The sequence below is a fragment of the Dendrobates tinctorius genome, unplaced genomic scaffold (genome assembly GCF_039654945.1).
Source record: "Dendrobates tinctorius isolate UK_male_01 unplaced genomic scaffold, ASM3965494v1 ptg000203l, whole genome shotgun sequence".
Taxonomy (NCBI): domain Eukaryota; kingdom Metazoa; phylum Chordata; class Amphibia; order Anura; family Dendrobatidae; genus Dendrobates; species Dendrobates tinctorius.
This window is the reverse complement of record NW_027361870.1, coordinates 1,373,663-1,514,931: the sequence shown is the minus strand read 5'-3', so window position 1 is coordinate 1,514,931 and position 141,269 is coordinate 1,373,663. Positions and strand designations below refer to the sequence as shown.

General features: G+C 43.6%; 1 protein-coding gene and 1 long non-coding RNA gene across 2 annotated transcripts; both read right to left on the bottom strand.

Annotated features, from left to right (window-relative positions):
- Positions 1-32,763: 32,763 nt before the first annotated feature.
- On the bottom strand, positions 32,764-78,306 carry SLC1A4 (solute carrier family 1 member 4). The gene is made up of 8 exons (XM_073553774.1): positions 77,571-78,306; positions 55,746-55,788; positions 53,670-53,732; positions 46,505-46,671; positions 44,862-45,095; positions 42,118-42,312; positions 40,493-40,627; positions 32,764-39,130 (listed from the first exon to the last, which is right to left on the bottom strand). The coding sequence occupies exons 1-8, from the start codon at positions 78,095-78,097 to the stop codon at positions 38,896-38,898; spliced, it is 1,599 nt and encodes a 532-aa protein (XP_073409875.1). The 5' UTR covers positions 78,098-78,306; the 3' UTR covers positions 32,764-38,895.
- A 15,005-nt stretch (positions 78,307-93,311) lies between these two features.
- LOC141057242 (uncharacterized) lies at positions 93,312-131,055 on the bottom strand. The gene is made up of 2 exons (XR_012222014.1): positions 130,782-131,055; positions 93,312-93,608 (listed from the first exon to the last, which is right to left on the bottom strand). It is a non-coding gene; the product is annotated as an uncharacterized lncRNA (long non-coding RNA).
- Positions 131,056-141,269: the final 10,214 nt, after the last annotated feature.

Sequence of the window (141,269 nt, the reverse complement as noted above, 5' to 3'; positions counted from 1 at the left end):
TTTTACTATTGATAGAATGTTAAAAATAATTATAAAAATATGGCACCTCCTGGCAGCCCCCGATCTCCTCAGCGGCGCTGCCAGCAAGTTCCGTTCCCAGGCTTGCTTTGTGAGAATGATCTTTGTGACGTCGCATGACCACTTCATCATCAGAGGTCATTCTCGCAAAGCACGTCTGGGAACGGAACTTGCCGGCAGTGCGGCTGAGGACTCCGGGGGTCGACAGAGGGTAAGTATATCCCTATTTTTAATTTTAATTCTCTTTTTTACAGAGATATGGTACCCAGGGCATGGAGGACAGTCTCCTCACCTCCAGACCCAGGGTATCATTTCCACATGAAGCGCTCACTTTACACATGGTGGGCATAGCCATATACATAAAGTGAGCGTTTCAATGCAATCCAATGGCGGCGAAATCGCCACGAATCTGCAAAATTAATGGACATGCTGCGGATTTTACCGCTATGCGATTCCGCAGCAGAAAAATCTGCAGCATTGGCACAGCAACTGCGGAATCCCATAGGATTGCATGGGATGCGTTTTGTTAGCGTTTTTTAAGTGTTTCTGCAGTGGCAAAAACATGGCGGAAACGCTTAAAAACGCAACGTGGGCACACAGCCTTATACCTCTGATTACCACATAGGAATGGAAGATGGCGGATTGTGTGTCACTGAGGAGGTTGTCAGCTTCTAATATACAGTTTATAATGTAAAAACTGCGTTATATTACTGTATTGAATCAGTGTGAGTATTGTCATAGTATGGCTGGTTTCACATTTACGTTTTTTAGCGCAGCGCATCGTGCACGCGCCATGTCCCCCGTATGTTTAACATTGTGGGCGCATGTTCTAGCGCATGCACGCCTTTGTACGCGCTTTTGTGCTCGTGTTTTTTTGTCAGGTGCGCCCAGGCTCGCCACACGTAACCTGTTGCATTTTTGTGTGCGCCCAACTGCTGCAAAAAACCCCATGCGCACGCTAGCGCACAGAATGCGCCAAAAAAAACATTGCAGTCTTTGGGATCACAGGCGTGCGCTAGCCTGCGTTTAAAATCGCATTCGTTTTAAGAGTTAACATGGCTAGTAACTGGTTAAAACACATGCGCCTAAAAGAAGCAAAACACTTGGATTGCGCACGAGGCGCAGCAAAAAAAACGCTAGTGTGAAAGTAGCCTATGACGTTACTGCATGTGTTATAGTATGGCGTCACTGTGTTATAGCATGGCGTCACTGCGTGTGTTATAGTATGAGTCACTGCATGTGTTATAGCATGGCATCACTGTGTTATAGCATGACATCACTGCGTGTGTTATAGCATGGCATCACTGTGTTATAGCATGACGTCACTGTGTGTTATAGCATGACGTCAATGCGTTTGTTATAGCATGACGTCACTGCGTTTGTTATAGCATGACGTCACTGCGTGTGTTATAGCATGGCATCACTGCGTGTGTTATAGCATGGCATCACTGTGTTATAGCATGACGTCACTGCGTGTGTTATAGCATGACGTCACTGCGTGTGTTATAGCATGGTGTCACTGTGTTATAGCATGACGTCAATGCGTTTGTTATAGCATGACGTCACTGCGTGTGTTATAGCATGGCGTCACTGCGTGTTATAGTATGATGTCACCGGGTTTGTTATAGTATGAGGTCACGAGTGTGTTATAGTATGACGTCACCGAGTGTGTTATAGTATGGCGTCACTGCGTGTGTTATAGTATGGCGTCACTGCGTGTGTTATAGTATGGCGTCACTGCGTGTGTTATAGTATGGCTTCACTGCGTGTGTTATAGTATGGCTTCACTGCGTGTGTTATAGTATGGCGTCACCGTGTGTGTTATAGCATGATGTCACTGTGTGTGTTATAGTATGGCGTCACCGTGTGTGTTATAGCATGATGTCACTGTGTGTGTTATAGTATGATGTCATTGTGTCCGTTATGGTAAAAGGGCCAGTGCAAGCACCAGGCAAGTCCTATTTGCCTACTCTTGCCAGATTTCAACCTGTGGCAGAGGAGTTGTGTTATACAGACATCACCCAAGTATAACTACTGCGAACAGCACTGCCCCCGATAACAGTGCCACACTCTCTTAGATGCTGCTGACAATTGTGACAGCGCCATTAAAGATGTTGGAAATAATTGGGGAAGACGTCAATCTGCAAGATTATTGTGGGGTGCCGATGACGTTGCTGAGTCAGAAGGATAATTACTGAAGCCGGACCAGGATGGTAACATGGCAATACTGTGTAATTTCCCAGTAGTGTAGCAGGCAAATATATGTCCATGTGTATACATACTGTATGTAGGAAGGTAAGTATGTGAGGCATATCTAGAAATTGTAGTTTGGCTACATATGAACAAAATTATGTGACAAGGTCTGAAGAGGAGCATGTGTGAAAAAGAATGAATAAAAGCAAGGTAAATAAATAAAATGAAATAAAATGTTTGGTTTAAAGTGAACCTGTCATCAGTATATTGCTAAGTAAACTACACACAGTGTCAGGTCGGCGCCGTTATACTGACTAAAATGATACCTTGGTTGATGAAATCCGTCTTGTGGTTGTTGTTTAATCTTTGTTTGCAGTTTTCAGTGGCGGCTTGTGGGGGGGTGTCTTAATTTGGTCCAATGGCCTCATCTTAATCCTTGTGGGCTTAACTTTCAGGTCAGTGAGCTTTCAGTGACCTGCCTCCTATTTTAAATACTGCGCTTGTGCAGTTCATATTGTGGTCTTTTACAAAAAAATTAACGACACCAGTGGCAGCGCATGCACAGTAGCATCTATCGACAAGTGAAGTTCTCAGTCTGTGCAAACGCCGCTCACCAGTGGGCAGGACTTGTGCAAATTAAGAGCGTCGCTTGCAGATAGACGCTATTATGCATGCGCCGGCACCATTTTGTTGAAGCAAAAAAAAAAGTTGGATCCAGCAAAATGGTGCTGGCGTTGCATGCGCAGTAGTGTCTTTCGGCAAGCAATAGATGCTACTGCGCAGGCACCATTTTGCTGTAGTTAATTTATTTTTAAAGAACACAATATTAACTGCACCAGGTCAGTATTTAAAATAGGAGGCAGGTCACTGTCATTTAAGCCCACAAGTATGACAATAAGCCTAAGTACCACATAAAGACCCGGCCACAGGCCGCCATGAAGCACAAAAATCTAATTAACTGAAAACTGCAAACAAAGATTAAACAACCACAAGATGGATTTCTTCAACCAAGGTATCATTTTAATCAGTATAACAACGCCGACCTGACAATGTCTGTAGGTTCCATTACCTTTGTTGATGAGATCCGTCTTGTGGTTGTTTAATCTTTATTTTCAGTTTTGAGTTAGAGATTCTTGTGCTTCAGGGCGGCCTGTGGGTCTGTGTGCGTGACAGCGCGGCAAACACCGCTTCTTTTTTTACTTCAATAAATTTTTATTTCATATTTTCGAAAAAGAAAACACATACCGTATTTTTCGGACTATAAGACGCATCGGACTATAAGACGCACCCGAATTTTCAGTAGGAAAATAGGGAAAAAAAAATAATGTGTCAAATGGGGGTTCGTCTTACAGTCCGAATTCAGCTTACCTTGGAAGGGATCCGGCACAGGTGGAGAAGTAGTCACAGGGGTCTGTTATGAATGAGTCACCGTAGGAGGCAAAAACAGAAATGCTAGCTAAGTTCAGAAAACCAGAGAAGTTGCTGCTGTCTACAATCCGCCAAAAACCCTATCAAAACAAGAGCCAACAGACTGACAAGGAAAAAGGCCCTGAAGACGCTAGGCTTCAAAAAGACTATGTCAGTACTCACGTATTTTCTGAAGACAGAGCAAAAAGACACAAAGGAATTCAGCTCACCCCAGCAGGGAATGGCAGAATCCAGAAAAGCAAGGCAAAATAAAACCAAAACACAAATGCAAAAAGCAAGGCAGAAAACTTAGCTTTTGAGGAGCAGGAATCAGACTGGTCTCCTAGAATCCCTCAGAGAAATCACCAGCAAGGCAGAAGGGCGTCGGCTGCCTTATATCCAGTTAGCAATTCCCGTCACCCAGTCATCCTCTACCAGCTCAGGTGTTTGGTAATCAGCCTCACTACCTTCCTTCACCAGAAGAGGGAGTTCATCAGACCTCAATGGTGAAGGGGAAAATGAACACATAACAGTACCTCCCCCTTGAGGAGGGGTCACCGAACCCTCATCCACGCCACCAGGGCGATCAGGGTGAGCCCGATGAAAGGCACGCACCAATCTTTTGGCATGAATATCAGAGGCAGAGACCCAGGAATTATCCTCCTGACCATAACCCTTCCACTTAACCAAATACTGGAGTCTCCGTCTAGCCAGATGGGAATCCAGTATCTTCGCTACCTCATATTCCATGTTACCTTCAACCAATACAGGGTCCGGAGGTGCCACCCCAGGAACTACTGGTTCAACAAACCTCTTCAACAAGGACTTATGAAACACATTATGGATTTTAAATGTGACAGGAAGAGCCAACCGAAAAGAGACCGGATTAATGATCTCCAAAATCTTGTAAGGTCCAATAAATCTAGGCTTAAACTTAGGAGAAGCCACCTTCATAGCGATATTTTTTGATGATAACCAAACCATATCACCCACCTTAAACCGGGGACCAATGGTCCTATGTCGGTTGGAAAACCGCTGGGCCTTTTCCTGGGAGAGAGATAACTTATCCACCACTTGGTCCCAGATCTGGTGCATTCTCTCCACCACAGTGTCAACACCTGGGCAGGCAAAAGGCTCCCCCTGCCCTGAAGAAAATCGAGGATGAAACCCAAAGTTACAAAAAAAAGGTGACATCAAAGTGGCAGAACTAGCTCTATGATTTAAAGCAAATTCGGCCAAGGGCAAAAATGAAACCCAATCATCCTGATCAGCGGAAATAAAACATCTCAAATACGACTCCAAGGTCTGGTTTGTTCTCTCCGTCTGCCCATTGGTCTGAGGGTGAAACGCAGAGGAGAAGGACAACTGAATTCCCAGCTTGGAACAGAAAGTCCTCCAAAATCTAGACACAAACTGAACTCTGTCAGATACAATGTTCTCAGGAATCCCGTGCAAGCGAACCACCTGTTGCAAAAACAGGGGCACCAACTCAGAAGTAGATGGCAACTTAGGGAGTGGTACAAGATGAACCATCTTAGAGAACCTATCACAAATCACCCAAATAACAGTCATTCTCTGAGAGACAGGCATATCAGAGATGAAATCCATTGAAATATGGGTCCATGGCCTCCTGGGGACCGGCAAAGGCATCAACAACCCACTAGAGCGAGAACAAGGTTTAGACCGGGAGCAAGTCCCACAGGACTGCACAAAATTCCTGACATCACGAGACAAGGCGGGCCACCAAAAAGACTGACTCACCAGATCTCTAGTACCAAAAATACCTGGATGACCAGCCAATGCAGAGCATTGAACTTCAAGCATCACTCTCTTCTTCCACTGGTCAGGAACATACAACTTTCCACTGGGACAACGCTCAGGTTTGTCCTCCTGGAACTCTTCCAGAGCACATCTCAAATCGGGTGAGATGGCAGAAAGAACTACCCCTTCGCCTAAGATGGTAGCAGGCTTGGTCACCACAGGAGAATCAGCCAAGAAGCTCCTAGAAAGAGCATCAGCCTTGACATTCTTAGTGCCAGGAAGAAAAGAGACCACAAAATCAAAACGTGTAAAAAACAAGGCCCATCTAGCCTGTCTAGGGTTCAAGCGTTTGGCCGACTCCAGGTAAATCAAATTCTTGTGGTCAGTGAGGACCACGACTTGATGTTTAGCTCCCTCCAACCAATGTCTCCACTCCTCAAATGCCCATTTCATGGCTAACAGTTCCCGATTCCCCACATCATAGTTACGTTCAGATGGGGAGAACTTTCGGGAAAAGAAAGCACAGGGATTCATTTTAGATGTTACAGGATCCTTTTGGGACAAAACAGCTCCTGCACCAATCTCAGAAGCGTCCACCTCTACCTGGAACGGGAGTGAGACATCAGGTTGCCGCAAAACCGGGGCAGAAGTGAATCTTCGCTTCAGCTCCTGAAAGGAAGAAACAGCCTCCGGAGACCAATTCAACACATCAGCACCCTTCTTAGTCAGATCAGTCAATGGCTTGGCAATACTAGAAAATTTTGCTATAAATTTCCGATAAAAATTAGCAAAACCCAAAAACTTCTGAAGGGCCTTCAAAGAAGTGGGCTGAACCCCATCATACATGGCCTGTACCTTGGCCGGGTCCATTTCAATAGTTGACGGAGACAAAATAAATCCCAAAAATGAAATCCTCTGTACCCCAAAAAGGCATTTCGATCCCTTGACATACAGGGAATTCTCCCTCAAGATCCGGAACACAGTCCGAACATGTTCCACATGAGAATCCCAATCCTTGGAGAAGATCAAAATATCATCCAGATAGATAATCAAAAATGTATCCACAAAGTCTCGGGAAATGTCGTTCATGAAGCACTGGAAGACAGAAGGGGCATTAGTGAGCCCAAAAGGCATCACCAGGTACTCAAAATGTCCCTCTGGAGTATTAAACGCCGTCTTCCATTCATCCCCATGCTTAATGCGGATAAGATTATACGCCCCCCTGAGGTCAAGCTTGGTAAACCAGCAAGCACCTTTAACTCTGGAGAATAGATCCGAAATCAGGGGTAACGGATACTGATATTTAATAGTAATTTTGTTGAGGGCACGATAATCAATACAAGGCCTTAATGAACCATCCTTTTTGGCCACGAAAAAAAAAACAGCACCTAATGGTGAAGTGGATGGTCTAATATGACCCTTCTCCAACGCCTCCTTAATATAGGATCACATAGCCTCGTGCTCGGGTACAGATAAATTGAAGAGCCAACCCTTGGGAAATTTACACCCCGGGCTCAGTTCAATTGCACAGTCATAACTCCTATGAGGAGGCAAAGACGCAGACTCATTCTCACTAAATACATCATAAAAGTCCGCCAAATAGTCAGGAACATCATGTGACTGAGGAGAGGTGGAAAAAACCGGAGCCTCACTAAGGGCACACCGACAACCCCAACTCACCACAGACACAGATTTCCAATCCAAAACTGGATTATGAATTTGCAACCAGGGAAACACCAGAACAATGGTATCATGCAAATTATGCAACACCAAAAATCTGCAATTTTCTTGATGGTCTGGGGCGACCCGCATTACCACCTGGTTCCAAAACTGAGGTTTATTTTTTGCCAAAGGAGTAGCATCAATCCCCCTCAAAGGGATAGGCATCCGCAGAGGTGTCATAGGAAATCCACAACGTTTAGCAAAATCCAAGTCCATTACGTTCAGGGCTGCTCCCGAATCCACAAAAGCCTTGGCGGAAAATGTGGACAGGGAGCAGATCAGAGAAATTGCCAGAAGAAACTTAGGTTGAACACCACCCACAGAAAACATGTGTACAAAACGTTTCTCTCGTTTAGGACAGACAGAAATAATATGCGAGGCATCTCCACAAAAAAAACACAGCTTATTACGCCTTCTGAACTCCTGACGTTGCTCCCTGGACAAAACTCTATCACATTGCATAGGTTCAGACACTTGTTCAACAGGTGGCAACACCTCTCGTGCAGTCCTGCGTTCACGTAAACGCCGATCAACCTGAATGGCTAATGACATAGAATCGTCAAGACCAGAGGGAACAGGAAATCCCACCATAGTATCTTTTATGGCTTCTGACAAACCCTTCCGAAAGAGAGCTGCCAAGGCATTATCATTCCAGGTAGTAAGGACCTCCCACTTTTGGAATTTTTGACAGTACAATTCTGCAGAATCTCGACCCTGGCTCAATGCCAACAGGGTCTTTTCAGCCTGATCAATAGCATTAGGTTCGTCATACAACAACCCCAAGGCTTGAAAAAATGCGTTCACTTTAGTCAGAATAGGATCATCTGGTTTCAAAGAAAACGCCCAATCCTGGGGATCGCCACACAGCAAAGAGATGACAATTTTAACCTGCTGCGCGAAGCTCCCTGACGAGTTAGGCTTCAAGGCAAAAAATAATTTACAATTATTTTTGAAATTCAAAAATTTAGACCGATCCCCAAAAAACACATCAGGAGTAGGGATCTTTGGTTCAGCAGCATGTGAATGAGCAAGGTAGGCGGAAATTCCCCGCACTTCCGCAGCGAGCTACTCCACATGATCAGACAATTGCTTTATCTCCATTGAGAGAGAAAAAATTCCCCCTACGGCCTCAGAGATATAGAGAAAAAAATATACACACTTTTTTTTTTTTTTTTTTTACAATTCTTTCCTGCTATTGAGTACCCTAGGATCTGCGGTATGGCTGGTGATTCTGTTATGAATGAGTCACCGTAGGAGGCAGAAACAGAAATGCTAGCTAAGTCCAGAAAACCAGAGAAGTTGGCAGCTATTGGATTGCAAACCCCTGAACCTATGAACACAACTAGCAGTAGCCGTGGGGGGTTCCTATGGTGCCCTAGACCCCTCGATCACAGCCGGAGAACTACATAGCCCAAAGACAGAAAGGGAAATCTAAACTGCCCCAGAGCAGACCCCAAAGCAATAGGCATCCCCCAACATATAATGACGGTGAAGCAAGAAGAAAAAACACTAACACAGATAGAAAGATAGACTGAGCAAATGATTGGGCCCAAGCTAACTAGATAGGACAGGATAGAAAAGCTGCTGTCTGCAATCCGCCAAAATCTCTATCAAAACAAGAGCCAACAGACTGACAGGGAAAAAGGCCCTGAAGACGCTAGGCTTCAAAAAGACTATGTCAGTACTCAGGTATTTTCTGAAGACAGAGCAAAAAGACACAAAGGAATTCAGCTCACCCCAGCAGGGAATGGCAGAATCCAGAAAAGCAAGGCAAAATAAAACCAAAACACAAATGCAAAAGGCAAGGCAGAAAACTTAGCTTTTGAGGAGCAGGAATCAGACTGGTCTCCTAGAATCCCTCAGAGAAATCACCAGCGAGGCAGAAGGGCGTCGGCTGCCTTACATCCAGTCAGCAATTCCCGTCACCCAGTCATCCTCTACCAGCTCAGGTGTTTGGTAATCAGTCTCACTACCTTCCTTCACCAGAGTTCATCAGACCTCAATGGTGAAGGGGAAAATGAACACATAACAGGGGTCATTCAGTAGTCCAGGCTTGTGCGGTGGCGGCTCTGTGCTAGGGCAGGTTGGTTGTGCTGGGGCAGCTGCGCTGGGGTAGGGGCAGCTGTGCTGGGGCAGCTGTGCTGGGGCAGCTGTTCTGGGGCAGGGGCTGCTGTGCTGGGGCAGGGGCAGCAGTGCTGGGGCAGGTTGGTTGTGCTGGGGCAGCAGTGCTGGGGCAGGGGCAGCAGTGCTGGGGCAGCTGGGCAGGGGCAGCTGTGCTGGGGCTGGGGCAGCTGTGCTGGGGCAGGGGCAGCTGTGCTGGGGCTGGGGCAGGTGGGCTCTGCGGTGGTGGCAGCGGGCAGCGCTCTGTGGTGCGGTGGTGGCAGCGAGCTGTGCTCCGGTGCAGGGGCGGAGGCTCCGCTGGCATTTCTTCGCAGCCCGGAGGCCCCCGCACTTCCCTTGCTAGCCGCCGCCATGTTGCGGTGGCCTCCAGGTGCATGGACGCCGGGAAGATGGCCGCCGGTCCGGGGACGGCGCATGCACAGCTTCAGATCTCGTCCCGAGATCGTCGAGTTGAATTTAGAATAAAATGACTCAATCTGAAGCCACTTATGTGTCTTATCCAATAACCACCAGTCTCTAATACCCGTTAATACCGCCGCTTTATGATAAGCATGTAAGCATCCCCCCAAATTCATAAGGATAATATAGTAACCTACCAACCACTCTTGGGTTTTTTATATGCCCAAATGAAGTGATTAGCTATTTTTTGAAGGGATTTAATTATCCTAAGAGGAATCTGGACGGATGCAATGAAAATAATATAAAACCTTGGGAAGTACCAACATCTTATAAATGTTAATCCTTGCTATCCATGACAGAGTAGCTGTACGTAATTCGTCCAGACTCCTCCTAGATTCTTGGGTCAATTTTGAGAAATTCCTTTCCACCAATTGTGTAGAATTAGTGAGGACTATGCCTAAATATGGGAGTTCATCACTCACCCACTTAGGCTACTTTCACACTAGCGTCGTGCGACATACGTCGCAATGCGTCGTTTTGGAGAAAAAACGCATCCTGCAAAGTTGCCTGCAGGATGCATTTTTTCTCCATAGACTTGAGTTAGCGACGCATTGCGACGTATGGGCACACGTCGCATCCGTCGTGCGACGGATGCGTCGTATTTTGGCGGCCGCAACGCACACAAAAACGTTACATGTAACTTTTTGTGCGTCGTGTCCGCCATTTTTGACCATGCATGCGCGGCTGAAACTCCGCCCCCTCCTCCCCGGACATTACAGTGGGGCAGCGGATGCGTTGAAAAACTGCATCTGCTGCCCACGTTGTGCACAACTCTCACAACGTGCGACGGTACGTCGCCCCGACGCAGGGCGACGGCCGTCACACGACGCTAGAGTGAAAGTAGCCTTAAAGGGATACTCCCCCTCCAAACATTCCTGAATTGTGGGTGGAACCAATACAGGAAAGACGAAAGACTTAGCAGCATTTAGTTTATAATATGAGACATTAGCAAACTCCTCCAAAGCAAGGATAATAGCACGGAAGGAGGACTCTACATTAGTACAAGAGATAATCACATCATCTGCATATAATCCAATTTTGTGAGACACCTGTCCAACTCTAATACCTGCTATATCCTGGGCACTCCTTATTTTTTCTGCCAAAGGTTGCATGCACAAGGCAAAAATAATAGGAGTCAATGGGCAGCCTTGGCGTGTACCATTCGATATACAAAACGACTCTGAAAGGAACCCTGATGATAAAACTTTGGCAGAGGGATTCGAGACATAGCACATATCGCCGAGTAAATGGGGCCCGTCAGACCAAATTTTCGTAGAACACTTTTGAGATGCCCCCAGTCAAACGCTTTTTCAGCATCTAGGGAAAGGAATGCACTGGGGACCCCACTCAATTCCGCTATCCGGATTAAATTTATCATCCTGCGTGTTCCGTCCTTCACTTCCCGACCTGCTACAAATCCTACTTGATTAGACGAAACCAAGGAGGGGATCACATGGTATAATCTAATTGCAAGCATTTTAGAAAAAATTTTAACATCGCAGTTTAAGAGTGCAATGGGCCTAAAATTACTGGGACATATTGGAGGTTTCCCCGGTTTAGGCAGAGTAGTAATAGTGGCCTCTAGATTTGTGACATACAGATTCTGAATTTTGCCATGAATTAAATATACAAAGGCAGTAGGGCGGTAGGGAGTCAAATATTGGCGATAGTATTCATTTGATAACCCATCTGGGCCAGGGGCTTTATGACATTTTGTAAGTTTGATGGTGTTCCGAATTTCCTCCTCTGTAAATGGAGCATTGAGTATGTTCAGTTGTTCCTGTGATATTTGGGGTAAGTTTATAGATTGTAGATATCTACCAATATTAGTTTGGGAGGGCTGCGGAGTGGTGGGATCAGTCACTAGATTATAGAGATGTTTATAGTAATTAGCAAAAACCTTTAGGGTATGTGCACACTTTGCGGTTTCTGCTGCGTTTCCGCAGCGTTTTTGGCTCTGCAGAAACGCAGCAGATTCTGCTGCGTTGTACAGTACCTTTATTTCCTATGGAAATAAAAAAAGCTGTGCACATGCTGCGTTTTTTTCCGCGCGGTTTTGCTGCGGTTTTCAAAACGCAGCATGTCAATTGTTTGGTGCAGAAACGCTGCAGTTTTACACCTCATCCATTATGAGGTGTAAAACCGCAGGGCAAAACTGCAGAAAAAACGCAGATAAACCGCAGATAAACTGCAGAAAAACCGCAGCACTTTGTCCTGCGGATTTCCTGCAGTTTTCTCTACAAAATCCGCAGAGACAAAAAACTATCCATTACTATTTCTAATGGATTTCTGATACATTTCCCTTGTGGATCTACCAAATGGTCAATTCTAGCTCATCCCTCACTTTTTTTTTTAACTCTACGGGCTAACAGCGCCCCAGCTCTATCTCCTGTTGCATAATAATTACTTTTAAATTTCTTAAGATTATATTCATATAGCGACAACAGGTTTTCTCGTAGTTTGAATCGGATATTATAGATTTCATTAGACAGAGCTGGTGTGATTGTTGTTTTATTTAAAGACTCTAACTGTTGAAGCCGGGATGCAATGTAGCCCTGCTGGATTTCCTTTTACGCTTCAGATAGGAAGCCTGTTGCAGAAAGATGCCTCTAATTACGGCTTTATGAGCCGACCACAAGGACTCGTCTGTGACTTCTCCATTGTCGTTCGACTGGAAGTAATGTTGTAGTTCAGTCTGGACTTTCTCTACCACCTTGTTTGTAACAATAAGGATGTATTTAACTGCCACCTAGCAGAAGGATTAGACTGATGACATAGAGTTAGTCTCAGGAATATCGGGGCGTGGTCTGACCACGTAATTAATCCAATATCCTCTGATCTGCATCTATTTAGAGTCATATTGTCAACCAAGAAATCATCTATTCTACTATATGTCCAGTGACGGGAGGCGTAGAATGTATAGTCACGCTCCGTAGCATGGGAATATCTCCAATAATCATGGAGACGATATTCCTTCACTACTACTTACAGGTCCCTCCTCTCTCTATCTATACGGGCATTGAAGTCTCCACATATACAGTTGTGGCCAAAAGTATTGACACCCCTGCAATTCTGTCAGATAATGCTCAGTTTCTTCCTGAAAATGATTGCAAACACAAATTCTTTGGTATTATTATCTTCATTTAATTTGTCTTAAATGAAAAAACACAAAAAGAATTGTCCTAAAGCCAAATTGGATATAATTCCACACCAAACATAAAAAAAGAGGGTGGACAAAAGTATTGGCACTGTTCGAAAAATCATGTGATGCTTCTCTAATTTGTGTAATTAACAGCACCTGTAACTTACCTGTGGCACCTAACAGGTGTTGGCAATAACTGAATTACACTTGCAGCCAGTTGACATGGATTAAAGTTGACTCAACCTCTGTCCTGTGTCCTTGTGTGTACCACATTGAGCATGAAGAAAAGAAAAGACCAAAGAACTGTCTGAGGACTTGATAAACCAAATTGTGAGGAAGCATGAGCAATCTCAAGGCTACAAGTCCATCTCCAAAGACCTGAATGTTCCTGTGTCTACCGTGTCATCAAGAAGTTTAAAGCCCATGGCACTGTGGCTAACCTCCCTAGATGTGGACAGAAAAGAAAAATTTGATAAGAGATTTCAACGCAAGATTGTGCGGATGTTGGATAAAGAACCTCGACTAACATCCAAACAAGTTCAAGCTGCCCTGCAGTCCGAGGGTAAAACAGTGTCAACCCCGTACTATCCGTCGGCGTCTGAATGAAAAGGGACTGTATGGTAGGAGACCCAGGAAGACCCCACTTCTTACCCCGAGACATAAAAAAGCCAGGCTGGAGTTTGCCAAAACTTGCCTGAAAAAGCCTAAAATGTTTTGGAAGAATGTTCTCTGGTCAGATGAGACAAAAGTAGAGCTTTTTGGGCAAAGGCATCAACATAGAGTTTACAGGAGAAGAAAAGAGGCATTCAAAGAAAAGAACACGGTCCCTACAGTCAAACATGGTGGAGGTTCCCTGATGTTTTGGGGTTGCTTTGCTGCCTCTGGCACTGGACTGCTTGACCGTGGGTATGGCATTATGAAGTCTGAAGACTACCAACAAATTTTGCAGCATAATGTAGGGCCCAGTGTGAGAAAGCTGCGTCTCCCTCAGAGGTCATGGGTCTTCCAGCAGGACAATGACCCAAAACACACTTCAAAAAAGCACTAGAAAATGGTTTGAGAGAAAGCACTGGAGACTTCTAAGGTGGCCAGCAATGAGTCCAGACCTGAATCCCATAGAACACCTGTGGAGAGATCTAAAAATGGCAGCTTGGAGAAGTCACCCTTCAAATATCAGGGACCTGGAGCCAAAGAAGAATGGTCTAAAATTCCAGCAGAGCATTGTAAGAAACTCATTGATGGTTACCGGAAGCGGTTGGTCGCAGTTATTTTGGCTAAAGGTTGTGCAATCAAGTATTAGGCTGAGTTCACACGTGGCGTTTTTTTCGCGTTTCCGCGGCGGTTTTAATCGCGCGATTTTGCCGCGAAAACGCGAAAAATAAGCATCCCATGCATTCCTATGGGATTCCGCAATGCTGTGCTAATGCGGTTTTTACCACGGCGGAATCGCTTCGCGGTAAAAACCGCAGCATGCTCATTAATTTGCGGAATCGCGGCGATCCCGCACCCATAGGAATGCATTGTTCCGCTTACTTTCCGCATGTGGCTGTGCACACCATGCGGAAAGTAAGCAGAACATTTGCGGATGGTACCCACGGTCCAGAGGAGAGGAGACTGTCCTCCGGGCTTTGGGTACCATATCCCTGTAAAAAATAGAATTTAAAAATAAAAAATATTGTTATTCTCACCCTCCGACGTCCCGCGCAGTCTTCCCGCCTCTCTCCACGCTCCCGTTCCCAGTAATCCTTTGCGAAAATGCCCGCGATGGCGTCCGTTCTCGCGGGATCGCGAAGTCTCGCGGTCATTCGCGCGACGTCATCGCGGGCATTTTCGCAAAGGATTACTGGGAACGGCTGCGCGGGACGTCGGAGGGTAAGAATAACAATATTTTTTTTTTTTTTTTTACATTCTATCTTTTACTATTGATGCCGCATAGGCGGCCTCAGTAGTAAAAAGTTGGTCACGCTTGTCAAACACTATGTATGACGAGTGTGACCAACCTGTCAATCAGTTCTCCAAGCGATGCTACAGATCGCTTGGAGAACGCTAGCATTTTGCAAGCTAATTACGCTTGCAAAACGCTAGTTTTTCCGCGGGAATTTAAAATGCGATTTTCCCGCGGACTGGAATTCCGGAATTCTCGCGGTAATTTCCGCGAGAGTTCCGGTACGTGTGCACTTAGGCTGAGGGTGCCAATACTTTTGTCTGGCCCATTTTTTGGAGTTTTGTGTGAAATGATCAATGTTTTGCTTTTTGCTTCATTCTCTTTTGTTGTTTTTTCATTCAAGACAAATTAAATGAAGATAATACCAAAGAATTTGTGTTTGCAATCATTTTCAGGAAGAAATTGAGTATTATCTGACAGAATTGCAGGGGTGTCAATACTTTTGGCCACAACTGTAATCTTTTTTCTTTAGCCAATTCAGTCATTTTCTGAAACACCTTGCGAGCAAATGTGCATTGGGCTTCATTCGGGGCATACACCACCACCAGCGTATGTAGTTCACCATTGAGGGAGCAGACTAGGATTAAAAATCTGCCCGTAGGATCTGCATACATCTCTATATTTCTAAATGCCACAGTGTTTTTAATCAATATGCAGACTCCTGCCTTTTTAGGCTGCTTTCACACATCCAGCTTTTTTAATCCGGCACGATGCGGCGAAAAGTGTGAAAACCGGATCCGGAATTGGATCCGGTTTTGGCACATAGAATTTAATGATCGCCGCATCGTGTCGGAAGGACATGCGGCGCCTCCGTTTTAAGCTGGAAACGGCAAACCTGCGCCGTCCGGCGTCAGAAAAAAGTTGCCTGCAATGTTTTTTTGCAGCGCCGGAACGGCTCTTTCTACAGCGCATGCGCGGACACTGTGAGGTTTAACCCACAAGTGCCCGGCGCGCGCGTATCTTTCTCGCTCCCCCCGCATACCGCCGCCTCTCTCGTCCCCGGTGTGGCTCCTTTAAATGCTTTCCAAGCCGGTGTCACCGCTGCAGGCCTGATCCGGCGGTCCGGCTTTCCACTGCACGCCGCCGGAACAAAACCACCGGATGTGTGAAAGCAGCCTTACTTGCATTATTAGGGAAAAACCTATGAGGAAACTGTGGATGGTGGAGTCTACTATTATCAGCTTCCAATATATGCGTTTCTTGCAAACATATGACGTCAGCACATGATTTTTAAACTTCCCTCCATAGCATGGAATGTTTCATAGGTGAATTGAGGCCTCGAACATTCAAGGACATAAACTGTATACTCATGTCTAAATAAACTTCCTATGGATGCAGCAGGCCCCAACACACCAAGCCCTTCCACTATAACAGCTAATTAGGTCCCCAGCATAAATATAAAACCATAATTTATATATCCTTATGAACTGAGCAGAGATGCAAGTGTCAATTATCACATTAGAATGCAAAATAGTCAAAAAAAAGAAGAGTCATAAAAAAGGAAAGAATAGAAAAAACAGCAGTACTCAAAACATAATCCAAACAACTGGATGCACAAAAAAAATGAACATCCTCAAGTACCATCCAAAGAATGCAGAAAAATGGCTGCAATGGGGTTGGTGAGCTCTTCTAACACTACAGAGATCCTCAGCAGAGTTGCCCACAGTCACAGGTTGCTAGGAACAGTGAGAATAGAATAAAAGTCCGAGCAATCTCCAGGCTTCCACCTTATATTTGAGACCATTCTGGATTTAACTTTTCCCCCCTAGGCGCTTGTCGCTGTGCAAAAGGAATATTCCAATCCTTAAGTCGGTCTTCAGCTTGTTTAGGGGTATGACAAGCAATTATTCTCCCCTCATGCATATTCAACAGTTTCATTGGGTTAAAACCCCATCTATATTTGGTGCCCACATCACGCAGAGCTTTACATACATGTGCGTATTCACGCCTCTTGGCCAGAGTCACTGCAGATAAGTTCGAGAAAACTTGTAGTGATTGCATCTCCTGGGGCAGAGTTGGATTTTTCCTCTTTCTTTGCATGAATACATCCTTGGTGGTAAAAAAAGTGTTTTCTTGCCAGCGTGTCTCTAGGCAGATCTTGATCCACGTGTTTTGGTTTGGGGGTTCTATGGATCCTATCAACCATTAAGTCTTTAATGGACATTTCAGGGAGAACAGCCTTTAAAAAGTTATGCAGCAAAGCAGGCAAATCCTTATCCAAGGCCTCCTCAGGTATCCCTTTCACCCGAATGTTATTCCTGCGCGATCTATCCTCCAAGTCGTATGTTTTATCGCTGACACGAGCCAATTCTTCCTTTAAGGCAGTGGTGGGGAACGTCCGGCCCGCGGGCCGTATATGGCCCGCCATATCATCTTGTGCGGCCCGCAGACGTTTTCCCCATTTTTTGGCCACGGGCCCTTTAAGAGGTGTGGCGGTATTGTGCTCAGCAGGGCCGTATACCCCCCATCATACTCACCTCCTCCAGCCGTGCCTGCGCTGCAGCTCCCATGGTCCTACTCTTCCTGTGTCAGCGCGCGGTCACGTGGTACTGCTCATTAAGATCATGAATATGGACACCACTCCACTCTCATAGGCGTGGCGCCCATATTAGTGACCCTAATGAGCGGTAACACGTGACCGCGCGCTCACACAAACAGGAAGAAGCAGCAGGGACCAAGCCACAGGTGAGCCAGGGGGAGAGAAAAAGAGTGGCGGGGGGAGAGAGAGCGGCGGGGGGGCAATGGGCACTTGGGGGGGGTAAAGAATGAGCGGAGCCTGCACTGGGGAGATGGGTGCACTGGGGAGATAGGTGCACTGGGGAGACGGGTGCACTGGGGAAATGGCTGCACTAAGGAGATGGCTGCACTGGGGAAATGGGTGCACTGAGGAGATGGCTGCACTGGGAAAACGGGTGCACTAGGGAGATGGCTGCGCTGAGGAGATGGGTGCACTAGGGAGATGGCTGCACTGCGGAAACGGGTGCACTGAGGAGATGGCTGCACTGGGGAAACGGGTGCACTAGGGAGATGGCTGCACTGGGGAAATGGGTGCACTGAGGAGATGGCTGCACTGGGGAAACGGGTGCACTAGGGAGATGGCTGCACTAGGGAGATGGCTGCACTGAGGAGATGGGTGCACTAGGGAGATGGCTGCACTGCGGAAACGGGTGCACTGAGGAGATGGCTGCACTGGGGAAACGGGTGCAGTGTGCAGGGTAATCACGGTACCTCAGGCCCGTTGCTCGGGCTTTCCTGAGCATGCTTGTGTGTCCTCCGAGTATTTTGGCATGCTCGGAGATTTAGTTTTCGTCACCTTAGCTGCATGATTTATGGCTGCTGGACAACCTGAATACATGTGAGGAATGCCTGTTTGTCAAGGAATCCTCACATGTATTCAGACTGTCCAGCAGCCACAAATCATGCAAATGCACCGACAAACTAAATCTCCGAGCACGCCAAAATACTCAGAGGACACCCGAGCAACGAGTATACTTGCTTATCATTATTAATAATTTTATGTGGCCCCCGAACGCTATTATAAAATTCCAAATGGCCCTCGGGAGAAAAAAGGTTCCCCACCCCTGCTTTAAGGCTTCATTTTCATCGACTAGTGCATTGAAAGAAGTGGCATATTCAGCCATTTTATTCTTTAAATGAGGTGCGCTCTCCCAGAGCTGAGATTTCTCCTTTCAGCTCTCTAAGCATATCATGCATGTCCTCTTTTAAAGAAGCCCTCAAAAAGGAAAGAAACTCTTGCATATAGCGAGCGGAGCAGAGTGTTGTTGATCAATCCCCTCTCTGCCTGCACCTCTCCCAGGGCCCCCAGAGGAGCATGGGTAGCCTGAAGGGGATGCAGGCATCATTTTACCTGTTGCTTTGGTGGACTTCCCCCTTGCAAAGAAGTAGAGTAATCTCGGCGGGGATCCCCTCTTCTGTGATCTGCCGCGTGTCATCATGTGCCTGGGTGTTTACAGTAGCTGCAGGCGAGTAGTTGGAGGAAGCTGGGTGCTGAGTTGAGCCGGGATGAGCTGCTAAAAGTCCTGGGCTGCAGGAGCTCTGTAACTATGCAGCTGCCACACTTGCTAGCAGGCCACGCCCCCCGCAAACACCGCTTCTGATCGGCGGTGAAATCATTCCCGCTGGCCAGAGAGCCACGGTTCCCACGCTGTCAAAAAACAGCGAGAGCTTTCAGCTGTGATCAGAGGTGTAAAGTTTGCCTACGGTCACTGGTGTCAGCTGATGGGACTATCAATCCCATCATCCGACACCTGCAGCCTCTGTTTACAGTGAGTCCAGGAGCAGCGGATGGTAGTATTCATCCGGCGTTGTAAATAAATATTTTTTTTTTAAAAAAGGCGTTGGTTTTCCTGTATGTTAGCTAACCAGCAAGGCAAAACTCACATCTGGGGCTGCAACCCTCAGCTGTCAGCTTCAGCAAGGCTGGTTATCAAGAATAGAGGTGTCCCCACGCTGTTTTTTAATTATTTAAATAAATTTAAAAAACGACATTGGGTCCCCCTCATTTTTGACAACCAGCCTTGTTAAAGCAGACCGCTGGGGCTGGTATTCTCAGGCTGGTAAGGGGCCATGGATATTGCCTCCCCCTCAGCCCAAAAATAGTAGCCTGCAGCTGCCCAGAAAATGCATATCTGCGGCACCAATTCTGGCGCTTTGCCCAGCTCTTCTCACTTGCCCTGTAGCGGTGGCAAGTGGGGTGATTGTTGGGGGGTTGATGTCACCTTTGTATTGTCAGGTGCCGCCCCAAGGTTAGTAATGGAGAGGCATCAATATGACACCCCCATTACTAACTCCAGAGTCACATTGTAAGAAAACACAGACACCCCAGAAAAAAGTCCTTTAATTCAAAGAATGACACAGACTCCTTTAATATTCTTAATTAAACCATACTTAGGACCTCGCCAAACTCCACCGAAGCCCTCGATCTCCCGCAATAAAACAACAATATACCATACAGTACCTGTCCGCCGTAATCCATGTCTGGGGGATAAACAGTTTTCAACCTGGACAATGCCAAGATCAACATCAACAGCATGTGAAAAATTGGTTTTATTTATTTTTTACGCTGTTCCTCGTGCGGTATAAGTGTTTAGACGACTTTATTCTTTGGGTTGATGCAATTACAGCGATTCCAGATTTATATCGGGTTTTTATATTTGGCTGCTGTCACACACTAAAAGACACTTTTTATTGCGAAAACTAGTTTTTGCATCACAGTATTTGGAGAGCTATAATTTTTCCATATTTCATCCACCAGAGCAATATGAGGTCTTGTTTTTTGTGGAACAAGCTGATGTTTTTATTGGTACCATTTTCAGACACATTTTTTTTTTTAATCACTTTCTATTCCGATTTTTGGGAGACGAAATGAACAAAAACCAGCAATTCAGGAATTGCTTTTTGTTTTTCACACCATTCTGCATGTGGTAAAATTGGTAAGGCAGCTTTATTCTTCGGGTCAGGACGAGTACAGCGATACCCAATTTATATATTTTTTTAATGTTTTGGCGCTTTTACACAATAAAAACAATTTTGTAGATAAGATAATTATTTTTGCATCACTTTATTCTGAGAGCTATAAATTTTATTTTTCTGCTGATGGAGCTGTATGGCAGCTTGGTTTTAGCAGGACAAGATTACATTTTCAGCGGTACCATTTTTATTTACATTCATCTTTTTGATCGCGTGTTACTGCACTTTTTGTTTGGCGGCATGATGATAAAGCATTGTTTGTTGCCTCATTTTTTATTTATTTTGTATGGTGTTCACTGAAGGGGTTAACTAGTGGGACAGTTTTATAGAGCGGGTCATTATGGGTGCAGCGTTACCAAATATGTGTACTTTTACTGTTTTTTTCATTTACATAAATGTATTTATATAAATATTTATATAAATGTTTTTTTCGTTCTTTATTTGGGGATTTTTTTTTTTTAAATATTTTTACATTTTTTAATCTTTTTTTTAACGTTTTTACTTTGTCCCAGGATGGGACATTACTGTACAATGACAGATCGCTGATCTGATACTCTGCAATGCTTCTGCACTGCAGAGCATCACATCAGCATCTGACAGGCAGGAAGGAGGTCCCAGGTCCTGCTTTCTGGAGGCACTACAAAGGCACTTTCTGTGAAGGACCCAACAGCCATCTTGCGGCCAGGTGTCTCCATGGAGAACTTCAGGACAACGCAATTGTATTGCATTATCCTGATGGAAGCACGCAGGGAGCCCATTCCCTGCGCGATGCTCCACTATGTCGCTATCACTACTGACAGCAGCATCAGAGGGGTTAAATGATCGTGATCAGTGCTAGCACCGATCGTGGGTGTTGCTTCAGGGTGTTTGCTCTCACACAGAGGCCCATATGAAGACCCCCCTCACAGGCCGCCCCAGAGCACGAGCATATCATTAACTCAAAACTGAAAATAAAGATTAAACAACAACCACAAGACGGATTTCATCAGGTATTATTGTAAGGCCGGGATCACACATGCAAGAAACTCGGACGAGTCTTGCATGTTAATACCCGGCACTGCCGCCGGCACTCGGGAGCGGAGTGTATGGCTGCATGTGTTTCTATGCAGCCGCACGCTCCAATCCAAGTGTTGGCAAGCAGTGCCGGGTATTAAGATGCGAGACACGTCTGAGTTTCTCGCATGTGTGATCCCGGCCTAATCAGTATAACGGTGCTGACCTGACAGTCTGCACGTCACAGTGCACAATCCTGCGGACAGGTTCACTTTAAAGAAACTGGAGTAACCTGTGAAGCAAAGTTTTTTTTTGATACTGGTTCGTCATCATTCCCCTGAAATTCTAGCGGCGCTTTCCAGTTGTGGCTTCTGGTGGATGTTAGTGTGGCAGTCGAGGCAAAAGCCAAGTTCTCCATCCAGGTGTTGCCCACCACTTTGATGAAGACGTCAGATCGGAACACGCAGCATTTTAAATAAAGACATGATAATTCTGCATTTTCGGGGATGGTACCTGCAGACCTTTTGAGTGCGCTCAAATTTAAGGTGATTTTTTTTAACCTCCCCCCCTTTTTATCAACACAGTGAAACCCCGTCGGGTCCAGCAGCGATGGGCCAGTAAGTCTGCAATTACTCACCAGTCCCAGACTTGGTGCCTGTCTCTGTTGCAATTCCCCTACGTGAGTGCACAACTGATTATTATATTTCTTATTTATGGTTTTACACTAGGGCGCACCCTACTCTTGATTTACAGCCTAAAATAAAGGCAACATTATTATAAAAAAAGTGAGACTTTTTTGTTCTGCTTTAGCACCAGTGGATTTCCATCGTGCAGAGAAATTAATTACATACGACTGGATTCCCTATAAGGGTATGTGCACACGTTGCGGATTCTGCTGCGTTGTACAGTACCTTTATTTCCTATGGAAATAAAAAAACGCAGTGCACATGCTGCGGATTTGCTGCGGGTTACAATCCGCAGCATGTCAATTCTTTGTGCGGATTTCGCTGCAGTTTCCTATCTTCACCATTGTGAGGTGAGAAACCGCAGGACTTTTGAACTGCGGATTTTACAAAATCCGCAGGGAGAAATCAGCAGCACCTAAAAACTACATGAGCACATAGCCTAAATGACAGCTGTGATGCCCAAAATGGGTCACACTGTGCTCTTTTAATCATAATTGTTCATCTATTTACATAGTATCAGTCTCTGCAGCAGTGCACCTACCTGGGCTTCACAGGTGCTATGGGGAGAACTAACACCTTTTCACAGAACTGCTGCAGTATCTGTTCCTAGTTGTATGTTACTGCCATCTAGTGGTGGAGGATGGTGACTTCTCCATGAGAATAATCAAAGATATCACACACTGCCTCTTCTATAATGGAAAGCGATACTATCCAGGGCTACGTTCACCAGAATGTTGGTTTGGGCTCTCTTCATTGCTACAGGCACCATAAGGATATATCACACGTTGCACTTTTGCCATGTTTTCCCCCTGGGTGTTTTTTATTTTTTTCAGAGAAAACACAGCATTTTACAGTACCAGCAAAGTGAATGAGCTTCCTGAAATCTCATGCACATGATGATTATTTTTTCATTGCACACTGAAGCAGTTTCATATCAGCAGTATGTCTGTGTTTTCAGCCTTTTTGCAGATTTTAAGCATGGCCAAGAACAGTTATTTGTGGCACCTGGCCCAATTATCTGACTGTTTTATTTGCAGTGTATAATGTCCAAGATGACTGCTCAGAAGACAGGGATGTTACCCTTAGTGCCATCAGTTAATAGATAAGCATCCATTAAATATGAGGGCAGGGTTGTAGAAAATGCTTGATTTGTACAGTACTCTGCTGTATCATATGGCTGAATGCTGTCTTATATTTGCTCTAATTTAAAGGAAACCCATAATGTCCCCAAATGCTATTTACCTGCAGATATGGGGTTAATCTGCAGGTTAATAGCAGTACAATGCTGTCCAGCCACCTCACTGAAAGTATGGCTACTGGAAGAAAATGAACTTTTCTTCTTTCGGGTGCCGCCGGCTTTCAGTCATAGAGGTGTGCACAGAGAGACTTCAGTTACTATACTGTGAGCGGTGGCTGTAAGTACTGCTCTGCAGCACATCTGTGAATAAAAGTGCCACCCCCATGACTGAAAGCCTCATTCACTAAAGTTAATAACATTTGAGGACAGGAGAGGTTCCCTTTAAAGTTAACTGTTCTTCAGATAAATTGCTTTTAAATTCAGTTTATGCCAGATTGAGGTTTTATGGATTTACTGTGTGTTTAATCTACTATCTTGGTATGCAGATTTATTTCACATAAAGTAAAGAGAAAGCCAGCTCACCTAGTACTTGAAGTCCAACTTGCACGGAACCAGGTGGATCCACACCAGATAATGTGCTCAAGGAAAAAAAATAAAAGGCTTGTTGTTCAAGCGTCTGGTAAAATAGTTCTTTCTTTATTTTAGGTCCATTTAAAACTTACAAAAATTAACATGGTTACATGACAGGGTGCATTTTTAGTATCTTAGTAAATTCTTTTGATTGTGTGGTCAAGCTGTGATAAAAAACGCAAGTGAGCTTTCAAAACGCGTATTGCTCTCCCGCCCTGTCTATGCAACCATGTTAATTTTTGTCAGTTTTAAATGGACCTAAAATAAAGAACTATTTTACCAGACGCTGGAACAACAAGCCTTTTTTTTTTTCCTTGAACAGATTTATTTCGCCCGAGAAGGTGATTGATCTAACTTACAGATGCTGCAGTGGTTGAAGGATGTAGCTTTATTCTTCAGCTATGCAAATGAGACAGAACTGAAGCCCCCCCCATACACTTTAGATATCTGTCCCCTGAACCGTTATTCAGCTGACCTTTATCTCCCATACATATAAATGCTCAGCTGGCTGGGTTCTCCTGAGCGCTCTATGAAAGAGCTGCTGCCAGACTCCTCTGGCGGTGGCGGTAGAGAACAAAAGGATTGGCAGTCCGCATTCAGACATGCTGAATCCTTCTGATCCAACAATGCCGATATCTATAGGGGATGTGCAGGGGACCTGACAGGTTCCCTTTAAAATAGGAAAGAATAGATTGTGAGTCCCATTGTTAGCAGAAACTGATGTGAATGGTGACAAACTCTGTACAGAGCTTCAAAATATGTTGGCACTATATATTCTGGTGATAAAAATAAATACCAAGATATGTGGACAATTTCCCAGCAGTTTTGATCACCTTTTATAATGACGGCCTACTTGTAGCTTCACTAATGACCTGTCTGACCCTGCGGGTGGTGATAATTTAAATTTACCATATATGTGCTTTATATTTATAATGTTCAAGAAATATCTATCCGCCTACACCTGGGTTGACCTTGTTCCGGATCTGGTTTACTCGGAAGAGCAATGTGTTCTCCTGGACGTTTCTGACAAATTAAGTCATTAAAACTCAGTGATGAGTCCTTCAAAAGAGCGACTGATTAAGTAACACAGAACAGCACGTCCTATAATACCAGCTCCGGCTCGTTTTTCTGTTTTATGTCCAGTATTGTGGACTTCGCGGTAGGGATTGTTATTCATTAGCGTTGAATCAAAGCTGAATAATTTTGCTGTGAGAACAGCGGTGTGTGAACCCAAAGATACCGTGTGATGTTTGGGTAATTGCCGGCTACAGCCTTGAAATAAAGATATCGTTTATCAGACAATTCAAGCGAGAGAGTGGAAAAGAACTGATCCACAGCTGTTAAATGCAACCAGGGGGATAAATTCCAGCTCCAATCTAATGCAACATGTTTTGAGACTACAGTTGTGCTCAAAATATATATACATAGCTAGAAACATGGATATGCACAACCATAATTATGGCTTGAGAAACTCTCCATATAGCATAACTTACTACTTGCATCGTGTTACACTTATCTTAATGATATAATTGATTTGCCGCCCTAGGTCGCATCGGTGTCCCTCGCCATATATGTTGTAACTGGCCCATTGTGCTGCCTCGCGGTTGTATCACTGCCCTCCTGTTTTTATTCACTATTTTTTGTAATTTGTGGCAATACCTATTTGATTGTGTCCTGGTTATTCTATTATTAATAAAGATTGTTTCATATTCTAATTAGAGCTGGCCTGGAAATTCATTTATTATATTACCACGTTTATTCAATATTTAGAGATGTAAGCTCTCAATTTTTCTTTGATGTTAGGTGTGCTAAAAAGTTTCCAGAATTTTTGCTTTCTTGGCCTTTTTCCAGAGAATATGAATGATAACACCAAAACTTTTTCTCCACTCATGGTTAGTGGTTGGATGAAGCCATTTATTGTCAAACTACTGTCTTTTCTCTTGTATGTAAACTTTTGAGCACAACTGTATATTGTTTTCCAATTTTTTTTTTATTGTCTTTTCAATGCCAGGAATGGATCCCACAATGAATCACACGAGAAGGAGGAAGAAACAACTTCCCAAAGAATTTGAAATACATTCAGTGGCATAAATAGAGGACGTAAAATACAATACTTACCAATACATTGATAAAGGTGTTGTCCAGTCTTAGGCTACAAGTCTGCAGTCACATTATGTGACTGCAGACTTGTGAATCTTCGCATCATGTGCACTGCGCGCCGTTAGGATTCTCCTTTGTTGTCGCTGGGAGCCAATTGTAAAGTGACTGCAAGTTTGCGATTTGTATACGTCCAGCCACATTCCAACTTCGCTCAATTCACTTGCATTAAGAGAGGTTGCGCCCATCCAGGTTGCACATAACCGTATGTATGCAAATCACATACTTTTGGTCTCATGCCCATCACTCCTTGTGCCAGAGAAACCTCACAGTTGTCACACTCGCGCCTTGGCTGAATGGCGCGAGCCAGGGTTTGTGGCCCCACTGTGCCACAGACCAGACTACCCTGGAAGGGGCATGACTGCGACAGCTACCTTGGTCTTCACTGGAGCCTCTGATGGTGAGGTCAGGCTTGTGCGGCAGATAGCTGTCGGGTGCCACTCCAGGGTGGTGTCTGGCTGTGGCTGCTGATCCCACTTGGAGACAAGTCACTTGGACAGATGTGACTAACAGGCAGACTGAGACACTGGGCAAACGGGCGTGGCTTGGAGACACTGGGCAAACGGGCGTGGCTTGGAGACACAGGACAGGCGGGCACGGCTTAGAGACACAGGACAGGCGGGCACGGCTTGAGAAGGAACAGGTAGGGACCTGTTCACACAGCAGGTATGGATGCAGGCAGACAGGAGTGTAATATGAAGGAACGGGTTTGGACCTGTTCACACAGGAGGTGCATGTATGGATGCAGGCAGGAGTGGAATATGAAGGAACAGGTTTGGACCTGTTCACACAGGAGGTGCAGGTATGGATGCAGGCAGGCAAGAGTGAAATAAGAAGGGACAGGTTTGGACCTGTTCACACAGGAGGTGCAGGTGAAGGCAGGAGTGGAGAGAGAAGCTGCAGAAAGAGGTTCTGCAGCGGCAGCAGGAATGGAGCAAAGCAGAACCACAAGGTCTGTGGAGAGAAGCTGCAGCAAGAGGTTCTGCAGCGGCAGCAGGACTGAAGCAAAGCAGAACCACAAGGTCTGTGGAGAGAAGCTGCAGCAAGAGGTTCTGCAGCGGCAGCAGGACTGAAGAAAAGCAGAACCACAAGGTCTGTGGAGAGAAGCTGCAGCAAGGGGTTCTGCAGCAGCAGCAGGAGTGGAGCAAAGCTGAACCACAAGGTCTGTGGAGAGAAGCTGCAGCAAGAGGTTCTGCAGTGGCAGCAGGAGCCGTGCAGACAGAGCGGCTAGAGTGCAGATGCACAGATAAAGCTGCGAGAGTGCAGATGCACAGACAGGGAGGACACAAGGAAAAACACAGCAAGGAAGGGAGCCACGGACAAGGAGAAAGGGAGACTGATAGACAAAGGTAAGACTGAGTTCAGACAGAGACACAAAGACACAAGGACCAAGACTCAAGGGCCAGGATATTCTGCCTCCTGGCAGGCAAACAGAGAAATGCTAGGTAAGGTACCAAGACACAAGAGTATGCAGTAAGAGCCTTCAGAGAAGGCAAGATACAGAACAGGGCCTGGCTAGCTCAGCAGCAAGGAGCTAACTGAGTTTAGACATTGCACAGGCAATGTTTTGGCGGGAGTGGCGAAACTAAATAGTCAAGGGCTCCAGGTGATTGGTCAGGGACAGATTACACAGGTGCACCCAGACTGCATAAGAAACAGAGAGTTCAGGCGCCACCCCCCTATACACACAGTCTGGAAACATGGAGAGCAGAGGCACAGAGCTGGCAACAGACAGAATTCACAGCATGGCTTGAAGCAGAAAGTAAGTTGGTGTGCGAGGGATGGGAGACCATGCAGTGATGCCAGCAGGGTTGTTACAACAGTTCGCAGTGCACACGACAAGAGGAGTCACAAATCTGTAGTCACATAGACGCTGCAGACTTGTACCCTGAGGCTAGACCACCCCTTTCAAAATACCATTTCACCGCAGGATGCAGACAAACCTCAATGGTTAAGATAGCACAGGTGCAAAATACTGATGAGCATGCTCTCACATCTAAGGGTGTGTGCACACGCTGCGGATTCTGCTGCAGTTCCGCAGCGGATTTGTACAGTACCATTATTCCCTATGGGAATAAAAAACCGCAGTGCAGACGGTGCGGATTTTTCCGCGCGGTTTTTCTGCGGTTTTGAAACCGCAGAAAGAATTGACATGTCAATTCTTTCTGCGGAATCCGCTGCGGTTTGCCATCTCCTCCATTGTGGAGATGAAAAACCGCAGGGCAAAACCACAGAGCAATCCGCAGGTAAAACCGTAGGTCTTTTGACCTGCGGATTTACCTGCGGATTTTATAAAATCTGCGCTGCCAAATCTGCACCTCATTCCACAGCATGTGCACGTAGCCTAAGGCTATGTGCACATGGTGCGGATTCTGCTGCGGGTCCGCAGCGTTTCAGGAGCTGCGGGTCTGCAGCAGATTTAGGTGCGTTGTACAGTACCATTGTTTTCAATGGTAACCTAAAAATCTCTGTGCACGTGCTGCGGATTTTTCCGTGCGGATTTGCTGCGGGTTCAAATCCGCAGCATGTGAATTCTTTGTGCGGATTCCGCTGCGGTTTCACACCTTCTCCATTGTAGAGGTGTGAAACCCGCAGGGCTAAACTGCAGGCTAATCCGCAAGTAAACTGCAGGTCTTTTGACCTGAAATTTTACCTGCGGATTTTTACAAATCCGCGCTGAAAAATCCGCAGGACCAAAATCTACGTGTACACATAGCCTCACATCCACGATAGGAGTGGATGCATAGTATTATAAATGAACACACATAAGGCTTGAATTTGCAATCAAAATTATTTACTCCATTGTAAATTAGGGGCCTGGTTTATTATTGCATTTGCACCTGTTTTTGTTCAGTTGTTGGTGCTTTTGGTTGGCACCAAATTAACTTTTTTCCTTTTTTGAAGTCTATGGGGCAGTATCATTAAGGTGCTCATTCCTGAAATCTGGCTTAAACACCTCAATAAGTCACAATAATCAAATTCACCATAAGTTAAGTCTGGTGCAGGCTGGTCACCAGACACGTCTGATTCATTAGGTGGTACATGTTGCTTACTGAATCAGATCAGTGCGCTCCAGCGAGCACATCACTAAAGCTGGAGTCACACTACTGTAGAAAACGGACGAGTGCTATGCGAGAAAACATCGCATAGCACTCGGACCAATGTTAATCTATGGGGCAGATCACATCTGTGATTATTTTCTCATGCCAAAGAATACGAGAACAATCCCAGCATGCTACGATTGGCACTGAGACTCGGCCGAGTCTCGTCTCACTCGCACCCATATAAGTCTATGGGTGCAATTGACACAATGCACATCACTCGGATATCATCCGAGTGTGGTGCGATTTACGCCGACAGCGGAGGAGATGGAGAAATTAGTTTCTCCGCCTCCTACGTAGCTGTGCTTCGATTCTCTCTGTGCGAGAGGCTCAGATCACAGTCGCATGACACTCGGCTCCCGCTTGCAGCAGGAGCCGAGGGTCATTAACATATCGCATCTGATGCCATACACTAGTGTGACTCCAGCCTAAGACTGATGTGCGCCATCCTAGTCTTAATGAATCGTCCCTATGTTCTATGTGTTCGCTTGTTGGGTGTTTTTTTTAGTTTGCCACTGTGGGCAAGTTCAGGGTTTTTTCCAGAAGTTTTCGCCAGATTCGTCAGATTCAAAATTTGACGCAAATGCGCTTCAGTCCCCACCTACAGTGATTCTGACATAAATTAAACATGTTTGCGCATGTTTTGTAAAAATTTAGTGAGAGATGTGACGTTTTGCACTGAAAAGTCACAAAACCGGTTAAAGACAAAAAGAAATGACAATTTGCAAAAATTCATGAACCTCAAGTGCCATATAAAAAACCATCAGCAGATACCACAAACATTTTTTTTAAAAGTGCAGTACCTTACGCATTGCAATGGAACCCCATTTACTTGCATCAGTCTGCTATTTAGCTGTGGAATAGAGTGATCTGTTGCCACACAAACTGTTTTGAGGTCAAAGCCACCATTTATCCCCACTCGGAATTATTATTGCACAATAAAAACTAATGCAACTTTCTGTTTTATTTTGTACACCTCCGCTTGCTGGCAATAGATGAAAACTTTTTTGTATACGATCAGAGTCCAAAAATCTCATTCAAGGCTCTTTGCAGTATAAGGGTAGAATAACACACAGATATCAATTTGACGGGATGTGAGTGGGAGGTAGTCACTTGAAAGTTGCAGCAGCGTCCGACTGGATTATTAGGGATTCAGTGGAGTTGTATCACTTACTGTTAATTCACATAGGATTTTCTAGTAAACTGTAATAGTCACTGCGATGCGGGCACACGTTTAATGAAACTTTTATGGGCTGAATGTCATATGTGATCCTTCCCTATCACATTTCTCCTAACTAGCGTTGCACCTGGATCAGCAGGGCATGATCGTCTATACCAGGAGACTCAAACTCAATTTACTCGGAGACCGCTGGAGGTAGAATTTGGGTGAGGCTGGGCCGCATCAGGTTTTCCACAAGAAAAGCTCTTACAAAAACATTCCAATGTTATCAAATGTCTTTATATTTTCATCTTATTTTGTGTTAAAAAATAAAAATAAAATAACAAAATCATAAGAAAAAAAATAAATCAATCAGTAATAAATAAATAAAATGAAAATGATAATACAGCAGATATAGAAGACTGAAGAAACCACATATAGTTGCTGACTAGATACATGTAATTATTATTTTTCAGGTTCAGATGTCTGTACTAACAGTTCTTTAACATTTAACTTTCTGAACATGAATGGAACATCTCACTACCCACGTAGCTAGCTTTGACTGCGGCATCATTCTCTTTGGTTGCTTTCTTAAAGAAATCTTGTTGCCTCAGTAGATATCTTTTAAGATTAGCAACCCGGTTGGCTCTTTCATCTCCCTGGTATTTTGCATACTCCTCAGCTTCTCTAGTTATGTAATGACGTTTCAAATTGTATTCTTTGTGCCCTGCAACTTTCTCTGTGCAAATAAGACACGTCAGGATGCCCCTGTGCTCAACAAAGAAATATTGCACTTCCCACTTTTCCTGAAATTGTCTGTGCTCATCACCAACCTTTCTCTTCACTGCAGGCTTTGAAAAAGACATGTTTGGGGCTGTGTAATAGATAATTCCACTTGGTGTCACTGTTTCAGTGTTAGCCGATGCGTCTTTCCCGGGGTTTTTTTCTGTCCTGCTGAGCAGCAATTTCCACGCCACCTACGCTTCTGAGCCCAGGGTAATGGCGCAAGTTCACAATAAGGCCGGCTGATGTCCCGCCTCCGAGAGCAATATACAGCACTGCCCCACTGCTCATTCTGAACCCGGCGCACCTGAGTCTGTGGCGCGGTCTGGTCCAGTCCCTGCTCGGCTTCTCCTGCTGCATGTGTTGTGAGTGTGACTCATACGCCTTGCCTGCTGACAGCAGGCTGCTGTGACTGTCTAGCCATCATCATACCTCCTCCTGCTGCAGCTCCGATGGTCCAGCGCCGGCATCTTCTTCCTGTATGAGCGCGAGGTCACACGTCACGTGATACCGCTCAATAAGCTCATGAATATGGGTGCCACACCTATGAGAGTGAAGTGGCATCCATATTCATGACCTTAATGAGCGGTACTACGTGTCACTGGGATTTCACATGCGAGACTCGACCGGGTTTCTCGCATGTGTGATCCCGGCCGAGGTGAGGGCCGCAAACTATTGTCCCGAGGGCCCATGAGGTGAGGGCATCAAACTATTGTCCTGAGGGCCGCGAGTTTGAGACCCCTGGTCTATACATTTCCATGTCCGTACTTCATGGTCCACGTATAGCTTGCAATTCCTGGACCGAGGATCCCAGGGATCGCAGTCCATACCCAGACATGTGAATGGGCCTTCATAGTAAGGTCCATTTACTCTGCCATAATGTTGTGAATGCAAAAAAAGAGGAAGAAGATTTTTCTCCAGCAATGACCAGTAGGAGGCAAAAATACATTTTGGGAACCATGATTAAAGCTTTTAACTGAAACGCGTCGGTTTCTCTATGGACGTATGTGTGTATTTTTTTTAAATATTGGAGTAATAAATGTGATTTTGTAAATTCTTCCTTCCGACTGGTCATCGCTGGAGAAAAATCTCATTCCTCTTTTTTAACATTGTGGCATATGTCCAAGACTATGGTGACTCCTTGCGATGAGCTACATCCAGATAAGATGTATCTGAACGTGATGAGCCGAGTTTCCCTGATCCCATTCCCTCTCTATGTAGTGTTGTGAAGGCTTATTTCAAGATAAAGGCCGGGATAACATATGCGAGGAATACGGCCGAGTCTCGCATGTTAATACCCGGCACTGCCGCCGTACGCTCCGATCCAGTGGTGGCAGCAGTTCCGGGTATTAACATGCGAGACTCGGCCGTATTCCTCACATATGTGATCCCGGCCAATCTTGCAGTCTACACAGACTGACAAATCACCCAATAAATTAGCGAAACGTTCGTTATATTTTTCGCTGCACAAGCTATCATAGTTCTCGGCTGTGCATCATCCTGTGTAAACAGAACTTGTGCTGCCGAGGCCAATGGCAGCCTATGCACAGTGAACGATCTATTATGGATTGTCCAGTGCCTGTGTTAGCAGACTATTAATCTACCACGGATCGGTAAATATAGGCGGGCATTTACGTAATGCCACAAGTCAGGTAGTGTAAATCCACCTCAATTTATGGCTTCTAGGGCAGGATAGCCCCAAAATATGATGGAGCATGCCACAATTTTTCGTCAGAATCATACTGAAAAAGCAGAAACGGAGACATTTGGAAGGTAGAATAGGAGATACATAGAGGCCGTGTACTACTCTGTTCTTGTGTCCTACATTTAATGCAAAAAAAAAGAAAACCAGGAAACAAAGTGCAGAAACCTGTTCACATGAGCGCACACTAGTAGTGCGTAAATAAAGCACGGGTACTATATTAAAGTTGTCTTTATTTTGAATGCAACAAATGTTTAATTTGTGATTGTTACATTGTATACATATTATATACAAGGACAGAGAAAATGGATAGCTCATGCATTCCCATCATCATCACACAATTCTTTACTTTTAAGGTCACTTTGTTATCGGTGACATTCCTTTGACAAGCTGCCAGGTCAAAAGTGACCGCCAATGAAAGAAATAAACAGCGGCGGCGGATAAGGATCGGAATGTTAGCAAATGAGCAAAGGTCCAATCCAGTAATGACAAAACTTCTCAGCCCTCGTGTCATCCTTATGAACACGCAGAGGCACCGGGTAGAATACTTATAAAAATGTTGCCGTCGGATTTGTGATGGAAATAGTGCAGATTTCAGTGGATATAGGACGCCGTATTCACACTCTATGGGACTGTCAGGCCAGTGTTGTTTATTAATGTGGACCCACCCTAAATCATTAAAGGGGTTTTCTCATCTTAAATTGGTAAAATAATGCAAAGCGCTTGTAAAAACAAGCAAACTTGCAGTTTACGTCTTGATAAAAATCCTCTCCGTTCTCTAGAATGGATGGAGCTTTGATTGTGTAGTGTATGGCTTGTTGCTTAGATTACTGGACACTAGTGATGGGCGAACGTGCTCGGATAAGGTGTTATCTGAGCATGCTCGTGTGCTAATTGAGTGTCTTTGGCACACTCAAAAAATATATTCGAATCCCTGCAGCTGCCTGTCTCGCAGCTGTTCGAAAGCCACAACACATGCAGGGATTCCCGGTTTGTTAGGCGATCCCTGCATGTTTTGCGGCTGTCTAACAGCCGCAGGGATTGGAACATACTATGTGAGCACGCCGAAGTCACTCTGTTAGCACACAAGCATGCTTGGGTAACACCTTATCCAAGCACATTCGCTCATCACTACTGGACACCTCTGCAATGTGTCAGTTGTGGCCGGTCTTATATCTAAGGAGTACAGCGCTTGCAAGCTCTTTGCTATAGCATTTCCAAGCTCTGCTCTGAAGCCGGCCAGAGTGCTGGAGTCGGTCAGATTCAGTGCACCTCTGATGCTGCAGAAGTTAAGCTGCCTCTGCTTGCAGAATGGTAGAGCGCACAGTTCTGGCCAGCGGCACAGCCATTCTACTGGTCACAATTGGCAGTCCTGGCAGCTGTTGGTCCAAATTCCTGCTACCCCAGACAGAAGATTTGACAGCCCCTTTAGCGTGATCGTTCCAACTTTCCCTTCCTAGGGTTGGTTTCGCACATTCATTTTTTTTGCATGTTAAAAAAACGATCTTTTTTATCTGAATTTTCGTCCATGTGTCCATTTTACCATCAGTATGAAAATTTATGTAAAATTTCCAAGCTTCTCCTACCCAATTAATGTAAAAAGCTGACAGCACTCAAATGACACATGGATTGTATCTGAGTGATTTTCGTTTTTTTGTTGTTGTCACTAATCCATTAACTTGAATAGGTAACTTCCATCCATAAATCGGACACATTCCTTTTTTCTTTTTTCAAATGACATGTGAACAAACCTATAGACTATAATGACTGCATGTTCTATACATGAAAAACACGGAAAAACACCTTTAAGAAAATCGAACATGTGAAAGGGGCCAAAAGCTAAGCTCCCATGAGAGCCTTTTCGGTCAGTGTGTATAAAGAGCAGCACGCAGACCAGTGTCTGCCTATATTCTAGACACATGAGATATTTTGCACACAGACCTCTCAGATCCACATGGAAAAAAAATTGCAGCATGTAGACAGTCTGGTCTAATTTATGGATCACATAGGAGACTGGAAATAATAGCTCCAGCACCCATTTGCTATGTGGACGAGCACATGGGGCTGCAAATGCAGATATAAGTGGTCCGCAAAGTTCAGCGCTCATTTTAACCTGAACCTCATAATTATCTTTTCCTGGAGTGCAATTTTTGCTCACCTTCTCTATATCCTGACGACCCGTGCTCTTTTTTTAGGAAACTTGATATCCCCTTTAATTAAATGTGTAATGGTTCCATTTCTCGCTATCACTTTTGGACAGAATCTAGGAAAGAAACGGAATCTGGGAGGATGAGAACATCTCAAGGTCTTATATCTTTAGTTTAGGAAATACTCTTGAAAAAATAATCAGCACAGTTAAGGCTACGTTCCCACGATGAACTTTTCATGTTGCATATTTTCTGCACTATTTCTGCATCCTTTAAGTAAAGTAGGGTACTAGGAATTTTAAAAAATATACGCAGCATAAAAAAACTCACCAAACACTCATCATAGATAATAGTCTAAGGGTATGTGCACACGCTGCGGACCCGCAACAGTTTTAGCTGCGGTGTACAGTACCATTCAAATGAATGGTAAACAAAAACCGCAGTGTAGACGGTGCGGAAAAATCCGCGCGGATTTCCTGCGGTTTTGAAACCGCAGAAAGAATTGACATGTCAATTCTTTCTGCGGAATCCGCAGCGGGTTCCTATCTCCACCATTGTGGAGATGGTGAATCCGCAGGACCAAACCGCAGATAATCCGCAGGTCTTTTGACCTGCGGTTTTATCTGCGGTTTTTGCAAAATCCGTGCGGATTAATCCGCAGCGGATTCCGCAGCGTCTGCACACACCCTAAAGTCCCCGTTACACATAACGATGTCCCAGCGATCCCACCAACGATCCGACATGGATGGGATCGCTGGGACATCGTTAGGCTGATCGCTGGTGAGCTGTCACATAGACAGACCCTCCAGCGATCAGGACCAGTGAGCAAGCTGGTTTCTATTGTAAACATCGGGTATCCAGGAGCCGCGGCTCCTGGATAACCGCTGTTTACCTTGGAAACCAGCGTGTGGCTCCTGGATACCCAATGTTTACATTAGAAACCTGCGTCGCTGATCGCAGGTCTCTCGCTGCCACACGCAACTATGATTGCTGACCAGCGGGAGACCAGCGATCAAAAAATGGCCCTGGACGATCGAGCACGATCAGCGATACCCGGCAGGGGAGCCGGTCGCTGATCCCCGTCACACAGCAATCTCGCTCGCGAGATTGCTGTGGCGTCACAAAGTCAGCGATCTCGCTAGCGAGATCGCTGTGTGTGACGGGGCCATAAGGCTACGTTCCCACAATTGGTGCATTTTTGATGCTGTGTATTGTTGCTGTGTCAAAAAATGCTTTGTCTTACTGTTTCAGCAAAGTGGATGTGATTTCTAAAAAAAAAAACTCCTGCCCACTGTGTTTTTGTTAAGGTGCATGTTTCAAATACACAGCATGTGAATCTATCTTCCGTACCGAAAACTCAACCCTGATTTCCCCTATGGACTTGCATTAGATGCGTAAAATCCGCCGGGTTAAAAAAAACGCACGTGCGTTTTTAGTGCGTTTCCATGGTGGAAATGCATTAAAAACACATGTAATCCGCACCTAAATATATCAATAAAATGTTGTCAAAGCTAAATGCCAGGAATTATCCTAATCAAAGCAGCATTTTTTAAAGCATGTCATACAGTGGCTTGCGAAAGTATTCATCCCCTTGGCTTTGTGCATATTTTGTCACATTGTAACCTGTGTTTAAATATTTTTGTAACTTGACTTGTGTGTGATACATCAGCACTAAATAGTGAAGTGAGAAAAATATAGGCATAAATTAAATTTATGGGATGAATGAAACTAAAAATTAGCATGTGAATCTGTATTCACCTCTTTTACGATAAAGCCCCTAAAAATTTCTGGTGCAAGCAATTACTTTCAAAAGTCATATGCTTAGTGAAATGAAGTCAATCTGTGTGCAATCTAAGTGTCACATGTCTGTCAGTATATACACTTTACCTTTTCCGCAGAGGCTGCAACACCATTGAGCAAGAGGCATCACTAACCAAATGCCATGAAGACCAAGAAGATCTCCAAACAAGACAGGAACAAAGTTGTTGAGAAGTACAAGTCAGGGTTGGGTTTTAAAAAAAAAAATCTCGATCTCAGATGATCTCCCGGAGCAACAGCAGATCCATTATTATGAAATGGAAAGTACATGGTACTAGACTGCAAACCTGCCAAGACAGTGCAGGCCACCAAAATGCTCAGCCGGGCAAGGAGTGCATTAATCAGAGAGGCAGCACAGAAGCCAATGGTAACACTGAAGGAGCTGCAGAGTTCCCAGGCAGAGACTGGAGGACCTCTTCCATATGACCACAATAAGCCACACACTCTATATACGTGGCCTTTATGGAAGAGTGGGCAGAAAAAAGCCTTGCAGCTGTAATTGCAGCAAAAAGAGGCTCTACAAAGTACTGACTTTAGGGGGGTGAATAGATATGCACACTAAAGTTTTGTCATATTTGTTGTTTGCTTCACAATAAAAAGAAAACAAAAAGTTCACAGTTGTAGACATCTTCTTTACATGAACTGATGCAAACCCTCAAAAAAAAAACTGTGAAATTCCAAGGTGTGAGGTAGCAAAACATTAAAAATGCCAAGGGGGTTGAATAATTTCACAAACCACTCAATCAAAAAGAGACAAACGCAGTAGCAAAATCGAGATAAAAACGCAAGTTAAAATTTTGCACACAAAAACGCAATAAAAAACCTAACCTAATTTAATTAATACGCACAGAAATTCTGCAGCGTGAAAAACTTACTAAAAGCTCTTCGTCGGAATGTAGCCTAAACGATGAAAAAAAATAAACTTGAAAACTGGTAAATGCATTTCTCATGGAGTGAACTTAATTTCTGCAAAATAACTGTCTATTTTTCTAAGACATCTAACAAAACGGAAAAAAAAAACAATTCTCTTTACAGAGAGAACAAAGCACAAGTACAAGCATTTATGAGACACTAGGGTACAAGGGACGAGACGGACTCCAGTGGCGCTGCCCTGGCCACAACGGTAAGGGTAGAAAGTAACACAAGCTTTGGAAACAGGAATGCTGACTACAGTAAAACATGTCAACAGTAAACATTAGTGGACATACAAAATTCCCCATATCCCGGGTCCCATAGTCCAATCCTACAACCTCATCCTCAATTTCAGATAATGGGAACTGACCAATGTACGGACTTGTCCTGGGAACAACGTTCAAGTAAATGTCACATTTGTATGATACTAAAGCCCTTGGGTAAACTATTCCTTATCGTGGGGCAGCCTCTAAGCTGTAAAAGTTGTTCAATGTTGTGCTGAGGATTACCATAAAGCTCCCGGACCCCACCTACTAAGTGCCATTTATAATACTGGTGACATCCCAGGGATCAGAAAGGCCTCTAGGCCTACTCAAGCACTAAAGGTTTATTCTCATGTTCATAAATGGATATTGTCAGGTAGTCTTTGCATATACAAGCATTTTTGCAGTTTAATGCATATTAAAATTTTCATCCGTTTTTGAGATATTAACACATTCCTTTTGTATAAAGCTTGTCACCTTGGAGACCGACCACCTCTTCTAGACAGCAAAACATTTGCAGAGCTCACAATCTCTCTTCTATTGTGCTTTTAGCACTGTTTTGAAGCTGATCTGGATCGCTGAAGTGCGTTGGTACCTTCTAATCCTGACCAGCGTCAGCGCATTGCTCACAAGATAGGTAATGGTGGTCAGTTACCTAGGCAACGAGTTGTAAACAAAAGAAAATTACTCAAGCATGGCGGCACATTTGAAAAAGCAGTGATTGTTTTTATAAGGACTATCAGACAAAGACCCATCTATGAAGATGGGAATAAATCTTTAAGGACTGGGCAGAGCTGCTATTGTTACTATCTTGAAGAATTTCTATGATTTGCCATCGATTTTCGACCCTATTTATCAAAATTATCTGACAGAAACATTGGCCTTGAACCATAGCAACCATTCACAATAAAGTTTTTCACAGTTTAAGAAATCCAATTGATTGCTACGGGCAACGAGCCCATGTTTTTCTGTCAGACAGTGTTGTAAATGAGGCCCATTGGACAATACTATCTTTTTCTTATAATATGGACGTCATCCAGATACAGTAAGACTTATTAGTGGTTATAGTCAAGGATTACGTTGTGTGGGGATCTGTTGAGGATTCGGGAAGGAGTCGCTACTCTAGCAGCTCATTCTGGCAGCGAGGAATGTCTGGCCTTAAGGACCGACCAGCAGTCTAACCACAATAATGAGCACCACGTGGCACATCACAGAATTGACTCCTTAGATTCGGGCACCGATACGTTGTGAGGATTTGAGAGCTGGTCCCTGTGCATTACTAGGGGGGAGGTTTCCTCTTCCGACTTGCAGTTTGGCACAGCTTCTACGTAGACATCATTCAGCTCATGCTGGATCTTCGCTGCTTCTTTTTGATTGAGGTGATGGAGGATACCTGCTCCAAGAGCGTCTCCTTCGACGTTTACCACAGTGGTGGTCCGATCCCTATACATAAAGGAATATGTCAGACAGAGGAATTTGGAAGGACAAGAATTTACCAGCAAGACTGTACCCAGTCCCCCTCATCTCTTGGGTCCCATGTGCGGCTGCACCAATGATATGTCCGCCCCTGCTCTGGAGCATAGCCATCTACTGTATGGATCAACCTTTACTCCGGGCCATGCTGGAGTAACCAAGACTCCTTCTGCTATAAATAAATACTTTTATTTCTTAAAATTTTGAGTTTTTTGGGGAGATTAGGAAGAGTGAAATCTGTAGATCCTCCTGATTTATTAATTGGGTAATTGCACCAGATAGTACTGGGGCTGCGAACTGTAAAAATGGCCCAAAATTCGATGTACTGCTCTGGGTCTCGGTTTGGCATTTGAGGAATTTTATTAGTAGCCCCTTAGACCTTCATCAAAGATATGTTAGACCTGGTTCACCTCAAGATGTCAAGGGTTCCTGAAAGCCAACATAGCCATTGACTTTAATGAAGCAGACGGAGTCACTTTGTTCTGTGTCTGAACCCATTTTTGGCAGTGTCCGCCATTTTGAGACCGGCACAGAAGCTTGGTGGATGTACCCTATAACTGAAATGACTGGTCACTTCATAGTGACTGCTGGAATTTCAGTCCATTTGTTCCTTTTTTTCGTGGGACTAGATCTTCTTCTTCTACTTGCACAACTTTGCTAACAGTCTTGGCTAAAATCTTTCTACAGACTAAAAACAAGTCCTATGTAATCAGATACTGCATTTATGTGTTATGGCCCCCATACACAAGAGATAAAAGTGGCTGAAATGGGCAATTTCAACCATAAGAAACGATCATCGTCTGGATCAGTGAAACGAATGATTGTTCGTTTCGACCGATGAACAAATAATGAAGACCGATTAGGTTTATTGGATTTTTTGAGATGATAATAAGCAATGAACTGTAATTGGTTAAAAAAAAAACCCCCAACATTTCAGATACAGTCTGAGAAGGGTTTTTTTGACCGTTCCGACCAATGAACGACTATTCATCAGCCCATATTTGTCTCGTATGTATGGGGCCTTTACTTTCTTCCATCTTCTTCCTATTCTACTGTCTGTAGGGTAACAATACAGTAACCAATAGTACGTGACCCCAGGAAAAAAAAAACACAAGCATGTTTGATTCTAGTCTGTGACCTTAAAGACATGGAAGCATTGGAGCAAGGTCTGCACAGGAGCTGTAAACACAAAATGGTTGAATAATTTTATTCAAGACTGTTTGCAAATAATTTTATTCAACTGTTTATTTTCTATTATGGACACCTTGAAGCGTGGAAAAAAAAATTGGTTAAAAAGTTGAACATTCTCTAGAGCTCCTCTTACATACTTACACTATCCAGTCAACAGCCAGTATCAATGACAAGTCATTTGTGGGAAGTCCAATGGCCTCTAGAATAATTGCTATAGTGAGAACTCCCCCTGCCGGTATTCCAGCGGCACCAACACTCGAGGCAGTAGCAGTCACACTGTGAATCAAAGAGAAATAGTTCAAATTAGTGGAAGAATATTGGAAACATAGAAAAGTATCAAAGAACTTTTTTAAGAATATGGTAATTTTAAATTATCTTTCCCTTGGAAGGAAGAAAACGTCTTTTGTTGCCTGTAGATTGATATCCTTCAAGTTATTGTCTGACCCATTAAAGATCTTTGTCTAAGAATTTCCGCCAACTAGTAACACCCATCTGTAGACCACAGTTCATTCAGATTAAAGTACTAGTCAGATGGGTGACAGGCAATGGTGCATCTCTCAATTGGTTAAAAAATGTCAGACTGTGGCAACAAATAATCACGAGAAGAACATGTGTATGTCTAGTGTTAACTCCCTCCTGATACGCAATATACGCGTGTATGATTTTTGGTGTGAACATATGGAGCGGGCTCAAGAACTTAGCTTGCACTATACACAGAGAATGCTAGCTGTATTATACAGATGACGCCTGTCTCTAATGGCTGTGATTGGAGCTAGTGCAGATCATGGTAGTTTAACCCCTCAAATGCTGCAGTCAATAGCTATCACTGCATCTAAGTGGTCTGCCAGAGGAGGACTCTCTTTCACCCAATAGACTAGAAAAAGAAAAACAATAAAAAATATAATTCAATTTAAAACAAAATTTAATAAGAACACCATAACATTTCAAATCACAATATTTTTCAATTCTGTGAAAAACCACTAACATTTGTTATCACTAGATAAAAAAAGTCAGAAATGTTAAAATACCACATTATTTGTCTTTCATGATGAACATTGTAAAAAAAAAAACCAAATACAAATGCCAAAAAACATGAAACATTGAAAAACTATAGAAGCTGGTAATTTAAATGATGTAATTCTATACTTCCCCCCAAAAAACAAGCCCTAAAATGGCTTTTTATGTCAACAGAATAAAAATGACTTTTGGAAAATGGGGATTTAAATAAAAATAAAAGTAAAAAAATGAAAAATAGCTGCGATGGCAGGTGCTAATTGCATAATAATCTTTGTTGCCTAAGAATATACGCTGAGAAGCTATAGTATATTAATTCAGTGAGATTCTGCTACAATTACTGACCTACACAGAGCGTCATTGTTTGGACTTGTTAGACTGGTTTCTGGACAGGCAATTTATAAACTTTGTATATGGTTTGAAGGTAACTCTTATAGCGGTTGTCCACTTTCAGGAAAGTGGGGCCAAACTATTTAAAATTCCAAAAATAACAAGCTCAGTAGGTATTCACGCTCCCTGTGTCCACCTTGCTTTCCTTCTTTTACTTTTCCAGAAAGTTAATTAGTCCTATACCCTATTTTTTTGATCATGTATGCCAAATTTGACCCAAAACAGCCTATATAGACTTCATTGTGTACGGTTGTGTCTGCTAAATTATTGTTCTGCAAAACAATGAATCATCCAAAATTTTCTAACCTGACATTTTGCGTGGGATCATTTGATTTACTGACATGGAAAGACTAGTATCTTACAGAATTGTGAAGATCTGTCCAGCATTTAGGTCATAGTTATTCATCTGGGCGATGAACACTGCTGCCATGCACTGGAATATAGCTGCTCCATCCATGTTCACTGTGGCCCCGATGGGAAGGATGAACCTGCTTATCCTTTTGTCAATGCCATTATTTTCTTCTATGCATTTGATCATGGTTGGAAGAGTTGCAGAACTAAGAAATAGAAAATTAAAAAATCGGAAAAGTTCTCAAAAAGTCATGTCCTGAACATTTTCATGTCTACTTTTCATGGCATCATGATGTACAGTGGGGCAAAAAAGTATTTAGTCAGTCAGCAATAGTGCAAGTTCCACCACTTAAAAAGATGAGAGGCGTCTGTAATTTACATCATAGGTAGACCTCAACTATGGGAGACAAACTGAGAAAAAAAAATCCAGAAAATCACATTGTCTGTTTTTTTTTCATTTTATTTGCATATTATGGTGGAAAATAAGTATTTGGTCAGAAACAAAATTTCATCTCAATACTTTGTGATATATCCTTTGTTGGCAATGACAGAGGTCAAACGTTTTCTGTAAGTCTTCACAAGGTTGCCACACACTGTTGTTGGTATGTTGGCCCATTCCTCCATGCAGATTTCCTCTAGAGCAGTGATGTTTTTGGCTTTTCGCTTGGCAACACGGACTTTCAACTCCCTCCAAAGGTTTTCTATAGGGTTGAGATCTGGAGACTGGCTAGGCCACTCCAGGACCTTGAAATGCTTCTTACGAAGCCACTCCTTTGTTGCCCTGGTGGTGTGCTTTGGATCATTGTCATGTTAAAGACCCAGCCACGTTTCATATTCAATGCCCTTGCTGATGGAAGGAGGTTTGCACTCAAAATCTCACGATACATGGCCCCATTCATTCTTTCATGTACCCGGATCAGTCGTCCTGGCCCCTTTGCAGAGAAACAGCCCCAAAGCATGATGTTTCCACCACCATGCTTTACAGTAGGTATGGTGTTTGATGGATGCAACTCAGTATTCTTTTTCCTCCAAACACGACAAGTTGTGTTTCTACCAAACAGTTCCAGTTTGGTTTCATCAGACCATAGGACATTCTCCCAAAACTCCTCTGGATCATCCAAATGCTCTCTAGCAAACTTCAGACGGGCCCGGACATGTACAAGCTTAAGCAGTGGGACACGTCTGGCACTGCAGGATTTGAGTCCATGGTGGCGTAGTGTGTTACTTATGGTAGGCCTTGTTACATTGGTCCCAGCTCTCTGCAGTTCATTCACTAGGTCCCCCCGCGTGGTTCTGGGATTTTTGCTCACCGTTCTTGTGATCATTCTGACCCCACGGGGTGGGATTTTGCGTGGAGCACCAGATCGAGGGAGATTATCAGTGGTCTTGTATGTCTTCCATTTTCTAATTATTGCTCCCACAGTTGATTTCTTCACTCTAAGCTGGTTGGCTATTGCAGATTCAGTCTTCCCAGCCTGGTGCAGGGCTACAATTTTGTTTCTGGTGTCCTTTGACAGCTCTTTGGTCTTCACCATAGTGGAGTTTGGAGTCAGACTGTTTGAGGGTGTGCACAGGTGTCTTTTTATACTGATAACAAGTTTAAACAGGTGCCATTACTACAGGTAATGAGTGGAGGAAAGAGGAGACTCTTAAAGAAGAAGTTACAGGTCTGTGAGAGCCAGAAATCTTGATTGCTTGTTTCTGACCAAATACTTATTTTCCACCATAATATGCAAATAAAATGAAAAAAAAACAGACAATGTGATTTTCTGGATTTTTTTTTCTCAGTTTGTCTCCCATAGTTGAGGTCTACCTATGATGTAAATTACAGACGCCTCTCATCTTTTTACGTGGTGGAACTTGCACTATTGCTGACTGACTAAATACTTTTTTGCCCCACTGTATATTAGCATTGTACACACAGGACAGCTAATAAGATCCTGTTATTTATAATTGAACCCACAATAAATAGACATTAGTGGCAAATCATTTGCTCGAAAGTAACCGCCCGACATGGTTGACTCCTATTGGATATTTGAAGTCCATCATTGTGTCAGGGCTTGGGCCCTCTAGAGAATCCTCTAGCAGTCTGGGGAGGTAGTCTAGGCTTGACTGTTGTTATGGTGTATCATGCCACATCTGTAGGATGAAGAGACTGCAGCTTCACATGCCAGGTATAGCTGCCGCCGTAAGCAGCTAAGCTACAATACCAGGCACAGCTGCCAAATGGAACTAAGCTACAGTAACAGGCTCAGCTGCAAAGTGGGACTAAGTTGCAATACCAGGCAAATTGGTAAATTGGACTAAGCTACAGTACCGGACACAGCTTACAAAAGGGACTAAGCTACAGTACCAGGCTCAGGTGCAAAGTGGGACTAAGCTGCAATACCAGGCAGAGTGGCTAAAAGGACTAAGCTACAGTACCAGGCACAGATGCCAGTTGGGACTAAGCTACAGTACCAGGCACAGATGCCAGTTGGGACTATGCTACAGTACCAGGCACAGACGCCAGTTGGGACTAAGCTACAGTACCAGGCACAGATGCCAGTTGGGACTAAGCTACAATACCAGGCACAGCTACTAAATGAAACTAAGCTGCAGGAACTTTATGAATGCCTATGTAAAGAATAAAGGGAACATGGTAATCCCTTTGGGGTTGAATTTATACTCATATATTGCAGAACCAGAAACCCCTTTAACAAAAGTAGACTAGCAGTAAATAAATAAAAGGTTAACCTTCTCAAAACTTGCTTACCTTGAAGAGGTCGCAAATGCTGTCGCAAAAGGAGTTATCAATCCTAACAGGAATGTGTAGGGGTTCTTGCGAGTAAAAGCAAAATAAATAAGAGGCAGAACGATCCCTCCGTGGATAATATGACCTAAAATAGATGCCATGATGTATTTTCCCAAACTGGTCACCAAGAGCACGATGTTTCCCATTTCAACAATCTTGCTCCCAACAAGAAACATGATTCCAATAGGAACATACCTAAATCACAAAAATACAATGTGACTGATGTCAATATGGCAAGAGTCAACATTTACATTTCATAAGATAATATAACATCTTGGATTCAGATTTGTTCTTTAAATAAAATAAAAGATTCAATTAGATTGAATCTATGGGTATCTGAGACAGACTGAGAAATGATCTCTGAGACACATCACGTTACTGCGCCTGGTATTAAAGTGGATCAAGAACGCAATATTACACGATCAAATAATCCCCGCTCGCTTGCTGGCAGGGCGCCGCCGGGCGTTTTGGGCTGGTGGGTGTCGGGAATTGGCGCATGCGCCGCTTACACACGGCGTCTGGCCGACATGACAAGCTGATGGTCATGTGACTAATTACGATGGGGTAAAAAGGTCCTGTGCCAAGAATCTCCACACTTCCCCTTGAGACAGCTAACTGGTATTAGCGAAACACGCGTCGGGGTGTCCCGAGACGCGGTGGTGGCACTCTATTTTGTGAGTATTCATCTCTCCCTGTTTCCCCCGTTCTTACTTTTGTTTTTACAATTTTTCCCATGTGGTCATTACATTCTCCTATGCGGTGATTACATTTTTCCCATGCGGTTATTAACAAGCGGGCTAACTTAGGCTATTGATAGCCAGGCCCTATATTAGTGCATGGGAATATTTCCACTATGGGATGTTAGTGTCTGACATTTAATTCCATGGGGGTTAATTATATGGGGAAAGTCACACTTGTTATGATGATATGAGCGCTACACGTTTCCCTGTTCTGGTGTCTACTTGAATACATTGTCTGCATATGTGTTATGCATTTTATTCTTTTTGTATGTGGTAATAACATTTATATATTTTTTATGCAAAACTCCTGTTGTTCTCTGGTTTCTCCATAAAAATACAATGTGACCGATGTCAATATGGCAAGAGTCAACATTTTACATTTCATAAGATAATATAACATCTTGGATTCAGATTTGTGCTTTAAATAAAATAAAAGATTCAATTAGATTGAATCTATGGGTATCTGAGACAGACTGAGAAATGATTACTGAGACATATCACGTTACTGCGTCTGGTATTAAAGTGGATCAAGAACGCAATATTACACAATCATATAATTGATTTTCAAAACCACCATGTAATGCATAATTTCACCAGTGGGGGCACTGCAGGGGATTAGAACATTTGCTGTGACAATATACTGTATGATAATCTTATTCCTGAAGGACCCTTCTGATAATAAAAAAAATCGCTTACTTTGTCTTCTATATATCATTTTGACTTGTGGGCCAACCTGAGGATTTAGCAGCCTCAATCACTGATTTGAGCCTGACTGATAAACATGGGAGTACTTCTGGGACATAGGGGCAATAGATAACTGCAGGAACAGTAGTTTTGTTAGAAAAGTTGGCTTGTTGGACTTACCACATAATCCAAGAAACAATAACCATTGTGGCCTCATTAAACGCATTGAAAAATTTTATCAGCTCTTCCCCTTCTGGACCCAACTTTTTTAAAGCTACTCCCAATATAAGTGCGAAGAGGACGAGTCCCAGAATGTTCATCCCTTCAACTTCCATCCCCACAGGCACCTGAAAAATTAACATAACACTGTTATCATTGTATTCCCAACTTAAAGGGATGTAAAGGGGTGCAACCAATCTGGGCTGGGCTCTAGGCTCTCTCTCTCTGACACATACACCCTTGGAAAAAAAACTAAGGTGGCACCTTTTCATCCTAGATAGCTTCTGGCCACTTGTTCTACTGACAGCAATCTCTTTTGACTCCACCATACACATAAACTCTTGGGTTGGTGAAATATTCATGTGTTTTCAATGCATAGAGAAAAGTAAGCTACTAACAGACGCTTCTATTGGCGGCTCATCTCTTGGGATAACAAAAGGATCGGGCATTTGGATTCACACTATTCGATCCTCATCTCTCCAGAAATCATGTATCCAGAGGGACAGTTAGAAGATCATGGTTGGCCATCCAACCCAAGTCATGGAGTTGAGTTGATTTTAATCTAATTTGTACATGGGTCTTCAATATGCATAATAGGTGGTAAATAAATAGTCTTCATGTTGATCAAACATGGAATAAGTGGACATCTTGCACTCAGTCTGGAGAACTATGATATATACACTCACTGGCCACTTTATTAGGTACACCTGTCCAACTGTGTGTTAAGACTTAATTTCTAATCAGCCAATCACATGGCGGCAACTCAGTGCATTTAGGCATGTAGACATGGTCAAGACAATCTCCTGCAGTTCAAACCGAGCATCAGTATGGGGAAGAAAGGTGATTTGAGTGCCTTTGAACGTGGCATGATTGTTGGTGCCAGAAGGGCTGGTCTGAGAATTTCAGAAACTGCTGATCTACTGGGATTTTCACGCACAACCATCTCTAGGGTTTACAGAGAATGGTCCGAAAAAGAAAAAAAATCCAGTGAGCGGCAGTTCTGTGGCCGGAAATGCCATGTTGATGCCAGAGGTCAGAGGAGAATGGGCAGACTGGTTCGAGCTGATAGAAAGGCAACAGTGACTCAAATTGCCACCCGTTACAACCAAGGTAGGCAGAAGAGCATCTCTGAACGCACAGTGCGTCGAACTTTGAGGCAGATGGGCTACAGCAGCAGAAGACCACACTGGGTACCACTCCTCTCAGCTAAGAACAGGAAACTGAGGCTACAATTTGCACAAGCTCATCGAAATTGGACAGTAGAAGATTGGAAAAACGTTGCCTGGTCTGATGAGTCTCGATTTCTGCTGCGACATTCGGATGGTAGGGTCAGAATTTGGCGTAAACAACATGAAAGCATGGATCCATCCTGCCTTGTATCAACGGTTCAGGCTGGTGGTGGTGGTGTCATGGTGTGGGGAATTTTTTCTGGGCACTCTTTGGGCCCCTTGGTACCAATTGAGCATCGTTGCAACGCCACAGCCTACCTGAGTATTGTTGCTGACCATGTCCATCCCTTTATGACCACAATGTACCCAACATCTGATGGCTACTTTCAGCAGGATAATGCGCCATGTCATAAAGCTCGAATCATCTCAGATTGGTTTCTTGAACATGACAATGAGTTTACTGTACTCAAATGGCCTCCTCAGTCACCAGATCTCAATCCAATAGAGCATCTTTGGGATGTGGTGGAACGGGAGATTCGCATCAGGGATGTGCAGCCGACAAATCTGCGCCAACTGTGTGATGCCATCATGTCAATATGGTCCAAAATCTCTGAGGAATGCTTCCAGCACCTTGTTGAATCTCTGCCACGAAGAATTGAGGCAGTTCTGAAGGCAAAAGGGGGTCCAACCCCTTACTAGCATGGTGTACCTAATAAAGTGGCCAGTGAGTGTATATATATATATATATATATAGCTCTGGCAAAAATTAAGAGACCACTGCACAGTTTTATAAAAATCAGCTTCTCTACATGTGTGACAGCCATTCCATTCCAGTGTCAGTTGAATTCCAACTCATTCAATACCCCTCATTCTAATGTGCTTCTGATTAGGGGGTCATCTGAACAAAATCTTATTTAACGAAGGAAAGCATAAAAAAACCTGCTGTGGTGTTCACAATCCTCTTGCAATAGGACAAGCTGGACGGCAAAACAAGTGCTAGTAATATCCCAAAAGCAATAGGAATGAAAAAATAACTTTTAACCATGCCAAAGGAGTTGAAAAGAAAAGTCTTGAGTGAGGAAAAGAAGGGCTCAATTCTGGCTTTACTAGCAGAGGTATACAGTGACCATCATGTTACCTCCATCCTTAAAATTTCTAAGACAGCAGTCCATTACAACAAGGTCAAGCAGCAGACATTGGGGACAACAAAGCTACAGACCGGCAGAGGGAGAAAACGACTCTCCACTGACCGGGATGACCGTCATCTTATTGGAATGTCACTCAGCAACTGCAGGATGACAACAAGTGACCTACAAAAGGAATGGTAAATGGCAGCTGGGGTGAAGTGCATGGCAAGAACAGTTCGGACCAGGCTCCTAGAGGCAGGGCTCAAGTCTGGTAAAGCTAGAAAAAAAACTTTCATCAATGAGAAGCAAAGGAGAGCCAGGCTGAAGTTTGCCAAAGACCGTAAGGATTGGACCATAGAGCACTGGAGTAAGATAATCTTCTCTGATGAGTCTAATTTTCAGCTTTGCCCAACACTTGGTAATGGTTAGGCGGAGACCTGGAGAGGCGTACAAGCCACAGTGTCTTTCACCCACTGTGAAATTTGGTGGAGGATCGGTGATGATCTGGGGATGCTTCAGCAAGGCTGGAATTGGTCAGGTTTATCTTTGCGAAGGACGTATGAATCAAGCCGCATACAAGGTTATCCTGGAAAAACAGTTGATTCCTTCTGCTCAGGCAATGTTCCCCAACTCTGAGGACTGTTTTTTTTCCAGCAGGACAATGCACCATGCCACACAGCTAGGTCAATCAGTGTGATGAAGGACCACCACATCAAATCTTTGTCATGGCCAGCCCAATCTCCAGACCTGAACCCCATGTTTTGGCATAGGTGGTTTCCTTCATTGGAGACTGCCCTTCCCGTGGTTGTTCCTTCCCGGGGAAAGACCTGGCTAGTCATTGCTTGCGTTGAGAAACACGTGATGGTGTCTCAGCGGCTTGTGTTTTGCATGTTTTGCATATTTCCCATAAGGGATGGGGGCATTGCTCTAGATCACTGCGTTGAGAAACATGTGATGGTGTCTCCGCAGTGTTGGATGTTTGATCTCCACGAGGTCACTCATCCTCATTTTTACAGTCTTTTACTAGGCATTGCTCCTACTAGCCAGTTTCCTACTCCACACTGATGAGGGGCAATACCCCGAAACAGCTGTCTGTGGATGGATACCATGTTTTGGCATAGGTGGTTTCCTTCATTGGAGACTGCCCTTTCCGTGGTTGTTCCTTCCCGGGGAAAGACCTGGCTAGTCATTGCTTGCGTTGAGAAACACGTGATGGTGTCTCCGCGGCTTGTGTTTTGCATGTTTTTGCATATTTCCCATAAGGGATGGGGGCATTGCTCTAGATCACTGCGTTGAGAAACATGTGATGGTGTCTCCGCAGTGTTGGATGTTTGATCTCCACGAGGTCACTCATCCTCATTTTTACAGTCTTTTACTAGGCATTGCTCCTACTAGCCAGTTTCCTACTCCACACTGATGAGGGGCAATACCCCGAAACAGCTGTCTGTGGATGGATACCATGTTTTGGCATAGGTGGTTTCCTTCATTGGAGACTGCCCTTCCCGTGGTTGTTCCTTCCCGGGGAAAGACCTGGCTAGTCATTGCTTGCGTTGAGAAACACGTGATGGTGTCTCCGCGGCTTGTGTTTTGCATGTTTTTGCATATTTCCCATAAGGGATGGGGGCATTGCTCTAGATCACTGCGTTGAGAAACATGTGATGGTGTCTCCGCAGTGTTCGATGTTTGATCTCCACGAGGTCACTCATCCTCATTTTTACAGTCTTTTACTAGGCATTGCTCCTACTAGCCAGTTTCCTACTCCACACTGATGAGGGGCAATACCCCGAAACAGCTGTCTGTGGATGGATACCATGTTTTGGCATAGGTGGTTTCCTTCATTGGAGACTGCCCTTCCCGTGGTTGTTCCTTCCCGGGGAAAGACCTGGCTAGTCATTGCTTGCGTTGAGAAACACGTGATGGTGTCTCCGCGGCTTGTGTTTTGCATGTTTTTGCATATTTCCCATAAGGGATGGGGCATTGCTCTAGATCACTGCGTTGAGAAACATGTGATGGTGTCTCCGCAGTGTTGGATGTTTGATCTCCACGAGGTCACTCATCCTCATTTTTACAGTCTTTTACTAGGCATTGCTCCTACTAGCCAGTTTCCTACTCCACACTGATGAGGGGCAATACCCCGAAACAGCTGTCTGTGGATGGATACCATGTTTTGGCATAGGTGGTTTCCTTCATTGGAGACTGCCCTTCCCGTGGTTGTTCCTTCCCGGGGAAAGACCTGGCTAATCATTGCTTGCATTGAGAAACACGTGATGGTGTCTCCGCGGCTTGTGTTTTGCATGTTTTTGCATATTTCCCATAAGGGATGGGGGCATTGCTCTAGATCACTGCGTTGAGAAACATGTGATGGTGTCTCCGCAGTGTTGGATGTTTGATCTCCACGAGGTCACTCATCCTCATTTTTACAGTCTTTTACTAGGCATTGCTCCTACTAGCCAGTTTCCTACTCCACACTGATGAGGGGCAATACCCTGAAACAGCTGTCTGTGGATGGATACCATGTTTTGGCATAGGTGGTTTCCTTCATTGGAGACTGCCCTTCCCGTGGTTGTTCCTTCCCGGGGAAAGACCTGGCTAGTCATTGCTTGCGTTGAGAAACACGTGATGGTGTCTCCGCGGCTTGTGTTTTGCATGTTTTTGCATATTTCCCATAAGGGATGGGGGCATTGCTCTAGATCACTGCGTTGAGAAACATGTGATGGTGTCTCCGCAGTGTTGGATGTTTGATCTCCACGAGGTCAATCATCCTCATTTTTACTGAACCCCATTGAAAACCTCTGGAATGTAATCAAGAGGAAGATGGATAGTCACAAGCCATCAAACGAAGAAGAACTGCTTCCATTTTTGTACCAGGAGTGGCATAAGGTCACCCAAAAGCAGTGTGACAGACTGGTGGAAAGCATGCCAAGACGCAAGAAAGCTGTGATTAAAAATCATGGTTATTCCACAAAATATTGATTTCTGAACTCTTCCTGACTTAAAACATTAGTATTGTTGTTTCTAAATGATTATGAACTTGTTAGCATTATTTGAGGTCTGCCAGCACTGCATTTTTTTGTTCTTTTGACCATTTCTCATTTTCTGAAAATAAATACAAAATTTAGTGCTTGGAAATTCGGAGACATGTTGTCAGTAGTTTATAGAACAAAAGAGCAATTTACATGTTACTGAAAAATATACCTATAAAGAAAAAGATCAGACAAACTGATTATTTTGCAGTGGTCTCTTAATTTTTGCCCGAGCTGTATATACACATACACTAATTAAGAGTAAAATGTGATCATGAAAGTCTCATTGGACCTCCTGGACACATAGTACCCACTCCAGTCCATTGCTGATCAGAATCATGCATGCAGCGTTCAAAAAGACATTTGCCATTTTCCCAACCATAATGCACTGCTGTAATAAACAGCCAACCAACACAGCTGGGGTCCAATTTTTCAGATTTGCTATGTTTTAGTAAACTCCTTTTGAGCGATAATGAGCACATAGATATTGTGCCTTGCATGGCTACTTTTCAAACTTCAAAGTCTGATAGATAAGTCTGTCTTCTGTAATAAATTGGAATTCTTAAGAAACTCCAAGTAATGAACTAGCCCGGACAATTAGCAGAAGAACAAATGATCCTGTGCAGTAAGTCTGGTCTGTGCCTCACTTGAACTCTTTTGGTTATCACAAATATGAAAATGACTGGCTAATCCCTAATGGCGGAAACACAAGAACATCACGGAATGGTATCAAGTGCATGTTAATTCACAGTTTCCTGTAACAAGCCAGACAGGGAATCATTAGATGTGGCTTTAATGAGTATTTGTGATGTTGGTCTGTACTCTAAAGTAGTCATTAGTATGCAGATACAAGGAAACCACTGGGATCAGGAGGTGATGTGAGGGACACATGAGTTTTAAGATATTTTTATTGGAGGCTGACTTATATCTACATTCTGTTCTCTAAATTAATGAGCAGGAACCATCAAAGATAATGAAGGGATTGTATGCATTCAATATTAGATATTAAGTATAATCCGGTTATATCATATAGTGTAATAATTCATTAACGTGTTCATAAACACTTGCATTTATTATGTGGGTGTCCCTCCGATACACCATGATGGTGATCTGACGGCTGGGGATCTGTTGTTGTGCTATTTTTCCGGAAGTGACATCGCTACAGACCAGAGCAACTCCCCACTTTAGCTCATATAGAGAAGCCAAAGGGTACCCCCAAACCATCTGCTACATCAGGACATGTAGACGGGTTGTCCAGTTGGGGCAACTTCGTTAAGTAATTCCCTAATATTATAGATATGAGATCTGTGTTATTTCAAAAGTGCATGGTGATCTATCTATACCTACATATGTGAGGACCGATTGAAAGCTTTTATTGCAGAAAATTTGGGTAAAAGCTTTGAAAAGTTGGAATTTTTTTGCATAACAGGGAGTTGTGTAAAAATTCTGATAATTTTGGTACTTTCACTCCAGTTCAAATTGGCTCTGCCAAAATTGGCGAACCTGGAGGTAGGGCATGCCATGACCCAAGCCCCCTGTCAGTTTAATCACAAATGCTGGCGTTTTGTAGGCCAGAAATGCTACTCTAGTCTGTAACTGGAGTAGCATTTCTGGCACAGAGGTACATGCCACAAATGAGATGCTCAAATTCATGCACCTTTTTTTCTATTCCTGGAGAACCCCTTTAATGAATTCAGCACTGTGTACTACATGAATACTGGCTTAGTGTGAGTGTGTGCTGCTTCAGTCTTGATAAATCAGCCCCATGGTTAGTAGATTATAGCCTTCACTACACTTAGAACCTCACCCGCTCGATGGTGATGTTTCCATCAGTTGTGTTCCTTATGTACGTCACATACTCAGTTGCGTACTGGAAAAAAAAAATTAAAAAATGAATTAGAAAACTGTTTATTTTGCAAATTAACTTTTTCATGTGCACACTACAGACAGGGTACCTAGCCTGCTATCAGCCAACCGATCATGCAGCCAACACCTTTATAAAATCCATCCATACACCTTACATAACTGTCGGCCAAATGAATCTCCCCCAACTCTCCCATTCACAAGAGCGCTCAACTAGCCAGTGCCCCTGTGTTCTCTTTGAGAAAGTCACTGCCAGATATCTCTAATGATGGCTTATCTCTCTGAGAACAAAAGAGACAGCAGTCTGAAAGTGGACGTGATGGATCATTTTGTTGGGAGACAGTTGGCCGCCAACATTAGACTCTTGGCCAAAGCTGTTGATATCGGCTTGTCTGGTTGATGATAACCAAATGTGTATGGTGGCCTTGAAATGTATGGCTACTGTAAGATGGTTTGCTAGTTCTCCTGACATGTGTCTTAGTAAATGCTTGCATTCCCCACAAAATTAGAATTCCGGAGCAGATTTTCGCAGAATTTTGACTCTTTGAATAGTGTCAGAGGGTGTATTGGCACACACTATTGAGTTGGGGATTGCCGTTGTCAATTTATTCTGACATTTCCAAGAGAATTGAGAGGAACCACACAACACAGAAATCTAAGATGTTGTGAAATTAATAATCCATGATGAGTGCAAGTAATAACTAAAACAGACATGTCAGGGGAACCAACAGATTCTATTTTTGACCTTATTGACAAGGCAGAGCTGCATACACAGTTCTTGTACAGAGGCACACACCGTCACGGACAACAGAACAACTTAGGCTGTATATTGGGGTGTAACGATCACAGTCGAAGAGAGCGAGATGGCAACCAGCCTAGGGATAGAGGACAGCCAAGGTCAGTGCCGATATCACCTGGATGTGCATCCTCTGATGCACATTCAGCTGACATGTATGGCGGTGCAGAGATCCACTGATTCCCTGTGCTTCAATCCACGTGGCTGGCCTATCAGAGACAGGCAGCAGTTCTGCTTGCCCGTGATGGGCGGTGCATGGCAGTGATGTCATATGCTGCCTGTGCCGGCACCCTGAAGTCATCTGCTGGCTTCTGCGCCAGCTATAAAGGAGGACGCCGCACATCATGGGAGTAGAAAAGGTAAGAATAATTGTTTTTCTTTTTTAAATGTGCTAGAGAAGAACGGAAGGGGCCCAAAATGGGGGACGTTATACCAGGATGGAGGACATTATTACATGATGGGGGACAGTAAACCAAGAAGGGGCCCAGGATAGGGTGCATTATACCAGGAAGGGACTCAGTATGGGGACATTTAACCAGAAATGAGCCCAGGATGGGGGGCATTGTACCTGGATGGAGGACTATTATAGGAAGGGGATCAGGATGGAGGACATAATTACATGATGGGGGGACATTATACCATGAACTGACCCAGAAAGGGGGACATTATACTTGAAAAGGGCTCAGTATGGGGGATATTATTGCAGGAAGGAGTCAGGATGGGGCAGATCATTACAGGAAACAGCAAGGACAGGGGTCATTATTACAGGATGTGGCAAACACGCATGTTTTTATGTGATCTAGAACACTACAAGGGCCCACACATCTGACCAACATGGAGGTGGGGGCCCAGGGTCCAAATTTTGCATGGGGGCCAATCAGAATTTGCTCTATAAAGTGTCACCATATGGTAAATCCATATTGGCTTTATATAGGTTCTGGATGCCACAAAAACTTTGCCATGAAACTTGCTCTCCTTTTCTTTGTATGTGTATGTCACTGCTTGTGTTACAATCCGTGGCATTAAGAAGAAACTTCCTGAAGTGTCTGAGCATCCCTGAGCTTGTCAAATCTTTATCTGAGAACACTTTGGAAGACAAAGTTCTCATTATACAGTATTCAGAAGACCTAAGATATTCAGATCCCCCCAAATGCACTATCCCAGTGCAGGCCGCAGGTTCCTGCTGTATCTTATATTCCATCTACAATACAGTATTCGTCTTACCGATCGGAAGGCAGCTGCCACAAGATTTGCAGGCATCAGGTTTCTGAAAATGAAAGATGGAGCAAATTTTAACAGCAGGCTAATATTATTGTGTAAAATTAGAGAAAGTTTTTATATGATCATATTGTAACAGTTATGTTTATAACATGTAATCATATTATTAAAACTCTATCCATACAACAAAACCCAGAAGTGTAAGTAGTGACTATAAAAAAAAATAACAATAATTGAGTTTCTAACCTGAGGAAAGCTATTCAACTGCAGATATAGGGGTAATCTGGAGCATTTTACTGGTGTGAGTATAGGGAAAAATTGAGTTTTACTTTCCTTGCATCGGCTCGCTTGTAATCATAAGGAAGGTGTATGACATTTACTGCTCGCTACACAGTGGGCGCAGTTGTAGACACTCCCCGACACTTTGATTGACATCCTGCCCTGCAGTGTGCTTGTGTGCAGGCTGTCAGTCTAAGTGTCGGGGTGTGAATACAGCCGCACTCCCTGTGCAGTGAGCGGTGACAGCAACCATCTCTGGCACCATTCCTATGACTGGAAGCAAGCGGCTACAGGGAGAATAAAACTTAATTTTCTCCCTGTAGCCTTCCCAAGTAAACCAGTTAAATAGGATTTAGAAACTATTTTCTTGCAGATTACCAGCACAGTGAGGGTACATAACATTTCTCCAAGTGCCAGTTTCCCTTTAAATCAATGTTTTTTGGTAAATCTTTATTTTTAATATTCATACCAGTATCTTTGATATAAAAAGAAATCAAATGTTTCAGGATTTTTTTTTTCTCTCCTACTTCCAAGAGTCATCACTTTTTTATTTTTCTATCCACAAAGTCGTATGGGAGCTTTTTTTTATGCGGGACGAGTTGTACTTTTGAATGACACAATTCATTTTATTGCGTGATGCACTGGAAAGTGGTAAAAAAATTCCAAGTGTATTGAAACTGAAAAAAAAGTGTAATTGCCACAATTGTTTTTTAGTTACTATGTTCATTATATGATAAAACTTACCTGTCATTATGACTCCCCAGGACAGAACGAGTATTCAGATATCAAACATGTATAGTTTTTTTTATTTGAGGTGTGAATACAAATTTGGAAATTTGTTAAAAAAAAAAAAAAAATTTCGTTTGTGTCACCATTTTCTGAGACCCGTAACATTTTCATTTTTTGGGATGTGTAGCTGTGTAGAGGTTTATTTTTTGCACCCTGAGCAGACGTCCTTACTAATACCATTTCGGGGTAGATAGATGTTTTGATGGCCTCTTATTGCACTTCATTGCGATGTTGCAGCAGCCAAAAAAAGTCATTCTAGCCTTTTTTATATTTTTTCTTGTTGCGTGGTTTACCAATTCGATTAGCTTATTTTATATTCCATAGATCGGACTTTTGCAAATGCAGGGATATGGAATATGTGTATTTTTTTTAATGGTTTAATGTGGCAAAAGGGGGACGATTAGAACTTTTTTTTTTTCACCTTTTCATATTTTTTCAGCTTTTTTTTTTTAACTTTTTACTGTAGTTAATAGTCCCCTTAGAGGACATGAAGCTCCAATCATTAAATCGCTTGTGCTATACATAGCAGAGATCAAAGTCTCCTATGAATGCCAGCCACAGGCCGGCATTCACAGAAGTATTGTACTGACATGCATGGGGGTCATCAGCAGACCCCTGGCTGTCATAACACCCATCAGCACCCCGTGATCTTATCACAGATGCCCTGATGGGAGCTTGGAATAACAGGCCCCTTAGCAGGACCTTGTTAAATGTTGCTGTCGGAGATTGACAGCTGGATTTAACAGGTAAACAGCCGCATGCGTAGCTTTGTTCCAACCACGGCTGCTAGTCACATGATGGCTTATTAAATCAGCCATCATGTGGAAGGAGAGATGTGGGCTCGGGGTGCGAAGGCAGTGACACGACTTTGAGATTCAAGTACATCAAAGATCATGAAGGGTTTAACATAGATGGTGATATGGAAAATGACAAAGCAAAAACAATACATTTAACATAAAAACGTGATTTAAACAATAGGTCATTTTGTGAATACACATTCTTGAGTTTGAATAGTTTCTGACTTTTGATTCTTATTTTATTTGTAGTTCTTTTAGTGGTAAAAGTGTCACCGCTATGAAACAAAAGCTACACTTGGCTCATTTGCAACCTCTAAGGTTTTACTTGTCAACAGCTTCAACTAGGAGTGAATGAAGCGGTCAGAGAACTGAAGTTCAACTTTACATTCTTGTCGATGCAAACTCAAGAGCGCCCTCCACAGGAAGCGGGAGAAGAGAGGGGCTCAACAAAGTTTTAGACTTTCCTTGTGCTTTCTACATAACAAATAGTTGTGCCTCCATTTGGGAAACCAGTGAATAATAAAGAAAAAAAACCAAGCTATTCAGGATCCAGCTGGTTTTGTGTCCATGCATGCTCAGGTCATACTATAGAAAGCGCAGTGCCCCTTATACATTCTCTCCATGACATGCATTATTACCCACCACCTAACACAGCTCAAAATGATAAGAACAGAACTGTTACATATATAATTTATCAAGGATTCCAGTAGAATTTTTTTCCATTTTCGATAAGACTTCCACTTTATCTTTACCTTTCTTTCCCCAGATTGTATGGTTTGCAGAGTCCCAGCACTACTCTGGGCGGCTATTCATACAGTAGCAGTTTGCTTTCTAATGAACAAAGACCAGGGTCTTTGGCGCGATCTGGCATGTTGCCCACTCTTTGAAAGGCTCTTTATCAGTTGCCTGGCTCTCGCTGAATTATAACTTGGAAGCATTTGTGTTCCTATGCAGCAGTTGTCATGAGTCCCCTTTATACACATTTTCTTTTTAAAAGATCTAAAATACCCCAAGGTTCCTCCTCCCCTACGCATTACTTTTTCACAAGTATTCAGAGACGCCTAAGACGCTAATGTAACGTAACATAAACATGGTGTGAATACTTTTACATTATTAGAAATTCAAATTATTGCAAGGGATTAGTCAACGGTTTAAACTTTATTTTTCAGATGTCAATAGAAACTTCCCTTTTAGGGTCAATATTTCACGGATCTTTTTTGAGAGTTGGAACAGTCAAAAGAATGTCAGAAAGGTCGTACATGCCATGGAAGTAGTCTGAACAGTTGCTTTGGGCTCGTGACGGTAGAGTCCAGCTCTGATGAACCTTTTATCTTTTCCTATGGGCTACGAGAACCTACACTTTCATGTGTTTTGGGGCAGTTTGAAGGTTTACGCTAAGGACCTCTCTACATTGTAATAGTAATATATTAAAGAGAGTCGGTCAGCATGTTTCATCCACGTCAACTGCTACTAACACTGCTGGATAGATGATATAACAAAAAGTTGGTAGAAAATGGAGATTGACGTTTCAAAGTAGAGAAGAAGCAGTTCCGGAATAGAATAGTCATTTCGTAATTTTTATGCGTTTCATGCTCACACCAAGGCCTTTTTCCAATACAAACTACACAGAACAAATTTCTTTGTTTCTTTCTTTATTTGTTCAATTTAGTTTGTTTTGGAAAAAGGGCTTAGTGTGAGCATGAAACGCGTAAAAAATTACGAAATTACTATTCTATTAAGGAACTACTTCTCTACAGTAGCGCAGTCTACTTTGAAAGACACTCTACAATTTCTACTAATCGATATGGAAAGGAGGGTTTACCTTAATTTGCCAACAGGACTGCAGCAACCATAATATTCATGGGCAACTATAATTGGAGTTGTGACAAACTCCACAACTCCCTTCTCATCTGTACCTTTCAATATCACCCTATGTGACCTGTCTCCCCACCTTTTTTTATTACAAATGTTAGGTTAACTGAAAAAATGCAGTTTAATTCTGTCTCATATGAAAATTAGCTTATAATATCAGAGGTGTTGACTAGTCAAGGAAGTGTCTTGGATTTTCATCGGTTTTCACTCTCCCAACCCCTCCATTTCTAGTATTCTCTAGTGCCATTGAAAGTCCGCACTTGTGTCACGTATTGCACATGATTCTAGGTCATTGAGACGGTTGCTGATAATTTGGAAAGTCACTGCAGGCTCCAGTCTTCAGTGATATTAACACTGGCATAGAAGAACACAAGACTTGTTCGCCAAGTTGAAAGGCAAGTAAATACTGATCTAAAGCCACTTTTGTGGCTAGGTAATACCCAGTGGACACTAGACAGCTAATTTGCAGAAGTCAGAATTAAATATGTTGTCCACTACTTTAATATTGTTGGCCTATCCTTATGATAGGTCATCATTGTTGTCTGATCGGTGAGGTTGAGACACCCGGCACTCCCGCCAATCACCGTTTCCCAATGTCGATGGCAACTGGAACTGCTCAGTTACAGAGCTGCACAGCGCAGCGCCATCGATGAAATAGTGGCCGTGACTGGGTACTGCACATCCGCCCCTATTGATTTGAATAGGATGTGCGGTACTCGTCCGCGGCCACTATATAGTTGACAGAGCTGTGCTGGGCAGCTCTGTAACTGAGCCGTTCCAACCAACACTGGGAACAGCTGATTGGTGGGGCCACTAGATGTTACATCCTCACCAAGTGATTACCTATCGTAAGGATAGGCCAATAATGTAAAAGTAGAGGGCAACCTCTTTAAAGTTTTCTTATGGCTATTCTACTGCTATTAATCTTGTGGAGTTTTTGAACCCTGTTGTGTTAAAGGTCCATTACTGTGTGCGTACAGTGGTGGTTGATCTAACCATATAATGAATGATAACTGTGAATACAAAAGACATGGGGTTACAAGGCAAAAAAAAGATCACATGCTAATCACAGATTAGCTATTAAATCCATCATGAAACACAAGTGTCCTTTTCCAGCCCCATATTTTTCTAAGGAAAAAAAAACAATGTATTCCCTTTTTCAAGTCCCCCATATTGATTTTCATAGCAGGGGTGACAGAATGAAGATTTGCTAGAAAAGTGCTTCTTGCTGTGGTTGATTTGGCCTGGCAGCGCACTGATCTTTGCTCTGAGGGTCACAGTGGACATATCCCCTTAAGCAAGAAAATATCATGTTCCTCATTACAAAGCTAGGAACAAACTATTCTTGTTGCATTTGGTACAGGATCATAAGCTCAGTATGGTGGGTCCATCAGATGGAACTAATATTTGGAAAACCTTGCGTGATCTTAGAATAACATGTCAAGCCGGAAAGGAAGAAAACCGCTCTCATGAAGAATTTATAACATTCCAGAGTAATAAAAAGTTGTATAAATTCATAAATACTTTTTGTCATTACTTAACTTGCATTGATCCTGCATTACAGGATCAGTTATTGTGGGACCCTCACAGGCAGGGCAGTGATGGGGTCTTCAGTAGGCCATTGTCTGAAATTCTACCATAACAGCAGTGATCAGAGCTAGTTATACAGCATCCACCGTGTAGGGCACGGGCTCAGCTATTGAGCCTGCTCCCTACTCCTGCACTCCGCACTTGACGTACATGTACATGATATATAAGGAAGAGGTTAAGTATGTAAACCATACCATCAAGAAAATATGGGAAATAAGTCAAACGCTCACTGATTCAGTCAGGAGCCAGTTTAAGCCACCATGATATGAGCAACAAAAATGGTAATAATAAGACTATACAGTGACCATATGGCGCTGTGATTTCAGGTTTGAACATGTGATCTGCAGAGTATTGTTACATCTCTGACAAGTCTGATTTGGTACAATAAATCTCTGCAGCAAGTTCAGAGAAGAGCTGCCAGGATAGTGAGCGAACTGCAAAGTATGTGCGACGAGAAACACTTAAAGTATCTGGGAATTTTTAGCTTGCGAAAAAGAAGGCTAATGGAGACTTAATAGATGTCTACAATATCTGAAGGGATGTCACAGTGTAGAGGGATCATCCTTTATTCTCATTTCTACATGGAAACACGAGAAACAATGGAATGAAACTGAAAGGGAGAAGATACAGATAAGATATTAGAAAAAACTTTTCGACAGTGTGGGTGATCAATGAGTGGAACAGGCTGCCACGAGAGGTGGTGAGTTCCCCTTCAATGGAAGTCTTCAAGCAGAGGCTGGACAGACATCTGTCTGGGATGATTTAGTGAATCCTGCTTTGAGCAGGGTGTTGGACCAGATGACCCAGGAGGTCCCTTCCAACTCTACCATTCTATGAAAATAAACAGCACTTCCTGGTGTGGCACCACAGAGAAGAACCAAAGAAAAAAATACAGTATAAAGCTCACCTGCAGAAGTTGTTCACACCAAATATACACCATCTCGTATGACAAAAAAGTCCAAGTTCTTATTAATGCTAGTACTGCACGTGCAGCGCCTACTAGAGCCTCCTGGTAATTTATACGTGAGCCTCTACAATTCCTCCCGACACTGTTTCCTTTTCAGATTTAGGAAATACATGTACTGCCTTTGAAAGATCAATTCTGGGGCATCTTTTCTATGACTCCTGCATTGCGCCATTCCTATGTTATTCCTCCTTGAAATATATCAATTAATTGACAACTGGGTGCTACTATTCTTACAGCTATTGGAACGTGTCCCTCTATAATATATAGTCCCTATAAGTTTCATATTGTTGACACTATCATACAGTAAGATCACACCAAGACGTTATATAGCACCATCTGATCTGACAGCAAATCTAGAGACCTATTGTTCTTCCCCTGGCCCAGACTGCTATGACGACTTCTCCTGATCACCCAGCAGTGTCTGATGTACAAATGTGGCTCCTTACTTTTCAGCCATACTTGGCCTTTGTTAGCAATACAAACAAATTCAGACACCAGATCAGACACCTAAACATGTATATTAATTGGAAGATCCTACTGCAGTGGGTGCATGGATTGGTTCCATACATACCAGTATTTTAGAATACCAGCTTGGTATTAGTATTTTCACACATTGGTTGTCGGGGGCGCAGGCAATGTCAGAAAAGGCAAGCTGGCCAAATGTAAATGTATTTCATGAGATGATGAACACAGACAGGTATTTATATATGTAGATTGGTAATACAATAAATAGGTTTGATAAGTAGAGGCCAAAAAATGTCTTCTGGTTGAGGTGCCACTGCAAGTCATTGTGTCTTTCTGAAGGTTTATGAAAATGAATGTTTAAACTGTATTTATTGATAAAATCGTGAATGTGTGGTTTGTTTGGCTCTTTTCTTGCTGAAGGGAGCAAGTTTACCTTTATAATGGTGTATCATTTGTGTGTGTGGGGCGAAGTAATCACCGAAAAAGCAGTGCATGTATACAATTGTGTTTGCATATGTAACTCACCTGCAGTGAAGTGTGAAATCCTCCAATGTGCCTGAAATAGGCTGGGCAAGCACTTGAGCAAGCTGCAAAGACCCCAAGGCAAATGTTTGGATTTGTTTGTGATGTCTGTAAGCAGCTTTGTGGTAGTGTGCTTTGGGGTAGTGTGCTGCCACCTGCACGTAATTTGACCTTTCAAATGGTGTATCATTTGTTTGTGTGGGTGGCGTATGAACGCAGCAAGTGTGCAATTCAATAGGCAGTGCATGTTAACAAATGTGTTTGCATATGTGACTCCCCTGCAGTGAAGTGTGCAATCCACCAATTTGGCTAAAATAGGCTGGGCAAAAAAAACAGTATTTAGAAATAATAGAATAGATTTATCTCTGTTGTTTAGTAGATAGAGCAATTGCATGAGCTAGGTGCTTCTACAGGTACTGATACTGTATATACCTGGTAGTCAGGCAAGTAAGAGCAGCAAGTCTTCAAGCAGTTCCGTACAATGCAGAGAGTGTATGGTACCAACTTATTATCTAGTCATATACATAATGCTATCTATGCTTTACAATTCACTGAAAAGTTTCTTGTTTTATTGTAAAGGTGTGATGAGTCTCAATAGATTTGATTAAAGGGGTTATCCAGGTTTGGCACAAAAGTCTATAGTTACTCTATGTGAATCCTCACAGTGCATGCGTTTGTGTTAGCAGTGAGACCAGGTTGTCATATGATATGCGGTATGTATTTTTCTGGCCCCATTCCGACTAGACATGTGCGGTCTCACTCCATACAAATCAAATGAATGAGGCTGTGCACGTCTAGTCAGGATGTTGTCGGAAGAATGCATGTAGCATACTTGTGATCACATGACCACCCGGTCTCACCACCGGCTCCAGAGAATCCTGACAGTGTGTGTTGCACGCACAACATAGATTTCTAAGAATTAATAATATAGAATTGGAATGTTTAGAATTTACTAAAAAGACAGTTCAGGAGAACTGATCTCAATGTGTGGGAGAATTTTAGACCACTGCCATATTGTCATTGGAAGTGGTAATCAGAAAGTCAATGAACGCTAAAAGTATATCTATATACACTCACTGGCCACTTTATTAGGTACACCATGCTAGTAAGGGGTTGGACCCCCTTTTGCCTTCAGAACTGCCTCAATTCTTCGTGGCAGAGATTCAACAAGGTTCTGGAAGCATTCCTCAGAGATTTTGGACCATATTGACATGATGGCATCACACAGTTGGCGCAGATTTGTCGGCTGCACATCCCTGATGCGAATCTCCCGTTCCACCACATCCCAAAGATGCTCTATTGGATTGAGATCTGGTGACTGAGGAGGCCATTTGAGTACAGTGAACTCATTGTCATGTTCAAGAAACCAATCTGAGATGATTCGAGCTTTATGACATGGCGCATTATCCTGCTGAAAGTAGCCATCAGATGTTGGGTACATTGTGGTCATAAAGGGATGGACATGGTCAGCAACAATACTCAGGTAGGCTGTGGCGTTGCAACGATGCTCAATTGGTACCAAGGGGCCCAAAGAGTGCCAAGAAAAAATTCCCCACACCATGACACCACCACCACCAGCCTGAACCGTTGATACAAGGCAGGATGGATCCATGCTTTCATGTTGTTTACGCCAAATTCTGACCCTACCATCCGAATGTCGCAGCAGAAATCGAGACTCATCAGACCAGGCAACGTTTTTCCAATCTTCTACTGTCCAATTTCGATGAGCTTGTGCAAATTGTAGCCTCAGTTTCCTGTTCTTAGCTGAGAGGAGTGGTACCCAGTGTGGTCTTCTGCTGCTGTAGCCCATCTGCCTCAAAGTTCGACGCACTGTGCGTTCAGAGATGCTCTTCTGCCTACCTTGGTTGTAACGGGTGGCAATTTGAGTCACTGTTGCCTTTCTATCAGCTCGAACCAGTCTGCCCATTCTCCTCTGACCTCTGGCATCAACAAGGCATTTCCGGCCACAGAACTGCCGCTCACTGGATTTTTTTTCATTTTCGGACCATTCTCTGTAAACCCTAGAGATGGTTGTGCGTGAAAATCCCAGTAGATCAGCAGTTTCTGAAATACTCAGACCAGCCCTTCTGGCACCCACAATCATGACACGTTCAAAGGCACTCAAATCACCTTTCTTCCCCATACTGATGCTCGGTTTGAACTGCAGGAGATTGTCTTGACCATGTCTACAGTGCCTAAATGCACTGAGTTGCCGCCATGTGATTGGCTGATTAGAAATTAAGTCTTAACACACAGTTGGACAGGTGTACCTAATAAAGTGGCCAGTGAGTGTATAGCTATGTTTTAAAGGGAGCTGATGGAGATTATGCTGTACCTGCATCTCAGTATCTAGCAGTAAGCAACACTTTATGGGAAATCTGGCCAGTGGCTGCTCGGAGCTGATAAATAATGTAATATTACTGAATGCGACACTTCATGGGATTCCTGCTTCCTCTCCAAGATCCTGGTTCTAGTCCACAGAGCAAATCAATTACGGCACATTACTGTACGCCGGGTATTGTCAATTAACACAAAGGACCATCGCCATTACCCTTCCAGCCAGTCATTATGAGAGTGTGCAGGAAACCGTAAAAACCATGGATCAGGACATGCTGAATTTTATTGCAAATAAGATTTGTATCTCACAGATAATATTATATTCCGGGATTTACATTGGATATGGCTCTGTCTATTCTTACACTAAGACTTCTATTACTGCAGGAACCGAGAAGGATCTGATGGATCCCACCACTTTATAATGGATAGATCTGGTTTCCATAGTAGAACAGCACCTTATGATATTCTCAGCCATCTGGACTATAGAATCTGTATGACCATATCCTAATCTATACATTTTATTATTGTTGAAGTATTAAGACCCCCATACACATTAGATTAAACCCACTAATATTTTGGGAGAGTTTGGCCATCTGATACATATGGGGTCTTATTGACTATCACCTGATAGATGTCAGGGAGAAAAACATGGGGTATTAGGAATCTCAACACCTGATGCTTTCATTTTCCTCTTAACCTGATCCAATCTCTCACATACATTGGGGAATCGGGGGAGGATTTCCGTCTGCCGGATGAACAGCATGAGTGCAGCAGGTTACATCCAGGAGGAATGGATTTATGGACAACTGGTTACTCGTTTTACCCATCGATTTGAAGCGTTTGCTGTGATTGAAACTCAGAGTTTTTTCTAGCAGTTCCTTTAACAAAAAACTTGTAGAAATATTTCTACAGGCTTTTGTTTTTGTACAGGGACATTGTCATTATGATACAGGTAAATTGGCAGCATGGTGGCTCAGTGGTTAGCACTGCAGCCTTGCAGCACTGGGGTCCTGGGTTCAAATCCCACCAAGGACAACAGCTGCAAGGAGTCTGTATGTTCTCCCCTTGTTTGTGTGAGTTTTCTCCGGGTACTCCGGTTTCCTCCCACATTCCAACGACATACTGATAGGGAATTTAGATTGTGAGCCCCATTGGGGCCATAATGTCTGTGAAGCGCTGCGGAATATGTTAGCGCTATATAAAGATTATTATTATCTGTGGGCACCAGATGGACGACACAAATTCTAAAAAAAAAAAATCTAAACTATTCCGTAAAATTACATTTCCCTTAATTGGAATCAGAAGCAAACTAACCATTCAGGCAATACGATGGTGTACAATTGCCCATGACCAGTGCCCCTTAGTCAGCATCGGAATGGGGTGCCAAAGGCCCACCTGTCATCCACTCCATGGCCCCACTTTTCAGCTACATGCAAATGTGGCATTATCCTCAATCACAAATTTATATAACAATGACCTGGGTAGATTGTTAAATGAATAAGATGTCGTCTTTGCCTGTACATAGTGATTCAAGTATATTGTGGGAAGTGCTGCTCATATAAGAGGGTGGTGTCCCATTTTGCACAGGGGCCCACCAGAGTATTCTCCTGCTTTCCAGTCGTCCAGTCCAAGCCTGCCCTCAGTTTATAACTAAACTGTTTAAATTGTCAGGCCTGCAAAAAATGTGATTTATAAGTGCAATATTAATAAATATTTTAAAGCAATTGTATCCCAGCTATAATTTTGGGTAGTCCATCACCTTTTAAAGTAGAACTATAGTTTCAAGTACATTTTTAGAATAATCTGTCCCTTCTGGAGACTCTATTTCTTAATTTGCAATCTACCCTGAGCTGATGAGAAGAAACTAGCAGTTATGAGCTCTCCAACATCCGGCACACAAAGGCATGAGAAATTCCTGCTCTTCATTCCTTAGCTAGCTCGCAGACAGAATCAGCAACAGCGTGGATGACATGACAGAGCAATGATAATCAGTGTATATATGAATCCAGCTCTGGGCGAGGTAAAAGACTTGTTAAAGAGATCAGCTTGATTTTTCTGTGTCTCCCTCTGCCTGTTTCCGCACCCTGCTCCTCACTCCTCTGCCCCTCCATAGAGAATAAGGGACAGTATTACACAACATCTGCAGTCTGTCTTGTCTGAGCAAGATGAATTTGAGCTGTTTTATGTTTTTTCTTAGAGTTGATGACAAGTTCAGGATTCAAGGGGACGAAGAAATGGGTCATTGGGAAAGGAAGCTAATTTCGCTGATATTATGCATTAGAACATAGTTTCTTATATAGACCTGTATTTTTGTATGCAAATGTGGCGCCCCAGAGGCTTCAGTCGCCACAGAGGTACTGCACCTTCTCCTAAGGTGTAGTGCCCCACCATCCAGGTAAGGTGGGAACTCCTGACCACGCTCCACACCTGCATTCCACACACAGGATAGTTCAGTGGGGCCACCTAACAGCTTCAGGCTGGGGGTTAGCAGAGCACCCCTCGGGGAACCCTGCTTCATAACACGAGATGTGCTGGGAGGCGGGTGGAGTGAGATGATACAAAAGAGAGGGAAGGTGTAGGATTTCAGGTCAGTCAGTTGGTCCATCAGTGAGATGAGGGTCTGAGAGAGAGAGAGAGAGCAGGCTGACAGCAAGTCAGCCTGAGAGGAGCTCAAGGCGGAGGAAGACAGTCAGTCAGGAGAGGCTGAGGACTGGTCTTAGTGGAACGAGCTCCCTAGGGAAGAGAAGGAGAAAGAGACGTAGACTGGAGACTACAGATTCCATAAGAAAGATAGAACAGATCGGAACAAAGGAGAATAGAAGGACGGTGGGAAGCAGGTTGAGAAAGAGAGAGAACCTTTCCAGTCCAGAGCGCAAAGGCCGGGGCCCGGTCCCCGAGGTTGATTGGATCTTTATGTCCGGCAACAGACACCAGAGTAGTGAGCCGCTAACGCCTTGCTCCCATCGTAGACTTGGGACACAACAGCAACTTAATAGAGAGCCGGGACGCAGAGTGGAGTCCCTGAAGCAGGCTGCAGCTGTCTGTCATACAAGTAAAGACTAGGAACACCTAGAGAGAGGCATTCCAGGGTAACTAAGTACTGGAGTGCTTCACACCTAAAGGCGCATTGGAGGAGTTGTTCAGTAAGGTACATGTTGGCGGAGTGTGGAAGGGAGAATCCTATCCTGCCTGGAGGTTGGCTGGAGCCCTGACCCGGAGAACACAGTACGCAGGCAGGCAGTGGTGTGAACTGCAAACAGTGAGTAAAGCTTTGGAACCGCATACTCTGGTGTCCTCCAGTTATTCCCGTACCGCTACATCTGGGTACCAGCATCCATACCAGCCTGCGCCTCTCAACATCCATTGCACCTACACTGCCCTGGGACTACAGCTCCACCTGTGGGGAGCTACACCATCTTTGCTGCACCACAACATCAGTCCCAGCGGATCTGCATGCAGCGTTGGCTCAATATCTTACTTGCCAAACACCACGGGTGGCGTCACGAACTATTCCTATAAACTCTAACACCATTAACATCACCGCCATTGATATTGGGCGCCCAGGGCCATGGGCCGGGTCACCGCTGCTGTGACACATTCCCGCCTGACACCGACCCGGTACCGGGTACCCCGCTGCCCTGGGTGTGCCAGGGGCGACCCACAAAGTTTGTTGAAAGTACAGTTCCCATTTAACGAGTTGTTGAGTTGTATCCATACCAAAAAACAAAAGCTATACATTTGCATAAAATTTTCATTATTATCTTTGAATACTTTTCAAATCTGTATGTTTTGCTTTTTTCTTTTTAATCCAAAAATTCTGTTCTAAACAGAAAATATCTGTAGAATTAACAGCAGCCAGACCAGGGCGTTAAACGATTTTGTTATTATCTTGATAAAACTTTCTTCAGTCGTTTCAACACAAGACAAAATCGTTATCACCCATCACACAATTGTATCTAAGGTTTATGTTCCCTTTTCCTGATAAATAGAACATCTTTCTTCACTAAAGAGCTGTTTTCTCGATCTTCTTTCACTTAGAAACAATCAATTGTCCGATATGACATATGGGCAATAGAACGGTGACATTCCAACAATTAGAGGCTTCTAAAAGTTGGTATTCCCATTTGGTAACTTCTTTTCAAATGCCTTATGAACACATATGGATGTGCGGTAATAGATGGAGGTTTCCCTACGTATGACCTTTATGAGCCAAGACAGTGAATGACTCTCACTTTGGTGGACTTGGGACACCATGTTCTCCATGGTTTTTCATTCATTTCAATGATCACAGTTTGCTAATACATTCTCTTAGCAAAATATAATCAAAGCCTATGGAGCTTCCACCAAAGATTATCATCGGTTCTATAGTCTCAGGTTTGCTGTTAGGATCACATGGTGAAATGGATCCTCCAAGCCCAAGGTCCAGGTGTGCACACGGGCCATGGGCATTGGTGCAGCAGACGGGTGAGGCATGCAGAACATAGATAGCAGAGGTACTGGAAGCTGCAGGCAGACAGGTAACTGAGGTACTGAAAGCCACAGGCAGACTTGTAGCTTAGGTAATGGAAGCTGCAGGCAGAAATGTAATGAGGTACTGAAAGCTGCAGGCAGACAGGTAACTAAGGTACTGAAGGCCGCAGGTAGACAAGGAACTGAAGTAGTAAATGCTGCAGGTAGACAGGTAACTGAAATGCAGGAAGCCACAGGCAGACACAGGTAACTGAAGTGCAGGAAGCCACAGGCAGACACAGGTAACTGAAGTGCAGGAAGTCACAGGCAGACACAGGTAACTGAAGTGCAGGAAGCCACAGGCAGACAGATAACTGAAGTGCAGGAAGCCACAGGCAAACAGGTAGCTAAGGTACTGGAAGCCGCAGGCAGACAGGTAGCTGAGGTACTGGAAGCCACAGGCCGATAGGTAGCTGAGGTGCTGAAAGCCGTAGCAGACAGGTAACTGAGGTACTGCAAGCAGCACACAGATAGCAGAGGTACTGGAAGCTGCAGGCAGACAGGTAGCTTAGATACAGGAAGCCACACACAGATAGCAGAGGTACTGGAAGCCGCAGGCAGAAATGTAATGAGGTACTGAAAGCTGCGGGCAGACAGGTAACTGGGGCACTGGAAGCCACACTCAGACAGGTAACTGAGGTACTGAAGGCCACAGGTAGGCAAGTAACTGAAGTCGTGAAAGATGCAGGCAGACAGGTAACTGAAGTGCAGGAAGTCACAGGTAGCTGAGGTACTGGAAGCTGCAGTCAGACAGGTAGCTGAGGTACTGAAAGCCACAGACAGGTAAATGAATTACTGAAAGCCACATGCAGATAGGTAGTTGAGGTACTGGAAGGTGCCGGCCAACAGGTAAGTGAGGCACCGAAAGTCGCAGGCAGGAAGCTGAGGTACTGGAAACTGCACACAGATAGCAGAACTACCGGAAGCTGTAGGCAGACAGGTAACTGAGGTACTGAAAGCCGCAGGCAGACTTGTAGCTCAGGTACTGAAGGCCACAGGCAGAAAGGTAGTGAGATACTGGAAGCCGCAGGCAGACAGGTAGCTGAGGTACTGGAAGCTGGAGGCAGATAGCTGAGGTCCTGGAAGCCACAGGAAGACAGGTAACTGAAATACTGGAAGCTACAGGCAGACCGGTAACTGAGGTACTGAAAGCCGCAGGCAGACTGGTAACTGAAGTACTGGAAGCCGCAGGCAGACAGGTAACTGAAGTGCAGGAAGCCACAGGAAAACAGGTAGCTAAGGTACTGGAAGCCGCAGGCAGACAGGTAGGTAAGGTACTGGAAGCTGCAGGCAGACAGGTAACCAGGGGTGGATTAAGGGTAGCCAGGGCCCGGGGCAGTTCAGACTCTGTGGGCCCCCCTCGTCACGTGACGGGGGTCACGAATCGTAGAGCCACACTCTACATAGAGAATAATGGGGCCTCCAGCACCGACCTCCACCCGCAGAGCCGCACTCCACATAGAGAATAATGGGGCCTCCAGCACCGACCTCCACCCGCAGAGCCCCACTCCACATAGAGAATAATGGAGCCTCCAGCACCGACCTCCACCCGCAGAGCCGCACTCCACATAGAGAATAATGGAGCCTCCAGCACCGACCTCCACCCGCAGAGCCGCACTCCACATAGAGAATAATGGAGCTTCCAGGACCGACCTCCACCCGCAGAGCCGCACTCCACATAGAGAATAATGGAGCCTCCAGCACCGACCTCCACCCGCACTCCACATAGAGAATAATGAGGCCTACAGCACCGACCTCCACCCGCACTCCACATAGAGAATAATGAGGCCTACAGCACCGACCTCCACCCGCAGAGCCCCACTCCACATAGAGAATAATGGGGCCTCCAGCACCGACCTCCACCCGCAGAGCCCCACTCCACATAGAGAATAATGGAGCCTCCAGCACCGACCTCCACCCGCAGAGCCCCACTCCACATAGAGAATAATGGAGCCTCCAGCACCGACCTCCACCCACAGAGCCCCACTCCACATACAGAATAATGGGGCCTCCAGCACCGACCTCCACCCGCAGAGCCGCACTCCACATAGAGAATAATGGGGCCTCCAGCACCGACCTCCACCCGCAGAGCCGCACTCCACATAGAGAATAATGGGGCCTCCAGCACCGACCTCCACCCGCAGAGCCGCACTCCACATAGAGAATAATGGAGCCTCCAGCACCTACCTCCACCCGCAGAGCCGCACTCCACATAGAGAATAATGGAGCCTCCAGCACCGACCTCCACCCGCAGAGCCGCACTCCACATAGAGAATAATGGAGCCTCCAGCACCGACCTACACCTGCAGAGCCGCACTCCACATAGAGAATAATGGGGCCTCCAGCACCGACCTACACCTGCAGAGCCGCACTCCACATAGAGAATAATGGGGCCTCCAGCACCGACCTACACCTGCAGAGCCGCACTCCACATAGAGAATAATGGGGCCTCCAGCACCGACCTCCACCTGCAGAGCCGCACTCCACATAGAGAATAATGGAGCCTCCAGCACCGACCTCCACCCGCAGAGCCGCACTCCACATAGAGAATAATGGAGCCTCCAGCACCGACCTACACCTGCAGAGCCCCACTCCACATAGAGAATAATGGAGCCTCCAGCACCTACCTCCACCCGCAGAGCCGCACTCCACATAGAGAATAATGGAGCCTCCAGCACCGACCTCCACCCGCAGAGCCGCACTCCACATAGAGAATAATGGAGCCTCCAGCACCTACCTCCACCCGCAGAGCCGCACTCCACATAGAGAATAATGGAGCCTCCAGCACCGACCTCCACCCGCAGAGCCGCACTCCACATAGAGAATAATGGAGCCTCCAGCACCGACCTACACCTGCAGAGCCGCACTCCACATAGAGAATAATGGGGCCTCCAGCACCGACCTACACCTGCAGAGCCGCACTCCACATAGAGAATAATGGGGCCTCCAGCACCGACCTACACCTGCAGAGCCGCACTCCACATAGAGAATAATGGGGCCTCCAGCACCGACCTCCACCTGCAGAGCCGCACTCCACATAGAGAATAATGGAGCCTCCAGCACCGACCTCCACCCGCAGAGCCGCACTCCACATAGAGAATAATGGAGCCTCCAGCACCGACCTACACCTGCAGAGCCCCACTCCACATAGAGAATAATGGAGCCTCCAGCACCTACCTCCACCCGCAGAGCCGCACTCCACATAGAGAATAATGGAGCCTCCAGCACCGACCTCCACCCGCAGAGCCGCACTCCACATAGAGAATAATGGAGCCTCCAGCACCGACCTCCACCCGCAGAGCCCCACTCCACATAGAGAATAATGGAGCCTCCAGCACCGACCTACACCTGCAGAGCCCCACTCCACATAGAGAATAATGGAGCCTCCAGCACCTACCTCCACCCGCAGAGCCGCACTCCACATAGAGAATAATGGAGCCTCCAGCACCGACCTCCACCCGCAGAGCCGCACTCCACATAGAGAATAATGGAGCCTCCAGCACCTACCTCCACCCGCAGAGCCGCACTCCACATAGAGAATAATGGAGCCTCCAGCACCTACCTCCACCCGCAGAGCCGCACTCCACATAGAGAATAATGGAGCCTCCAGCACCGACCTCCACCCGCAGAGCCGCACTCCACATAGAGAATAATGGAGCCTCCAGCACCGACCTACACCTGCAGAGCCGCACTCCACATAGAGAATAATGGGGCCTCCAGCACCGACCTACACCTGCAGAGCCGCACTCCACATAGAGAATAATGGGGCCTCCAGCACCGACCTCCACCTGCAGAGCCGCACTCCACATAGAGAATAATGGAGCCTCCAGCACCGACCTCCACCCGCAGAGCCGCACTCCACATAGAGAATAATGGAGCCTCCAGCACCGACCTACACCTGCAGAGCCCCACTCCACATAGAGAATAATGGAGCCTCCAGCACCTACCTCCACCCGCAGAGCCGCACTCCACATAGAGAATAATGGAGCCTCCAGCACCGACCTCCACCCGCAGAGCCGCACTCCACATAGAGAATAATGGAGCCTCCAGCACCGACCTCCACCCGCAGAGCCCCACTCCACATAGAGAATAATGGGGCCTCCAGCACCGACCTCCACCCGCAGAGCCGCACTCCACATAGAGAATAATGGAGCCTCCAGAACCGACCTCCACCCGCAGAGCCACACTCCACATAGAGAATAATGGAGCCTCCAGCACCGACCTCCACCCGCAGAGCCGCACTCCACATAGAGAATAATGGAGCCTCCAGAACCGACCTCCACCCGCAGAGCCGCACTCCACATAGAGAATAATGGGGCCTCCAGCACCGACCTCCACCTGCAGAGCCCCACTCCACATAGAGAATAATGGGGCCTCCAGCACCGACCTCCACCCGCAGAGCCACACTCCACATAGAGAATAATGGAGCCTCCAGCACCGACCTCCACCCGCAGAGCCGCACTCCACATAGAGAATAATGGAGCCTCCAGCACCTACCTCCACCTGCAGAGCCCCACTCCACATAGAGAATAATGGGGCCTCCAGCACCGACCTCCACCCGCAGAGCCACACTCCACATAGAGAATAATGGAGCCTTCAGCACCTACCTCCACCTGCAGAGCCCCACTCCACATAGAGAATAATGGAGCCTCCGGCACCGACCTCCACCCGCAGAGCCCCACTCCACATAGAGAATAATGGAGCCTCCAGCACCGACCTCCACCCGCAGAGCCACACTCCACATAGAGAATAATGGAGCCTCCAGCACCGACCTCCACCCGCAGAGCCGCACTCCACATAGAGAATAATGGAGCCTCCAGCACCGACCTCCACCCACAGAGCCGCACTCCACATAGAGAATAATGGGGCCTCCAGCACCGACCTCCACCTGCAGAGCCGCACTCCACATAGAGAATAATGGGGCCTCCAGCACCGACCTCCACCTGCAGAGCCCCACTCCACATAGAGAATAATGGGGCCTCCAGCACCGACCTCCACCCGCAGAGCCGCACTCCACATACATGGCTGCTCTGTGCTGTGCGCACAGGACCTGTGATGAGGTCACAGGAGGGGAGGAGACAGGGGTCACATGATCGGGGGCCCTGACACCTTACCTCCTGTGATCTCATCACAAGCCTTTGCACGCTACCAGCAGCATCAGCGTTCACGCTACTTGTAGATGCTGCTGGTAGCAGAGCACATAATGCCGCCCCCACGGTCACTCACTTTTAGGTGGGGAGAAGATGGAGTGCCATTGCAGCAGCCAGCAGGAATGTGGTGGGGGCCCCCTTAGAAGCTCTTGTGGTGGGGGCCCCGGGGCTGAAGCCCCGCCTGCCCTGCCTATAATCCGGCCCTGCGCGGTGGCGGATTATAATGGGGCAATTTACTGGCCTGGGCTGTGGGCCCCTTAACCCCACTGGGCCCGGGGCAACTGCCCAAATTGACCTCATTATAATCCGCCACTGCAGGTAACTGAGGTACTGAAAGCCACAGGCCGATAGGTAGCTGAGGCGCTGAAAGCCGTAGGCAGACAGGTAACTGAGGTACTGGAAGCAGCACACAGATAGCAGAGGTACTGGAAGCTGCAGGCAGACAGGTAGATGAGATACTGAAAGCCACAGGCACGTAGGTAGCTGAGGTACTGGAAGCCACTGGCAGACAGGTAACTGAGGAGCTGAAAGCTGCAGGCAGACAGGTAACTGAGGAACTGAAAGTCACAGGCAGACAGGTAGCTGAGGTACTGAAAGTCGCAGGCCGGTAACTGAGGGACTAGGGACATCTTGGAGACTGCAGACAGGGAACGGTGCACAGGCAAACTAAAAGTCTTAAATGCCAAGATACATGTGTGTGTCTTGGTGAGCCTTATATAGGTCCAGGCAAATGATCACATGGGATCACGCTGGGCCATCTGCAAAATTTGACATGGAGCACAACAGAGTGTAGCAGACCAGGGTGAGGGAAGAAAAGTCTGGATCCAATGCATAACAGTTAGACCGTTTATTGCTGACTGCAGAGTGAGTCAACTGAGAATCCATCAGGGAGCTAGTTATGATGGTCTGACAGTCTGTTTGTAACTGTTTCATCTCTATTTTTCTGAACTTCTCCCAGTGGATTTATGACCACACACCACATCAAAGTTAAATGTGTAGGGTAAAAAGAATACACCAAAATCCAAATGGTGGAAAATCTTTAATGAAACCAAACTGCAAAAATTAGTTTTGACCCCCAATAAATGCATATCAGTAAAATAAAAAAAATATAGCTTTCCCCTCGATGTGAACAACCCCCAAAACTGTGGCTGCATGGAATTTTTGGCCACAACACAGTTTTCCCGGCCAAAAATTACATCGCAACATAGTGCAAGTAAATGGAGACGTCTTGAGACCTGCAAAGTACGATGACCATGACAAGCAAGTGGCACAAAATACAAATAATTCCAACTTTCTGCGACTTGCTTGCCGTGTAGCCCCAGCCTTTGGGAGTTATGGTGAGCGTCTGAGTACCACAAGGTTTGGCAACACCTGACATACAGAAACATATATTTCATCTGTATTGCAGAGGATCCACGACAAGTACAGGACAAGCGCATGATTTCTAGGAGCTTCAAAGGGACTTGTTACAAAACCTCGCAGAAGCCGGTTCTGCTGTGCAGTTCTAGACCAGTCAGGACCAGCACATGCCATGTGAAAACCTAGAATGACTACTCAGAATTTACCAGGGCAAATACTTATTCCTACTGATTTCTATCGGATGGGATAACGTCGAGCTACATAGGTAGAATTATTATGGTCATTATTATTTCTATGGCCAGATTTAGGCTTTCTGCTAAGACCACATCAAGTCTACTAAAAAAGCTACAACTTTTCATAAAATCTTCATTATAGACTTTTTAAGATATTGCAAAATTGTAATGTTTTGTCTAGATACCAGGTAAGGAAATGTATGGAATTACCTCCTGTATAACCACTACGTAAAAGCCATTTTCTTGGGGGCAGTGGCCACACAATGGGCATGTAAATGTCTCCTGGCGTTGCATCATATGAGAGAGTGTGCACATGCCAGCTAAGATAATGTTCTTTATATAGTAGCACTAGATGCAGGAGCATGCAGGTCTGCACTGCTCTATATGGTAATACTGTATATTTAACTACTTAGTATTCCTTATGCTAAAGGATAATTGATAAACTGGAGAATATGTTCATGATGGCAAAAAAAGAAATCTATATAAATTATAGTCAAGGTATAATACAGCAAAAGTGTAGGAAGAATAGGTTGTTAATGTGGCTGACAGCTGGAATGGAGCAAACCAAAACTTGTCTTTTGTCACAACTCATCATGGCATTAGTGTTCTCACAACTTATTGCAGCCAGGTATCACCAAACAACGCTTCTTCAGGGGTTCGTAAAACGTCAGCTCCAGCATGCCTTACAGGCTGACTGTACTACAATATTATTCTTACTTTACACTGACTGTACAAGTAAACTACAGAAAGCACTCATCCTTGATCAGTTCTTCGAAACTGGCATCATTGTCATAAATAAGCCACCAAGACTATGTTCCCCTCGATGAGCTTTCAGTGAGTTGCAAATTTTCTGCACCTACACCCATTAAGTAAATTAGGTTACTTGCGTTTTTTTTCAAAAATACGCGGCCTCAAAAACTCATTGTGGGACTGTAGACAAAGAGAAAAAGAAAAAAACGTACCTGGCCAGATCCAAGAATGAGTCCATGGTCTCTTTATTAGTAGTGATGGTGGTTTCTATGCCCAGGGCATTAGAGTTCAGGGCACCGGCACCAGCTCCTGGTTTAATGATGAATCCCAAAGCAATTGCTAAACCTGAAGCCATAAGAGTGGTCACAAGAAAGTAGGCTACAGCAATACCACCCAGCTTGCCCAATGATCTGGTATCCAAACTTGCAGCACCAGAGATCAAGCTGCACACCACCAGGGGAAGGATGATCATCTTCAGCATCCTCAGTAGTAGTTCTCCAGGGAAGGCAAAATAGGTCATCTGGGCTTTGGTCAAGTTCATGTTCCTCACTGCTGTGCCCAGGCCAACTCCAACCAGCACCCCGGACACTGTGAGGATCACTATGGCATTCTTCCTCAGGAATTGGGCACATTTTTGTCCTGTCTTATTTTTGGCGGATTTGCCAGCATCTTCCACTTGACACTCAGTGTAGTCAGGGTACTTGTCAATGTGACCATTAGTCTCGCAAGGTTTCTCCATAATGGCTTGATGTGGTACTTTTCCCACAGTGGTGATAATGAGTGGGTCTTCAGGTCCAGATGCCCACAGTTGGGTGTGGGATGCTCCGCACAGTGGCAGAGCGCGCGGCTGTCAGGGCTTTGTGAGGTCTCCGGTTCCAGACACTCTGCTCAACTCATGAGGCTCTCACAACCACTAAGAGCTGCAGCTGAGGCTGATGCAACAGAGCTTCCTCCTCTCCCTCCCACCCATCTCTGTCTGAATATCCCTGCCTCCAGCTCCCTGTCTGTGCCAAGTCCTCCCCATCAAGCCCCTTATTTTCAGTGCGCAGTCTGCCAAGTAATAGGATGGATGAGCATGGCGAATACGGCTAAGCGAAACAAAGGACGTGATGTATAACGTAAATATAGACATAAAAACCCCCCACAAAAACACGCTATAAATCATCATAGGATCATAATAATAACCATTTATCGGCCCCTCCGAAAGCGGCAAAATATGCACGCCACATCCATTAGGGTGATCCATCGTCCGCCCTAGTAAATGCTATTTACATAATAAAAGGTAATAGGGAACATGGAGAATAGTACGTTTCACCTGCTGTGACCCTACGATGGGGCCCATCCTGACCAATGGCTGGATTCAAGGAGGTTGACCAATTTAAGCAATGGTTTCCATATATCTAACATTGCCACATTCACCCTACAGGTTCGCTGGTTTTGAACCGTCCAGAAATTCCAGGACAATCAATAAAAATAGGGCACTTTTTTGGTCCAGTCGGTAAAAAAAAAAAATTTGATGCGTCCGTGATTTTTTTCAAGCTGAAAAAACTTAAATAGATAATTTTGACTGTAATTTTCATCATTTTACAGATTACAGTGAATGCTGCTGATATCATTATATCAGAATTCTGGGCTGCAGACATGGGCCACTTATAATTTTAATGATTTCTGATGGTTTTCCAATGTGCCTGTTAAATATATTTATTGTCCGTAGTTTTTTGATAAGCTGTTCACAAAAAATAAAAAGTCAAGTTGGCTCCTCTGCATGTTCGCAGCCTGCTGATCAACATAATATACGATTTTTAGGAGTTCTCTAGTTCCACATGGGAAGACGAGTCATGCAGGAGGTACAGTGATGTGGATTGACTAGAATATATAGGATTTTTGTACAACCTTTTATATATATATATATATATATATATATTTTTTTTTTTTTTTTCAATTTTGTTTATCTCTGATTTTATATGTTGAGGCTGTACAATTTAGGGTTGAAATGATCTCTGCCTTGTATGACACTTTTTCAGAAGTATTAGTAATTATTGATTGCTATCGTTCACCTAAGCTATCATTGACATTTTCTAGTATTAAATATTATACCTAGGCTATCATTAACATTGGTCGGTTCCCACCGTCATGTTTTCTCTCATCCTTGAGAATTCGGTTGCTTATGCTAATCACACTCTGATTAATCTCTAATCGGCGTTTGATCAGAGTGTGATCCTAGTGTGCTCCAATTTTCTCAGATAAGAAGATGGAAAAAAAATCTCCATCTTTTCCATTGTGTCAGTCAGTGGAAATCATTCTGCACTCAATTTTCATAGTAGCCACCATAAGTGGAGATAAGCGACTTTGCCTTTTTTCGGGTCGAACGAAATCGGCTGACTATAGGGAAAAGTCGGGGTCCGACTGAAACACGAAACCCAATGCAAGTCAATGGGGAAGCAAAGTCGGCAGGGAGTGAAGGACAGGAAACACACCTACAGTGCCCATTTCAATGCCAAAAACATCAATTCTTATTACTGAAGCTTGTCAACCTTAATTTACTTTATAATAATAGTTACACATTGAAAACTGGGGGTTATTTGGCTAAAGTTGTGGGGGGATAGGGCTGGCGCCAGGTTTTCGTGTGCGCTGGGCCAAAGAGTTTCAGTGCGCCCTTTTAACACATACCACAATTCATAATGCTCCGATACGGCACAAAAATATAGGTATAGTACAATGAAAAATACTTCACTGCTTACATGACATGACTGTATCTATTTTAAATTCTACAATAGCTCAAAAAACAGACAGTATATTACTCCATACAGTATTATGGCCACCACCTAGTGCGCCATACAGAATAATGAGCCCCATATATGGTGGAGCAGGGAGAGGTAAGTATTGCAAGTGCTGTGGCCCTGAGCAAGCATGGGGGGCCCACTCGTGGGCAACAGCACTGGCACAGGGCCTCTCATAGTACGATGGTATGTCTGACGGCGAGTGGGCCCTCCCACCGGCAGAAACACTTTTGCGTACTATGAGGGGCCCTGTGCCACTGCCGTTGTCCACGAGTAGGACCCCCCCACCTGCTCAGGGAACCGGCACTTTCATCTGCACCTTCCTCTGTGTCACTGTGTAAGGTGGTATAGTATGCAGGAAGGGGCACCTGAGTTTCATCAGTGTCACATTCTGGCTCTGTAGAGTGCGAGGGGAATGTAGTGCTGTGGGTGAATGTACCAGCAGAATCATCTAGCAGTGGATGCACTCCATCTCCGATTCATGTTGGACTTGGGAATTCAGGATTTCACTTGATAAAAGAGGCATGGCATGTGAAAAGAGCTCCATGGAGTAATCTGAAGTGTGGTTTGCCGCATCCTTCACTTTTGGTGGGGGTGAAGGAGACAAGGAAATGGGTGGTTCCTGACCAGAAGCCTGCACTGACGAGTCAGTGCTTGCATTTTTTTAAACTTCAGAAGAGGAGGCGATAGAGCTGGAGGCTGTTTCGGCAATGTAAGGCAAAACCAGTTCCTGATGCTCCGGCTTTAAAAACAGTTTACCTACTCCCAGAAAAGGGAGCCTTAAAGGCCTTCTTGTGCCAGACGATGACGCAGGCTCAGCACCTCCTGCCTTAGCTGCTATTGTGCTTTTGCCAGAACCAGCCGATGCACCACCACCACCATCAGTACCAGCTGCGCCCCCCCGCCCACGTCCGCGGCCTCTTCCACCATACTTCCTCATGTTTGGGAAAATGTACCAAAAATACCAGCAGAGAAATGGTACTGTATGAGGAGCATACAGCTGTGCAAGGCGTATGTATCATAGAATCATAGAATCATAGAATCGTAGAGTTGGAAGGGACCTCCTGGGCCATCTGGTCCAACCCCCTGCTCAAAGCAGGATTCGCTAAATCATCCCAGTCAGATGTCTGTCCAGCCTCTGTTTGAAGACTTCCATTGAAGGAGAACTCACCACTTCTCGTGGCAGCCTGTTCCACTCATTGATCACTCTAACTGTCAAAAAGTTTTTTCTAATATCTAATCTGTGTCTCCTCCCATTCAGTTTCATCCCATTGCTTCTAGTCTTTCCTTGTGCAAATGAGAATAAAGTTGATCCTTCTACAATGTGACAGCCCTTTAGATATTTGTAGACAGCTATTAAGTCTCCTCTCAGTCTTCTCTTTTGCAAACTAAACATTCCCAAATCCTGCAACCTTTCCTCATAAGACAGGGTTTGCAGACCGGTCACCATTCTGGTCGCTCTTTTCTGAACTTGCTCCAGTTTGTTGATGTCTTTTTTAAAATGTGGTGCCCAAAACTGGACACAATATTCCAGATGAGGTCTGACCAAAGAGGAGTAGAGGGAAATAATGACTTCACGTGATCTAGACTGTATGCTTCTGTTAATACATCCTAGAATTGCATTTGCCTTTTTTGCTGCTGCATCACACTGTTGACTCATATTCAGTCTGTGATCTATTAGTATACCCAAGTCTTTTTCACATGTGCTGTCACTTAGCCCTATTCCTCCCATTCTATATCTGCTTTTTTCATTTTTATTGCCCAGATGTAGTACTTTGCATTTCTCCCTGTTAAAAACCATTCTGTTAGTTGCTGCCCACTTCTCCAGTTTATTTAAATCTTTTTGAATCCTCTCTCTCTCTTCTCTAGTATTAGCTATCCCTCCTAGCTTTGTGTCATCAGCAAATTTAATCAGTTTACCCTCAATTCCTTCATCTAAATCGTTGATAAAGATGTTGAACAATACAGGGCCCAGGACAGAGCCCTGTAAAAAGTGAAATCTCCGTATATATTTTGTGAGTCACAGACGCTCACCCAGTATGTATTTCACCGTATTCCAAAAAGCAGATATACGGTACTGTATCAGAAGTGTACAGCTGTATACGTTGTTGGTGAAACTGTCAGTCTCCGTGTATGTATTTACAGAGTGTCACACACACATGCTGACTCTATATAGATGTTACTGTAATAAGAACAGCAGATATACAATACTGTTTGAGAATCGGACAGCTCAATACGGTGTATGGAGAAATGGAAATGTCCGTATATGTATTTACAGAGTGTCACACACACACACGCTGACTCTGTGTAGATATGACCATAATAAGAACAGCAGATATACAATACTGTTTGAAAATCGGACAGCTCAATACGGTGTATGGAGAAATGGAAATGTCCATATATGTATTTACGGAGTGTCACACACACACGCTGACCCTGTGTAGATGTGACCGTAATAAGAACACCAGATATCCGATACTGTTTGAGAATTGGACAGCTCAATACAGTGTATGGAGAAATGGAAATGTCCGTATATGTATTTACGGAGTCTCACAGACACACGCTGACTCTGTGTAGATGTGACCGCAATAAGAACAGCAGATATACAATACTGTTTGAGAATCAGACAACTCAATTCAGTGTATGGAGAAATGGAAATGTTCGTATATGTATTTACAGAGTGTCACACACACACGCTGACTCTGTGTAGATGTGACTGTAATAAGAACACCAGATATACAATACTGTTTGAGAATCGGACAGCTCAATACGGTGTATGGAGAAATGGAAATGTCCATATATGTATTTACGGAGTGTCACACACACACACGCTGACTCTGTGTAGGTGTGACTGTAATAAGAACACCAGATATCCGATACTGTTTGAGAATCGGACAGCTCAATACGGTGTATGGAGAAATGGAAATGTCCGTATATGTATTTACGGAGTCTCACAGACACACGCTGATTCTGTGTAGATGTGACCGTAATAAGAACACCAGATATCTGAAACTGTTTGAGAATCGGACAGCTCAATATGGTGTACGGAGAAATGGAAATGTCCGTATATGTAATTACGGAATGTCACACACACACGCTGACTTTGTGTAGATGTGACTGTAATAAGAACACCAGATATCCGATACTGTTTGAGAATCGGACAGCTCAATACGGTGAATAGAGAAATGGAAATGTCCTTATATGTATTTACAGAGTCTCACAGACACACGCTGATTCTGTGTATATGTGACTGTAATAAGAACAGCAGATATACAATACTGTTTGAGAATCGGACAGCTCAAGATGGTGTATGGAGAAATGGAAATGTCCGTATATGTATATACGGAGTGTCACACACACATGCTGACTCTGTGTAGATGTGACCGTAATAAGAACAGCAGATATACAATACTGTTTGAGAATCGGAAAGCTCAATATGGTGCATGGAGAAATGGAAATGTCCGTATATGTATTTACGGAGTCTCACAGACACACGCTGACTCTGTGTGATGTGATCGTAATAAGAACAGCAGATATACAATACTGTTTGAGAATCAGACAGCTCAATTCGGTGTATGGAGAAATGGAAATGTCCGTATATGTATTTATGGAGTGTCACACACACGCTGACTCTGTGTAGATGTGACTGTAATAAGAACACCAGATATACAATACTGTTTGAGAATCGGACAGCTCAATACGGTGTATGGAGAAATGGAAATGTCCGTATATGTATTTACGGAATGTCACACACACGCTGACTCTGTGTAGATGTGACCGTAATAAGAACACCAGATATCCGATACTGTTTGAGAATCGGACAGCTCAATATGGTGTATGGAGAAATGGAAATGTCCGTATATGTATTTACGGAGTCTCACAGACACACGCTGACACCTCTATGCGGTGTATGTATGGAAAAATGTTAATTTTTTTATGGAGTCACACACATAGCATGTATTTGTCAGTGATACCAGCCGGTACACAGTAGTGTGTGAGGAGCGTACACCTCTATACGGTGTGTGCAAAAATTTACGCTCAGTAACTACTGTGCAGAAAAAAAGAAATAAAAGTATTTTTGCTTTGAAAAAAGCAGTCTGCACAGCAGTGTGCACACAGCAGTGCAGCTATCAGGTAGCCTTATAAGGCAGCCTAATAACCACCAGCGCTGCTGCACACAAAAGTGCAAAAAAATGAGCGCTTGGTAACTGTGCGGAGAAAAGGAATAAAAGTATTTTTGCTTTTAAAAAAGCACTCTGCACAGCAGTGTGCACACAGCAATGCAGCTATCAGGGAGCCTTATAAGGCAGCATAATCACCAACAGAGCTGCTGCACACAAATATAGCCTCCCCTGTCACTGCACACTATACAGTTGTGTTGTACAGTGAAAATCGCTGTCAGCAGAAGCAATAGTTTTTTCCTGCCTAAACACTCTCCCTATTGAGAACGAGCAGCAGCACCTCTCCCTATGCTAAGATCGGCAGAAGTAATATGGCGGTCATGGCCTTTTATAGCCACTGTGACGCCACACAAAGCCAGCCAATCACTTGAATGCCCTTCTCTAAGATGGTGGTGAAAAAACACTGCCACAGATAGAACATTACAAAGTGTTGAGGGCATTATAGCCTAAATGTTGTAAGTAGTCTGCATTTTTTTCTCTACTGTTTTATGCAAATGTTCGTTTTCCCTCTAGAACTGTTCAGGAGTGGGCGGACTTCTGTAGAGAGATCAGCATTTTTTTGTGTGCTCTGCCCAAATAAAATATCTGTGTAGGATGCCCCCTCTTCCCTATAATCTAAGGGGTAACAGTTCTCCTTGTGGAGAGTGGCATGCCAGAGTAAGGAGACTTATTAGCCTCATTAAAGTGTCGATATTGACTTTCAAGATTGCTATTTCCAATAAGGGGCAGTAGAGTTCAAGTCCTCTTTCTCTCTGAAGAGGCAAGTTGTATATTTAATTTACCAGAGGAGCATTGTATGACTTATAAGTCTCCTTACCTTGGCATCATACAGGGGATATTTGTGGATATTGTCCACGCTGCTGAACAAATAGAAATCTGGACGTATTGATGAAAAGAAATGGTGGCTTAATTCAATGCATTTCAAAATGTATATATGACTTCTTACTCAGGAAATTCCACATACATATGTGTGACCGTTATATGCCTTATCAAAGGGTGAGCAATTTTCTGAATAATGGATTCTGAAATGGTCAGATAAGATCCTATTTGCCCTTCTTCTCTCCTATGATTTTCTTGCTTGATACTTACCCTGGCATGTCACTCTCCACAAGGCGAAATATTACCCATTAGAGCAGTGTCAGAGGCCTCCATACAGCCAAATAAGGTATCATGCTTTGCACTGATGATAAGCAACACCCTGAAACATTGTGTCTGCAAACTGAGATTCTGGTTTGGCGTTTATTCTAAGTCATAATACAAGGCTTGTTAAAGGGTCAGTATTACGTTTTAGGATTGCCACTTCCAATAGGTGGCACTAGAGTTAAAGTCCTCTTTCTCTCTGAAGAGGCACTTTGCATACCCCCTTACATAGCCACTTCATGTCCTCTCAGAGGCAGACGGAGGCAGGGACACTGTGAGATGATCTCTCCTCCACCCTGTTCACCTCTCACAGCACGAGTTTCCACTGAATGAGAGATAGTGGCCCCATACACAATAGATAGCTGTCAGTCCAATGATGGTATTGCCAGCAACTATTTCTCCAGACTTCCCCTACACACACCGCCGACTGCTTCTGGTTTTCTACCATAAAAAGGCTGGTAAACTCCCCTGCTGACAATTTATCTCACCGGCAATAAAAGGATCAGCAATCTGAAAGCGGACATGCAGGATCCTAATCTGGAGGCCTCAATTTACATTTGTTAGTTTTTTCCTCCAATTTTTCTAAAACTTCCTCACTTTTTAATTTTTTCTTCAACTTACGAGGATTTGTTTTTCGTAGGACGAGTTGTAGTTTTGTTTGACACCATTCATTTTGCTAAAGCTCCCACACTCATACTTTCCTCATCACTGACCTCTCCAGATACCTTGCTACTTCTTTCCGCCATTGTACACTACATCTCTGGCCTCTTCAGTACAGACCAGAACTTCTGGATATGTCAGGGCCATGGAGGTCACTGCGCATTGAAAGATTGCAGTGGATATCTTGAAGTCATAACCTTCTTACAATATGCAGAGACCTCTGAGGCATGGATTTGATCAGAAGTCCTGGCCTATACTGAATAGGATGGAGATGCGGCATGTGACAGCGGAAAGAAGAGGACCAGGTGGCTTGCTTTCAGAGATTGATATGACAGGTTGATTAAACGGTTAAACTGCAGCAATGTTATGATAGTATAGCAACTCACTCAGGAAAATAGGTAACACACTAAAAAACTGCAACTGACCCTGCTGGATCCTGTACAGACAAGAGATCCTCCTGATCCCACAGTTCGTAGTGGTTTCCTGCTTGAGCTGAGATAGCCCTAACCACAGACTATACGATGGCAACTCGGACCTATGCTGCCTGAAAAGCCGTTGAGTGCTTCACATTCTTCCTAAAGAACTGGAAGGCAGAGCAGAGTGCAAATTACCTACAGAAGGGACAGTGAGCTGAAATAGGAAGAGATCCCACAGTGAGTAAAACAAACTACAGAATACAAACTAAATAATTAGATAATTACTGTTAGAGAATATACCACCTAGCTCCTAAAAATAAACAGAAGATAGGTGCAGTGTAAAGACCATAAACAACAAAGAGATAAACCCCAGCTGGTGTTTCACTGATTGGCTTAAACTCAGCAGTATGGCTGGACATTCAAATGAGACTATCACCAGCCAGAAATACCAGGAGGGGGAAAGTATGTATAGCTGCACCAGAAAGATGATAGGGCATACAAATGAGTAAATTAAAACACCTGTTACCCTAAAAAGACTGAAGCAAGGATAACAGAAACTAAACACCAAGAGAAAAGGTGTGTTTGCTCTGGCTCAGCAGACAGAGAAATCAACCACAAAGCACAAGCTCAAGAGTTCAAATCCAGACGCATAAGAAGCAACTGGAGCTTGTTCCAGTCGCTGCTATTAAAGGCAGATGCTAGCTGTGTAACACATCTCCCAGGTTCCTGATCCCACTCCATTCATGCCTAGGTCATGCAGGATGTACTATAATGTCCTACATCAGGAAAAGTGAACGTGTCAGCACGTTTTTACAAATGGAAGTAGTGGTATGACTGAGTACATGCTTGTCCCCCAATAAAAATGATACCTTTTGTGTAGAGATCTAATGTGCCAGTCATGAGAAATATATTCTATAAAGCATATGCAAATTAGGCTGCAAATGCACTGGGGGTGTGTCAATGCATTCAGACTGCTTCTTCTAAGTCCATTGACACAAATCGATGCAGTGACATCCAGATTTGTATATGGCTTATATACTGAATTTATCATGACTGCTACATTGGATCCAGGTATGGACTGGGACTGAAATTCAGCCCTGGCATTTGAAATCACACAGGCCCATGCTGTCTCCATCCCCAAGCACCAGATGCAGTATATTACTAATATTACCCTGGATGGAGTGACAGAGTCAGCGACTTTGTGCTTCGTCACAACTCTTGACAGTATGGGTGTCTTGAGAACACTGATACTGTTAACAAAATTGGCCCACGACCAGACAGGCCCTTCTGGCATTTGCCAGAATTGCCAGATGGCCAGTCCGGCCCTGATTGGATCTTTTCTAAGATGATATGGTTTATAACTTTAAATGTGCTGACAGGTTTCCTTTAAGTTAACCCATAACAGCCAGACTATAATCATTTAATATACACTGATGTTTTATTTTTCTCCTGAAACCTAGCAATTCCCAATAAATCCTCTCTTATTTCTTCTAGTATTAAACCTACTCTTTGCTCTGTCAGTCATGCAAACCCCATCATTCTCTGACTACTACTGCCTTTTGGCCTACAATTTAATTGAATGTCAGGTAAGATTTATTGTTCTGTAGAGGCACATTACTGTCTGAAGGAGAAAGCTTGGATTTGGAAACATTGCTCTCTGATCTATTTCTGAAGTTGGATATTCATATCACTACGTTATAGTTATTACGTAGCCATTCAGTTAAAGGGATGGTCTGGTACCTAAAATTTCCTTTCTACATATCTATGCTTTATACCCTAACCACTTTTTTAATGTGCTTAATTACATTTCTCTATCTAGCTAATCCCTAAATATGTTTTTTTTCTGCCCTTCCTGTGACATTTAGTTTGGGAGGACACTCACACAGTATGTAACAGGAGGCTGGCGCTGCACTCACTTCCCTACAGCGTAAATTGCCCCTCCTGGAACAGGACGTCATCAGGGGACAGCACAGCTGTTACTCACTACCATGGCCGGACTGGTCATCTGGCAATTCTTGCAAATGCCAGAAGGGCCTGTCTGATCATGGGCCACCTTGTCTTCTACATTGTTAGCAGAATCGGTGTTCTCAAGACACTCATACTGTTGTGACGGAGGTATCATTAGAAATATTGGTCTTGTAGGAAATCTTGCTTTCCTCCATGCAGGGTAATATTAGTAATGTACCCATTTGGTGCTTGAGGATGGGGACGGCATGGGTCTGTGTGATTTTCTATTGCCAGAGCTGAATTTCAGCACCAGTCCATACCTGCTCATTACACTTTCTTGCAGAACCGATTATGAAGATGCCTCCGTTGCTAGAATCTGTGGGAAATGTGAGTGCAGCGCTGGCACTCTGCTTCTGTCTCCACCCCAGCTTATAACTGTAAAACCATACGTCATCAGATGGATGACATAGAAGCAGTGAGTGACACAGAACTGTAGGGTAAAATCAACCTGTTTGACCCAATGAGGCTTGTGTATTTACTATTCACATCTGCTGTAGAATGGTGGTATAATCCTGTTATGAAGATTATTACATGTTATGAGTCCTAGGTCTCTTGTATTCAGTCTCTACCTATCTAGCCTGACTGACGACAGCTTGTACTAGGCAGTGTGTAGGGAAGGAGGGTCACTGAGGAGCTGTCAATCAGACTAGGCAGGCAGGCAGGGATTATACAGCCATTCTGACATGGATTTTCAAAATAAATACACCAACCTCATCAAGTCTAAGGCTAGTTTCATGCAAAACAGAAGCCGCGGAGACACCATCACATGTTTCTCAACGCAAGCAATGACCAGCCAGGTCTTTCCCCGGGAAGGAACAACCACGGGAAGGGCAGTCTCCAATGAAGGAAACCACCTATGCCAAAACATGGTATCCACCCACAGACAGCTGTTTCGGGGTATTGCCCCTCATCAGTGTGGAGTAGGAAACTGGATGGTAGGAGCAATGCCTAGTAAAGGACTGTGAAAATGAGGATGAATGAACTCATGGAGATCAACATCCAACACTGCGGAGACACCATCACGTGTTTCTCAACGCAGTGATTCTAGAGCACTGCCCCTATCCCTTATGGGAAATATGCAAAACATGCAAAACAGAAGCCGCGAAGACACCATGACATGTTTCTCAACGCAAGCAATGACCAGCCAGGTCTTTCCCCGGGAAGGAACAACCACGGGAAGGGCAGTCTCCAATGAAGGAAACCACCTGTTGATCTCCATGAGTTCATTCATCCTCATTTTCACAGTCTTTTACTAGGCATTGCTCCTACCAGCCAGTTTCCTACTCCACACTGATGAGGGGCAATACCCCGAAACAGCTGTCTGTGGATGGATACCATGTTTTGGCATAGGTGGTTTCCTTCATTGGAGACTGCCCTTCCCGTGGTTGTTCCTTCCCGGGGACAGACCTGGCTAGTCATTGCTTGCGTTGAGAAACATGTGATGGTGTCTCCGCGGCTTCTGTTTTGCATGTTTTGCATATTTCCCATAAGGGATGGGGGCAGTGCTCTAGAATCACTGCGTTGAGAAACACGTGATGGTCTCTGCAGTGTTGGATGTTGATCTCCATGAGTTCATTCATCCTCATTTTCTAAGGCTAGTTTCAGACTAGAGTTTCCAGGCACAGCGCAGGGCTGCTGCTAAGCCCTGCCCCTGGCCACACCCCCTCCTGTCATCTCCTCCTCCGATCACATGACTGTGCATGCGATCAGCATACCCTATACTTAGCGTTGGGTGCGCTGATCGTGCGCTGGTCTGATTTTGCTGGCGCTACGCCCAGAGCACAAAAATGCAACACAGCGCGTTTTTGTGCGCTGGGCGCAGCGTCAGCAAGATCAGACCAGCGCACGATCAGCGCACCCAACGCTAAGTATAGGGTATGCTGATCGCATGCACAGTCATGCGATCGGAGGAGGAGATGACAGGAGGGGGCACAGCAGGGGGCGGGGCTTAGCGGCGGCCCTGTGCTGCGCCCGAAAACGCTAGTCTGAAACTAGCCTAAGAGGTCTATTTAGTATGTATGCAATTTGCATTATAAGATCTGGTGACAGATAAATTTTCAGGAAGTAACTAAACAAAGTAGTTATTCCAAACCGCATTATATTTCACAAAACTCCGTAAATGCATAGTTATTATTAATATCCAGAGAATGCCCAACATAAAGATTCTTTCTTGTGCATTTCTGTCATCGGGTACTTAGTTAACACTATTTTGATCAAAAGAGCATAAAAGACTTTACACGGCGACAAGATGTACCCAATCGGGATGGTCCCTAACTCTTGTATTTCAACTCACCATTTGTCAGTAGGCTTCAAAATAGATAATGGGTGAGCAGGACCCAAACCCGACTGTTCAGACACCTGCCCATGGAAAGCTATAGAAACAAAATGCCAAGCCAAAAAAGGGAGAGCCGCCTTGTATGTACAAAGTGCGGTGGCCTCACGGATTTAGAACACTATTAACCCCATATCTGCAGGTTAATAGTGGTTTTTTTTACATGACAGGATCCATTTAATGTAGCCGACAGAATATAGAGTCTACAGTGAACAGATGAATAGTTTATCCTAAGTGTAGTATGCACTTCACGTCCATGGTGGAGACACAGCAGAGCTATGCTGGAAGGCAGGCAGCTGACATAGACTGGGCATGCTCGGCCAAGAGCTCCAGCAGGATGGACTGGAGGCGAATAGCCTTGAGGAGGCATCCTTAGTGGGAAGTGAGCTATCTAAGCAAAATGGGGTATCTATAACAATGTGGACATGTGACTTGGCAGTAGTTGGGTATCACTGCGGCTAGTGATTGGCTGCAGCCGTCATGTGTCCTTGCTGCAATGTCATCCCTGGGGCAATAAGTATTGTTATGGGCATGGGACTGGGAAGCATTGGATCCCAAGTGGAGTGGGGTCAATGAATAGGATTTCTTTTGCAATTTTATAACCTAATTTTATAAGTTAGCTCCTTAGCTCCCCTATAGTGAGTATCTAGGAAAAGCCGAGCACGAACATTAACAAGCAGTTACTGCACATGCTCAGCCACGTCCATAGACTTCAATAGGCTCCCCTGACTTTAGTAGACCTCTTAGAAGCCTATGAGAAGCAGAGCATGCGCAAATCGCGGAGGAGAACTGCTAAGGCTAGTTTCACACTAGCGCTTCTGCCGTCTGCGCACGGCCGCCGATAAGCCCTGCCCCCTGCCGCGCCCCCTCCTGACATCACCGCCTATTATCGCACATGGCCGCATGCGATCTGCGCACCCTATCTTTAATATAGGGTGCACAGACTGTGCGCTGACCGTGCGCTAGTAGGATTTTTGAGTGCGCTGCGCACTTTTGTAGGTGAGCCGGTGTGCGCCGAACGCAGTATGTTGCATATTGGCGCGCTCGCCGCACCTTCAAAAGTGCGCAGCACACTCAAAAATCCTACTAGCGCAGGTCAGCGCACAGTCTGCGCACCCTATATTAAAGACAGGGTGCGCAGATCGCATGTGGACATGTGCGATAATAGGCGGTGATGTCAGAAGGGGGCGCGGCAGGGGGCAGGGCTTATCGGCGGCCGTGCGCAGACGGCAGAAACGCTAGTGTGAAACTAGCCTAAGAAAGCAAAACAGTCACTTTCGCCCTCACCGTGAAAATACTGTCAAAACTTTCACTACGGGCTAAATGTATTTTATATGACCTAAAACTCAATGTTTGCAATTAAATTAAGGTGTGGTAATGAAAAAAAAGTTAAACTTTTAGACATTATCATAGAGTTTAAAGTTCAGTGTAGGAAACACAGACCATATAAGATACATTATAACATTCGCCCACACAGAGATTTCACCATACTTAGCTAAAAAAAATGCCAAATTTAGTTCAAGGGCACATGTCTCCAGGGTGCACAGGTCATTGAACCCATTAAAGTCAGCTGTCTCATTCTCACACACACAGGGTGTACCAAGAGATCATGCAATGTCCTGTATTCATTTTTGGGAATGTTTCCTAAGCAAACAAATGGAAAAGCCAATGTATACATAAAGGGATATACATAGCATTGCCTCCCAGGGCACAGTAGGTGAACCTGTACTCAATATTTGGCTGTTTGTCACATTCACCATCATCTATCCAAAAGCATTCATTTCAATTAAACATAAGTGGCAAAAAAAACCCAGATTAGTTGACTATTTCATTAGTATGACAACTATGTGTTAGGATTTTTGCACGTTGACCATATTTATATTACGTGGAATGTCTTTATTTTTTTCTACGACTTTTGCACAATAAGAAATCAACTTTAATTATAAGTGTATTATTTGTATTGATTTTACTTGGCTAGCATCATCATATTCTGCAGCACTTTACCAGCACCATCATCACTGTCCCCATTGGGGCTCACAATCTAAATTCACTGTCGGTATGTCACCAACACAAACACGTGAAGAACATAGAAACTCCCTGCAGATGTTGTTTTTGGAGAGATTTGAACCCAGGACCCCAGCGCTGCAAAGCAACAGTGGTAACCACTGAGCCACCATGTCTGTGTTTCTGTAATGATGACTTTCTCCGCTGACTTCATAGCCTGCAGTTATGTCTTCTATGTGTAAGAAAACTCTTCATCTGCAACATCCAAGATCAGACTGATTAAATTGGTGTACCCTTGCAAGCTATTTAGTAATGTCGTGTTATACACATTATCACACTTTTTGCTTTTCATTTGATAAATCCACCGTTTTGTGTCTGCTTAATAAATCTATACATTATATGCAAGTGTAATAAATTATAGCTCAAAAATGTATTTATTTATATATTTTATTTATTAGACCACCGGCAGAAGTGATCCCACCGCCGGTGCAGGACCAGGTAAACCCAGTTTCCCAGTTTCATATCTAGAAGGAACCAGACTTGTTCCAGGATGATAATCCTCATTATGAGACATTTGTGTGAACGGCTTCATCTGTTTTAAGACTTGCGTAGGCAGATCTTCACGTTCAGGGTCTTGACTATCTTACTTTTTTCTGTATTCCAACTTTCCTACAGATAAGTGTGTAGAAAACTGTTGATGTGTCCATTGAAAACATATTGCGATCGGCACCTAAGAACAGGAGACACAAAATAAGTAATTGTAACATGATCTATATATATATAAATGAGTGTATGTATGTATGTGTGTGTGTATCAAGCCATGCCCACTCCTCATAGCCACACTCACTCCACACGCAAAGCCCTGTATAATAAATATCTAACATATACATTTATATATAATAAATATCTAATCTAATATTTATATCTAATATATATATATATTTCATAGGCACAACAGGTTACACTGCCTGTGTAACCCATAGCAACCTATCACTAAGTGTCTTTCATTTCACCGGAGCTGTTTAAAACATGAAAGCTGAGCTGTGATTGGTTGCTACGAGCAACAGTTTTCCTTGTAGACAGTTGTGATAACCAAGGCCTATTATTCTTATCCATTCTATGGTGTTATCGTCCTTCTGTAAAGCTATAAATAACACAATTTATTACCGTGCCGACACAGACCACCCTATGACACAGACTGCAGGGGGAGCCCAGAATCAGGAACTTCTCTTTGTCTGGCATGAAGCATCTCATTATCGTAAAACTTCAAACACAGATTAAAAAAAGAAACACAAGACAGATTTCTACAACCCAGGTATTATTTTAATTGGTGTAATAGCGCCAACCTGACAATGCCTGGTTCACTTTAAACTTATTTATACAGCTACAACTAATGCTACTCTAAATTCGTCCTTCTTTCCAATTTATAACTAAATGGTATTACACTCAGGGGGTGGAGCGGCCGCACTGAAATGCTCTGTGCTGAGGGGACACTGTGCCTCCACCATGTACAGACGGGAGGAAACCTGGAGATGACATACAGGTATATACTATATACAGGGGAGATGACATACAGGTATATACTATATCAAACAATGTAGAATTGATCTTCAGCTCACCTGGTTCAGCCTGCCCAGTCCTCCTTTCCATAATCTCGGTGCACGGAGTGGATCCATCCCCATCTGGGAGAAATACTCAATGAAAAAAAGTTTTTTTGGTTCCAGCACACGATGTGAAAAAATTAAGAAAAGCCTTTATTTAGTCCATAATTAAAAAATGCAATTCCAGTGATGATAAAAGCATGTGTAGGCTTACACATTTCGGATCATATTTGACCCTTAATCATAGCATAAAATACTGAATAAATGTTGCACTTATCAAGGAAAAGCAACCAGAGAAGGCTGTCTTGGGTAACACCCACCAAAATCAGCTGTGAAACTGACATCACTAATTCAAAGTTAACAATAGTACCTCACTGGTTTAACCCTATGATGCATTCATCTTATACAAACATATTACAATGTGAATTCTCACTTAATAATAATCTGATGATTAAACCAAAAAAAATTTTTTTCATTGAGTATTTCTCCCAGATGGGGATGGATCCACTCCGTGCACCGAGATTATGGAAAGGAGGACTGGGCAGGCTGAACCAGGTGAGCTGAAGATCAATTCTACATTGTTTGATATTGTTACTGTCTGAACTTTTTTCGTGCTCCCTGGTTTATTAACGCTGAAGGAATTTTTTATCCTTCATCAATAACAGCGTTACAGCTGCCCATAGGAGTTATAAGTGTTTGTTGCACTCTCCTAATTCCCCTTTCATTTGTATTATATATTTTCTGATAAAATGGAAGTCACTTTCAAGGACACTTTATTCCTGAGTTTAAATGACAAATCCAAATTGGAAAAAGTGGCAACTATAGTCTCCAAAAATAAGGGAAATCCCAATATGGAAGGTCAGGCAGATTTAAGACATAACATGCAACAATTGGAAAAATTCTTGTCTACACGCCTGAGAACCTGGTGGGATCATATCATGCTTGAAAAGTATGTAGAAAATTTGATGATTCCCAGAGGACTGAGAATAAAAAAACAGTCTACTGTTCGATTTGATGAAGTTTTCCAAAAAGAATGGAATGACATTTTGACGGGATGTTCCCTTAAGCTTATGGAGCTTCTTATAGATTATGAACAAAAAAAAGTGAAAGATCTTGATTTAAAAATTAAAGAAATTGAAAATTCTTTGACAGAATCTTTTGATAATGCCACATATAAGAAACTGAGATCTGACATTATGGATAGATTGGATAAATTAGAGGACATTATTGTTGAAAATAAACAGAAAAAATATGAAAGAGATGTCAAAGATTTTGAGACCGGACATGTGTACGACTGGCGACCCCCGCAAAGACCTTATAGAAATTTTAGGTTTTCTAAGAAACCAAAATCTATTTTGAAAGGTCAAAGAGCTAATAGGATTTCAGAAGGTGGAGGAACATCACGAGTTACTTTCAGCTCCTCTGAACTTGAAACGACTGATGGAGAAACGGAAGAAGATGAAAATGATTGCTATAGTTCAGGGGAAGGATCTAGTGGGGCAAAAAACGGTGTAACCCCAATTATAGATCCAAATCAAAATCCTATAGAAGAGCGGGGCGTAAGCACAGAGTTAAAACACAGAAAATACAATTACAGAACGAGGTATCGCAAATAAATCAGTTTACGGTTCTAAATCAATCTGCATGTATCCTTACTAATAATGAATTGAAAGTACTGCGCAAAGGGCTCAATTTTGTGCCTAAGAATAATGGAGATTTTTTTTTCTACAATTTTGGATGTCAACAAATTTGTGAGAAGATTAACTATCAAGAAACATTTTTTTGATCAGGAGCAATCAGCTGCTGAAATCAACACTCCTCTCTTACCAGTTAATGAATATGCAGGACTTACCTTCAGAGAACAATTTCCCTTGACTGAACTTAATTCCTTATCTGATTCTTCACAAAGGGACAATTTTGTCAGTGACAATAGTGTGGTCTCTAGAGTGCCAAATGTGGATTTTTATCCCTTACAATCAAGAGTCCCCATTATGGATGAATTTCAGCTCTCTGTGGAACGGGAATTAAAATCTGTATTTTCTGATAATAACAAGGGGGATAATTTATCTAAGGGAGAAAGAAAAGCTCTAAAAAACATACAAAATAATCCAAACATTGTAGTGAAGAATGCTGATAAGGGGGGATCAGTGGTAATATTGGATAAGACCCTATATGTAAGAGAGGTTAATAGTATTTTAAATGAAAGTCATGCTTACAAGAAAATAGATGGAGATCCAACGGAAACTATAAAAATTAAATTGGAAAAATTTTTACAAGAAGGATTAGATCTAGGCATTCTTAATTTAAAACAAAAAGAATTCTTATTACCAGTAAATCCCAAAATTCCCATTTTTCATGCCCTACCTAAAACCCATAAAGGGCTTTTTCCTCCTCCTTTCAGACCTATAGTGTCAGGTGTGGATTCATTATTGGAAAGACTAGGTTCTTGGTTAGATGAGAGATTGCAACCATTGGTAGTTATGTCACCTAGTTATTTGAAAGACAGCAAACATGTGCTATCAGTAATGTTAAATCAGAATTGGGATGAGAATTTCATGTGGATGACTTGTGATGTTAAAACACTGTATTCTTGCATTCCACATAATTTAGCTATGCAAGCATTGACAGATCAACTAAATATATATTCCAATTATTCTGATGTAATGAAAGAATATATTTTAGATGTTACTCTATTTTTGCTTCAAAACAACTACTTTAGATTCTCCCGCCAGTTCTATGTGCAGTGTCAGGGTTGTTCTATGGGAGCCAAATTCTCCCCATCCCTGGCTAATCTGTACATGAACTGGTGGGAGTCGAAATTTATTTATTCTGAATTTAATCCTTATTCAGATTATATAGAACAATATTTATGATTCATAGATGATATTTTGATAGTGTGGAAAGGACCAGATGACCTAGTGTCCAGCTTTAAAGATTATATTAATGATAATAATCTAAATCTGTCTTTCGTAGTAGATACCAATAGGGATATGATTTCCTTTCTCGATATACAATTGGGTGGTGATAGTCTGAAGAAAAAAGTAGATTGTCAGCTTTTTCGTAAAAAAATTTCAGGAAATTCGATTTTGCATGCTTTTAGTCAACATCCACAACATGTGATTAGGAATATCCCCACAGGGGAATTTATCAGAGCCCGTAGGTGTTGTACCGATGACAGCAAGTATAAGGAAGAATGTGATAATATTAAAAAAAGGTTACAACACAGGGGTTATAATCTTAAAATGGTTAAAAAAGCTGAAACTAAAGCCAATGAAAAAAGCAGAGATCAGTATTTATTCCAGTCGAAAAAATCAGATAAGAATGATTTTTCTAATGAGATGATTTTTTCTACTACGTATCATAGTAATTATTACAAAGTAATTAATGTTGTTCGTAAACATCTACCATTATTAACTACTGATAGTACACTTAGGGAAATTTTGAAAAATGGTTGCAAATTTGTCCCCAAAAAATCTTTGACGATAGGAAATATAATCTCTCCTAGTGAACTCAGTGAGAACACAGATAAAATAGGTTGTACATGGTTATCTACTAAAGGTTCATTTAGATGCGGGCAGAAGTTATGTGGTTTATGTAAATTCATGATAAATAATAATAAGTCTGTTATAAGTAATGAGGGTCAAGTATTTAAGCTCAAAACTTTTATGAATTGTGCCACTGATTACTGTGTTTATATCATCTTTTGCACGACATGCAGAAAACAGTATGTAGGATCCACAAGTCGTAGCATAAGAAAAAGATTGTCGGAACACATTTATGACATCAATAATATTACTACCCGTAGTCTTTCGGGGGCTTCTAAACATTTTTTGCATGAACATAAGGGAGAATTGAATAGCCTGCGAGTAAGTGCTTTGGAATTTGTTCCTGCTCCTCGGCGTGGTGGCGATAGAATTTAATTACTCCAGATGATTGAAGCTCGATGGATACTAAAACTAAATACTAGATATCCAGCAGGATTAAATTTGAAGCATGAATTGATGTATCTATATTAATATTTTTTTTTTTTTTTTTGGAGGTTTTTTTTTTTTTTCTTCTTTGCCGGGTGCGGTGGTATGTGTCTTTAATCCCAGCCACTAGGGAGGTTGAAGTTTGTTTGTTTTTGGTTTAATCATCAGATTATTATTAAGTGAGAATTCACATTGTAATATGTTTGTATAAGATGAATGCATCATAGGGTTAAACCAGTGAGGTACTATTGTTAACTTTGAATTAGTGATGTCAGTTTCACAGCTGATTTTTGTGGGTGTTACCCAAGGCAGCCTTCTCTGGTTGCTTTTCCTTGATAAGTGCAACATTTATTCAGTATTTTATGCTATGATTAAGGGTCAAATATGATCCGAAACGCGTAAGCCTACACATGCTTTTATCATCACTGGAATTGCATTTTTTAATTATGGACTAAAGAAAGGCTTTTCTTAATTTTTTCACATCGTGTGCTGGAACCAAAAAAACTTTTTTTCATTAGGTATATACTATATACAGGGGGAGATGACATACAGGTATATACTATATACAGGGGGAGATTACATACAGGTATATAATACATACAGGGGAGATGACATACAGGTATATGCTATGTAGATGAGATGACACATATATACTATATACAGGAGAAGATGACATACAAGTTTATGCTATATACAGGGGAGATGACATACAGGTATATACTATATACAGGAGGAGATGACATACAGGTATATAGTACATACAGGAGGAGATGACATACAAGTATATACTATATACATTAGGAGATTACATACAAATATATACTAGATACAGGAGGAGATGACACACAGGTATACACTACATATAGAAGGAGATGACACACAGGTATTGTCACGGGGCAGTAGGCAAAAAACAGAAGACAAGGAACCTGGGCCCCTGAACTGCCCCTCAGGCTAAGTGGGTGCCCTGACTCTCAACTTGGGGGTACATTTGATGGTAGTGAGGCCCAAGTCCCCGACATGTCCCTATCTCCTGTTTAGCCCTGAGCTAAACCTGCAACCCCCTCCCTAGGAGGAGAGACAGGGAATAAAGTGAACTGCACCAATAACATAAAAGGAAAAGATAAAACAGACACCACGGGGTTAAAGCAACTTAAAACCAAAACTTAGCTTTGTCTGCTGCCAATGCTCCAAGCAGCAGAGAAAGGCACCCGATCAGCATCCAGCTGCATCACCACTGCTCCAGATAAGCTGAACCCCCTCTGCACCAGGTAGGTCCAATCTTTACGAAGGTTGGTTAGCAAATGACCAGTATTACCAACAGTGATCTGCAGCACCAGCTGGACTTATAAAGGGAAGTGCGAGTAGTCAGCACCTGCTGACTAACTAAACATGCAGTAACACCAGCGGCCACTGGGGGGGGGAAACCCAGCAGCCGAACAACTACAGTTGTAGCAACACCAGCGGCCACCGGGGGCAAAAACTCATATTAACCCCCGAGGGCCAGAAAGGAAAAAGGTTTATATAAGAGAGTCCAGACTCTGACACAGATCCAAAAATGGATCGTGACAGGTATATACTATATACAGGGGAGATGACATAAAGGTATATACTATATACAGGAGGAGATGATACACAGATATACACTATATACAGGAGGAGATGACACACAGGTATATACTATATACAGGAGAGATGATACACAGGTATATACTATATATAGGAAGAGATGACACAGATATACACTGTATACATGAGGAGATGACATATAGCGACAATTTATGTGCAATATAATCATTATAATTTGCTATAATTAACCACAGTTAGCTACTATGCCCGGGCAATGCCGGGCTCTTCAGCTAGTATGCAATAAAATTCATTTTATGGATCCTCAGTTTTATAAGAATCATTAAAATTGTGTCTGTTGAGAGGAAGACAAGCTAATCTTGAATGATGCTCATATTTAACATTGGCAACACTCGCTTCATAACCCTCAGAATTTGAATGTCATGTGTTATTCTAAAAATATTCAGAATTGAGAGTCCACAGTGGTTGATACCTTTTAATGGCTAACTGAAAAGATGGTAACACATTGACTTTTTCTGGGGTGTCTGTGTTTTCTTGCAATATGACTATGGGGTTAGTAATGCGGGTGTCTTATTGACATCTCTCTATTACTAACCTCAGGGCTTGATATCACCTGACAATACAAAGGTGACATCAACCCCCCAACTATCACCCCACTTGTCACCGCTACAGGGCAAGTGGTAGGAGCCAGGCAAAGCACCAGAATTGGCGTATCTAATAGATGTGCCTTTTCTGGGCGGCTGCAGGTTGCTATTTTTAGGCTGGGGGGGAGCAAATATCCATGGCCCCTTACCAACCTGAGAATACCAGCTCCCAGCTATCTGCTTTAGCAAGGTTGGTAGTCAAAAATGGGTGGGACCCCACGCTGTTTTTTAAAAATTATTTATTTAAATAATTTAAAAAAACAGCATGGGGATCCCTCTATTCTTGATATCTAACCTTGCTGAAGCTGACAGCTGAGGGCTGCAGCCCCCAGTTGTGCGTTTTGCCTGGCTGGTTAGCAAAAACACAGGGGAACCCATGCCATCTTTTTTTTAATTATTTATTTACAGCGCAGGAGCGGCTGATAAATATTCCCATCCGCCGCTCCTGCTCTCACTGTAATTAGCGGCAGCAGGTGTCGGATGATGGAATCAGTAGTCCCATCAGCTGACACCAGTGATCGGAGGTAAATTTTATACCTCTGATCACAGCTGAGCTTTCACGTTGTCTTTTGACAGCGTGGGAACCGCCGCTCTCTGACAGGCGGGGATGATTTCACCGCCAATCAGAAGCGGTGTTTGCCGCGCTGTCATGCACATGAGAGCACAACAAACACCTGGTGTTCGGGCAGCCGAACCTGAACAGTAAAACAGACTTCTTGGTGAAGTCCGTGTTCGGTGTCCATGCCCGAACAGAGACTTATTGTACTTTAAAAGGGTTCGTCTTACATAAAATGCACACATTTACTTATATTTAGTTTTAAACACATTGTATGGCTCTCACGGAATTACATTTTTAAATATGTGGCGTTCATGGCTCTCTCAGCCAAAAAGGTTCCCGACCCCTGCTGTAGTGGAAAACTCTGTTTATATTGGGACTCTTAACATTTCCAAATTAATGCTGTGGTGCACGATCAGCACTTCTTGCTTCACCATATGGTTCAGCCTACAATGACATGTCACTCAGGGTACATCACCCCTTTGCCTTATTTGGAACATCATCACCCCATAGATTCTAATACCGCCCTCAAACAAATCGTCATCAGGGGCAGAGTTTGAAGCCTTAAGTTACACCAGAGTCGTTCCTTGATGAATGCTTGAGGGCAGTGATAGAAGCTGTAGGATGGCTCTCACTCTCTGCTTTTATCTCTAATGGCCCCGTATCACATAGCGAGATCGTTAGCAAGATCGCTGAAACGTCACAGATTTTGTGACGCAACAGCGACCTCGCCAGCAATCTCGCTACATGTGACACATAGCGGCGACCGGGCCCCCACTGCGATCTCGCTGATCGTGCTCGAATGTCCTGGGCCATTTTTTGATCGTTGGCGTCCCGCTGGCCAGCATGCATTTTTGTGTTTGACGCCGACGAGCGACCTAGTTGGCGACGCAGAACTCAGGGATGCAGGTGTGAGTCGTCAGAATAGCTGCTGTGTGACAAGGTCCCAACGACTGCCGAGGTCGTTATATGGATCGCCGGATCGTTGCTGCATCGCTGAGCAGATCTGCCTGTTTGACAGCTTACTAGCAACCATGTAGCGATGCACCAGCGATCCTTACCAGGTCGTATCGTTGTCGGGATCGCTGGTGTGTCGCTATGTGTAACGGTACCCTAACCCCTGACAAGTTTTTTTTTTTTTTTACAGAAGCTATGGCAGCAGTGGGAATACAAGCAGAAAGCCAGAGCTGCACTCACCACCCCCACACCTTCTATCACCATGGAACCTGGATGACTTCAGAGGGCAGTGATGCAAGAAACAGTAGAAAGTAACGGCAGCGTTGCCCCCCCGCCCCCCCCTCCCGGATGATGTCCTGTTCCAGGAGGGATGACAGACTCTGCAGGGAAGTGAGTGTAGCCCCAGCTTCCTGTGACATCTTGCTCCAGGAGGGGCGAAAAACTCTACAGGGAAGTTAGTACAACCCCATCCTCATTTCAAATGAAACATCACAGTTCCTTTTCAAAAAGGCATTCCCCGCATGTATTCAGGCTGTCCAGCAGCCACAAATAATGCAGCTGCATCGACAGAAACTAAATCTCCGAGCACGCCAAAATACTCGGAGGGCACCTGAGCATGCTCGGGAAAACCAGAGCAACGAGTATACTCGCTCATCATTAGTGAAAACCATTCTATCTCTGGTTAAATAATGTCTTAAGGCTCACCTGCACCACAGCTAATGCTTCCCACTCACATCGTCCCCTATAGATGAGCCATTAAAGGTAAATGCTACGATTCATGAAAAGGATAATTACTAAGTGATAAATGTCAATTTCTTATAGTAAAAAAAGATGTCATAATGTATAGTAGAAAGATGACATCAGGATGTACAGTTTACCCCCATGTTATTAATAGGACTCACACATTTATGCCAATATGCTAAAATAGACTGAGGGGACTCCATACCGCTGAGTCTGAGCATCCAAGAATGTCTTGTGCTCAGACCTTAAGTGGATTGGAGACGTTGTCAAATGAATCTGTCAGTACTGAGCCCTTTTAAAGGGGTTCTCTGTTATATTTTAAACTTCACAAGAGGAAGCCAGCATGGAGATTTAAAATAAGGCGATCCTACCCCTGAAATTCGTTTCCCACTCCAGCACTATTGCACCGACAATCTGCACCGGACAGGACGTGATGACAACATGGATACTATTGACCCGACCACAGATTGATTGCAGAGTCATGTGACCAGTGGTCGTGATGTCGTCGTGTCCAGTCCTATGGGTTCTGCCGGTGTGGAGTGGTAGTGCTTGATCGAGGATCGGATTCCAGGAGTGGGTTTGTCTTCCTTTTTCTTTCTCCATGCTTGTTTGTATAAAAAACACTGCACAAATTCTGGACATTTCCCAATTCATTTGAATGGATGAAAACTATTTCCAAGAACTGAGATGACGCAGATTTGAAAAAACGCTTTGATGGTTTAAATCCGCGAGGAAAAAAATAAGCGTCACGTGAAGGAGATTTCAGAAATCTCATTCATTTGCTGGTACTGTAAAATGCTGTAGTTTTTCGACGATAAAAACACGTGAGAAAAATAAAAAAAACACGGCAAAAAAACACAACATGTGAACAAGCCCTTGTTTAGTAATCCAGAAAGGAATGGAAGCAGTCACATAGCCAAGATTGGGATAGAAGGAAGAGAGTGAAAAGCGAGATACGTAAATGAGCGACCAGCAGACATAGCCACAAATGTTTGCAACATCCCATCGCTATAAACTGCTCTGACGCACAAGGAAAAGTCAGAATATGTATCATGTCGGTTTTATTATATAGCTAGAGATACACTTTATTAATTGCATGCAATATTATAATTAGTCTATGGCTGGTTAGCATTGAACATCACATTTATAGGTGCTTTGCGTTTGCTATTTTGTTCCCATACCATCGGCTGTACTTTGTTGCTTTGGTTTGAGCCTTACAAAAAAGCAAATACATGTTCCCAAGCTTTCAGCTAGAAATGTGCTGATATCACGCAATTCTGAGCGAGGGAGGTTACGAAGGCAGAAAAATGTTATTGCAGTGGAGTAAAAAGTCCTGCATCTTCCTATATGAAATATTTAGTATGCCAGATACATATTTTGTTAGACAAAGACATGTAATAAATATTAGAATTGGGAGAAAATCCAGCCCCTCTATTACTCTGCTGACTGACAAGTTACTGACATGTTGTTTCAACAGCATCAACTTCAAAACTAACTATACATCTTTATCATATTTCCCCTTCCAAAATGTGGTATAAAATAAAACTGCTAAAAAATTTGAGTATTTGGTATTACTACAAATATCGACCTATACAATGAAAGTAACACTTTATTAGCCTCCAGAATTCCGGCTCTCGCAGGCCTGTTAGTACGGTTACACTTAGCAATGCACCAGCGATCCCGACAACGATATGGATCGCTAGTGCATCGCTAAGTGGTCGCTAGTGAGCTGCCACACAGGCAGATCTCACCAGCGACATCGCTGGGGTCGGGGGTCGCTACTTACCGGTCAGACGCGGCGATCCTGACATCCTCCCGCCCCAGTCCACGTGTCGCTCATCGGCGCCACAGGAAGCCCAGCAGGAAGCGCCCGACGAGAAATGATCCAGGACGTTCTCGCGCGATCAGCGATAAGCAGCGGGGGAGCCAGTCGGAGGTAAGTATCAGACATAGTGATATTGCTAGCAATATCGCTGCTGCGTCACAACACCGGTGACTTTACAGCGATATTGCTAGTGATATCGCAGTGTGTAACGGGGGCTTTAGCCTACAGAATTCCGGCTCTCGCAGGCCTGTTAGTTTTTCTTTAAGAATAGTGATGAGCGAGTATGCTCTGATAAGGTGTTATCTGAGCACGTGTCCTAATCGAGTATTTTCGGCGTGCTCGAAAAAAAATGTTCAAGTTTTAGCGGCTACATGTCTCGAGGCTGTTCAACAACCACAACAGATTCAGGGATTGCCTATTTGTTAGGCAATACCTCCATGTGTTGTGGTGTTGAGCAGCCGCGAGACATGCAGCCGCAGTGACTAGAGCATTTCTTTAGAGCTCGCAGAAAATACTTGATTAGGACACGAGCGTGCTCACTCATCACTATACAAGAAGCTCTCCTTACTCAGCACTCATTACCTGTATTAATTGCACTTGTTTCAACTCATTACCCGTATAAAAGACACCTGTCCATACTCTCAATCAATTACACTCCAACCTCTCCACCACGGTCAAGTCTAAAGAGCTATCTAAGGACACCAGTGACAATATCAAACAAAAAACTACGGACAATATACATATTATAGAAAGTGGCCCTGACCTAAAAAGACCAAAACTTTGCATGCACTAGCCATGGAATTACTTTCAGAATACCATATACACAAAAGAAAAATAGAGCAAAAAGCATCCACAGAAGCAATAGTAAAAATAGAGTACTTTTATTAATCTAAAAAAATTGAGTCACCAATACATATTACAAAGAACAAGGTCACAAAAATACAAAGTTCCATCAGAGGAGGGATACAGGTGCAGAAAAAACACATTTAGTAGCACAATGCAACCAGGCAAAGACGCAGTAAATTGACAGTGCTTCAATTTAGATCAAGATAAATAAAACTCCTAGTGTGTGGCCAAATAGAGAAAAGTGCCTAGTCCAGCTTAGTAGCACACATGTGAATAGAAAAAACGACCACAACACAGGTCATGATAATTAAATAATCTTACCCATGGTTGCCGTGTGCGCCGCACGTGTAGCCCCTACGCACATTTCGCGTAGGCTTCATCGGGGGGCTATGATGGTGTGATCTGTCCCTGCCTCCATTATAAACCCCCACAGCAGCTGCAGAAGATCATATTATCGGCGCATGTCACCATGATGCAAGACCCGGAATTCGCGTCAACAGTGGGCGCCAAGATGGCGGTGCGGCTCACCCAGGATCCCCGGTGACGTCACTGAGCCGCACACGTCATGTAGCGGCGCCGAAGTTGACGTGCTGGTAAAGCCTGCCCAGAGGACATGCGCACTACAGATCTCCTTACAGATGGAGCGCCGAAGGTGTCTGCACAGAGGAATCTCAATACAGACACCGCAGCCAGTAAAAAAGACCCTTTCAACACCATGAGCACATATTATATTAAAAAAGAAAACAAAACACACATATGTGAACAAATAATGTGCCTTATTATTACATTTTAGAGGAATATCATAAATTGTAAATATAAAAAGAAAAATTAGTGAAATGAATAAGGTGGAAACATTTCTATAACAACGTCCCCCAAAAAATGCCCAGTGTATAACATATATAAAGTTGTTCCAAAAGACATTATGACATAAATTATGTGCAATGTGTAATTTATAATAAATATCACAAAATTGCATATATGCAAAATGAAAAAAATTAGACACATATAAAGTGACAAGTGAAAAAGAGAAAAATAATAATAATTAATAAATAAAAAATATTTAAAAATTAAAAAAAAAAATGTAAAAACACAATCATTAGATTTATATCTCGTAGTGCTGAGTCGATGCTTCACAGAGTCTTGATCCAGTTACTAGATGCTATAGGGGCCACAGGAGGATATTGAAGAATATTCAACAACAAATAACAAAATTACTATAAAAATAGACAAAAAAACACACAGTTAAAAGTAAATCCAAAAAAGACATAAAAATATTCTATAAAAACGAGGAGAAACTCAGTTGCTCATTTAAGCCCGTCGGTGCATGAGTGTCCAAAACCACAATCCATCGGCATTCTCTCTGCATCAAAAGACGCACCGCATCCCCACCTCTAATACCTAATCGAATGCGATCAATCCCATAGATTGTAAGATCATTGGGATTGCAGTTATGCTTCAACTTGAAATGCAGAGGAAGCGATTTTAGACCCTACACATCATCCACATCACGGGCGGCTACAATATCCCTCACATGTTCATGTGTCCTAATGCATAGCTCTCGTGATGTTAACCCTATATATATCAAATTACAGCTACATCTTGCATAGTACACGACATGTGTAGTTGTACATGTGATATACTCATTAATCGAGAAATTCTTGGAGCCATCCGATGATGTGAATGATGTGGCACGTACATGATTTTTACACGCCAGGCAGCTTTTCTACATGGAAAAAATCCTGTCTTTTTATTCTCAATTCCAAACAAGGTTGGAGATTTTGTCACGTAGTGGCTCCTGACTAGCATATACTTGAGATTACGACTACGACGAGCTGTCATCAAAGGTGTCACGGATAGATTTTTACCCAATATAGGGTCTGTCATCAATATTGGCCAATGTTTTTTTAAAATCGTCCGCATAGTCTCCCATTGTTGATTTAGCATGGAAATAAATCGTATTCCTACATCACTGTCTTTGCTCTTACTCCATGGAACTAAAAGATCCTTCCTCTTCGACTTTTTCGCTCTGAATATAACCCCTCTTAATGCTCCTTCTGCTGTACCCATGCTCTTTAAATCTGTCCCCAAGATCCAAGGCCTGTCTCTGGAACAATGCATCCGATGAACAGATTGTCCGGGCCCGGAGAAAATGGCCCACCGGAATAGCATTAATCGTCGAATCCAAGTGTGCAGATGAGGCATGTAATAAGGAATTAATTGACGTTTCTTTTCGAAACAAGTCCGTATAGATGGAACCATCAGACTGTACCCTGAGTTCAATATCCAAAAAGGATATTCTATCTTGATGAAAATTGTAGGTCAACCTGATGTTGGAGTCATTGCGATTCAGACCCACCATGAACTGATGTAAATCCTCTGAGGTACCCTGCCATATAAACAGAATATCATCTATATAGCGAAACCATCCAAGGATCTGGGGGATGGCATGTGCGCCATGATGAAACAAACCCCTCTCCCAAAAACCCAGAAAGAGGTTTGCATGCGAAGGCGGACACGCCACCCCCATTGCGGTACCACGTGTCTGAAGATAGTAGTGATCCCTGAATGTGAAAAAGTTATGGGTGAGAATGAATCGCAGTAAGTCCAACACCAGTTCCCTCAAATCAGCCTCCAAATTACTGGCTTCAAGAAAAAATTGTGTAGCCCTGATCCCCTCCTCATGCCAGCACATATCCTGATCTATTTGAAGTTCGCCAATGACCATCTGGATGATCCAAAGGAGGCATGGGAGAAGGTCATGTGGTCAGATGAGACCGAAATAGACCTTTTTGGTATCAACTCCACTCACCATGTTTGGAGGAAGAAGAAGGATGAGCACAACCCCAAGAACACCATTCCATCCATGAGGTGTGGTGGTGGAAACATCATACTTTGAGGGTGCTTTTCTGCAAAGGGGAAAGAATTACTATACCGTATTGAAGGAAGGATGGATGGGGTCATGTTTCACGAGATTTTGGCCAACAACCTCCTTCCCTCAGTAGGCACATTGAAGATGGGTCATTGCTCAGTGTTCCAGCATGACCATGACCTGACACACACAGCAAGGCGGGGCAACTAAGGAGTGGCTCCATAATAAAAATTTCAAGGTCTTCGAGTGGCTTAGCCCCGAAACCTGGAAGAACTGAAGAGGATCTGTATGGAGGAATGTGCCAAAATTCCTGCTGCAGTGTGTGCAAAGTTGGTCAAGAACTACAGGAAACGTCTGGTCTCTGTAATTGCAAACATAGGTTTCTGTATCAAATATTAAGTTCTGTTTTTCTATTGTATCAAATACTTAGTTCATCCAATAAAATGCAATTTAATTATGTAAAAATCATACAATGTGATTTCCTGGATTTTGTCTCTCACAGTTGAAGTGTACCTATTAAAAAAATTACAGACCTCACCATTTTTTGTAGGTGGGAAAACTTGCAAAGTCATCAGTGTATTAAATACTTATTTTCCCCACTGTACGTGTAATACACAGTGTCTGGCTTGCAGCCAATTAGTGATGTCCATAGTATTAGATTAAACGGGCTCCCCAGCATTCTATGTGTACCCCACAGAGACAGGCACCATAGTTTATAAGGCCACTATTGATGGGCCTGGCTTCATCCTGCAAAGACATGAAAAAAAATGTGCAATAAAATATAAATAATACGCATGAGATATTGGTCGAAATTTTGGACAAAATATAGAAGCTCGCAACCCAGATGTATGGAGTTAGCGGACATTTGATAAATCTGTCATCAGATTTCACAAAACAAAATTGATACATCATTACATAAATGTTTAGGCTATGTGCACACGTAGCAGAAAATTTCTGCTTAAAAACTGGACTCCCTTCCCAAAAACCACGCATTTTCTGCACGTTTTCCGCACGTTTTCTGCGCGGTTTGTGCGCAAAAACCGCGTGTTTTTTATGCGTTTTTTCCACATGGTTCCAGAACCATAGAAATAGCCAGAAATGCGGAAAAATCCGCGAAATTAATGAGCATGCTTCGTTTCTTTTACCGCTAAGCGTTTTTTTCATGGTAAAAAATGCATCAATATGCACAAAAATTGAAAAATGCATAGAAATGAATGGGAAGCTTATTTTTAGCATTTTTATTGGCAAATCCGCTAAAAAAACGCTAAAAAAACGCTGTGTGTGCACACGTTGCAGATTCTGCTGCGTTGTACAGTACCATCTTAACCAATGTAAAATAAAAAAGGCAGTGCACATGCTGTGGATTTTTCCGCTCAGATTTGCTGCGGATTTGAATCCCAGCATGTCAATTCTTTGTGCGGAATCCGCAGCGTTTTTGCACCTGCTCCATTATAGAAATCCGAAGCTGTAAAAACGTTGGCAAAATCCGCACAAAATCTGCAGAAAATCCACTGGAAATCTGCACCAAATCCGCAGGTAAAACGCAGGTCATTATACCTGCGGATTTAGAAAAATCCGCAGCAGAATCCGCAACGTGTGCACATACCCTTAGACCTTTAGGAAAGTTTTAACTCTCTCTGCCCACCTAGCCTGACTGACAGCTCCTCGTTGTCACTCCTCTACGATGCTGCTCTGCCCACCATGCTTGATTGACAGCTTCTCAGTGTCCTTCCTCCCTGCTGCTTGAAGGAATATTGAAAATGGGTAAGCCACCTACTTACAACTATGCTTATAGTTATCCATACAAATACTCTCCTCCTTACAATATTGGAATGTGAACGTACGTTGTTATGTGTTGAACCGTTCAGGACTCTAATGCCATGTTGATGTTATGTGTTTTTATGCAGTACTGGTCCAAAGCTTGTAAACCTCTGTTCATACAATGTTTTTTTTTGTTCTTATTGGAATGTGCATATTGTAGACTAAGGCTGAAGGCAACAAAACCACAAAGGAACATGTATAGAAAGCAAGGGGTAAAGAAACGTGTAAAAATAAATAAATCTTAGATTGCTCGAAGTAAACCCCTTTTACTTTGATTACAGAGAACCCTGTTAGCATTAACTCAACATTTTCATAGTCACCTATTTATTTTTATTATTATAAGGAAGTACAGGGTCATTATTATAAGAGATCAAGGGGAAGCATTGTTAAAGGAGGCATAGGGGAATTATTATAAGGTATCACAAGTTGTGGTTTGTGTTTAGGTGGTTGACTGTGAGGAGGGTTCTGGAAAATCAGTAAAGTGAAGATGTCTCTGTGTTACATTCTGCAGATGAGTCATGGATGGAATAAGTGATCATGGTGGTCTGGACTGAATGGCAAGGAAAAGCAAAATTGAATGACAACGGCCAGAGAGAATGTCACTGGTGATATCCTACACAATATACACATATATGGTCTGCAGAGCACTGGCGCTGACCTGATATTACTATTATATGGTCACTGTAAGTTGGTAATATCAGTCTTAGTACAGTGTTTTTGGTAAAAGAATTTGTCAAAGCTTGAAGTTAAAGTCTACAGTGACTCTATGTGACTGCGGACTTCTGATTCCTCACAGAGCTTGCACGTTGTGAGGATTCTCTGGTGCTGGGAGTTGGTGATCATGTGCAGAAGCGTAACTTCAACAGCATGGACCCCAAAGCAAAAGCTCTAATGGAGCCCCCAATTATTGCATTGGTCTTTTTATTTAGACCAAAGGAGTTTTGAGGCCACTAAGCTCGAGGGCTTGGGTGTGTTTTGCCAAGTATTTAAAGGGGTCGGATACGGCTTTAAAGAAGGCGATTAATGTTATTATAGTAATTAAAATGATTACAGAAAATAGGAAATAGTGTGATAATGCGTACACTTTTGCATAGTAAAAATCACAAGAGTAAAGTACTTACATTGCACACTACTCAGGAAAAACTTCAGTTGTGAGAAGCAGAACAGCAAAGACAGAGAAATTCCTGGGATCCACACTGCAGGATCACGGGCATCCCCTTTTTAGTCCACAGATTAACAGGGCTTCTGTCTTAGCTGAAGTCTTCCCCAACTTAAATCTTGTTTAGAAACAAATGCTTGTGTAACCAAGTATTACACAAGCCCTAGCAAGTTCTATTTGTCCGATATAGTATTCCTCTGGCGGAGTGGCCAACTCTTCAGACGTCAATCAACATCGGACAAATGCATCACCGGATAAAACATGCCAAAGGCTCTCCTGGCACCAAATGTTTTACCATACTATAAACACGACATTTCTCACTAAACATTGATATCTAAATTATGCAGTAATTGGATGATACTACAAACATATGCTTTTGGAGCTATGCGGTCCAGGTGTCTTGTATTACAGAAAAGTCAAGGCTAATATAAGCTGAACTGCTGAACGGCTACTGCCTAATATGTTAAAGATTCCTTAAAGACAGGCTACCAATATGGATTCCTGATGGCCAGTAAAGGGAATCTGTCACTCATTTTTTGACATATCATGTAAAGATATCATTCAATTATGTGTTACATAAGGATTCTAGTAGTACTTTTGATCCCCCCTGACCCCGCACCTTTGATGCATAAAAACCTTTTTACTTTTTTTTATCACTCTTGAGATGTATGTAAATCGCCGCGGTCCGGTCCAATAGGCGTGGCTTATTCTCCTTCTCCGCCCCTCCGGAAGCTGAGGAAGAAAATCATCTATTGAACTATTTTCTTCCTCAGCTTCCGGTGTAATGCGCAGGGCTTTACTCAGGTGTCCGGCATCCAGGAAGAGCGTGTCTTGCATGTGAAGACTTCCGGGTCATAGACGGCAGGGAAAAATACCGGCGCATGCGCAGTACTGATTACAGTGGGGAAAAAAAGTATTTAGTCAGTCAGCAATAGTGCAAGTTCCACCACTTAAAAAGATGAGAGGCGTCTGTAATTTACATCATAGGTAGACCTCAACTATGGGAGACAAACTGAGGAAAAAAAAATCCAGAAAATCACATTGTCTGGTTTTTTTTCATTTTATTTGCATATTATGGTGGAAAATAAGTATTTGGTCAGAAACAAGCAATCAAGATTTCTGGCTCTCACAGACCTGTAACTTCTTCTTTAAGAGTCTCCTCTTTCCTCCGCTCATTACCTGTAGTAATGGCACCTGTTTAAACTTGTTATCAGTATAAAAAGACACCTGTGCACACCCTCAAACAGTCTGACTCCAAACTCCACTATGGTGAAGACCAAAGAGCTGTCAAAGGACACCAGAAACAAAATTGTAGCCCTGCACCAGGCTGGGAAGACTGAATCTGCAATAGCCAACCAGCTTGGAGTGAAGAAATCAACTGTGGGAGCAATAATTAGAAAATGGAAGACATACAAGACCACTGATAATCTCCCTCGATCTGGTGCTCCACGCAAAATCCCACCCCGTGGGGTCAGAATGATCACAAGAACGGTGAGCAAAAATCCCAGAACCACGCGGGGGGACCTAGTGAATGAACTGCAGAGAGCTGGGACCAATGTAACAAGGCCTACCATAAGTAACACACTACGCCACCATGGACTCAGATCCTGCAGTGCCAGACGTGTCCCACTGCTTAAGCCTGTACATGTCCGGGCCCGTCTGAAGTTTGCTAGAGAGCATTTGGATGATCCAGAGGAGTTTTGGGAGAATGTCCTATGGTCTGATGAAACCAAACTGGAACTGTTTGGTAGAAACACAACTTGTCGTGTTTGGAGGAAAAAGAATACTGAGTTGCATCCATCAAACACCATACCTACTGTAAAGCATGGTGGTGGAAACATCATGCTTTGGGGCTGTTTCTCTGCAAAGGGGCCAGGACGACTGATCCGGGTACATGAAAGAATGAATGGGGCCATGTATCGTGAGATTTTGAGTGCAAACCTCCTTAAATCAGCAAGGGCATTGAAGATGAAACGTGGCTGGGTCTTTCAACATGACAATGATCCAAAGCACACCGCCAGGGCAACGAAGGAGTGGCTTCGTAAGAAGCATTTCAAGGTCCTGGAGTGGCCTAGCCAGTCTCCAGATCTCAACCCTATAGAAAACCTTTGGAGGGAATTGAAAGTCCGTGTTGCCAAGCGAAAAGCCAAAAACATCACTGCTCTAGAGGAGATCTGCATGGAGGAATGGGCCAACATACCAACAACAGTGTGTGGCAACCTTGTGAAGACTTACAGAAAACGTTTGACCTCTGTCATTGCCAACAAAGGATATATCACAAAGTATTGAGATGAAATTTTGTTTCTGACCAAATACTTATTTTCCACCATAATATGCAAATAAAATGAAAAAAAAACCAGACAATGTGATTTTCTGGATTTTTTTTTCTCAGTTTGTCTCCCATAGTTGAGGTCTACCTATGGTGTAAATTACAGACGCCTCTCATCTTTTTAAGTGGTGGAACTTGCACTATTGCTGAATGACTAAATACTTTTTTTCCCCACTGTATATGCTTTGCCCACAGCTGGGTAATGTATACTGAGCAAGCATGAGAAGCCTTTTCAATGCGCAGGCGCGAATACACAAAGGCATCTGTGATATTCACAGATGAAATTATGTCCAGCAAGCCATGGAGGTGGGGAGAAGGAGAATAAGACATGCCCATCGGATCGGACAGCTGCAATTTACATACATCGCAAGAGTGATAAAAAAAGGTTTTTATGCATCAAAGGTGCGGGGTTAGGGGGGATCAAAATTGCTACTAGAATCCTTATGTAACACACAATTGAATGATATCTTTACATCTCTCGGCCTCTCACAGCCTCTCTCTTGACCTCTCACAGCTCTCAACCTCTGCGACACACAAAGACACACAAAGACGGTAACACCCTTGACCTGGTCTTTGTCCGGCTTTGCTCAATCTCCTACCTAAAAAACTCACCGTTTCCACTCTCTGACCACAACATTCTCTCCTTCACGCTCACAAATCCTCGCCCACCCCAGCACACTCCTACCTATCACACAGTCAGAAATCTACAAGCCATTAACCCTCAAACACTTTCAGACTCCCTACAATCTTCCCTGTCCCCAATCTCCTCTTTTTCCTGTCCTGATCTGGCTGTTCATCACTACAACAACACTCTTACAACCACCCTTCACCAGGTAGCGACCCTCACCCTCAGAACCTCCAAACACAGAGTAAAACAGCCCTGGCTCACATCGCAAACTCAATTTCTCCAAAGATCCTCTAGGAGTGCTGAACGCCGATGGAGAAAAACCCGCACACCAGAAGACTTCATCCACTTCAAATTTATGCTAAGAACCTACAACTCTTCCCTTCATCTCGCCAAACAGACCTACTTCATCACCCTGATCTCCTCACTAGCCAACAACCCCAAGAAACTTTTTGACACCTTTCACTCCCTCCTCATTCCAAAAGCACAAGCTCCTATCTCAGACATTTGTGCAAATGACCTGGCCCCCCATTTTATAGAGAAATTAGAAAATATCCGTCAGGAAATCCGCTCCCAACCACTCCCATCCCTTCCTGCATCTCTCCTGGCTCACTTTCCATATTTGATCCCATCACAGAAGAAGAAGTCTCCAGACTCCTCTCTTCTTCTCGCCCAACTACATGCACTACCGACCCCATTCCCTCACAACTCCTCCAGTCTCTCTCTCCAATCATCACAACTCACCTAACTACAATCTTTAATCTCTCCCTCTCCTCGGGCATTTTCCCATCCTCCTTCAAACACTCTATCATTACTCCATTATTAATGAAACCTGCTCTCGACCCACCCTGCACAAACAACTACAGACCAGTCTCCAATCTCCCCTTCATCTCTAAACTTTTGGAGCGCCTAGTCTACTCCTGCCTTACCCGATACCTCTCCACTCACTCCCTCCTAGACCCTTCACAGTCTGGCTTCCGACCCCTACATTCGACTGAAACTGCACTCATCAAAGTGACCAATGACCTTCTGACAGCAAAATGTAACGGTGAACACTCTCTGCTCATTCTTCTCGACATTTCTGCAGCTTTCTACACTGTTGACCACCATATCCTACTCCATAGGCTCCAGTCACAAGGCATTAAGGACACTGCTCTCTCCTGGCTCTCTTCCTATCTCTCTGACCGCTCCTTCAGTGTTTTGTTCGCTGGCTCCACGTCATCTCCTCTTCCTCTCGCTGTCGGGGTACCTCAAGGCTCAGTCCTTGGCCCCCTTCTCTTCTCTCTCTTGACGGCCCCAATTGGGCAGACCATCAGCAGATTTCGCTTTCAGTACCATCTTTATGCTGATAATACACAACTATATACGTCATCCCCCGACCTTACCCCCGCTGTACTACAGAACGCCAGTGACTGTCTGTCCGCAGTCTCCAACGTCATGTCCGCTCTCTATCTGAAACTTAACCTCTCAAAAACTGAACTTCTTCTGCTCCCGCCATCTAAATCTGACATTTCCCTCTCCGTGGGTGCCACTATAATAACACCCCGGCAGCAGGCACGCTGTCTGGGTGTTATGTTTGACACCAACCTCTCCTTCACATCCCATATACAATGTCTTGCCCGCACCTGCCGCCTACACCTAAAGAACATCTCCAGAATTCGCCCTTTTCTCACCATGGAAACAACAAAAACCCTCACTGTAGCATTGATCCACTCCCGCCTGGATTACTGCAACGCTCTATTAATTGGCCTCCCCGCTACTCGACTTTCCCCTCTCCAGTACATACTTAATGCAGCAGCCAGGGTCATCTACCTGGCTAATCGGTACTCAGACGTGTCCGCTCTTCGCCAGTCCTTACATTGGCTGCTCATTCATTATAGGGTCCAATTCAAAGTACTTGTTCTCACTCACAAAGCTCTCCACAGTGCAACACCCCCCTACATCTCCTCCCTCATTTCTGTCTATCGGCCTAGCCAACCGCTGCGCTCTGCAAAAGACTTTCGACTAACCTCTGCACTAATCCGCACCTCCCACTCCCGACTCCAAGACATTTCCTGCGCTGCTTCAATCCTCTGGAATGCTATACCCCAAAAAATTAGGACTATCCACAATTTGCACAGTTTTAGGCGCTCTCTCAAAACACATCTATTCAGAGCAGCCTATCACATTCCCTAATCAGTCCTTTTATGTGCAAGTGTGAGTATGTAGCCCATTCACTATCTCTGTCCCCCACCTTCTCAAGATGGCTGGACCATCATTGTAAATACATAATTGTAAATACACACCTGTACTTTGTATCTCCCCCACCTCATTGTAGATTGTAAGCTCTCACGAGCAGGGTCGTCTTATTTTACTTTAATTACAGTATTGTTAACGTTGTTACTTATGACTTGTGTTTTGAAACTGTTAAACTGTAAAGCGCTGCGGAATATGTTGGCGCTATATAAATAAAGATTATTATTATTATTTACATGATATGTCAAAAAATAGATGAGAGATTCCCTTTAACATTTTAGCACTACAGGGTGCGACTGCAACTCTCGCACCACCTGCAATTTCACTCCTGATCATGTTACTGCTAGTATGACATTTGCATACATGCGGTCACATGCTAACTAGATGTGCACAATTTTGGTCAATACAAGTAAAATTAGTAAAGCCGAGAACAATTAGTTGGAATGTGTCCGGCACCGGAGAATCCTTACAGTGTGTGCTATGAGGATTCAGAAGTCTGAAGTTACATCGACTTTAACTTCAACCCCTTTAACAATCAAAATAGTGGTATTATCAATATTCTATATGCTGGTAATATTTGGTTATTTGGTTTGTTGGTGCTTGCTGTATTGTAATATTATTATTTAGATATTATGATAATTTAATCCTATATAGCAATATTGTTGGTATTATTAGAAATATTGGTCTTGTAGGACATTTTGATTTCCTCCAGGCAGGGTAATATTAGTAATATATCCCCATCTAGTGCTTGTGCGCAGTGACACCATGGGCCTGTGTGATTTCAAATGCCACGGATGAAATTCAGTCCCAGTCCATACCTGAATGTAGAGCATAAACAGTTAATACACTGAGCAGTTGTGTGAGATGCTGAGTCATTGGAAGTATGGAGTTGTACTAGCAGGTTTTTTTCACAAATAAATGCATGTCATAGCAGAGAAATTTTACCACTATCATGAAGTACAATATGTCACGAGAAAACAATGTCAGAATCACCGGGATCCATGGAAGCGTTCCAGAGTTATTACCTCATAAAGGGACAGTGGACAGAATTGTAAAAATTGGCCCGGTCATGAACGTGCAAACTACCCTTGGGGTAAAGGGGTTAAAAACAAGCAGGGAAATGATTTACATCACAAAAAGAATCAGCTGCGATCCCCTGCTGTAATGTCTGTATACTCTCTTTGCTTTCTCCCCTGCCCAGGAGCTGTGGTATGATCAGACCATTAGGCCATGTGCACATGTTGCGGATTCTGCTGCGGATCCGCAGTGTTTCAGGCTCTGTGGGTTCGCAGCAGATTTAGGTGCGTTGTACAGTACCATTGTTTTCAATGGTAAAATGAAAAACGCTGTGCACATGCTGCAGATTTTTCCGCGCGGATTTGCTGCGGATTCAAATATGCAGCATGTTAATTCTTTGTGCGGAATCCACAGCGGTTTCACACCTTCTCCATTGTAGAGGTGTGAAATCGCAGGGCTAAACCGCAGGCTAATTCGCAGGTAAACCGCAGGTCTTTTGACCTGTGGATTTACCTGCGGATTTTCCCAAATCCGCGCGGACAAATCAGCAGCACCTAAAACTACGTGTGCACATAGCCTTATCCTGCACGGTCAGACACAGCCATTACGCAGTACACAGCAGGGCTACATTTATAAGATTACCTCAGCATAGGGACATTTTAATTAAACACATCCATTTGTGGAAAATGTTATTATTCCAAGATCTTTTGATTAAAATGAAAATTTGTTTGTGGGGAAACCCCATTAAGTCCATCGAGTTCAACTTGTAACCTAACATGTTGATCCAGAAGCAAAACCCCATGAGGAGGACACTGGCTTAGGGGATAAATTTCTTTCCGACTCTTTCCAATTCGGAAATCAGACTAGTTCCCTGGATCAATGTCTCATCACAAAATCTAGTGCCCATAACCTGTAATATTATATTTTTCATGAAAGGCATCCAGACCCTTCTTAAACGTTTGTAGTGAACCAGCCATTACAGCATTCTGTGGAGAGTTCCAAAGTCTCACTGCTCTTACAGTAAAGCATCCGCGTCTATGATTATGATTAAACCTTCTTTCCTCCAGACGTAGAGGATGCCCCCTCGTCCCTGTCGCAGGCCTAGGTGTAAGAAGATCATTAGAAAGACCTCTGTACTGTCCCTTCATATATTTGTACATTGTAAGATCGCCCCTTCGTTTTTCCAAACTGAATAAGATGGTGACCAACGATTAGAAATCTGCACAAGAGGAATGCAATCAAGAAGCGACAATCTTCCATTCAGCAGTTTCTGATTCATAAACAAGTTGGTTTAGTTCCAGAGAATTCCTTGCTCCGTAAGTGGAAACAAATGTGAAGCAAAAAGGAGCAAAACGTTGAATATGTAACCTCGACGAAGAAGGACGACTTTGTTACACGATGGGTCAGATCTATGCTTTATGTGATAATACAATATGGTTCAATAGGGTTACATTTACAGTCATATGTTAAAGTTTGGGCACCCCTATTAATGTTAACCTTTTTTCTTTATAACAATTTTGGTTTTTGCAACAGCTATTTCAGTTTCATATATCTAATAACTGATGGACTCAGTTATATTTCTGGATTCAAATGAGGTTTATTGTACTAACAGAAAATGTGCATTTTAACAAAATTTGACCGGTGCAAAAGTATGGGCACCTCAACATAAAAGTGACATTAATATTTCTTAGATCCTCCTTTTGCAAAAATAACAGCCTCTAGTCGCTTCCTGTAGCTATTAATGAGTTCCTGGATCCTGGATGAAGGTATTTGTGACCATTCCTGTTTACAAAACAATTCCAGTTCAGTTAAGTTTGATGGTCGCCGAGCATGGACAGCCCGCTTCAAATCATCCCACAGATGTTCAATGATATTCAGGTCTGGGGACTGGGATGGCCATTCCAGAACATTGTAATTGTTCCTCTGCATGAATGCCTGAGTAGATTTGGAGAGGTGTTTTGGATCATTGTCTTGCTGAAATATCCATCCCCTGCGTAACTTCAACTTCGTCACTGATTCTTGCACATTATTGTCAAGAATCTGCTGATACTGAGTTGAATCCATGCGACCCTCAACTTTAACAAGATTCCCGGTGCCGGCATTGGCCACACAGCCCCAAAGCATGATGGAACCTCCACCAAATTTTACTGTGGGTAGCAAGTGTTTTTCTTGGAATGCTGTGTTTTTTAGCCTCCATGCATAACGCCTTTTGTATGACCAAACAACTCAATCTTTGTTTCATCAGTCCACAGGACCTTCTTCCAAAATGTAACTGGCTTGTCCAAATGTGCTTTTGCATACCTCAGGCGACTCTGTTTGTGGCGTGCTTGCAGAAACGGCTTCTTGCGCATCACTCTCCCATACAGCTTCTCCTTGTGCAAAGTGCGCTGTATTGTTGATCGATGCACAGTGACACCATCTGCAGCAAGATGATGCTGCAGGTCTTTGGAGGTGGTCTGTGGATTGTCCTTGACTGTTCTCACCATTCTTCTTCTCTGCCTTTCTGATATTTTTCTTGGCCTGCCACTTCTGGGCTTAACAAGACTGTACCTGTGTTCTTCCATTTTCTTTCTATGTTCCTCACAGTGGAAACTGACAGGTTAAATCTCTGAGACAACTTTTTGTATCCTTCCCCTGAAAAGCTATGTTGAATAATCTTTGTTTTCAGATCATTTGAGAGTTGTTTTGAGGAGACCATGATGCCACTCTTCATAGGAGAATCAAATAGGAGAACTACTTGCAAGTGGCCACCTTAAATACCTTTTCTCATGATTTGATACACCTGGCTATGAAGTTCAAAGCTCAATGAGGTTACAAAACCAATTTAGTGCTTCAGGAAGTCAGTAAAAAGTAGTTAGGAGTGTTCAAATCAAGAAAATGATAAGGGTGCCCATACTTTTGCACCGGTCAAATTTTGTTTAAATGCAGATTGCACATTTTCTGTTAGTACAATAAACCTCACTTGAATCCAGAAATATAACTGAGTCCATCAGTTATTAGATACTGAAATTGCTGTTGCAAAAACCAAAATTGTTATAAAGAAAAAAGGTTAACATTAATAGGGGTGCCCAAACTTTAACATATGACTGTATGTAAAGCAAGAAATGTAAGTGACACACATGGTTCATATTGCTCCATGTTGTTATTACTGCAATGTATTCTATTATTTCTTAATGCAATGACCAATTTATACACAGTTATTCAATGCAAGAAATAAGTGAAGCCACAGGTCATATTCACATCTGGTATATCAGAAATCTAGACTCTAGGGTTTCCGATCACCACGTTGACTATGTCTAGATTTCCAGTACAAGTAGGCATCCTCTGGTTAGGAACCAATAAATTATGCTATACATGAAAAGCCAGGGAAGATGATGTCCACATAATCCCAATCTACCCTTCATAAAGGATTTACCTAGGATCAGTGGAATAAACAGGAGCGCTATCTAAGTGTAGTGAGTAAGTTGTTGTGTGAATCAGGTGAGAGATGGCAAATATGTGCTCACTTCATAAAGTTGCGGTAACTGAGGCAGAAGTCTAGGATAGGACCCAAAATGTGATCTTAAATGCGGATTACAACCAGCCTGGTGGATATGGAAATCCCGCCAATGGAGTTCCAACGACAATGAATAGCAACAATGATCCAGCAATTTGGTGCTACCGAAGTTCTAGAGATTGAAAATCGTTCGATCATCATTATCACTTCATGGTGGAAGGACCAAATTCCTGGGTCATCGTTGCCAATCTAACCCTGATATTGGTTTAGAGCCCTCCCTCTTCTGGATGTTGATGGTACCCTAAAACTAAATGTACAAGAAGATTTAGTGTCCTAATACTTTGATGTTTACATTGCAGTTCTTGTAAAAAGGAGGAACTTTGTAGAGATTCCCACCATTTATGAAAATCGAGGCTGGTACCCACCTCAGTTGAATTTCCTCCTCACCATAAGCTCCCTACCACCTGAAGTTGTTGCCTCAGTCCTTGATAAAAGTGAACTAACTTTAAAGAGGTTGTCCACTACTTTTACATTGATGGCCTAGCCTTAGGATAGGTCATCAATGTCTGATCAGCCAGGGTCTGATACCGCACCCCCGCCAAGTATATATATATATATATATATATATATATATATGAGTGTTTATATGTAACACTATATGATGAAGACTGTAAACTTGTTCTAAAAAATTGTGTACCTTTTCATTATAAAATGAATATACTTTCTTTTCATAAAACGCAGAAATTCACTGCTATGTTAGTAACAGGTACTCTAGCTCCACCTAGTGCCAATGATATAAAGTATAGAACTAAATTTCAATCCTTAGAAATATGAGTTAAAGCACCAATCCAGTGTTTTTTTTATAATTTCATCTATCTGCTGATTGGTATTACTAATACATGTTCCCCACTGCTAGCATTATACTTACTTCTGTTCTTCCCGGCGCTGAAATAAAAAAATAAAAAAAATGCTGAAGTGGTGCTTTAAATAGACAGCAGCTCCACTAAGAGTTGACAGCAGCGAGAAATAATAAGTAGCTAAGAATGAACTCCCAAGCTTCCTGGATTGGCAGAACCACAACTCCCAGGAGTAAAAACAGTGCTACTATATTGTCAACCTGCATTGTCTGCCACCTGAAGCACACACAAGGGACAAGCACCGTCATTGATGTCACAGTACCCCCTTTCTTTCACAAGGGTCTTTTGGACCCTTATGACAAGGCTTGTCAAAAAAACCCAATGTGAGCTCTTAATGAAATTGTTGGCATTAATGTTGTTATTAGTGATGAGCGAGCATACTCGTTACTCGAGATTTCCCGAGCTTGCGCAGGTGATCTCCGAGTATTTTGGCGTATTCAGAGATTTAGTTTCTGTCGCTGCAGCTGCATGATCTGCGGCTGCTAGACAGCCTGAATACATGTGGGGATTGCCTGTTTGTTAGGAATTCCACACATGTATTCAGGCTGTCTAACAGCCGCAAATCATGCAGCTACGGCGACAGAAAATCTCCGAGCACATCCAAATACTCGAAGATCACCCGAGAATGCTTGGGAAATCTCGAGTAACGAGTAAACTCTCTCATCACTAGTTGCTATCCAAAACCAACAATTTTTCATTTGGACAGTAGCCTTTTCAATGCACTGACTGGCAGGATCTTGTCTACTTTAAACTCAAGTCTGCAGGATGGGAGGGGTGATGATTAGCATAGTGCACAGGCCATTGGTATGTTTTTAGCCAGAATTTATGGAAAACATCCATATTTGCGGGAACTCTTACTTGGAAGGCTACAAGATTGACAGCCTCGGCTATCTCAAAGGACCAATGAATTTGGGACATTGTTTATCGGAGAGAACCTTGATTTTGATATTTCTGGGAGATAACACGCCTTGTCCCAATAGTCAAGCTCGATCCATTTGTCTGCCTCTTATTAGTGGAAGAGGTCTGTCTGTTCTGACCTTCTTCAGGTTTTTTCTCACCTCGAAGTAAATAAGCTCCAACCTTTCTATGGATTTACCATCCTGTGGAGTATCAAATTAAGCGGCACAAATTTCTCAAGCTAACACACGGGCAGCACGGTGGCTCAGTGGTTAGCACTGCAGCCTTGCAGCGCTGGAGTTCTGGGTTCGAATCCCACCAAGGACAACATCTGCAAGGAGTTTGTATGTTCTCCCCGTGTTTGCGTGGGTTTCCTCCGGGCACTCCGGTTTCCTCCCACATTCTAAAGACATACTGATAGGGAATTTAGATTGTGAGCCCCATCGGGGACAGTGATGAAAATGTGTGCAAACTGTAAAGCGCTGTGGAATATGTTAGCGCTATATAAAAATAAAGATTATTATTATTACCTACAGTCTCAAACTATAGTTGACCACCAAAAATACCTGGCCACAAGTCAAAGAGTATTATTAATCTCAGGGTGACACAACTTTGGCAAGAATAGGAACTCGTCCAGAGTCGACAGACTGAGATGGAGAAGAAAAGTTGCGAGAATGCGTTGGGTTTTATGGTTTTAGTACCAGGTCTGAGCGTCATAACAAAATCAAATCTCGAAAATAGCAAAGTCTGTCAAGCTTGCCTAGGGCTGAGTCTTTTAGCTGACTCTAAATAAATCATATTTTTGTGGTCTGTGATAAGTGACTTTTGGATCATTGAGGAAGTGGCGCCATTCTCATTGACCCACTGCTCAAAAGTCACTTATCACAGACCACAAAAATCCCAACAATTCACTATTACTGACGTCATAACTCCCATTAACAGAAGAAAACTTTGCTGAAAAGAATATGCATGGGCGATGTAGAGTGAGAAATGAGGTACCTTGCAATAGCACTTCTCCAACTTTCAGACTCAAGCACAAATTTATTGAGGTACAAATTAATTCAGGCTTCCAATTAACCACATCTTAGTCAAGTCAGTCAGAGATTTGACAACAGAAAAAAAATATTCAATTGTAGTTATCAGTTATCAAACCCAAGGACTTCAGTATCGTTGGCTACCATCACTCCTAAATAGTATGGACCTTAGAAGGGTCCATTTAAACATCGTGAATGGATAAGTTATATCCCAGGAAGTTTTATTCCTGCACAAAAACCCCCCCCACATTTTTCCAGTTTAGCAAATAAAGAATTGCCCAGGTTTTGGAACACAGGAGGTAGAAGTCGCATGTGTGAATTATTATCAGGCAAATAACCCAATCCAACCTAATCCATATAGACAACCACATATTGACCACTCATATCTCTGAAGATATCATTAACAAAATTTTGAAGAATAGCCACCGCATTACTTAGTCCAAAAGGCTTCACAAGATACTTATAGTGACCCTCAGGTGTGTTAAATGCTGTCTTCCCATCGTCTCCTTCCCTTAGATAAGGTTATATGCACCCCTGAGATCAAGTTTTGTGAACCAATAGGTCCCCAACAGCTGATTATAGAGATCACGGATGAGTGGCAGAAGATACTGATTCTTTACAGTAATTTTAAGCTTTTAATAGTCAATACATGGTCTGAAACTACCATCTTTTTTACCAACAAAAAAGAAACCTGCCCCAACTGGTGACATGGAATGTCTGATGAACCCTTTATGCAGACTGTCTGCTGTACAGTCTTTCATGGCCTGATGTTATGGGCTAGAAAAATTATATTTTTTACCCTTAGGGAAATGGGAGTTTGATAACTGATCATTCATTAGGACAATCATATTCTCTTTATTGGTAATTTTTCATATTTAGAATCAGAAAATATATAATCAAGATGTCTAAATACTTTAGATAAACCACTGAACAAAGCTTTAAACAGATTCACAGATAAAGACATAAATTTGTTCTCACCCTCGGGGCTCCAGCATAGAATATTCCCCTGGTGCCAGTCAATAACCCGGGAATGTTTATGTAAGCAAGGTATACCCAAGTCAAGACCACTGAGTTATCAAGGACAAAATATTTTTTACAAAGATTCAAAATGTAAAGTTCCAACAAGTAATGCTCACCTAGGGAGGTGTCCCCACCAGACCAACAAAGGCACTCGTGTGTTTCTGGTGGCTGTTGTCTTGGGCAGGCATGCATCTAAAGCCCAGACTCTTCACAATCACCCCAATATGCCTGGGCTCGTCAGTAAGAGAAATAGGTAGACAAGTAGGTGGAGGTGCAGAGTCACACGGGTACACAGTCTATACTAACATTTCCTTGATTTGGTCAGAGAATTTACTATGAAACTGATGGAGAAGGGCCTGTTCATTCCAATGTAAATCTGTGGCCCAGAGCAGTGCAGAACTCCTCAGCAGCAAGTTTTCCCTGATGGAGGACAGTTACTTTACTTTCTGCAAAAGCTACTTGGTCAGGGTCAATTGTGGAAAATTCTGGAGACCCACATGCTGGCTCTCAGAACCAGACGAATGAGGGCAGAGCCCGAAATACAGGCAAGCAGGTAACTTTAAGTTCAGGAATGGTCAAGGGTGGTGCTGCAGGTGCTTGGGCCTGAGCAGTTTCAAGATGCTAAACCTGCGCTACAAAATTCCGGACCAGCTCTTGCATTTGATTCATCACGCCTGGAAGGGGATCTATAGTGGGCCAGTTCATCATAGACAGGCTTAGTACAAGGCACTAAATCTACCAGATCCCAGGGATTGCCTGGGCTTTCACCCTTTAACCCTTGTAAAGGGACCTCGACATAACAGAGGCCCTTGGGTTGGGGGTTACAGAGTCAGCTGCTGACCGGTGGAGCAAGTTGTCATCAAGAATGTTCATCACACATGGTTGGTACCATGAGATCAAAGTAAGAGGCAGAATCATTAGGCAGAAGAATCTTCAGAAACTAGACCAAGGTCAGAAAAAGGTAAATGCAAACTAAGAACAAACAGACATTAGATCCAGAAAAGTATTCTCTATAACTGGCACTGGAAAATGACTCTCAGGAGTTTAAATGGAGAGCAGTTCCGCCCAGAGCTGACAGCAGAGAGAAGCACTAACTAGCTAGGAATGAACTCCCAAGCTTCCTGGTGGGGCGGAATCACAAGTCCCAGGAGTGAAACAGTGCCACTGCTACCATATGGTTGCAATGCATTGCTCGCCAACCGAAATTAACACATAAGGGACAGGCACCATTCATGAAGCGTGCTAAAATCACTTTCTCTGTGCTCAAAGTCTTAAAATTCTTCTGTTGGTCTCTTTCTGGCTTAGACCATTATGATAAATTCATACCATCCAAATGTTGATTCTGCAGGACAGGACAGAAATTTTTGACTCATTCCTTACCCAACTCTTAATAAGCTAAATAGCACCATACACAGTAAGAATTCCATGGACATCCGCTAGTTTGTGCCCCCCACAACCAATAGACTATAGAATATTTTAGATACAGTATATAGAAACTCAGAATTTTGATGCCAGAAAAAATACATACCGTAATATTAAAATCCAAATCTTTTTTCAATTTATTATTAACACCTAATAACATAAGGCCCCATAAGAACTCAAGAGATATACAGTATAATAAATATTAACACTATGGACGAGAAAGGTGTATAATTGTGATTCAGTTCAGTCACATGGAACCACAATAAAGTTATTGCATCACCCAGCCATATACAGTGACATACAGATGTATGTGGTAGCAGAAAAATTACTTCAATATACTTCAATATAGTCCCTAACATTGCCCTCATTGTATTTGATTATACTTAGGGACACCCTCAGGGACAATCAACGGTGAGTGCGGCACCAGGTGGCACTTTCAGGGTGCAGCAGGGGATAGATGTGAGGGCTATGTTAGGAATTATATTGAAGTATATTGATGTATGTACCACATACATCTATAATAATAATAATAATAATAATAATAATAATAATAAATATATTTAACAAATAAAATGGGGGTTAGACTTCGCTTATTGAATAGATCCCCTTTTGCAGTTAAGCTTATAGGATAGGTCCCATCTTGCCTCTATCGCCTCAACTAGTACCACAACTGTTATACCTCCAGACAGTTATAGTGCCCCTCTATGCATCCGCACAATAATAGTGCCCCCTTTTTGCCCCAATGACTTGACTCCAGTTCGATGAGAAACTCCTTGCAGCAAGCTGTGCTGGTTTGGTATCAGATTCCCATCCAATGCCTCCAGAATCTGCTGAGGGTATCATCTGTTGAACGAAAGGCCCTGGGCGAAGTCTTTCAAGTCATTACTGAGCAAGAAAAGCTCCAGATAGGAGCATTTGAAATGGACAAGATCACATTTTTTGTGCTGTCTGGTCTATTTCATCCACTTCTCTTGGGTCTTCTGTGGTTTAGCACTCATGAGCCCATTCTTGACTCGAGATTCAGTGAAGTGCTTCGTTGGGGACAGTCGTGTCACAGGAGATGTCTGATCCCTGTATGTCTAATTCGACCACCTGTGTTACCATCTTCCCCCCTGGTCTGGTAGTTGCCAACTCGTTGTGATGGCTCCAAAAGAAGGGAAGTTGAGACTATATTCCCACGCAGTTCCAGCGATTCTTCCAGTGACCTGCTTCCAGGAACCTCCTGGACATATCTTCACAGACACCAGTTTGGAGATGGACCCAAAGAGGGTATCTTCAGTTCCCAAGTGGCCAACTGACAATAATGTCATGGCGGAGGCTCCTTCCAAGACTCTACTATCCACCGTTCAAGAGGAAGAAGTTTGGTTTGTCTTCGATTCTTCCAAGGTGGTAGCTGGTCTTGCCGGGCAGAGAGACACTCAGCAATTGGAGGATCCTGTTTCCACTCCCACTTCGGTCTCCTCTGAGGATGTCTGGATGGTGAGAAGTGTCCTAGCCAAGAAGAAGGTGAGAGATTTAACTTTTCTTCTAGTGAACTGAAGAGAACATGGTCCCAAAGAGAAGTTGTGGGAGTCCAAGGTGTGCATTGATGCTTCACTTCTTCTGCAAAGATGCCTTGTGTACTTGAAGAAGAGAAGGCATAAGGAAGATGGTGTACTGTAATGCTATGCAGGTATCCCTGTGTTGTCTCTCTCCCTCCTCCCGGAACAAATGTCGGCATACTCACCGCCCTGGTGGCATCCTCATTCCTTGCTTCCTCCTCCTTGCTTCCGGTGCACAGCACACAGGCTTCCAGTGGAGCGTTTCTGTTCTTAAAGGGACTGCGCGCTCACTTTGAAAAATGCTCTCAGCTAATAGCTGGGAGGTATTTTGTATAAAAGTCACCCTCCTTAGTAGGGACGCCGACATACTCATTCCCTGCTTCCTCCTCCCTGTCTCCTGTACATGCCGCACAGACTTCCAGCAGCATGCACAGTGCATGCACGCGCTCCCCTGTTATTAAAGGGTAGCACACGCACTTTGAAAAAATCCCCTCAGCCAATAGCAGGAGGTATTTTGTATAAAAGTCACCCTCCCCAGTAGGTAGGTGCCTGGGCAATGCCTGCAGTTTCTCTACATTGTATGTTGCTGGGTCCCTCACCCTATCTAGTTAAGCTAGTTTGTTATCCTGATCCTGTCCCTGTATTCCTTTATAGTGTGTATGTTCCCCTGAAGCCGTTCCAGCAGTACCTGAACTCTGTAGCCAATCCGGCGGATCTCAAACCAGACGCCGCATTGAATCTTGACACTGCACCTGTTTGAACAGGCTACAAATCCATCCTTGTCTGTGACTACAAATCTAATCTGTGTCAGCATACCTGCCCCTTTGGCTCATTAGTTGTAATATTGGGGACTACCTAGGAGTGGTACTTGGCTGCTACATGCAGCTCAAACCTGACTCCACCATGAGAAGCTCCAGTGAAGACCAGCTAGCCACTTAGATACGCCCGTCCCAGGCAAGCCCGACCCCGTGGCACAGTCCAAGAACCATGTGCGACTCCTGCAAGTGTGAAACGTGAATACAGTTAAAACCACTGAGCAGACCCCCTTTTCCTCCAGGCCTATTTGCCTAGGCTGTGATTGAAGGGAAGAGGTACTAGCATCCATTTTAGTCTAAGGAAATAAAGGGGTCGCTCTCTGGCTTTCTCTTGTTCTTTCTTCCCAGAATATTGGTGCACATTGTGGAAGGTGTGTGACTGTTATAGATTTTGTATAGGGGTCCAGGAGATGAGGAGAAGCAGAATATTTATTTCTAAAACTTCCAGCTCCTCTCTTCCCCTTCAAGACTCCTGTACAGCTGGACAGTAACAGACATGAACGCAGTACGTGCCTCATAATTTGCTATAAATCGCTATTTTACAAATATATGGTAAATAGATATACAATCTATACAATTTATCTATAAAATCCCCAACTAATTAAAAATTAAGAACTAATTATGCTGATCAAGGTGCCATATACAGACACATGGTGTGCATTTCTGCAGGAAAGAAAGATACAAAAATCTACTGTATTTACAGCATATGCAGCGTTGCCGCAGTTGCGCTTTTAAACAGGAATAATTCCAATTGACATTTGTAAGGAAATGTTCCTAGAACTGCTCATAATCAAAACCGCAGCGGTATTTTTTGCCACTTTTTTTGCGGTGCACTAATAGGGTGGTTTTCAACCACGCTGTAACTGCCGCCCTATTACTGCCACGTGGGATTATATCCTAAAATGACCAACGTCAAATACAATAAAATACACGTTTTAATTGTCTACATTGCCACGAGAGGGCGCTGTGGCCTATAAAATATAACATTTTAGAATAAGAAAAAGGCTCTTCGAACATGCAAGGACTAGATTATGTCTTATCTTGTGTTAGATTTCTATCAGTTTCATATCAATTATAAAGTGTTTGTTTGCTCCTTTTTTTATTTTGCTGCCATCAGAAGACCTTTTTGAACACAATAGTGACTGAAAGACGTAGAAACTTTTTGTTTAGAATTATTTTGTAAACAATGGAACAGACAAATGTAGAGAAAAAGCAGCTGTACAGGTGTAACCTAAAGGTACTGTCACACTTAGCGATGTACCAGCGATCCCGACCAGCAATATGACCCGGTCAGGATCGCTGGTGCATCGCTAAGTGGTCGCTAGTGAGCTGCCACACAGGCAGATCTCACCAGCGACATCGCTGGGGTCGGGGGTCGCTACTTACCTGTCAGACGAGGCGATCCTGACATCCTCCCGCCCACGTCCAAGCGTCGCTCGTCAGCGCCACAGGAAGCCCATCAGGAAGCTGACGACGAGAAACAGTCCAGGACGTTCTCGCGCGATCAGTGATAACCAGCGGGGGAGCGGGTCGGAGGTAAGTATCAGACACAGCGATATCGCTATAGCGTCACAAAAACCAGTGATGTTGTAGCGATATTGCTAGCGATATCGCTTAGTGTGACAGGCCCTTTAATCTCTGTTTTTTAAGAATTCATGAGACTCGTCCATTATGAACCGTCTGATCGAGCCACTATAATCTGGTGTGATCAGCCAGTATACTCCCCCTATTTATTAGAAGACCCAAACAGTAGCAGAGTGGTTTATGAAAAGTGCACAATAAACCCCATTGAGGTATCCGTCATTTTGATGCTACAATTTTTCTTGCTAGTCATAGTGATAGAGATGAGTGGATAGATCCGAGTGGAATTGAATTCTACAAAAAAAATCTGTAAAATGCGGATTAATAGTAATTTTCTGGCCAACATTTTCCTGGACCATAAAGGGCCGTCATAAGGTTACAAAAAATAAAAAATACTTACCGGACCCTCCACTCTTCATCGTCACGCATCCGGTCCTTGTAGCATCTTCTGACTTCCATCAGAAGTCTAGTGCGCTGAAGTCTAGTCGGCTCGGATGACAGCGCACATCGTGATGTCACGACCTTGTGCGTGCCAGCTCAGAACCATCCTGGTCCTTATCAGAACCAGAAGTCCAGGCTTTGTGTAAGAGGCCTGGGGATTTCAGATTCTATCATGAGCTGTTTCAAAGAAGCGACATGCATGTTCTTTTTTTTCCACCCGCTAGCAGCTGCGGGCAGATGAAAACATTGCGCAGAGCTGCTGCTGAGTACTGCAGAACAACGTCTGTTTTCTATTTCTTTTGCTTTTCTAGTAAATGATAGTGAGCATCTGACCATTTACGCGTTTTTTTATATTTGTGTCACTCGTCAAGGTGTTAAATGTGTAAAATATTTAACGGTTCCAGCTGTTTCTCCAGTCAGCAAGGGGTTAATGAATAATTGTTTCTAGAAATGTTTCTGTTGACATCAATTAGCAGAAACATTTCTAACAAGAATTATTTAATTAAACCCAAATGAATGCTTTTTTGTGTAAATAAGAGATCTTATTAATTGCCAAGCCCTTGTGAGACTGCATGGTAGAAAGTTACTGATTCTAATTTACACTGTCTATGGTTTGGAATGGTTTTAAAAAAAACCTACTAAGGCCTGTTTCACACTTCAGTTTTTTGTGTCAGTCAAAATCCGCCAAAAAGGCGGAAAGCGGATCCGTTCCTAACTGATGTGAACGGATGCCACGAGAGAGAGAGAATTTTTTTCGTCCGCCAGAAAGGATTTCAGGGTTAAATTTACGGCTGACTTCCTTTCTCCAGGCATGCGCAATGTAAAATGCGGATCCTGCAGCAAAAAAAACGTTGCAGGGTCCGTCCAGGCATGTCAGTGGATGAAAAAAATTTGGCGGATCCGCAAAAAAATGGATACAACAGATGGCCATCCGTCAAGATCCGCCGGTAATGCAACTCAATGGGGAAAAAACGGATCCGCCAAAAAAAATGGAGGATCCGTTTTTTTTTCAAAAACCGCCGGTTTTTGACTGATGGTCAAACACGGAAATGTGAAACAGGCCTAATCTGTAAGAATGTGCTCTCACGGATTATATCTCACATAGCATTTGTAAAGGTGACTCTCCACCGGTCACTCTATGTGGGGCACAGTGCAGTCACACTGAGTCCTGTATTTTTCTCTTGGTTTGATAACGACTGTTGTGCACCTGAAAGTCACTTTTTTGCCTGATATGTGATAAAATAATGGATCTAATCAAGGAAAACATCTTGCGCCTTGGATACAATTATTGCAATACGAACACTCAGGATTCCCCTCTGTGCAAATGGGCAATCAAGAACTTGACACTGTGAAAGGAGTGGTGGTGGTGGACCCCAGGTGCTCTTCCAGGATGGATCTTGGACGCAGGGCAGCTGACCCCCAAGGGGCAGGAAGCTGGAATGGCCTAGAATTTAAAGTTCAGCTAGCGGGCATGGCAGGAACAGAGCAGTGGCAGGTCCTGGCGGAGACAGCTGGAGTACAGGCAGACACTGGAAGGTGCAGACAGGAACAGTTGGTATACAGGTGAGCACTTACAGGTGCAGGCAGGTACGGCTGATACACAAGCAGGCACTGGCAGGTGCAAGCAGGAACGACTGATATACAGGTGGGCACTGACAGATGCAGGCAGGTACGGCTGGTATACAGATAGGCACTGGCAAGTAAAGCTAATATACAGGCAGACACTGGCAGGTAAAGCTAATATACAGGCAGGCACTGGCAGGTGCAGGCAGGTACTGGCAGGTAAAGCTAATATACAGGCAGGTACTGGCAGGTACTGGCAGGTAAAGCTAATATACAGGCAGGCACTGGCAGGTAAAGCTAATATACAGGCAGGCACTGGAGGTGCAGGCAGGTACTGGCAGGTAAAGCTAATATACAGGTAGGCAATGGCAGGTGCAGGTAGGTACAGCAAGTACACCTGGTATACAGGCAGGTACTGGAAGAAACACTAGAACAGGGGACCTGAGAACTAACACGCATGCAAGCAAGCAAAGTATACATGTTGTTCAGGAACATCCCATCAGGTGGAAATGTCTAAATAAGTGTCTCCAAGCCATGCGCAGATCCCAAGTAGGAGAAGGAGGAAGTGCAGGACAGTTGCAGTGGCGGTGAGTAAGTCGGTGTCCCTGCTGGGGGAGGAGGGGAGCGTATAGACACTGCAGAGGTGAAGATATGGCAGCATCAGGAAAGCAGAAACAAGTTTCTTGCTGCAGCAGAGTTGAAAGTGTGAACGGCACTAGGAGTAGCAAAGACGAGTTCATTATCAGGTTCCTTATTGCAGCAGAGTTGAAGGTGTAAATAACATCAAAAGTAACAGAACTGATCTTGGTAATAATATCTATTTGCATGAAACACTTCAAACTGCCCTGGATGAATTTGCACCCCCTATAAATAGAACACCACAACGCAGACGGCGACAACCCTGGCACACGGTGCAAACACGTTTCCTGCAGCGGTGCTCCAGGTGCGCCGAACGTCTGTGGAGAAAATCCAATCTACCCGAAGATTTCATCCATTTTAAGTTTATGCTTAGAACATACAACACTGCCCTTCACCTCTCCAAACAAACCTATTTCAACACCCTCATCACCTCACTGTCCAATAACCCGAAACGTCTCTTTGACACTTTTCATTCTCTACTCAATCCAAGAGTACAGGCCCCAACCACGGAGCTCCGAGCTGACGATCTGGCCAATTACTTCAAAGAAAAAATTGACCAGATCCGACAGGAAATTATCTCCCAATCACCTCATACCATGCACTGTCCTCCCTCCCCCACTGCATCTAACTCACTCGCTGATTTTGAACCAGTCACAGAAGAGGAAGTAAGCAGGCTCCTTGCATCTTCTCGCCCAACTACTTGCACCAGTGACCCATTTCCGTCACAGCTCCTCCAGTCCCTTTCCCCTGCTGCCACCCCTCACCTAACTAAAATATTTAACCTCTCTCTCTCTTCTGGTATTTTTCCCTCCTCATTTAAGCATGCCATCATACATCCACTACTTAAAAAACCATCCCTCGGCCAAAACTGTGCCGCTAACTATAGACCTGTCTCTAATCTTCCCTTCATCTCTAAACTCCTGGAACGCCTGGTCCACTCCCGTCTTATCCGCTATCTCTTAGAAAACTCTCTTCTCGACCCTCTCCAATCCGGTTTCCGCTCTTTACACTCCACCGAAACTGCCCTCACTAAAGTCTCTAATGATCTGCTAACAGCTAAATCAAATGGTCACTACTCCATGCTAATTCTCTTGGATCTCTCTGCAGCATTCGACACTGTGGATCATCAGCTCCTCCTCACTATGCTCCGTTCCATTGGCCTCAAGGATACCGTTCTCTCCTGGTTCTCCTCCTATCTCTCCGACCGCTCCTTTACTGTATTTTTTGCCAGTTCCTCCTCCTCTCATCTTCCCCTTACTGTTGGGGTCCCCCAAGGATCGGTTCTAGGCCCCCTCCTCTTCTCCTTGTACACTGCCCCTATTGGTCAAACAATCAGTAGATTTGGTTTCCAGTACCATCGCTATGCTGATGACACCCAATTATACGCTTCTTCTCCTGACATCACGCCAGCCTTTCTAGAAAACACCGGCGATTGTCTAAACGCTGTGTCTAATATCATGTCCTCACTATATCTGAAACTGAACCTGTCAAAGACTGAACTCCTGGTGTTTCCTCCCTCTACTAATGTACCTATACCCGACATTGCCATTTCTGTGTGTGGTTACACTATTACTCCCCAGCAACAGGCCCGTTGTCTTGGGGTCATACTTGATTCCGAGCTTTCCTTTGCCCCCCATATTCGATCACTGGCTCGCTCTTGTCATCTGCACCTCAAAAACATTTCTAGAATTCGACCTTTTCTTACCTTTAACTCTGCAAAAACTCTTACTGTTTCTCTTATTCATTCTCGTCTCGACTATTGTAACTCTCTTCTAATCGGTCTCCCTCTTACCAAACTCTCCCCTCTCCAATCTGTCTTGAATGCTGCAGCCAGGATCATATTCCTCACCAATCGTTACACCGATGCCTCTACCTTGTGCCAGTCATTACACTGGCTACCCATCCACTCCAGAAATCAGTATAAACTTATTACCCTCACTCACAAAGCCCTCCATGGCTCAGCACCACCCTACATCTCCTCCCTTGTTTCAGTATACCACCCTACCCGCGCCCTCCGTTCTGCTGATGACCTGAGGTTAGCATCCTCAATAGTCAGAACCTCCCACTCCCGTCTCCAAGACTATACACGTGCCGCGCCAATTCTTTGGAATGCACTTCCCAGGTCAATACGATTAGTCCCCAATCCCCACAATTTTAAGCGTGTCCTGAAAACGCATTTATTCAGACTGGCCTACCACCTCAACACATTAACCTAATCTATCCCTGTGTGGCAGAGCCAAAAGTTTTACCATAACCAGGTTCCCCGCATCATGTTCCCACATGCTTTATGCATCCATTAGCCCTCTGTGTCCGTACTGTCACACACCTAACATTATGGCTGGTCCATACAATCAGGGCAACTGTTACCACCCACCTTTCGTGTCTACCTCTTTCCTCATAGACTGTAAGCTTGCGAGCAGGGCCCTCTTTCCTCTTGGTATTTGTTATAATCTACTGTATGTGATTATTGTTATGCTGTAATGTCTATTGTCTGTACAAATCCCCTCTGAAATGTAAAGTGCTGCGGAATATGTCGGCGCTATAAAAATAAAATTTATTATTATATTATTATTATTATATTATGATAGCAGTCTGGAGCAGGTGAACCCAGACAAAAACATGGTTGCAAAGTTCTATACTGCCTCAAGACTTAGCTGGGAAACTCAGCCTCAAAGGCCTAGGATGATGACTTTAGAGATTCTTGTGTGAACCAGCACAGAGGGAGCAAAGCCCGAGGCTGGAGCCAGGACAGGTGACTATGAATAACATAAATAGACAAAATGGAAAGATATAATGGAAGCACTGGCTCTTTTTCCTTATTTTTGTCACCTCTGGGTGACAAAAACTGATGCAAAATATTAAATTAAATAATTATTGTTGTTAAATAAAATTATATTGCTATTATTATTGTTGTTGTTATTATTATTATTATTATTATTATTACTCTGCTTACTGTGGGAAACAGAGACCTGCGAAACCCATAAAGGCAACAGGTTTCTGCTAATAACCAAGAAAAATTTTCTTTCACAATTGGTGCAGAATCCAACCAGAGGAGCAGCACTTTTAGACCTAATACTATCTAATAGATCTGACAGAATAACAAATCTGGAGGTCGTCGGGCATCTAGGAAATAGCGACCACAATATTGTACAGTTTCATTTGTCTTTCGTTAGGGGGACTTGTCAGGGAGTCACAAAAACACTGAACTTTAGGAAAGCAAAGTTTGACCAGCTTAGAGATGCCCTTAATCTGGTTGACTGGGACAATGTCCTCAGAAATAAGAATACAGATAATCAATGGGAAATTTTTAAGAACATCCTTAATAGGCACTGTAATAGGAAAAAATAGGCACAAGAAATAGGAAAAACCCAATGTGGCTAAACAAGGAAGTAAGAGGGTTTATTAACAGTAAAAAGAAAGTATTTAAACTACTAAAGCAGGATGGCACCATTGAAGCTCTAAAAAACTATAGGGAGAAAAATACTTTATCTAAAAAAAAAAACGAATTAAAGCTGCCAAAAAGGAAACAGAGAAGCAGATTGCTAAGGAGACAAAAACTAATCCCAAACTGTTCTTCAACTACACTGCTCAGAAAAATAAAGGAGGCACTTAAACAGAATATAACTCCAAATAAATCAAACTTCTGTGAAATCAAACTGTCCACTTAGGAAGCAACACTGATTGACAATCAATTTCACATGCTGTTGTGCAAATGGAATAGACAACAGATGGAAATTATTGGCAATTATCAAGACACGCTCAATAAAGGAGTGGTTCTGCAGGTGGGGACCACAGACCACATCTCAGTACCAATGCTTTCTGGCTGATGTTTTTGTCACTTTTGAATGTTGGTTGTGCTTTCACACTCATGGTAGCATGAGATGGACTCTACAACACACACAAGTGGCTCAGGTAATGCAGCTCATCCAGGATAGCACATCAATGCGAGCTGTGGCAAGAAGGTTTGCTGTGTCTGCCAGCGTTGTGTCCAGAGGCTGCAGGTGCTACCAGGAGACAGGCCAGTACACCAGGAGACGTGTGGGCAACAACCCAGCAGCAGGACCGCTACATCTGCCTTTGTGCAAGGAGGAACAGGAGGAGCACTGCCAGAGCCCTGCAAAATGACCTCCAACAGGCCACAAATGTGCATGTGTCTGCACAAATGGTTAGAAACCGACTCCATGAGGATGGTGTGAGGGCCCGACGTCCACAGATGGGGGTTGTGCTCACAGCCCAACACGGTGCAGGACGCTTGGCATTTGCCACAGAACACAAGGATTAGCAAATTCGCCATTGGCGCTCTGTGCTCTTCACAGAAAGCAGGTTCACACTGAGCACATGTGAAAGACGTGACAGAGTCTGGAGACGCCGTGGAGAGTGATCTGCTGCCTGCAACATCCTTCAGCATGACCGGTTTGGCAGTGGGTCAGTAACAGTGTGGGGTGGCATTTCTTTGGAGGGCCGCACAACCCTCCATGTGCTCGCCAGAGGTAGCCTGGCTGCCATTAGGTACCGAGATGATCCTCAGACCCCTTGTGAGGCCATATGCTGGTGCAGTTGGCCCTGGATTTCTCCTAATGCAGGACAATGCCAGACCTCATGTGGCTGGAGTGTGTCAGCAGTTCCTGCAAGATGAAGGCATTGAAGCTATGGACTGGCCCGCCCATTCCTCAGACCTGAATCCGATTGACCACATCTGGGACATCATGTCTCGCTCCATCCACCAACGTCACGTTGCACCACAGACTGTCCAGGAGTTGGCGGATGCTTTAGTCCAGGTCTGGGAGGAGATACCTCAGGAGACGATCTGCCTCCTCATCAGAAGCATGCCCAGGCGTTGTACAGTATGGAGGTCATACAGGCACGTGGAAGCCACACACAATACTGAGCATTGTTTCCTTGTCATGAGGGATTTCCACTGAAGTTGGATCAGCCTGTAATTTGATTTTCCACTTTGATTTTGAGTATCATTCCAAATCCAGACCCCCATGGAATATAAATTTTGATTTACATTGATAATTGTTATGTTTTATTGTTCTGAACACATTCCACTATGCAATGAATAAAAATTTGCAACTGGAATATTTCATTCAGAGATAACTAGGATGTGGTATTTTAGTGTTCCCTTTATTTTTTGAGCAGTGTATATCAATAGTAAAAGAATCAAAAGTGAAAGTGTAGGCCCCTTAAGAAATTGTGAGGAAAGAATGGTTGTAGATGACGAGGAAAAAGCTAATTTATGAAACACCTTCTTCTCCCTCCACAGTATTCATGGTGGAAAATGAAATACTAGGTGAAATGCTGAGAGACAAAAGAAAATCCTATATTGAGAGTCACCAATCTAACCCAAGAAGAGGTGTGAAACCGGTAAAATAAGAATAAAACACATCTCCGGGTCCGGATGGCATGCACCCACGAGCACTAAGAGAACTAAGTAATGTAATAGACAATTATTATTTCTTATATTTAGGGACTCTACAGCGACGGGGTCTGTTCCACAGGACTGGCGCATAGCAAATGTTTTACCAATAATCAAAAAGGGCTCTAAAAGTGAACCTGGAAATTATAGGCCAGTAAGTCTAACCTCTATTGTTGGTAAAATATTTGAAGGGTTTCTGAGGGATGTTATTCTGGATTATCTCAATGAGAATAACTGTTTAACTCCATATCAGCATGGGTTTATGAGGAATCGCTCCTGTCAAACCAATCTAATCAGTTTTTATGAAGAGGTAAGCTATAGACTGGACCAAGGTGAGTCATTGGACGTGGTATATCTCGATTTTTCCAAAGCGTTTGATACCGTGCCACACAAGAGGTTGGTACACAAAATGAGAATGCTGGGTCTGGGGGAAAATGTGTGTAAATGGGTAAGCTACTGGCTTAGTGATAGAAAGCAGAGGGTGGTTATAAATGGTATATTCGCTAACTGGGTCGCTGTGACCACTGGGGTACCGCAGGGGTCGGTTATGGGACCTATTCTCTTCAACATAGTTTTTAGGTGCTGCGGATTTGGAAAAAAACGCAGGTAAATCCGCACGTAAAAAGTCCTGCAGTTTACCTGCAGTTTAGCCCTGCGGTTTCACACCTCATATGGAGAAGGTGTGAAACCGCAGCGGAATCCGCACAAAGAATTGACATGCTGCGGATTGTAACCCGCAGCAAATCCACGCGGAAAAATCTGCAGCATGTGCACAGCGTTTTCCAGTTTACCATTGAAAATAATGGTACTGCACAACGCACCTAAATCTGCTGCGGACCCGCAGAGCCAAAACCGCTGCGGATCCTCAGCAGAATCCGCACCGTGTGCACATAGCCTTAAGGGGACAATACAAATATCTCTCCGAGGATCTGTTTATACCAAGGAAGGTGACGGTCACAAGGGGGCAATAAAAGAGAAACCCAGGTGCAGCTCCTTATAATAAATAATAATTGGGAGGTTCAAGCCAGTAGTATAGACAATGTATCAAAAAAAGGGGGAAGAAAAACAATACTGAAAATATGCACACCAGTATAGCAAAAATATTAAAATACTTTATTGACACACAATGGCAAAAAAGGGGTGATATTAAAACACACTTAACCCCTTACCTACAATTGACGTAATATTCCGTCCATGTGACCATGGACCTAATTACCATAGACGGAATATTACGTCATCGCGATCAGCGGCGCCCACGTGGTGAGCGCCGCTGATCGCGGCCGAGTGTCAGCTAATTATCATAGCTGACACCCGGCACAATGTGTCAGGGGCGGTCTCCGTGCTTCCCTGAGACCCCCACGGCAGCGCAATGTGCAGCGCTGCTGCGGGGGCTCCTTTCCTCCAGGCCCCCGAATCCAAGATGGCGACGGGGGCCTTCGGGGGCCTGAGGAAGCTGGCTTCCTCAGTGCCTGCAAAGCGCAGGCATGAGGAAGCCTTCTGCACTGCCTGTGTCAGATCGCTGATCTGTCACAGCGATCTGTGATGTGACAGATCAGCGATCTGTCACAGGACAGTGATGTCCCACCTGGGACAAGGTAAAAAAAAAATAATTTAAAAAAAATCGCTAAATAAATTAGTAAAAAAAAAAAAAAATATTCCCCAATAAATCCATTTTTTCAAAATAAAAAAAAACAAAAACAATAAAAGTACACATATTTGGTATCGCCGCGTCCGTAATGACCTGCCCTATAAAACTGTCCCATTAGTTAACCCCTTTAGCGAACCCCTTAAAAAATAAAAATAAAAAACGAAGCAAAAAATAATGATTTATTATCATACCACCGAACAAAAAGTGCAATAACGCGCGATCAAAAAGACGCATATAAATATCCATGGTACCGCTGAAAACGTCATCTTGTCCCGCAAAAAACGAGCCACCATACAGCATCATCCACAAAAAAATAAAAAAGTTATAGCTCGCAGAATAAAGCGATACAAAAATAATTATTTTTTATATAAAATTGTTTTCATGGCAAAAAACCGACAAAACATAAAAAAAGACCTAAATGAGGTATCGCTGTAACTGTACTGACCCGAAGAATAAAAACGCGTCATCAATTTTACCGCACGCGGAACGGTGTAAACGCACCCCCCCAAAAGAAATTCATGAAACGCTGGTTTTTGTTCATTCTGCGCCCCCAAAAATCGGAATAAAAAGCGATCAAAAAATGTCACGTGCCCGAAAATGGTACCAATAAAAACATCAACTCGTCCCGCAAAAAATAAGACCTCACATGACTCGGTGGGTCAAAATACGGAAAAATTATAGCTCACAATATGTGGTGATGCAAAAACTATTTTTACAATAAAAAGCGTCTTTTAGCGTGCGACAGCCGCCAAACATAAAAACCGCCATAAATCGTAAATCAAACCCCCCGTTATCACCCCCTTAGTTAGGGAAAAATAATAAAACTAAAAGAAAATGTATTTATTTCCATTTTCCCGCTAGGGTTAGGGTTAGGGTAGGGTTAGGGTTAGGGTTAGGGTTAGGGTTAGGGCTAGGGTTAGGGCTAGGGTTAGGGCTAGGGTTAGGGTTAGGGCTAGGGTTAGGGCTAGGGCTCAGATTAGGGTTAGGGGTGTGTCGAGGTTAGGGTTGGAGTTATAATTGGGGGTTTCCACTGTTTGGGCACATCAGGTGCTCTCCAAAGGCAACATGGCGTCTGATCTCAATTCCAGCCAATTCTGCGTTGAAAAAGTCAAATGGTGCTCCTTCCCTTCCAAGCTCTGCCATGTGCCCAAACAGTGTTTTACCCCCACATGTAGGGT

Excerpts from the sequence above, each read along its gene's own strand:
- SLC1A4 (XM_073553774.1), bottom strand. The coding sequence starts at position 78,097 with ATGGAGAAACCTTGCGAGACTAATGGTCACATTGACAAGTACCCTGAC. Across the intron at positions 46,672-53,669 it reads GAAACATCACCATCGAGCGG|GTGCCTGTGGGGATGGAAGT; the intron begins GTGAGGTTCTAA and ends TTAATTTTTCAG. Across the intron at positions 45,096-46,504 it reads ATTGTTTCTTGGATTATGTG|GTATGTTCCTATTGGAATCA; the intron begins GTAAGTCCAACA and ends TTTGTGATTTAG.